This window comes from Labeo rohita, chromosome 16, assembly GCF_022985175.1.
Source record: "Labeo rohita strain BAU-BD-2019 chromosome 16, IGBB_LRoh.1.0, whole genome shotgun sequence".
In the NCBI taxonomy this organism is placed as follows: domain Eukaryota; kingdom Metazoa; phylum Chordata; class Actinopteri; order Cypriniformes; family Cyprinidae; genus Labeo; species Labeo rohita.
The window spans coordinates 23,444,371-23,561,531 of NC_066884.1; the positions used below are offsets into that span (position 1 = coordinate 23,444,371).

Here is a 117,161-nt window from a genome sequence, read left to right on the forward strand (position 1 = left end):
CCCTAAATTTCATTGCAAATGATGACGAACCTTTCCCAGGTGGTCTTGTTTAAATGAACAAGATATGAAAGGGAGACAAACATCACTTGTTTCCACGTGAGCAGGTGTATCAAATAAAGGGCGATCGAATCGTTTGATCTGTGACGACATGTACAAGCCCTCTATGCCCCCCATAATAAAAGTGTATTTGTCACTTCTCGTGATGTGTAACTGCATCCAGAATGCTACAAAATCTACCGCATATCTACTTTTTGCTAAATCATTTCAAAGCTACATTCAACTACAACATGGGCAAATAAGCGGTGCCTGACGTCAAATAGGTATTCAAAAACTGAATCTCTGTATGACTGACATCAATCCGCCGAAATGAATGGTGTAGGATGCTTTTGGCTAAAAATCAATCAGTATCGTGTTTGTCCTTGACTCCTCATTATCATATGTTAACGTTTGCACTGACAAGAGTCAGCAACTTGTGCTTTATTACATGCAACTCTGCACTGAAAGTAGGTTTGACTTGAAAATGCACAATCAGTGACAATGACAGCCTCGGCTCTTCTGAACAATACCGTCCCAGAAACACTGTAAGCGGTCTGTTCCAGTTCCAATGCGTGATGATTAATGAGCAAAACAACAAGCATGATCCACTCATGGTCCACCATTTGTAATCATTAACGTACAGTTTTTAATATTATGTAGCCATCTAGTGCCAATCATAAATATTGCAACCCATCATCGTTTGATGAAAGACAAGTATTGCTTGTATGCAAAGAAAGGACCATCATATTGGGCAGTGCCGTGGATCTAGTTGTGACCGTTTGAAAATTCTGCTATCAAAAACAAATAAATAACGTAGTAAAAATTGTCCTCGCATCTATATTCCCACTATTTAACATCAGACACAGCTGCTTTACCCTTTTGTTAAAATACGACCACAGTGAGAGCAATAAATAGCATAAAAGAAAAGGAAACCTGAAGGGAAAAAAATCATACAGGAAAAATTGCTACATTTTTGTTTGTGTTCTTATTGTTTTTCTTTTGAAGTACGTCTCTTTAGAACATAACGTCATCTCTATTTGATGTCAAAGTGACACCATGGCATTGGAGTTTTGATAGGACAACAAAAGTTCTGATGAGTGAAATGGCTCCATGTAAGTTCTGATTAGCCTGGAATCAGAGATACAGAAAGAGTGACAAAGTTTACTCTTGTTTACTTTGAGGTCAAATTTCAATTGGTAATTTTCCAGCATGGCCTTGAAAGTGGAAGCCAAAGGGTGCTGATGACATAACATCAATGTTGCAAGTGTCAAAGAAAAAAAAAAAAAAAACAGAAAAAAGGGCATTTCTGTATCTATGTGCATCAGGTTGCCATGGAGACACTTTTTCAGACAGTGGGTTGATGCTGATCATCTGAGCCTCTCCAAGACTGCATTCAGATTGAATATAGATTAATTCTGAGTCATCTGTAAATAAACTGAATAGCCAGTTTGAGCCACAGCAGTATTTGATGTCTGTCGTCACATGTTGTATGTGGACGCTGCAAAAAATGTCTCTTCCTTGTTTGAGGGAGTGTATATGTGTAAACATGACATCATTACTCACAGAAAAATCCCAGACATTTGCTATCCACTGTTCTCATTGGAGGAGAGGAGCACGGAGGACATCATAATACTCAGCTCAGACCGAAGATGGAGCACGGCTGGAGTATCCATTGTGACCGTGGCGGAATTTGTAGAGCCGTTCCCTGCGTTGACTGCTGCTTCTTTGCTGCTCTGGTCACTGTCGTGGATGTTTTCCTCGTCTTGGTGCGGCGCATGTATGTGCATCACACTCCAGCTGCGCTTCACAGTAGAGCTCACACACACGCGCAGCAGCGAAGCCCCGTGTCATACTTCACTTTCTAGGCTGGAGAAATGGGCAGAACCGCGACGTGAGCACAAGCTCTTGGCTTTGAGTGGCAGGTGTGGGGAGTAGAATCGCCTTGGCTGGGGCACAGACCGAAGTCTCTGGTACTGAAGCTTAGCACTGGCGGTGGCTGCCTGGGAGGAGCCGGAAGCAGCCCCGGGAGAGAGCACAGGTGGAGGGGACATGGATGCGGAGGATGGAGGTGGAGGAATGGGCATGGGTAGGGAGTTTGGAGCAGAAGGTACAGGTAATGAGGGCAGGAGTGGCTGAGGTGGGGAGGGTGATGGCTGGGGTATGTGTTCTGAGAGCTGGGCTTGCTGGGAGCTTAGGTTGGACTGGCTTCCGGATTTGGATTTGTCAGGTTTAGGGGGTGGTTTGGGCCGAGAGCTTCCACTGAAGCTGTGGCAGTGGGGAAGCAGATCCTCTTGGCTGTGAGACTGAGTGCTGCTGTGTTTGTGATGTACGTGGGGCCTACCGTGCCCGTACTGTGTGCATGTACATGATGCTGCATCTTGCATTCTATCCCGAGACCTCTGACCTTTGCTCTTTGACCCACTGCGGCTACGCTTCTCACTCTTCATCTGAAGTTTGTCGACTGACCAGTAGCGTCGTGGTGGTGGCAGGGAAGTGGGAGGGGGTGGCCACTGTGAACCCAGCCCCCCACTGCCTCCTCCAGATCCCCATCCAATCCCTGGACCCGAACCCCAGAAATCACCTGCCATACCCCATCCCTCACCCCGACCCAAAATAGAGTCATCTCTACTGTTGACACTTCCACCTTTCTCTCGAGCAGGGTATGTTCCAAAAAACCAGCCCCCACCCCCAATTCCACTAGCTCCGCCGGCTCCAGTTCCTTCCCAATATCTCTCAAAACGGCCAAACTCTCCTGAGGACCCCTCATCGGAAAAGCTTTCCTCTGCTCTTATCCTATCCCGCTCTGACTCTGACACTGCTCCTCTTCCTGCCCGCCGCACTCTCTCCTCTATTCTCTCCCTTTCTCGTTCTCTCTCTCTCTCCTCTTCTTCCCCTCCCTCCTCTTCATCCTCAGAGTCCCACTCATGGAAGGACAGGCCTTCTCTTGTGTTAACTCGCCCCCTTTCGTAGTGGAGAAGCAGTGGCCTGCGTTCTCCTACTCTCCCTTCTTCCTCTCTCTCTACCCCACTACTCCTCCGCCTCTTGGACGAGGAGAGGAGTGTATGCAAAGAGGAGGGAGGGGAGGGTCCGGAGGCCTCCGTGCCACCTGCTTCGCCTCCACTGACCCAGAATTTAACTGAAGAGGGGAGTTTGTTGAGGTTGGGATACCGTTTACTGGACGGTCGGTGTCGTGAATGGGAGCTTTTGGGTCTTCTTTCTCTACCTCTACCTCCCCCACTATCATCCTCTCGTTCGTCCCCATCGTCCTCACCTCCATCTCTCCTTCCTCTTTCTCTCTCTCCCTCCCAAGCTGAAAGGCTGCCTTTGTCCGCAAATGCACTGCGATACTGAGTGGAAAATGACGAGTACTCTCCCTCTCTGTCCCCATCCCCCTCTCCATCTCTCTCCGCCTCAACATCACCCTCCTCTGGCTCTGAACGCTTGCCTGATGACACCTTCTTCTTCTTTTTGGTTTTCAGTGCCTTCTTTTTCTTCTTTTTCACCTTGCGACGCTTCCTCTCTCTTTCCCTTTCTCTTTCACGCTCTTCCCTCTTTTTTCGTTTTTTGTTTTTCTTCTTCTTTTTCTTTTTTTCCTTTTCCCTTTCTTTCCTACGTTTCTTCTCTCTTTTCCTCTCTGTATCTCCCTGGGCTCCACCACTTCTCTCCCTGTCCCTCTCTCTCTCTGCCCATCCCGCCCACCATTCCTGGAGCTGTGCTAGTTGACTGCCACCCCTTTCTCTCTCTCTGTCTTTCTTATGCTCCCTGTCTCCAAAGGTGCCCCATGGTTTGCGTGGGGGTATAGGAGGGGGAGGTCCATGAGTGAGAGATCTAGGGGAAAGTATGGACCGCTCTCTATCCCTGGTTCTGTTGTGGCCCTGCAGAAGACTAGACTCTTCGGTCAGCTCATCCAAATCCTCCTCATCCTCTTCCTCAGCCTCTCTGTCTCGGGTGCTGCGAGATGAAGCTGTGGAGGTGGATGAAGGAGAGGTGGAGCGTGAGGATGTGGCTGAAGATGTGGTTGATGAGCTGGTGGTGGATGAGGAGGTTGATGTGGAGGTGTAGGGGAGTGAGGGAGAGGGGGACGGAGGAGTGTAGGATGGGGAAAGTGTGACTGGCACAGGGATGGGGAGAGGAGGAGAGGGTCTCGGTCTTCGACTCGCTTCCCTGCCTCCACCTCTCCGGCCCAGTGGCAGGATGTTCTCGTACAATGGGCCACCAGGTTCTTTGGGCTTTTTTGGTCGCCGTTTCCTCCAGAAGGATGAAGGGAGAGGGGGAGAGGGGTGCTGCAGCGGGGGGTTAGGTGTCAGCGGGGCTGGGGCCTGGCTTTTAGGAGGAAGCCTGGGAGTCCCCAGAGGTTTAACCCCTCTACCCTGACCCCCTCCACCAGTACCCACTCCCACCTTCTTCCCCATGCCATGGTCCATGCCCTTCTCCTGGTAGAAAGCCACACTAGTTGGCGGGGGTTGTTGGTGTGCCCTAGGGACTGTTTTTGGAGTTTGAGAGCCTGTCTGTTGGTCCACACATGGCCCAAGTCCCTCTGGATCAATAGGTCCATAGTAGCGCTTATATCCATCTAGACCACTACCTGCACCTCCACCACCTGCCCAGGTAGGTGCAACCTTTTGGGTTAGGGGTCCTGTTTCTGCTAGGGGTCCTCTCACACCCATGGCGGTCGTGGCACTAGCGGTTTTGGGTAGTCTCCAACGGTCCACAACCGCCAACCTGCGATCTGGCCGGGGTAAGAAAGTAGTGCATGGTAGTGGAGCTCCTACAAGTTGAGTATTTGCGGGACCCAAGGCCGCTCCAGAATGAACAATTGTGGGAGGGGATCCAGGAAGAGGTGTTTTGTAAGACTGAGGAGGTTGAGGCTGTTGTGGTTGTTGCTGCTGCTGTTGCTGCACCATGGCAATGGCTGGAGTGGATACAGCTGAAGTGACCACATGTGAGGAAGAAGCAGGAACCATGGCAGTGTGATGGTGGCCAGGAACTGTGACTTTAGCCCCACCTTGTGCAGTTTCATCTTCAAAACTGCAGCAGCTATACATTCCCTAAGAGTACAAAGAAATGAAGATATAATAGTGAAACAAGTCATATTTTCTGACAATATGGGCAAATCAGTTTCAATTACATAAGCATCACTCTCATCTCATCCGTAATACTACAGGCATAGTCCACATCACAATCCTTCGCAATATACCCAAACACTCCCATATTTATATTTCTAGTGAATAATAATCAGTCACGCTCTCACTTCACACTCTTTCTCACCCTGCTGAAGGCGAGTAGGAAGTCCAGTTTGCCAGACTGGCCCATTTTGCTCATGCAGTGCCGCAGCCTCCAGTACACCAGGTGCTCCCAGGCGAAGACCAGCAGACTTAGGCCCATGGCAACCAGCAGCATGTAGAACACACCAGCCATGTTGTCTATGTCTAGTTTGGAGCTCATCACCTCAATTTTATCATTATGACAGATCCCTGAGAGCCAGAGACGCTCTAGCATTTCAATCTCATCTGAGTGGAGAGGGGAGAGAAAGACAAGGCATTAACATTACTCGCCTTCTTTGTTGGTAAGTAATACAACTACTTGGCACAGATGTATTATGCATGCAATATGGTAGTGACATGCCAAGCAGATGCTAATACTAAATGTGTTTAAATATGTTGTAAACCTACAGTAAGTCAGGTGTTATTTTGAGATCTTTAGAGCATTATATTGAAAACATTCAGGTCAGAGGTCAAGTGAACTGGCCCCTGTGGGTAAAAGAAACATTACTGTGAAGGTCTTTTTAGAAGCTGATCAAAGGGGACAGTCTTTGTTAATCCTGAAAGAGTAAAAGGAAGAGAGCAAGAGGCCTGTAGGCTAGGTCCTGCATAATGATCTATCCATATCCTCTTTTCCTCAGAGGGTAAATGAAAAGACAAAAAAAGGAAGGAGACCAAAGTTCTTTGTCTTTGCTGCATTGTATCATGGGAAATGAGAGAATGTGGAGAAATAAGTAAAAGGCTGGTGGAAAAGCAGAAGAGAGTGACTTTGTCATTATGACAAATAGCAGAAGCACTTCTTCTATTCAGAAAGGGAGAAGTTAGCATAAAAAAAGGGATGAAGACAGATGGTAACAGAGGGAAATGACAGTATATGTGCATTGTTTATGTTGGTCTCAGTGTGTGTATGAGGGAGTGAAAGATGGAACAGAAAAGGGAAAATTTAATAAGATAGAAGGACCAACAGTGATAGGCAGAGGGCAGAAAAACAAGAGGACAGACAGGGAGACAGAACGGTGAAAGGGTGAGATCATAATCATTTAATTGTGCTGGAAGATGGTCAGGCCGCTGCGAACTCAAGAGAAAATCAGAATCTCACCTTCTATCTACAGAAACACAAGCTTGTGAATTACCTCAAACCTTACTAGACAGAGGCATGTACTGCAGCATTTACTGCTTTGATGAGGACTGGCCGACAGCACCACGTTATCTCAGCTTGGGCCATCTCAAAACAGTGCTGCGTAACATAATAAAAGCACATCATCACCCATCACACTGTAAATGACAGTTGCGTTGTTCTCACAAAGGTTGAATTATGGCGTCTGTCTCTTATGCTATCAAAACAAACTATCCAGCAAGCGCAACCTGCGGGCATTAATCACAATGTAGATGAGATGCCACAGACACATCACATAAAACATTTCACAAAAGAAAATGCAGTCAAGCAGCACGAAGAAGCGCAGACTGAATTCCACATGGGACTTGAACAGATAACAGCACGAGCCCGGCTCAGATCCGAGCGCTGCCTCACTCTGTTGACACTGTCCATTCACCTCCTTCTGACTCCTGCCAGTGGCTCTGGCAAACCACTTCACTGACCACAGCCAAACTCAGCAGGTGTGTCATACTGTGAACATACATACACACATACATACACACATACACACACAGCTATATGCTAACACACAGACACCGTTTACACACCCACACATAACAGTACAAATGTGCATAGCACATTCTAACACACGTACACACTTTCACACCTTTTCTCTTGCCATAACAGCTTCTGTTTGGCAATGGAGCTCAGGGTTGGCACAGTTAAATGGGCACATTTTAACCATTAATGCTTTAGCAAGGTCTTTAAGCTCAGGCAGACAGCCAGTCTGTGCCATCTGCGTGACCTCCAACACCGTTCCCTGCGCTGCCCCCTCTGATCCTGCCCTGACCCAAAACGCTATCAAGCTAAAGCAAACACTGCTCTTGGATCAGCCTTAAAGGTCAACACTTTTATAAACAGATCGTAAGCACCACAGCCTCTCTGACCACTGTAATAAGTCCTCTGAATTGTTAGTAGGTGAAAGGACTTCTATTCGAGACGACCACTGCAAAAGAAAGCTGCTGGCCCCGAGATAAAATAACATAGGCTTTTAGCAGGTAAGAAGTGCTTTTGCGTGGCACTGACCAATAAGGTTACCTGCGGCGTTTAAAAGACATGAAAAGGCTGCAGATGGACAAGTGGTTTCCTGTGGTTTCTAAAGGCTCTATAGAAACATAAAAGTAAAATTGTAGTCGTTGGTTGTACAACAAAAAAGAGTTCAACACCTTTGTAGTAACTCACACATGTTAGCTTCAGAGATAATTGACTGGCTTGGCACAATTTTATCAGTTAAGAATAGTATCTTTTACGTTTTGTTGATATCCCAGATAGCAAGCGTATGTCTGCAAGCTGTCTGGAAAGCATCTGCTGTGTACAAACATCTGACAGACGTCTGTAAGATGTCAGTTTTACATACATTCTAAATCATAAACATCTTAAATACATCTAATAGATGTCTATATAACATCTGATAGGAAACGTCCAATAGACGTATTGCAGATGAGAAAACACTAAATAATATGTCTTGCAGATGTAAATGCAGACGTCAAAATGACGTCTCCAAGATGTACGTGTGCTATCAGGGATGCCTTTAATGAATATGCTAATATAACAAATTAGCAACAAATATGCTAATTTATTACATTTTAAGCAACGTTTACAACAACAATCTGATGCAATGGTTCAATTGCATTTCTGGTTTAACGTTTTTTATTTTCAAAACTTGTTAGAATCCAAAAAAGTCCACATTTCGATAAAAACATGTTATGATAGCCGTGTTAACGCTAGTTATGACTGAATCGCCTCCTGTTAACGTTTTTAAAAAGTTTGATGACAAGCAGGAAATGTTTATGGTTCTATTATATACTGTTAAATGTTAAATCAGGTAAATGAGACTAAAATATGTCGATAATAGGGGCCAAACTAGACTAAAATAGAGACTAAAATATGTCGATAATTATCTGCCAAAAAGCCCACAATGCTTTTTAAAGGGATAGTTTACCCCAAAAATAAAAATTCTGTCATTAATTACTCACCCTCATGTCGTTTCAAACCTGTAAGAGCTTTTCCATTTTTGGAACACTAATTAAGATGTTTTTTATGAAATCCGAGAGCTTTATGACTATGCATAAACAGCTACTACCGTTAGTACTACACGTTCAAGGCCCAGAAAGGTAGTAAGGACATTGTTTAAATAGTCCATGTGACATCAGTGGTTCAACTGTAATTTCATGAAGCTACGAAGTTTGTGTTCCAAAGATGAATGAAGGTCTTACGGATTTGGAAAGACATGAGGGTGAGTAATTAATGACATAATTTTGGGGGGGAACTATCCCTTTAACACTTCAAAGGTAAAACAAGGACAGAATTCAGAAAATAACATCAGATAAAACACCCACGCCTCAACAGTCACCAACCAGATGAATAAAAAAAAGTCACTGTTCATTTCACATGTAAAGCTTCTCAGCTGTTAAACAGTGGTGTTAGCTAATGGAACCTGGCACCAGTGTGACGATCTCACTGTGGGAACCTGGCGTACACACACATTCTCTCAGTCTCTCTCTCTGTGGCACACCAAAAGCCAAAGAGGATTTAAACAGCAATCAAATAAACCATCCAGTTGAAACAAAACACAGTAAGATAGCTAGTGCGTATATGTGTTTGTGTACGTGTGTGTTGGGAGAAGGCAAGGAGGAGGGTGTATAAATGACAATTAAAGAATTAGTACTTGGACAAGCACATTTGAATCAGATGCGTTCCACTCTGACATCGCAAATCCGTAACAGCTAATCCACTATGGAGTGTGAGAATGGACAGCCACTCAATACACTTACTCACAGCACACAATAGCTCAGCTCCAAAAGCTAGCTGCTGTCTACACAGGCAATTGCTTTCAAAGACAGTAAACTAACTGTCATGGAAGTCCAGTTTAGAACTTGGAATGCTCTTTGTACACCATATAAACAGCTCAGGGGAAACAACTCACAATAGTTTGCTGTTAGCATGTTGCTAAGCTAATGACACGAATCAACAGTTCTCTTGTCTTGTGCGCCATTTTGAATTTCTTTTTTTCATGCTGCAGTGCATTCTAAAATGTTATTTCTTATAAAGTTACATGTGAAACAGTGCTGTTGACCACAGCTTGATGCCTTAAAGGGATAGTTCACCCCAAAATGAAAATTCTGCCATTAATTACTCACCCTCATGTTGTTTCAAACCCCTAAGACCTTCATTCATCTTTGAAAAACAAATTAAGATATTTTTGATGAAATCCACAACCTTTCTGACCCTGCATAGACAGAAACGCAACTGACATGTTCAAGGCCCAGAAAGGTATTAAGGAAATCCTTAAAATTGTTAATGTGACATCATTCAACCTTAATTTTATGAAGCTACGAGAATACTGGGCAAAAAACCTAGGACTTGTTTGCAAAATTAGTAAATTTTCCTGGACTCATGATCATATCTGAGGCATGCGTTGTGTCTGGTGTGAGCCAAGGATTCCAACAACATAAGACACTTAAGCCTGCGACTTACAGTTTAGGACAGGGGTCACCAGATCTGGTCCTGGAGGGCCGGTGTCCCTGCAGAGTTTAGTTCCAACCCTAATTAAACACACCTGAACCAGGTAATCAAGGTCTTACTAGGTATACTTGAAACTTCCAGGCAGGTGTTTTGAGAAAAGTTGGAGGTAAACTCTGCAGGACACCGGCCCTCCAGGAACAAGTTTGGTGACCCCTGGTTTAGGAGTTATGAGCGATTTCGTACTTTGATCGCTGAAGCGCCCCTGTCAGGCCGATTGGGGCGAGCCTTGGTGACGTTGTTGGGGGGTGTGAGTACTACCATCCCTCCAAGTTTCATTTCTCTATGACTTACAGTTTGGTTTGTACAAACAGTTTTACGTGGAGATTACGCTGATTCTTGGCCATTCTAACAATCACAATAGGGTTTCAGCGCTACGCGCTAAAACTGCTAATAATGACTTACTCAAAGCTTTTTTTGTTTTCTTTGTCCACAAAAAGTGATTTTAGAGCTCCATAAAATTAATGTTGAACCAGTGATGTCACATAGACTATTTTAACAATGTCCTTATTAACTTTCTGGGCCTTGAATGTGGCAGTTGTGTTGCTGTCTATGCATGGTCAGAAAGCTCACGGATTTCATAGAAAAATATCTTAAATTGTGTTCCGAAGATGAACAAAGGTCCCACGGGTTTGGAACAACATGAGGGTGAGTATTTAATGACAGAATTTTTATTTTTGGATGAACTATCCCTTTTAAATCCTGCCTTTTAGGCAGCTCAATAGGTTTTGTAAAACAACACACTCTTTCTTTCTCTATTTCTCTCTCCTACACAGCACTTCTGCCATTCCCAAGACTGAATCTTTGATACATGCCCATCTCTTTTATGCATCAGTAGGTTGCTATCATCTCCTTAAAAATCAGTAAACAGCCTGCTAGCACAAAGAAAAATGTCACCTGCTAGACAACAAAGATATATATTGCGTCATGTCAAAAAAACTGGATTACACCAAGATGGCTGGGAAGATGGCTTGAAGCTAGCAGTACAGGCTAATGAATGAAGTCTTGTTAAATATGCATAAAAAAAGACTTTAATCTCCCAAAGGCTTTTATCTTCTCCATCCCAACAGCATAAATGCACTAATATACATTCCCCTAATTTTAGCACTTTGATACTGCAGAACCTTCAGACTCTCACCGTCGCCCACCAGCTGCAATAAGGCCAAGTCCAACGGCCGTTTCCAGCGGGAGTTCTTGATCAGGGCGATGCCGTAACCAGTCGTGGCGAATACTTTCCCTGAGCCGATGGTCATTACTTTACAGCCTTCATCTTTACGAGCCATGTAGTTTAATACGGCCGCATCGTAGATGAAGGCATCCAGCTTACTGCAAACACAGACAGGAAGAGTAGGAGTCAGAAGAGACAGAGCAAGGGTGACAGACAGAAAGAGAGCAGAGAGGAAAGTTGTAGTGTGCCGACATTATATTATCACTTTGGCTAAAAATGGATAAGGAAATGACAGGCTCAGGAAAACCACGGTGTGGATTAACAACTCATGATAAATAGACGAAGAGTGTGTGAGGTGTACAGGGTTGAGAGAGGAAGTGTGGGAGGAGGGAAAAAAAAAGTGCAAACACATCGTAAAGGAACTCCTGTTTGTGAGCGCAACATGGGGCTGGGAGGTGTAAGGAAGAGAGTGGAAGAGCGAGAGATGTTAGATAACGTGTTGGAAACAAGGTTATTATTGTTGTTATGAAAACTATTACAGAAACAGAGATTAAATAAACAAGTATTTCCTTGAACTGAAATATAAATGAGCTGGCAAAGGAATGAACGCTAAACTGAAAATATAGATGCAAGCAGTAATTATCAGGGTTTAAGCTCTGCTGGAACTTAATATAAAGCGTTTTTCAGATGGTCAGATATTTCAGGACAATTAGAGAAACAGAAAAAGGAAGTCAGTGAGAGTAAGAAACCCAGCACAGACCCAGTCTTGAGGTGGGAGATGGCATCCTCCACACTTTTCTGGTTGTATTTGATCATGTACTGGTGCATGTCTGGATAGTTACTGCGGATGTTTTTCTCTGTGCTTCCGTTAGGGACCGTTCCAAATTTCAGAGGGGGGTACTGCTCTGTGGGGTGCTGAAACTGAGAGAGGGGAACACAGTATGAAGCAGCGATTGAAACTGATGTTGCATTTGCTTTTTCAAAGTAATTAGAGGACTAACAATAGAGTACAATGAAGAAATACTGTAAGCTTCGACATGAATGACATGTGACAGTGAATGTATGCTGGAAACAAGTCTAGAGCTGCCGCAGCTGTCAAAACCAAGTATAATACATCATAAACACAGAACAATATACAAAGCGGCAGTGCTGACATGCACATTGTGTTCATTCTGCTTTTAACAAAAGAGAACAACAGTGAAGCAGATGGGGGAAACTATTTTCATTTAAAAAGGGATTACAAAATGAACATGAGGCACTTAGAAAAAAAAGCCACCGCAAGTTAAATTGCTTTAAGTATCCAGATTTGATGTAGCTTCTTTTCTGAAAATGACACATACACAATGGAACACAAATACATTTCAGTAGGTGTACATAAGTACATTCATTTGGCGTGACAGCAAAACAGTATTTTATGTCGGAGTGTTTCCACAAGAATCCCTCCAGATTCCTCAAGGTCAACACCGAGAGCAAAGGGCAAAGGAACATTTCCATGCTAGAATGCCAAATTACTGAACATCTCACAGATACATACTTAAAAAGGTCACCCAAAAATGAAAATTCTGTTGTTAATCGCTCACCCTCATGTTGTCCAAACCCGTGGGACCTGAATTCATCTTCGGAACACAAAATAAGATATTTTTGATGAAATCCAAGAGCTTTCTAACCCTGCATAGTCAGCAATGCAACTAGCACGTTCAACGCCCAGAAATGTAGTAGGTACATTGATAAAATAGACCATGTGTCGAGTACCACGACGCATGCATGTGATGCTGCTAAAAGAAGCGTTCTGTGCATTCTGACAGCGTTCTGACGTACAATATAGTGAATATAGTTCATTGTCTATATTTCTTGTTCAAATAAGTAAGGCTATGCAAAAAATTGTGAGTCATCCTCTCTGTTGAAATCTTCAGACAAAACCAATGGTTTAAGTTTGGACCAATGCTCATGACCAATTCATACCTATTTTACGAGGTGGCTAATTCGTACGACCTCACTCATACGATTTTGTACGATTTTTGTGACGCTTAAGTTTAGGGGTGGAGTTAGGTGTGGCCTATCGGCAAATTCCAGGGTTGTCACATTTTCACAACAAAACTCACCAAATTGCTATTCAAAACTAGCCCTATCGCGTTTTGAAAGAGGGGGTCCCCCATTAAAAATCACGTTCTGGGGGATAAAATAAACGTTTTTTTTTTTTGTCAGGGTTCCCCTGGTAAACGTGCATTTCAGGGACTAAATATAACGTTATTGGTTCGATTCAACCCGAGGACATCAACAACAACCCACGGCAACTGTGTTAAAGTAGCCCAGTTCCACGGGAAAACCATGGACTTGGCAACACTGCCAAAATCCCTTTAAAACAAGTCATTTCACTCAGCGACCATCTTTGAAACGCCTCTCGGGCAGGCAAGTGCAGCTCCTATATCTTTGAGAGAGAAGCATCAAATTCTCCAAAACTGTTCACCAAGCTTACGATTAAATTTCATATTTGAAATCACCATGGAAATCTGACAACTGCCTCATAAATATTGTTCCTTATGCTACAATAGCGTTAAAAAAGCATATTTTTCAGCACTGTGCATACTGTAGCGCACATCTCAGAACGCTGACTGTTTCTATAGCAACCAAGACTTCTAACGGCAGTGGCGTACTGACTTTACCAATTAGCGATTGACTCATTTATTCCAAAGGCAGGGATTCGCGGGCATAATGAGCGTTGCAATTTTGTGACACGTCTTGGGTATTCTATAGTCTTTGCTATCACATGAATTCCTACGAATTTGCCACCTTGTATAATGTGTACGATTTTTCACAATTTGTATAAATTCGCACGATTGAGGTCTTACAAATTATTCACATGATCACAAATGTACGAATTGCTGTGAGATTGGGTTGGTTGGACCACTGATGTCACATGGACTATTTTAACGATGTCCTTACTTCTAGAGATGTAATGATATGATCATATCATATCATGATATTATAAGTCTACGATACAATATTGGAAAAAAATTTAAAATGTTGACATTTTAAAGTTAAATTATTCTATCTAATCCACTTTGAGAGTTCAAAATAAGAGCTCTAACCCATGTTCTTAACCTAGAAAACTAAAGTCAGAAAAAAGGCGGTGAATTGACTTGTACCTGAACTTTAATAAAGGGGACTCAACCCTCTTTTCATTTGTGATAAAAAACCAAACAAATTAGAAATAATAATAATAATAATAATAATAATAACTACAATGACAGTAATAACCATATATTGTAAAACAACTGCACTGCAAAATAAATGAAAATGAATATTTCATAGGTATATTATTGTTGCTTTAAACTACAGTAGGGAAACTGCAATACTTCATTTCTAATTTTTACACTTGAAACAGATATTTTTTATTTAAACTGCAGTAGCGTTACCTATTTAAGCCGCTCGCTGTCATCATTCTATACTGCACTTTTAAACTTTTATTTTGACGGAAACGGCATTAGAGCTTTTATTTTAAAGGAAAACTCCAGCTTCAGTGAAAACAGACTTACAAAAATGCGTCTCACTACAAGTCTAGTGAAATGCTGTAATCATCTGCCACGAAAATAAAGCATAACTGTTGGCTGTCGCGTTCCAAAACGCGTGCTAAACTCACAGCACATGCAATAAATGAGTTCACAGCATTCATTCACTGTGAATGGAGACGATCTGAGGCCATAAGCCATATTGCAATTTCGGTTTTAGTACGATTGATAGATAATGTGTCAAAGCATAATGGCCCAAAACACAACTTTAAAGACCTTGGTATTGCAATATCACAATATTAATAATATCATTACATCCCTAACAAATAACAATACAAATACAGTACAATTTTTCACAAATTTCATACGAAATTCGTACAAATTCACTGTGAGAAAAGGTTGGTTGGTCCACTGATGTCACATGGACTATTTTAACGATGTCCTTACTACATTTTCTGTCTATGCAGGGTCAAAAAGGCTCTGAGATTTCATTAAAAAAAAAATTATTTGTGTTCTGTAGATACACAAAGGTCTTACGGGTTTGGAACATCATGAAGGTGAGTAATTAATGACAGAAGTTTTATTTTTGGGTGAACTATCCCGTTAATTACATTTTAAATGCAGCATAATAGCATCCAGCTCTTTAAAAGACAAATAGCGTTCATCCATTTAACAGCCAATTTAAACTACTGTCAATCTCAAATTTTTCCAGTCCCAATCTAGTCTCTGTAGTCTTGCATATTGAAGTAGTCAAGAATATTTATCCTGAAATCCATGTCAACACGACATCACAAATTATGAAAACTTTATACCGTTTGCGTACAACACGCACTGATAAACACAAGCTTTCTCTGCATCTACAGAAGCTCTGAAACCCCTATTCCCTTACCTTTTTATCACTGAGGCCAGACACAGTGTCAATGTATTCCTCTTGGATCATGAAGGCAGCCAGGTTGGCAGTGTAGCTAGCCAGGAAGATGACAGCAAAGAAAGCCCAGACAAGAACCATGATCTTGCTAGTGGTTCCTTTGGGGTTCTCCACTGGAACAGAGTTATTAAAGACCAGAGCCCAAAGAAGCCAGATTGACTTGCCTATTGTGAACTTGGAACCTCCGGCCTCTGACAGAGAAGCAGAGAAAGAAAGACTTTTAACACTGACTTGAATTCTAAAGGCGCTTTAATTATTCATCAGCTCAAAACAAACTAAAAAGTATCAAAACTGCTAAAGTAATAAAAAAAGGCTTCCTAAACTTCTCCCATGTAGATGATGAGGTGAGAAAGGAGGATGCCGGTGCCAGAGGATGAAGGAGAGAACAGAGGAAGGAGAGGAATACAGAGCACAAGTCTGCAGTCCTTTATTATACATGAGTGTCTGCGAAACTGCCTGCACCACAAATATCAAACCCACGTCCAGGCCAATAAAGAACAGAGGTGAACTCAGCCATTAGGACTTCTGAATAAACTCAGTGACAAGCAACTGTGCACATTTAACTTTGTTAAGATAACGCTTGAGACTACTAAAGTTTGACCTTATTAAAAGGTTACGTGCAGGACTGAGAGCAAACCGGACTCACTCTTGCCACTCTGAAGGCTGCGGTTGTACCCCACTGGACTAAAGAACTCGAAGATGAAAACCGTCACTGCCACCACGGTCAGGCACATTACAAACATCATCACCCACACAGCAGGGCTGTACGGCTCTGGGAGACGGCGCAGAGAAAAGAAGAGGACAGAGAGAAATCAACACCATTAATAGTTTTTTTTTTACTTGGTTTGTACAACACTGAGCAGAAATCAATGCCAGGGATGTAGCAACCATTAGAACTGGAGGAAACCTTTGGAAATTATTAAATTATTTTTAATAAAATAACCTTTCTAAGCAGGAATTTAAAACAGTGTTATTTTTGTGAAAAGAATACATTTTTTTATCTGTTCATGTGCTTTCTGGGAACTGAACCCATGATCTTGATCTTGCTAATGCCGTGCAGAAAAACAAAACATTTAAAAAGCAACCTAAACTGCATTATAAGTTACATATTTTTATCTGTTTATGCAAACTTCAGAAAAATTGGACCCATGACTTTGAAATAAAAGAAAAGAAAAGAAAAGAAAAGAAAAGAAAAGAAAAGAAAAGAAAAGAAAAGAAAAGAAAAGAAAAGAAAAGAAAAACAGTCAGCATTTGAAGTGGATCAAAAGGAGTTCATCAAAGTTGTCCTAAGACAAGAACGGGTATTATTTTGGTTTTAGGATAACTTGATGAAAGGTTTTGATCCAATTTAAATGTTGACTACTGTAAAAAGTAAATAAAATAAAATAAAATAAAATAAAATAAACATTTGGCAGAAACTTAAAGTGACTTTCACTACAGCGACTATTCAAAGCATACATTTCAATTCAATGTACAGTATGTATTTTTATCTGGAAGTTGGACCCATGACCTTGACTTTGCCAGTGCTATGCCCTTAAAATAAAATAAAAAAAATAAATAAATAAAAATTAATAAAATAAAATAAAATAAAATAAAATAAAATAAAATAAAATAAAATAAAATAAAATAAAATAAAATAAAATAAAAACTAAACTAAACTAAACTAAACTAAACTAAACTAAACTAAAAAAAATAAAATAAAATAAAATAAAATAAAATAATCAAATAAAATATTTGGCAGACACTTCAAGTAACTTTTAATACAGCGACTATTCAAAGCTTAGACTTAAATTTCATTTCAATGTACAGTATATATTTTTTTCATCTGGAAGTTGGACCCATGACCTTGACTTTGCTAATGCTATGCTCTTAAAAATAAAATAAAATAATAAAATAAAATAATAATAAAATAAAATAAAATAAAATAAAATAAAATAAAATTAGAAATAAAATAAAATATATTGCTAGTGGTGTGCTCTTAAAAATAAAATAAAGTATTTATTTATTAATATTATATTTATTATTTGTTTATATATTACACTTCAAGTGACTTTTACTACAGCGACTATTCAAAGCTTAGACTTAAATTTCAATTCAATGTACAGTATATATTTTTATCTGGAAGTTATATATATATATATATATATATAAATATAAAAATATATATGTATTTTTTACTAATACAGTGACTATTCAAAGAAAAGTGAAATTCATGACCATGACTTTGCTAGTGCTATGCTCTTACAAATAATAATTTGTAAACAAAAAAAAAAAAAAAAAAATAAAATAAAATAAAATATGTATGTATTTTTACTAATACAGTGGCTATTCAAAGCTTAGACTTAAATCTCATTTCAATGTTCAGTGTATATTTTTTTATCTGGAAGCTGGACCCATGACCTTGACTTTGCTAGAGCTATGCTCTTAAAAATAAAATAAAATAAAAAGTTTTGACATTTGGCAGACTTTTACTATTCAAAGCAACTTAAACTCACTTCAATGTAAAGTATATATTTTATCTGTTCATGCAATTTCTGGGAATTGAACTCATAAATTTGCTAGTGCCATGCTCTAAAATAAAATAAAATAGAAATTAAAAATAAAATAAATGTACACCTTTGAGTCTGTTTGAAAAATGTTGATTTAGTGCTTCTCACTGAAGTGTGATAAATAGTTTGTTTTGAAAGGGAACTGTAAGTCTGATTGATGAGCTCTGAAATGATACGCACCAGTACCTGGAAAGTCATACATCATAATCACATGCAGCAGAGACTGATTAAAGTCAAATATGATGAAGCATTATGGCTCGCACGAGACTCAAACTCACCGAGAAAAGCAGAGGGAGAGACGGTCCCGTTACTGCGAGAGACCATGACGCTGATACCCGTCTCCACGAAGGGCACAGAGAAGTCCACGACCTCTGACCTCTCCTCGTTGATAGTGAGAGAGCCGATCGCCATGTCTGCCCGCTTGTACACGACCTAGAGAAGGAAGTGCAAGACTGTATTTTTGCCCTTTTGCCACTTTTATTAGTACTAAGAAAGTTTTATTTACAGGATTTATAGGGACTCTTTTTACAGGAGCATTAGACCTAGTAAAATTCTGCTGTGCACCAGTAAAGTTTTACTGATTAATCCTTGTTTGACAAGGGAAATTACCGTATATTGACCTGAGAAATGGGCTAGACTACTCAATGGATTTTGATCGCATCCAAATGTCACAGGCTAGCTACTGCAACCTCTATATTTAGATATTGACTCTATATAGTCAATGTGGTCAAAGTGCTTGTGTCGCTGAATGTGCTTTTGAGGTTTTTGTTCTTATGAATGCAAGTAAATATTAGTGACTGGACATCAAAAGAATTCATAAATGCAACAATTAAATGTACTAATTAAATGTTAAAACTAGCAATGATATTTTTTTCAAGAACTGTAACAGTTTTATAATGTTTACAGATAAAAACAAAACCCTCAAAAGCACATTTAATGGCATATGCACTTTGACCACATGTAACTATATGCTCAACAATCTTTGAAGTGTTTAATATAAAGAGCTGCATGATTTTGACAACTTAGGTTTCCTCTACTCTGAATGCAGAAGCTTGCTTTGTGGCCTTTATTTATCTAAAAAAATACATTTTAGATAAGAGACAATGTGAATTATTGTAGATTCTATCAGTCAACACTTGTTTTGTGTATATTTATTATACGTAATTTTGTTCATGCCACTTAACATTGAAAATAGCTTTTCAACCCATATTGTATCATTTACACAACCACTTAAAAGTTTGGGTCAGTAAGTTTTTCTTTTAAATAAATTATTAATTTTATTAAGCAAGGACGCATTAAATTCAAAAAGAAACAGTGAATACTTTATATTTTTACAAAAATATATTTAGAGATGATGCATCATGAAAATCTGACTTTTTCTGTGTTTAAGTGCTATATTTGGGTCTGTAGTACATCTACCAACTCGGAAAATGTAAAAAAAAAAAAAAAAAAGGACAACCCAACTTTGTTTTGCCTTTTTCTGCATTTTTAAACATGCCTTTTTTTTGCAAGCAACAACAGTGTACCAGTTTAACTCCATGGCAAAAGTTTAAGCAAAGCATACTAACTGTTCTGTCTTTGGCTGCACAGATGAGCACAGAACACTATTTAGAGTCCCAGCCTCAGAGGAGACAAGAGAGCACTGGATTTATTGATTTATCTGCTGTATATTACGCTGCTGCCACACAGATCTAATATTAACATGCAATTTCTTTCCCAGCTATTTACCTTCACAGACATAACTGACTGTTTATGTAACTCATGTGTGTTTTTAACATAAACTTATGTCTATTTAACAGTTTAAGTGCAATAAGACATGAAAGAGAACGTTTTGAATTTTAAGTTTAGTACTTAGTACTTATGTGTGCTCAGAAAACCCTAAATCAGAAGTTTAATGTGGTTTAAAATGCATGATTTTTAGCATGATACAAATCAGCAAGCTGTAAAGGCATAGCCTTATTTTGGAAAAGGGGGCGGGGAGCAGCAACTCATTTGCATTTAAAAAGACATGCACAAAAACAGCATCTTTTTGCTTTCAATCAAATTAGGCATTTTCAAAATGATATAATAAATGATCTGTGGGGCATTTTGAGCTAAAACTTTAAAGACACATTCTGGGGACATTTGAGACTTATATTACATATTATAAAAAGGAGCATAATAGGTCTCCTTTCAAATAAATGTTGTCCTTTTTAACTTTATACACTAAGAAAAATTGTTCTGTGGTGAAGTAAATACTACAGAATAACATTAATTTATGCAAGAATAATAATAAAAAAACTAAAAAGTAAATTTAATATTAGTACTCAATTCAAGCTTGTAGAAATTAAAGTGTAAATATCAACATTATATAATTAAGCAAAACCAACTCAACTTTCTAATACTGGTGTTCTCATCAAGGTTGCTTTTCTGTATTCACACTGTTTTATGGTTGCTTTTGTTGTTAGGTTTAGCAACTTGCTGTTTTGTAGTATCTGGAGTTCATTTTCTACTCAATATAACACGTTCACACTCAAAAACGATCCAACAAACCGTTACCGTTATTTGTATACCACTTGAGGTCTCTGTGTTCAGGTGAGTGCCACATTTTTTTATTATGCATATATGTTGTGTGTATATCTAAGTAAAACATACACTTTAAAAGAACGGTTTTGTTCAGTATTGTATTGACTGAGCAAAATATAACTGTAACTATAATTATAAACAAAGTATTGCAAAGTAAATTCCAACTAAGTAGAAAGTAAACAAACTTTAAAGGTGCAAGTGATTTTTTGCCAAATGATGTTGATATTTGAAAGCACCAAAACAAACACACCCATACACCCAACAGGACTTTGACCCTATTTTGACATCTCCGCCACACACAAAAATTCAAAATCGCCTGACATCGTTGTTTTACCTTTTTTTGTAAAGGGCGTTTGACTTTCTTTGCACCAGTGGTGGACAGTAACAAAGTAGTTTTATTTCATTACTGTATTTAAAGGGGTCATCGGATGCCCATTTTACCCCGAGTTGATATGATTCTTTAGGGTCCTACTGAAAAGTCTATAATATACTTTGGTTAAAAATTCTCAATGGTTGTATAAAACAACACCCTTTTTACCTTGCCAAAATGAGCTCTGCAAAAATCATTCTGTTCTGGTCGAGGCTGCTTTAAATGTTAATGAGCTTTGCTTGCCCCACCCCTCTCTTCTCTCTGTGGAGTGACAAGCCTGTTTACTTACTTACAAACGCGAGTCGATAACTCACTGATTCAAATGATCCGTTTAGAGCAAGTCTCCAGTGAACCGAATTCAGAAGTAAGAACCGGGAAATCTTGTGAGGGTGGGAACGACTGATGCTGCGAAAGGTAAGTTACTAATTTTGAATTTTAGGATTCATTATTGTAACTGAAAATCATATTTAGGTAAAAACTGTCAGTTGTTTGTGAACTAAATCTGCTGAAAAGGGTGATCTGTTTAAGCCCACTGAAATGCTTGAATGCAGACACATCAACATCATTATCTCTACGTTTTAGGTCAAAAACAAACATTAAAATAACACAGATTAAACAAAATAACTCGTTCATATTCCCTGCTGCTGTAACGTTAGCAGTTTTATTAAAACGCTACGCATTTAGCCTTATGTGACGTCTGTTTTTATATTGTTTATCAACAGTATACATTTTTATATTGTTTGGATTAACTAGCCGAGTTGACAGATATGAATGTTTATTCATAACCATACTGAAAATAAGTAAATATTGTTAGCTGATGCTAACTGTCTAGCTAACAAGCTTACTGGTGGTGAGTTGAGGTAATTTTTAGATGTAAAGTCCAAATATTTTTATTAAGCCACCTTAAGATTACATCTGAGGGAAAAAGAAAGGATGTGATGTTCAAAACATGGTAACTACAGTAATTATTAAAGTAGGAAGTGATGTGCTCTGGGAGCATTTGGCCAGGGGTGTTTTTACACCACAGACAAGGTTTAAGAAGGAAAAAAAACATTAGGAAAATATTTTCCTTAAATTTTCTTCCTAACTTCATACCTTATTCTCTTATCACATATAACTGTGACGTTCTGCAAAACAACAAGCTTTAAAACACTTTTTCTTACTGGTGAAAATTTGATGGTCAAATCTGTTTTCTCTCAGGTACATCACATTGTAAGCTTCACAGTGAACATTACTACATCACTCTCGTCAAAATATATTTTGACTCCACATAAGGAAAATCCAAGGGATTTTGAGCAGTAGGGTTATAAAACATATGTGCTAATATAATTTAATTAAATTTAGTCTATATAAAATTGCAAAATAAATCTATCTATCAGTACTTTTTTACTTATAGGACAAAGATTCCACAAAACAAAGATTTACATATAATGTACTCACCCCCTTGTCATCCAAGATGTTCATGTCTTTCTTTCTTTAGTCATAAAGAAATTATGTTTTTTGAAGAAAACATTTCTGCATTTTTCTCCATATAATGGACTGATATGGTGCCCTGATTTTGAACTTCCACAATGCAGTTTAAATGTGGCTTCAAACGATCCCAAATGTGGTTGTAAATGATCCCAGCCGAGGAAGAACAATTTTATCTAGCGAAACAATTGGTTATTTTCATAAAAAAAATACAATTTAAATACTTTTTAATCTCAAACGCTCGTCTTGTCTTGCTCTCCCTGAACTCTGTGTATTCTGGCTCAAGACAGTTAGGGTATGTCGAAAAACTCTGATTGTACTCTGAAAGTACCGACCCAGTCTTTGCAAAGAGAACATGCAAAGAAGATCAAACACCCTTAACAAAAAAGGTAAAATAGCGATATAGGGCGATTTCGAAGTTGAGGGAGTTTTTCGACATACCTTAACTGTCATGAACCGAAAAAAAAACAGTCAAGACGAGCATTTGGCATTAAAAAGTATATAAATTGTATTATTTTTATGAAAATAACCTATTAAGCTAAAAGTCGCATTTAAACTTCCTTTCGGAAGTTCAAAATCAGGCCACCATATCAGTCCATTGCATAGAGAAAAATGCAGAAATGTTTTTCTCAAAAAACATAATTTCTTTACGACTGAAGAATGAAAGACATGAACATCTTGGATGACAACGGGGTGAGTACATTATATGTGAATCTTTGTTTTGGAAGTGGACTTCTTTAAGTACATAAAAAATTAAGTACTTTTCACTCAAGTAAAATTAAAAAAAGGAGTACTTTTACTGGAGTAATACTGGAGTACTACTTTATTATACGTTTAAAATCATACATTAATTATACTATTACAATTGCATAAAGTAAGGATTGAACTGTTCTGCTCTGTTAATATTTAAACTACAGTATTTATTTAGTTCCAGTTTTCTGGGTCACAGACGGGTAAAAAATTTTGTAGGTTAGAATTATGCAAATAAGAAACCAAACTAGTGATCATCTGTAACCCTTAGTTACATTAACGCCACACAATAGTGCTATACAAAAAATGAAAAACTGCTGCTAGAGAAGTCACCAGAATTGAACGTTTTGGTTCTTTGAACCCTACCCCCAGGCCCCCTAGAAAATGAAGGTGTACGTTTTTTCATTTGACGGGAGAAGCGCCAGCAACGCCACTGGAAGGAGGCCATGAAATGTTAGAGAGAGAAGAGTGGAACGAGCTTGGGAATTGACACGAAGATGAATCAAACTTGGGTCGCCCACATGAGCACCACAGCTCAACCTCCAGACTACGGCCCTAACAGAATTTCCTCTACACTTTACAGATCAAAGCATTCACTGTGCACCAAAACTAGACAGTCTATCACGAACTGGTGAAACGGAGATGAGTCCTTAACAAGAAATCAGCGTTTCTCCTGAACACAGGAGCCATATGTGGTGAGTAACAGGTGGTCTATCTGCAAATTCAGTGAACCTCCATCTCTAATTAATATTCAATCCACGTACTGGCTGCATTCCAGTATCCATAAATTGGTTGGGCAGATAGTGTAGTAAGAAGCCTGCACACATAGACGCTACAGGAGGCAGGTTATCCATCTCAAGACAGTATACCCCATACAGAGAAAAAGCATGCCAGGGAATACCAAAAAGCAGGGACAACATTAACATCTTTACTTTCCAGTGCGGCTCTTTTCTCACTTTGCATTCTGTTTTATATTCCTGAATGGTGTGAAAAGCTCATGATGCAGAGGAACGGGATTTATGGCGACGGTGCAGAGTTGAGTCACCGCCTAAAGTCATGCAGGTTACAAGCTTTCCCAAATCTCCTCTGACAGCTTGAACGCTGCACTGATTCCGAAAAGACGCGCACCTGCCTGCGCGTATAAATGTGTGCGTGAGGGAGAAGGGATTGTTTAGGGTGCATGATTTCCAGTGTGCGGCGAGAGCTTTTGCATCCTCGTTGAAAGCGAGCCTGCGCGTTCGTTGGTCTGCAGAGACTGTGGAAAGAACATCGATGAAGTTGTTTCCTCGTGAGCGCGCCGCAGCCCCGGTCCTGCTGCAGGCCGGCGTGCCGCACAAGGGAAATGTGGACCTGTCGTAGATAGAAGATCAAAGCCGTTCACGCACACACACTCTCTCTCGCAGCCTGAGAAAATAACCCTTAGCACTGCGCCTACAGGGGCCGTGCTGACAGCTGATTGGCTGAGCATCAATATATGCAGTGAAGAGACCAAAAGCGAGCGAGAGGGAAAGGAAAAGATTGAGAAAAAGAAAACGACGTGGTCACGGGAAAAGAGATGTGCTAAAAATCCGAGAAGAGGGAAAAAAACGCGTAAGATACCGTGAGAAATATTAAGAGCAGAAGAATGGAAATGAAGAAGGAATGAGACAGTGAAAAGAGCTGTTTCCATTCCCTAGCAACTGTCTCGAACAGGCGTCACTCCAGGGTGTGAGCGCCACAGCGGGGTCTCGCTCTCAAAACAACAACCCTCCTGTCTGTCATTTGCACTCACATGCATTCGCAAGTCATTTTTGGCTGGCTCCAGGCCTTTGTCTTGGATACCTCAGTGTATGTGTGTGTAACCCATTAGCCGAATCCCTCTGCGCTGTGTTAAAAGGGTTCTGAGTGTTTCAGTAGACCTGGAGGCCGGCAGATACGGGTGGGAATTCAGTCATCAAACAGGCCAACAAGTGACTTCTCTGTTACATCACGCACTGTGCCGGAATTACATGTTACAAAAAGCAGGGGGTTTCAACCTCCTGCACTTTCAAAGACTTCCAGTAAAAAACGTCAAGCCTTGAATTCCTCAGCAACCCTTTAACTTCCATTAAGAACATTGATCAACATTACTACATTATAAAATGCGTTAATTATAAAATATAATAAGGGATAGAAATTAGGGATGGGCGATATCTTATCGTTTGCGACATACCGGTAAAAATTCTTCCCACGGTAATAACGATAAAGTCTAGTTGTTGACATATTTCTGTGTGCGACAGTGTGGAGCGACATGGCAGAAGGCGGACGTGAAATTGAGGAGGAGTTTTCGCTAAATTAGGAGCTGCCTCTATAATCTGGAACTGGTTTGGTTAGGGCTGCACAGTGTGACAAAAAAATCGGTCTGAGCCTTGAAGAAATACACTACAGTAGCACGTCTACGATACAGTTTTGCATGTGTATGAGCCTGTTTACAAACCTGTTGTCCAACAAAGATATCATTTGTTGATATCATATGCTTTTTCTCCAAAATAACTTAAACATAGTCAAGTATTTAAGTAATTTTTTGTGATCAGACGTGATTTTATATCACAGAATGAAGCAGAAATCATACTATTTTAGTATAAGGGTAGAGTGGGGGAAAACACCCCCTCCCCTTAAGAAGTGTGTAATTGTTTTCTGTGAAACAAAAGTCATTATAGTTTTAGTGACAATGACATAAATTATAAAAATATGAAAAATGTCATACGCCCCCATGGATGGAGTAAAATGCCCCCCAGTCTGACAAGGCAATCTGCTTTAAACTTTTACAGCAAAATCAGAGTATAGGCAGTTTTAGCTTAAAATCAAAAAGAATAAAAATCAATAATTATGAATTACAAAATCATAATAGCATATTTGAAACATTCTGTTAGTTGATGCTAACTGGCTAGCTAACCAGTATCTGATGCTAACTTGAGGTAATTTTTAAATATAAAATCCAGAAAATTTTCTATTTAACCAACTAGTTAGAATTCGTCTGATGGAAAAACAAAGAATTTGATGTTCAGAACAGAAAAACTACAGTTATTGCCCATTTCCCCCTGGGGGCGTTTTACCCCACTGACTATGTTTGAGAAAAAATGATGTTGCAAATATGTGACCCTGGACCACAAAACCAGTCAGGGTCAAGATTAATACAACATCCAAAAGCTGAATAAATAAGCTTTTTTATGTGTGGTTTGTTAGGATAGGACAATATTTGGCCGAGATACAACTATTTGAATACATGGAATCTGAGGGTGCAAAAAAATCTAAATACTGAGAAAATCACCTTTAAAGTTGTCCAAATAAAGTTCTTAACAATGCATATTACTAATCAAAAATTACATTTTAATATATTTACAGTAGGAAATTTACAAAATATCTTAATGGAACATGATGTTTACTTAATTTCCTAATGATTTTTGGCATAAAACAAAAATCAATAATTTTGACCCATACAATGTATTTTTGGCTATTGCTACAAATATACCCCAGCGACTTCAGACTGGTTTTGTGGTCCAGGGTCACATATAATTATATTTCTATTAAATAACACATCCTCCTTATCTACAGGCCCTACTCTTCTCATATCGTATATAACTGTGATGTTTTACAAAACAACAAGCTTTAAAACACTGAGATAAATGAGATAATTTACTGTGAAATCAGTTTTCTCTCCGGTACATCACCAGTGTAAGCTTCACAGTGAAAACATCTACATCACTTGTCAACGTAGTCCATAGTTACAATAAAAACTTATGTTGATTTCATCTTGTGGTTATTTTAGGAAAAACAGAAGGGGGGAGGCATGTTTTCCCCCTCTCTACCCTATATACAGTGATAAAGACTATGTTGATTAGCATTGCATTATACAAGTACTTTACCCTTATAAAAATACCCAAGATTGCTTGAAGAATATGGATGAACCATATATTGTCCCAAACATATGTTTATTCTATTCAACATTTCTCAGGGTAAAATTTCTCTACCTGCGTTTTATTCAGCTACAGCAATAACTGGATGCCTTTGTCCAAATTAGGGATTTCCTGGAGCTTTGTCAGTACTATTCTTAGTAAGAAAGAACCATCAAAATGTCATCAAAATAATAATAACATAGTCCAAAATACGTATAAAACAATGCAGAAAGGGGTCGTCGGATGCTAAGTTCACTTTTACATGCTGTTTGAACATTAATGTGTGTTGGCAGTGTATGTACAAATCTACCCTATAATGCTAAAAATAATATCCCCTTTTTCAAATCAAGCCATTCTCAGATGCCTGTCGTTGTTGCGTCACACCGACAGAGGCCGCTCCCGTGACAGCTGATTGACATAAGCGTCTTACCTCAGATCAGTTGTAACAGTCCAACCTCCATGTTTTAATGCCGGAGCAGGGATGTAAGTTAGACAAGAATTGAGCGATTGAGGTGTTGTGGTGCTGGATGTAATAATGAACGTAGTGGTTGTCATTTACTCCCGACATCTGAGCAGCTGAAGATGCAGTAGATTACATTACATTCACAGTGTGTGAAGGGAATGCGCCTCCCGATCTACATATATCCGTCTATGTTTGTGTGAATCCAGTTTCACTTACAGCAGAAGTGAGTAGAAGGGTTTTTTGTGAATCTTTGAGATCGCCTTTCCTAATAATGTGCTAGTTAGCAAGTTTAGCGGCTAGACGCGGCTTAAGTAAACAGGCTTGTCACTCCACAGAGAGAAGAGAGGGGCGGGGCGTGCAGAGCTCATTTGCATTTAAAGCAGCCTCGACCATAATGGGATAATTTTTGCAGAGCTGATTTTGGCAAGGTAAAAAGGGTGTTGTTTTACACAGCCACTGAGAATTTTTAACCAAAGAATATTATAAACTTTTCATTAAGACACTAAAGAATCATATCAACTTGTGGAAAATGGGCATCTGATGACCCCTTTAAATAATGCAAATATTTTATGGGTTTTCTACTACATATTTCAGTGAGAGACATCATTTATGTTATATTAAGCCATACAAGTCTTCATACCCAGGAAACTGGGGTAATACTTCCATTTTGCAAGGATGCATTAAACTGATCAAAAGTGACAGTAAAGATTTTACATTGTTACTAAACAATCCTTTTCAAATAAATGCTGTTCTTGTGACCTTTCTTTCACGCAGAAAACAATGTGTCACGTATTAAGCAGCACAACTGTTTTCAACACTAATAATACATAGGAAGGAAGGAAGGAAGGAAGGAAGGATCATGTGACACTGAAGACTGGTTGCTGAAAATTCAGCTTTGCTATCACAGGCATAAACAACATTTTAAAATAGAAAAGTTATTTTAAATTGCAATAATATTTCACAATTTTACAGGTCTAACTGTATTTTAATCAAAGAAATAAAACTTCTTTCAAAAACATAAAAAAAATCTTGCAAATCTTTGAACAGCAGTGCATTTCCTCCCACAGTTTTCAAATTTAAAAAGGTAACTTACGGTATTGGTGAAACATATTTAATGTAATAATTTTTTAACACACCTACATTGTTGTATTACTAATGTTTTATTATTTTATTCTTTTTAAACTAATTAAAATTGTTTAATCATATTCAATATAATTTTTGAACAGTTGGAAAGAAAAGCAAATCTGCATATAGGTTTGAGGTAAATAAATATTTATTGTAGTGATTTATTGTAACTTTCTGTGAAATATTTCCTGCCTATTGTGACCTTTACCTTGCTCACTGATGGTTTTATGGCAGTATGATGTCTGAAGTTGCTCTGAAATAATATTTATGCTTCTTGCTATTTTAATAACTTTGGTTTGGTTTTACTGCAATGACATTATATAAGCCAATGATTTAACTTTGGAAACAACATACTGTCTTTGATTATTTCACACTTACTATTTTCCTCCAAATGGGTCTTTATGCATGAAAACAGATAGCTGATATTACACTTTGCAAGAGATGGGCCCCTCTCAAGGGAATCATCATTTCTGAAGGCCTTTGACAAAGTTTGCAAACCCCTGCCTCAGAGTTAAAACTCATGAATAAGACACTCTCTCAACCACACACTCACATACAGCACTTCTTTATACATACAGTATCTATGTCATAGGCTCACACTGTTTCCACACTGCAACTTCTTCAAAAACACTGCACCCTGACCTCAACTATCCCATAATCACAGTGTTTGATCATCATGAGCACTGATACTAAAGGGAATAGCAGCCTTGCCTTTAATCTGTACTCCTCTCTGCACCTAATGCCTGTATTTACATATGCAAGTGAAGTCTTCTCAGTGATATCGCTGACAGTGCATTCAGGGCACTTGCTCATCAGCACAGTGAATAAAGAGAGGCGCTGATGGGAATACAACAAGCTCAGCCGGTTTAAAGTAGGTGAAAGACACAAAAAGCTTCCCTCACCTCTCCCACCATCCCGTTCCAAACTCCGTCAATCTTCTTCCCATGTTTCCCATTGGTCACCAAGTAGAGGTCATAGGTGAAGCCGACAATTTTGGCCAATCGTTTGAGGATGTCGATGCAGAATCCTTTGCAGCACTGCTTCATGGGTGCCACCCCTTCCTGAAGTGCACTGTAATCAGAGAGAAAGTGCTCACTTATATATATTTTTAAACTTTTCAATAAGATTCAGATTAATATTTGTTAATGCTTTGGTATAATATAATGCACACAAACACATAGACATTTACAGTATACCTCTGAAGAGAGTAAACAACAGAATAGTGTTGCACGATATACCAGTACTTAAAAAGTATCGCGATACCCAGCTTTTATAAACGGTACGATTTCGCATTTTTTACTAGAACCGGTACTTTAAGAATGCATTTTAATAAGAGCCGTATTTCTGCATCTCTGTGTTGGTCTAAAGGTCTTCACAGCAAACGGTCAAAATAGAAGTTTGGTTTAACTTGATAGTCAGACATATATTAATATATTACTTAATGAAAAGATAGTACTACTACTAATAATAAAAATATTATTAAAACAATGTTTAAGGAATATTTACCAGAAAAATTTATTTACCAGAATTTATTTACCAGAAAACTGTAAATACACAACACAGTATTTCTGGAAAAAAAAAAAAAAAGAAATAAATAGCATAATAAATTAATTCTTCATCAAATCTAATTATCCTTTATAAATTCATTAGACTTTTGATTATTAAAATGTAATGAAATGATTAAAATAGAATCCAGAAAATTAATGGAAAACATATTCACAAACAAAACTGAATTTGAGAAAAATAATAAAACATAGGGCCAAATTTATTTCATTTGTGTCTTTGTTTTATTGTAGTTGTCCTTTAGTTTGTTACTTGCATCTAGGATCTTATTATTAATAACAAAGATAAAATAACAAAAAATGACTGTCATTATATAAATTGTTGTTGTAAAATAAAATTACTATATCATAAACTTATATTTGGCTTTATCCTTTAAGCTAACTTACCAATATATCAAAGATCTCTACATACCTGTAGGCTCGGTAGTTGTTCAACATAATCCTGTGTAGTGGCACTGGCATGTGATTATTATTATTTAATTTTTTTTAAAGGGGGGTGAAATGCTTTATTTTAATAGATAAATAACTATGATCTTCATTTGGATCATCTATTATTCAATGACTTTTCCTATTGTTCTAGGTTTTTTTCCTAGTATCGATTCAGTAGTAGTATCGTGATGTTTTAGTCACGTATCGTATCGAAGTCAAAATTTTGGTATCGTGACAACACTACAAAAGAAACAGTTTTACCAGAACTACTGAGAGTTACAGAGGGAATGTGAAATGAGGAAAGACAGAAGAATAGGACGGGCAAGGTTTTCAGTAGTATACTGTCTTGGTACATTTTCTGTGATATAACTAAAAATGATATAATAAAAATGAAACATGGCCATCCATATGACTGGTGTGGGAGTAGTAAAGCAGCATCCACAGAGACGCGTGTACACGGAAAAAGCTCAAGCAGATTGACAAGCAACATGATGGCTAAGTATGAATAGAGATCGCCACAAGGCAAAGTCAAAATGAGAGGGGGAGCGAGAGAAAGTGAGAGAGAGGAAACGAGTGATCGATTGCAGAGCTAAGGTAGGTGAGCATAGCCCCTGGAACTTCATAGTGATATGTTGGGGGAAAAAAAAGTGAGAGACACAGAGATAAAGACTAAATTGAAAGAATGTGACAAATGACTGGAGAAAGATGACCAATGCTTCCGAATGGAATTCTCTGTAACAAGAAAAAACAGACCATGCTTACAGCCTTACATCACATTTTGAAAGTCATGCCATGTATTGCTTTTCAATCAACAAATAAAATATAAATATATAAGCCGTTGTTTTGTCATCAGCCTTTTCAAGTGATAACTTATATTTAATATATCAAAAAGGTTGATGGTCAAAATGTTGGTTTAGTAATTAAAAACTAAGTATTTAAAGGGACAGTTCACCCAAAATGAAAATTCCGTCATTAAATACTCACTATCATGTCGTTCCAAACCTGTAAGACCTGTGTTCATCATCAGAATACAAATTAAGATATTTTCGATGAAATCCAAGAGCTTTCTGACCCTGCATAGACAGCAATGCAACTGACACGTTCAAGAAAAGGTAGTAGGGACATTGGTAAACAGTCCATGTGACAGTGGTTCAACAGTAATCTTCATGAAGCTACAAGAATACTTTTTGTGCACAAAGAAAACAAAAATAACAACTTTATTTAACTATTTCTCCATGCACAAAAAAATATTCCATACTACCTTTCTGGGACTTGAATGTGATAGTTGTGTTGCTGCCTATGCAGGGTCAGAAAGCTCTTAGATTTCATCAAAAATATCTTAATTTGTATTCTGGGTAGGTCTTAAGGGTTTGGAACAACATGACGGTGAGAAATGAATGATAGACATTGTTCGTACATATACTGTAAAATAAAATACTCACTTATGTCTTTTATTTCAAATTCTAATAAGGAGAAGAAGATAAAAATATACGGTAACACTTTACAATATGTGTGTACAAATATGCATTAATTCACATGAAGAATTATGCAACAATGCACATGAAGAACTAAAACATTTATTAATGATTACATCAGCAACTAATGAACATTCTATATGATTCATAGATTAAGTAATCAATAAATTGTTATTAGGTAAACGTGTCATAATGTATTAATTCCCTAATAACTTATTTTATTAACTAATGATGTAAATTCATATGTTAATTACCACAGTGATCAAAGCTATGTACTTCAACTTCCAGTTGTCTGCTTTAAATACTCATTAGCTAATGATTTGCAATGTATCATTATGTTGTGACTTTACTTGTCGAGGCACAGAACTATTAACTAATTGTTAAGTAATATGTCATTGTGGTTATGGATATAGAATTAGTTCGTTAGTCATGTGCCTCAATGAGTTGGAGCTGTGCATTTCGACTTCCAGTTGTCTGATTTAATTAATCATTACCAAATGATTTGCAAAGATATCATTATGTTATGACTTTACTTGTTCAGGCACTCTAACTAATTCTAAATCCATAACCACAATGACATATTACTTAACAGTTAGTTCATAGTTCTGTGCCTCAACAAGTAAAGTCATAACATAATGATATCTTTGCGAATTATTAGCTAATGTTTAATTAAAGCAGACAACTGGAAGATGAAATGCATGGCTTCAACCCACTGTGGTAATTAACACATGAATTTAAACTATTAGTTAATAAAATAAGTTATTAGGGAATTAATGCATTATGACACATTTCACCAATAACAATTTATTGATTATTTAATCTATGAATCATATAGAATGCTCATTTGTTGCTGATGAAGTAATTATTAATAAATGGTTTAGTTCTTCATGAGTTATACATTAACTTATGATTATCTCTGCATTAGTTATGATTTAATGCATATTTGTGCACCCATATTTTCAGCTGGGATTGTTTAGAGCCCTTTTTGAAGCTGCATTTAAACTACATTTTGGAAGCTCAAAATCGGGGGCACAATTGAAGTCCATTATATGAAGAAAAATCCTGAAATGTTTTCCTCAAAAAAAAAAAACATAATTTCTTTACGACTGAAGACAGAAAGACATGAACATCTTGGATGACAAGGGGGTGAGTAAATAATTTGTAAATTGTTGCTCTGGAAGTGGACTTCTCCTTTAAAGCACCTCGTCCGAATCCTGGACAGAATTTTACTTTTTGGGTGAACTAACCCTTAAAGTTGTTAGTGAAAATAAAAAATAAAATAAAAAAATAAAATAAAATAAAATAAAATAAAATAAAATAAAATAAAATAAAATAAAATAAAATAAAATAAAATAAAATAAAATAAAATAAAGCTGCCAGTAATACAAAATAAATAAATAAATAAAATGAAATAAAATAAAAAATAATGCTAGCAATCAAAATAATTTTGAAATTTACAACATTTGTGACCCTGGATCACAAAACCAGTCATAAGCGTCAATTTTTCAAAATTGAGATTTACACATCACCTGAAAGCTGAATAAATAAGCTTTCCATTGATGTATGGTTTGTTAGAGTATGACAATATTTGGTTGAGGCAACTATTTGAATACCTGGAATCTGAGGGTGCAAACAAATCAAAATATTGAGAAAATTGCCTTTAAAATTGTCCAAATAAAATTCTTAACAATGTATATTACTAATCAAAATTAAGTTTTCATTTATTTACAGTAGGAATTTTACAAAAAATCTTCATGGAACATGATCTTTACTTAATTTCCTAATGATTTTTGCCATAAAAGAAAAATCTATAATTTTGACCCATACAGTGTGTTTTTGGCTATTTCTACAAATATACCCCAGCGACTTAAGACTGTTTTTGTGGTCCAGGGACACATTTATGACATTAAAACTGCTCTTTTGTCCAAACAATTAACAAGCTAAAGTAGTGAATATAAAGACTAAGTATTGGCATTTGAGGATGTGCAGTACTAATATAAATTTGGTTGCAATAGATGCATGACTGCATTTTTCCACTAACACCTGCATTTGATCTCTGACAGAAGATTTTGGAAACTGTGGAATGACATTGCAATGCCTGTCTCACTAAAAGGTCATAGACCCGTGAAGGAAAGAAAATCTAGTTCCTAACCTGTCCACTGAAACATACAATTTTCTAATTTAACTTTGGTTTCTTGGGACCCACTAGAACAATATTACTACAATGTTCCTTTTCCCCCATACAGAAGAGCAATGATAAATAGCAGACGAGGTGGTCGGATCAGTACTAACCTGGCATTGAGAGGCCGTCTGCATGGCACGGAGTCCCTAATGCAGGTTCCAGAGGCAGCGTCTGCAAGCTCCACGATAACAAAGGGCCGCTCTTCCAGGGTCACAACCCTCAGGTGCTGAGCATCATCGGGCGGCTGCAGGAAAGGGCCGTAGCGAGACCAAGCAGGGTACCTCAGACGTAACACCCCGTTCTCCCACCATCCTACCTAAGACCACACAGACAGTACATGGTCGAGGGTCAGAGGTCATTCGCGACTTTGCAGTAGCAGAAATGTGGCCAATAAATTGAGATATCAATATAATAGGCAGTGCTTATAATGACCGTGACAAAAGCTGTTTAAACGCGACTATGTCTCATTATGAATCCAATTCATAAATCAATAATACATGGAAGTCAAAGGTCTTTTTAGCGGGTTTAGCTATTTAAAACGGCCTATTCTAATAGAGTCATTGAGGCTGGATTACAGACAGGAATGGCTTTCCTTTCTCAGGTTAAGCCTGTAAAGTGGGGAAGGATAGTAAAAAATGAAAGACTATCTCCTCTATGTTCCTCTGCGAGCTTATAGCTGAGGGCTCTCTAAAAACAGTCCTGTGCCCTTTTTATTCACTGGGGAATGAGTGGATTTTTCTTTTCAGAGAAAAAAAAAGACAGATTTTTAGCTAAGTGACGGGCCACAGAGGAAAAGGTTACGAGCCTGAGAAAAAACAGAGGAAGGCTAAAATGTGTCAAGATAGGCTATGACAGTATAACTGAGCTCATAATCCATATACAGAAGACAAAAACCATGTACAGTGCACCGCATAAATGAGTACACATCTCTGAATAAATATAAAAGATGTATTTTCTTAATGATCACCAATATTATTCATGGAAAGATGGCAAAATTGAAATGTATTAAACATATACTTAATAAAACAACAAAACACATGCCAATGTTTTCTGTAAGATAAGTAAATAAGCCAATTTTGTTTAAATAAAGGATTGCAGAAATGAGTAAACCCTAGATTTGATTCAGCAAATGTATAATATTCTAGTACTTAGTATGTTCTCCAGAACTTTAAGTATACTGCTCTGACTCTTCTTGGCACTGAGTGTACAAGTTCTTGACAAACTTTCACATCTGTCCTGTTTAACTCCTGGAAGACAATCTCTTTTAATGCCCTGGTCTTTAATGGGGAGTTCAGCTCGTCTCTACAGAATCCCTCACAAAGCTGCTCAAGAGTGTTAAGATTGAGTGAAATACATGTCTACTGGAGGATATTCACCTTGGGAGAATGAATATCTTCATTGTCATGCTGAAAATAATGCCCAATAATGCAGGGAATGAGGAGAGGGTAGCATCTTCTGTTTCAAGTTTTTGTATTACATCACACAGTGGTGTGTGAATTCATGACAGCATTGATAAAATACAACTCCCTCCCACATTCAGCACTCATACATCGCAATATAAGAGCTTTACTACCACTGAACGTCACTGTGGGTACCAGGCACTTCTCACTGTACTCCTCCTATAGCAACACCAGAACATTTTGGATGCTTTTAGATCCGAAATAATTGGCTTGGTCTCTTGAGACCAGAGTATGGATTCCCAAAAGTCTATATTTTGTAAATATGGGCCTTGCAAGAGGTTAAATGAGTTTATTGTGCATTGGCTACAGTAGGTAATTCTAGTGGTGACAACAACCATCCATGTCACTTCTGCAGGCTGCGTCGTACTCTGTGAGATAAAGTGTCACTATTTTCATAGCTTTTGCCAGCTCTGAGACACTTGCATGGTATTTCTCCTGCTCTTTTTCTAGCAAAAATGCACTCATCACTAAATGAAAACTTAAAGTAACGACCTGATTACTTTAGGAGCCTTGTCACAAGTCCATTGTTTTTGAATGTCAGTGCTACTTCTGTTATATGTTCACACTTAAAACAATAATTTGGTATTCCTCTTGTACCATTGTACTCTTTTATGCTAAGAAATAAGTCACTTGGCACTTCTCTCCCAAGTGGTTCCATTGCTGCCAGCATTAAGTCTGAGTATGATTCAGTGGGCTATATAAAGCTTTTAATTGTCAGGAAATTACTTGTCTTTAAAAGTTTTGGTTCAATATACATACCTGCTGATCAAAAATAGCCTTAAACCTATTTATTTATTTAGTAACTTTCAGGAGGGTGTACTTATTTTTGCAACACAACATTTTATCACATTGATAAGAAAATCTTATTTTGCTGAACAATTTTGATATTCTTCTTTGGTAATTGATCAGGCAGGCTTGTTCGAATATTAAGTCTCCAACGAACCCTAACATGTCATCTAACTGATTACTGAATAGACACGATTAACCGGTAGAAATTTTGTGAACTGGAAGAGTTTTTGGACTATCATTTCTAGCGCAGTTACACGGTCCCATGTCGTTGCTCTGCTATGTGGTTCCGAAAACTTTCCGTTTGCATGCGTTTTTAAGCATTGCGGTTTAAAAACAAGTGATTTTAAGCTGTTGAAATGCATTTAGCAGCAAAAGTGAACTCATTTCGCTCTGCGTGTGCGCTGTCTTAGAGACTGTTTCTGAGCACTGTCAGAGAGCCACGCGTTTAATTACAACGTATGTAGTATTTCTTATTTATTTGTTATACTGTAATTTTTTTTGTCCTATTGCTCGTTATTATTTTCTTAGTTATATTTAATCACTGACTGTTTACTTGTCATTAGTGAGCTTGAATTTACTTTTTTTTTTTTTCCAATTTAGGCTAATGACAAGAATTACATATCCTTATTTAAAGCAAAAATAACTATATCCTGAAATATATACAAAATAAAATTACTCATATCCAGTGATGGGAATAACGGCATTATAAATAAACGGCATTACTAGCGGCATTACTTTTTTTGGTAACAAGTAATCAAATAAATTACTGTTTCCCCCGTTACAACGCTGTTACCGTTACTGACAATAAAATGTGGCGTTACTATAATTGAGCACACTGAAGCAGTTTTCACCTAAGTAGGCTCTCTTTCAGCCATAGGACCTGCAAAGCTGTGCATCGCATCACATCACAGTCTTCTTCTGAGGTAAATTCTGGCTTATTCCTCTTAGCGTGCCTTCTTCCAGAAACAAAAAGTAGCCAAGATTAACTTGGAAGAATATTGTGTACGGAGGTGACGTGGGTGTTTACCTACATGTCTCACGTGGATGCTTGAAATTTGAAATGCAGAGCCGCTTGTGGGCGTAATTACAATTAGAAATAATAAGTTTAGACGGGAAAAACTGGAGCTTGCGTTGATATCATACAGATTTTTTGTATTATTTCAAAGTAGACATTTCAAGCTTTCTATGCATATATTTCTTATGTCTGTGAGGCAGGTATTCGCTGAGATTCAGGTTGTGTCTGTGGAAAGAGGTGACAAAGACTGAGATGGCAGAGAGCACACCCTGTTTTATTTTCTTTACAAAAGCACATTGTTTTGTTGTTATTATGACTATACACAAAAAGTGCTTTGCAGTTAAAATAAAAACTTTCAAAAAGCAGTTTCAAACAATATAACGTGATATTAAGCCCCTGAAAGATGTCTCTGACACAGCAACATTAAAATAGTGTAGATCAGTGTACAATGTTTTATTCCTTCAACATATTTAATATTGGGATCATCCAAGTTATTTGACATTTTTTAACTTCTTTTATTTTAAAGTAACACAATAGTTACTTTCCCTGGTAATTAGTTACTTTTATAATGATGTAACTCAGTATTTGTGAGAAGTAACTAGTAACTATAACTAATTACTTTTTTTACAGTAACATGCTCAATACTGCTCATATCGTGATATAAGATTCTGGATATAGCGCCCACCCCTAATTTTTAATAACTAATATGTAATCTTTTTATCGTGTCACCGCAGTTCTGACTTTGTCCATTGTCCATTGAGTGGCGCTATAACTCTAGTTTTCCATGACATTTTAAAATAACGTACCATCTGCACTACACATAAACTTACCTGATAGTATAAACAAAAGCGAATGTGACTTAAAAACACTTGCAAGCATTCTGTTTTAGCTTTTTTTGCAATCTCTCATGTAATCATAACTGTGTACAAAAACGATTACAAGTGCTCACTGTTTTACCACCTCTAGTGTTCATTTCTGTTGGAAATTGCAATGATATATACAGTACTTATTGGTATGTATTTCATGTCTTGCGAAAAAGCTCCCACAGGTACGTTTTCATCATAGATTAGGTAGCTATTAGTAGTAGAAAACAAAAAGAAGACAATAATATATTTTCTTGTTCCTCTTATACACAAAATGCAGTGCAGAGTGCTTCACGGGTCACAGAAAAGTTGATGTAAAACTAATTTGGACTTTTATCCAAAGCAAAACACAAATGAGAAATGCTATAGCGCAAGCACTTCATCATAAGGAGACAGCAATAAAAGAAGAGCTGTGATACAAAGCATCAGTTCAGTTTCATATTTCACCCACAAATGAAAAATTCTGTCATTATTTACTCACCCGCGTGTCATTCCATTTCTGTATGCTGTTATTATTTCCATAAACCACAAAAGAAGAATCATCTAGGTTTTTTAAGCTCCAAAAGGACTAAAAAGCTATACAAAAGGACCATAAATGTAATCCACATGACTCCCTTTCAGACTGAAATGTAAGTCTCAATTGTCTCATAAACAAACCGCATGAGGTCACGACATCAAATATCTACGCCAAAAAATCAGGTCATATGTGCGTCTACTTAAAAAAAATGCTTTGAGAGTGCTTTTATTTCATTTCGAAACCTTGACAGTCTGTGAACTCTATAAACTGTGGTTGCATGGATAAATATGAAGATTCATTCATCAAAAAATAACATACAGTTTTAGAACAACATGAGGGTGAGTGAGTAAATAAATGACTTCAATGAGTTTTCCATTTTCAGAACTATTCCTATAGGATATAACAACCTCTCAGCAGTTTGTAAGCAGCACACACTTCACATATTACTGTCTTGTCCCAGTCCCAACACTCAAAGTTTGCTAGCAGCACTGAGCCGTAGGACTTTCCCCTGCACACCAGCAGAGTGGCAGCTATCAGCACCAAAGCAGCCCTCGAGAACCATTCAGATACAGCAAAAGATGTTCAGCCCTTAAAAAAAAATCGTACAAGTCTCAGTGGCACGTGGAGTAAATATACTTCTCATACGGTGTGTATGCGCACACAATATGTCTCCAAGATATCAGTTAGCGTCTGGCAGCTAGAAGACTTTGCATATTAGCACAGGATCAGGGAAGAGGCATCTAATTGAAAGGAATCGAGCAGGAAATGGCAGCAGTCAGCATGTGGATTCCTGCAAGCACTGGTCTCATTGGGCTAGTTATCCTACTTCTAACTGCTCAGTAACTGAGGCTGTGCTATTACAAAGGCTCGGAAATCAAACGCATCCGGGGCGGATCACTGGAAATTACAAAAAGCTGATTCTGTGACATCGGCTCACCTGGTCCCTGTCTCGTTCTCTGTTCATCAATCTGTCTGCTTGGGCCAGTCTGACTGTCCATTTGTCAGTTTCCTCTCTCTCTCTCTCTCCCTCCTTAAATGCCTGTTCAGACCAAGGGTGATAACTACAATAATAATTTTATAAGAACAGGGAAGTCCACAACACAACTATAATGATAAAAACAGAACGCTGTTGGAATCACTTTCAGAATGATGAACATTAATGAATGACGAACATACTGACAGTCAATCAGTATCTATACTGCTTTAAAGAGCAGAAATATTTAAAAACAAAACCGCAGCACATACTTACAATAAACAGAACGTTAAGGGATAATTGAAATAAAGATGAAAATTATGTGAATTTATTCCCCCTCTACTTGTTACTGAGTTTCTTTGTGTACAAGTAGTTTTTTTTCCAAACTACGGAAGTCGATGGCTTCCGTCAACTGTGGTTGCCAACAATTTACCTTCTTATGTGCTTAAGAGAAGAAAAAAACTCAGGTTTGGAACAACTTGAGGGTAAGTAAATGATGACACACTTTTAATTTTTGTATGAAATTATCCCTTTAAAGCAACTGTATAGAATGGAGTTTTGCATATTTTTGCAAATTTGAAGCCCCCTATAACTTAGGGTGCTTTCACACCTGTAGAGCGATTGCTTTGTTCTGAAACAGGGGTTAAAATTATAACAGTGTTGCTTTTTATTCGTAGTGTGGTTCGCTTTTACACAGCAAAGTTTCTAAATGACCCAAATGTGTTAATACAAGTCACGCGCGAGTAAACTGTCCTCTCATTGGTCAAAGTTCCACATTTTTTTCCGGGATTCCGTTTAGCTGTCATCTATCAGGATGGAACAACGACAGCTTTGCGGACTTATTGTTGCATTTTTTTAGGCATCGTTATATTAATTTATCATTTTGAGCAGGAATCCAGGATTCGTCAGGAAAACATTTTTAAAACACACCTACTACAAACAGAGCAATAAGACGGCATCATAAAATGAAAAATCTTTGATTTTGAATGACGTAGACTGACGCGGGTTCATTTTAAGTGGTATTAGCAAAAAAAAAGGTAACGCTATTCATGGAACTGTAATTACCCATTATACAGTGTGATAAAGCCTGGTTCATTGGTCCATTGGATCGGATTGCTTTCTCACTACAACCGAACCACTCCAGTGTTCGTTTGAAAGCGTACCAAGACCACCTCTTCAAGGAGGTCTCAGTACGCTTCTTTGGTCCGCTTTTGGTGCGCACTTGAGTGCGATTGCTACATTCACACCTGCCCAAACGAACCACACCAAGAGGGAAAATAAACTCGAGTGCAATTCAACCAAACTAAATGAGGCAGGTGTGAAAACACCCTTACTCTCAGAAATAAAGGTACTGGGATGATACCTTTTCAAAAAGTACACGTTTTTACCTTATTTATCCCAAAAAGGATCCATATTAGTACCTTAAAGGGTTAGTTCACCCTGAAATAAAAATTCTGTCATTAACTATTTACCCTCATGTTGTTCCAAACCTGTAAGACTTTTGTTCATCTTCAGAACATAAATTAAGATATTTTTTATGAAATTCGAGAGCTTTTTATGAAATCCCTGTATAGTCAGCGATGCAACTGACACGTTCATGGCCCAGAAAGGTAGTAAGGACATTGTTAAAATATTTCATGTGACATCAGTTGTTCAACTGTAGTGGAATAACCCTATAGGAGAATATTATTTGTGAGCAAAGAAAACAAAAATAATGACTTTATTTAGGGGTGTGCGATATGACGATTTTTGATTGTGGACGATAAAAATGTCTCCACGATCTGCTTTTGAAAAAATATCATAGTATTGTGCTACAGCGTGTCTCCATCTCAATATACTGTAGAACGTGACAAACATTCACTGCATTTGCTTTAAAGCCTTGCCGGTTCTGTTCTGCTCTGGCATGCACTTCATGAGCACATACAAGCTAAGGACTTAGCTATCTTTCGCATCTGATTCGCTAAAACTGTCAAACACACACAAGGATTACATATAAACACAGCTGGTTATGTTTAAAGTGAAAGTAAACTGTTGCAAGAAAAATGGATGCACCCCTGTATTTTAGATGCATGCAGCTCTTAAAGCGACAGAACTAAACATGCTGCCGACTGTCATTAAAGGGACAGTTCACCCAAAAATGTACTCACTCACATCTTGTCCTAAACGTCTATACATTTTTTTTTTTTTTTGTGCTGAGTGAGTAAATGATGACTGAATTGTCATTTTTGGGTGTTGGTAGGCTAATAAAACAAAACAAAACAAAACAAAAGAAAACAAAAAAAAAAAAGGACTCACTACTCTTGACTGAAGAACTTTAATACAGCTGCTTTAACAAGAGTCAGTGTATAATTTATTTATATATAGTGTTTTATTTTTATATTTGTTCATTCAGTTTCTTGAATGCTACTGCTAAATATACCTACTGTATGTGAAAATTAAAGCACTGTTTGTTTTATTTGTGTATTATGTCTATTTGTAACATGTAGCCTATTTTTGTTCTTATTTTTTAATAACAAAGATAAAAAATGACAAAGATTTTTATCTTCGCCCAATTGTGTCTAAAGATCTGTCATTCTTTTATTTTATACTTTGTTACCTTGTATATATATTTCTGAAAAAAATCGTGGTATGATATTTTTGCCATATTGCCCACCCCTAACTTTCAACAATTTCTTCTCTTCTGTGTCAGTCTTTGCCATGCGATCACGAGGATACCATGATGCATGCGTAGCTTCATAAAATTAAGGTTGAACCACTGATGTCTCATGGACTATTTTAACAATGTCCTTACTACCTTTCAGGGCCTTAAAAGTGTCAGTTGTGTTGCTGTTCATGCAGGGACAGAAAGCCATGGAATTTCATACCTTTCCTAGATACCCCCCAGATTTCATAGAATCAGGGTAAATGTAACCGCAGCATTATTATTCAGTTGCTGTGGATGCTAATGTACCTTTATTATCGTTATAGTTATCTTTACACTAATGGCTCTTGGTGCGAACAGGCCTTCACAGTCTGTTAACCCAAGATCCATTTTCTCTGAGCGGCACTGACGGGAGGGAAGGGAACAGGAAGGGAATGTTGAGTTTGCTGGCTCGTGTCTGCCTCTGACAGACAGCGTCAGCCCAGAATCCGCCACGGATAGAAATCCAGCCACACATCTCAACAGGTGACACCGTCTTGTATTAAGGATGTCTGAACAGCTTCATAAAATATGCATGGCGTGTCACAAAGTAGCACAGCCAGGCAAGGTAGGACTGTGTGGGATCCGAGTGGCTTTTTGCTGCTGCTTGAGGGATAGAAATGCTAATGATGCACAGTGTTTAGTGTCATGTCCTTATAATACTCTTTAATGTGTTTGAACGTGCTTTTGGGTTTCTCTTCTCCCTCTCCCTTCTCTGATCTTTCTCCTTCCCCCCTGAATCTTTCTTGCTCTCTTCCACCTCCAAAATGCAGCGAGTTCTCAGGGCCGATCCATGTCAGCGGCAGCTAGACGTCTTAACTCCTTTCGACGTCGGAATGTGGGCCGACAAAACGACCGAAATAGGAGTGTTGGAGCATGTGTGGAGAACCAGAGATCCTGCGGTGCATAACAAAGAGTCGGAGTAGCAGAGATCTGGGCCCAAGCTGAGGGGGCAGAGCCTCATGCAGGCAGAGGTAGAGCAGGGGCCTGATCAAACACCGCCTCCCCTGGGAACGGATAATGCTTTCACAGGGTGAAACACAAACATGCTGCCATGACACCCGCGTCCCTCTGAACGTCCCTGTGAGAGGAGGATAAAACGAGTCGCTTTTACCCCAGCGCGATCCTTACAAATCCACTAGCAGATTTACACGGCATAAACACACATGGACACATCCTGACAGGTACAAAGAGGGTTTGGAGAAATGTGCTTGGCATTTCATTTCTTAAACGTCTCCCCCCTGATATGTATCGATTTGTGAAAACAGCGTGGACAAATGGGATCAAAAGCGCTGTAGCAGTTAGTTTGTTAAAACGCTTTAAATGCTGCGTGTGGAAGCCGTCACATGAAGTGCCTTGTGCACGACGGGCTTCTGGAAGTTGAGTCATCCACAGCCATTGTCTACTCTACGTGTTAGACGGAATGCATTTACGAGAACCAGAGACAAAACGGAGCGAAGACAAAGACGGCGAGCGTGGCGTTTTAATAGAGCGCCCTCCTAAAACAAATGGAAATTGAAAACCTCCTATAGTCAGCGTGGAAGCCTTTTAAATGTACATTATGGAGGCCCATTAAATATTTTATGTGAATGACAAAGACTCCGTGACTATGAAATACAAAAGCATCCAGATGTCTCTAACAGCATTTTTCTCCAGAACATATCTGCAAATGAGACGAAGGCGCCAAAGTCAGAACTAGCACCATGCAACCCTTAACAGACTGTTGCACCGCTTGATGGGTTTTTAGGAGTTATTCCGTGCACAGATTTCAAAATCGACAAAATACCGTCTTTTATGGAGTGTGCCATTACATTTACCCCCCTCCCCAACCCTCTTCCCCCAAACAAAAAGCCAGAAAGTTTTAAAGGAATAGAAAAATAAAATCTCTCAAAATTTACTAATGCCGTTTTAAAACCTGAAGTAGTAGTCATATATTTAAAAATAACAATAATAATAAAATATATATTTTTTATGGATTTTTATGATTTACAAATAGCAATGTTAATACATAAAATATATTTCAAAATATATTTCAGTCTGTTCCCCACGAAAAGCTATCCTCATAGCATTTCAGTGGAGATCAAAATGAAAGAACAACCTACAATTGACTAAATTTCAAGGTCACTACTTAGTCATATTTGAAGCTATCCTAACAGGAGCATAAGGGCAGAGTTTTTTTTTTAGCATATTTTATAAATTAAATGTATTCTGAAGCACAGTATAAAAAACTTAAATGAGATAATTAAAAAATAACTTGAGAATTAGAGAACACTTACAAATACCTCCAAATTATTGGTGTTAATTTGGCACCTGGTGCTAATTAACTTAATTATATTACAAACCCTATTTAACTGGCAGCATTCCTCTAATTTTCATAGAGAATTTAATATGGCGGGCTGCTTTAAGGTGACTGAAATCCTGCGAAAGGAGGTTGTCCAGATGAAGGCCAAAAGGGATGACCCTTTCAGTCTCTGTCAGGGAAACCGGTCATTCCAAATCTGTGATTTCTTGAATATTGCAGGTTTACAATGACACTAATTCACCATATCCTCAAAAAGGCTGGTCATCTAGACAAGACAATTGGACGAGAAGACAGGATAATGCAGGGAATATCAATGGGGAATCGGTTCAGCACTGCAGCTGGAATTGCTTGCCAGTTCAGTACTGATCATGGTAAATATCTGTGTCAGCATATTTAAGAAAAGTCAGACTGAAAGTGCACTACGCAGTGACCAAGCCTCTCATCAGCAGAAAGAATCAAAAGGCTAAGCTCATCTTTGCTGAGAAGCATGCTGTGTAGATAGAAAAGAACTAGTCCAAAGTACACTTTAGTCATGAGAGAAAGTTTTGGGTCTGATGGGTAACATTATGTTTGGTGTCAAACTAGGGAAAGACTGAGGTCCAAGTGCATAAAGAAGTCAGTGAAAGGTGAAAGCTGAAGTGTCATGGTTTGTGGGATGTTTTCTGCAACAGGAGTTGGGCCTCTTATGCAGATACATGGCAGGGTGAATGCAAATGTTCATCAGAACCTCCTTCAGCAACATGCAGCTCCCAATCAGTGTGCAATTTCATGCAAGACAATGCCCCCATCACACAGCAAAACAGATAAAGCAGTTTCTTGAAGCTGAGAACACTGAAATAATGAAATGGCCAGCCCAGAGTCCTCACATAAACTCAAATGAAAATCTTGAAAATCCTTGGTGACAAAGTTATGGCTAAGAAACCCACCGAACTGTGGAAGAGAGTGGAAGAAGAGTGGACCAAGATCACACTAGCACAATGTGAGAAACTAGTGATGTCCTCCAGCCACAGATGTGCTGAAGTCATTCAAAGCAAGGGCTTCTACACTTCCTACTATTTTCTGACAGCTGTAAGCCTCCATAATTGTAAGTGTACTCTTCTTTCGTGCTACAGTGGTTACTGTTTAAGTATTTAAACACATAGTTACATTTTCTCATGAAAACGGGTTGAGCTAGCATAAGATTTCAGAAGTCTTTAAATATAGCATTACATGGACCTCTTTCATGACACTTTTATAGTTTTTTTTTTTTTTTTAATTTTTGCAGCTTGACAGCCCCAGTAGTCACCATTCACTTTCATTGTGTAGAAAAGAGCATCATTAACGTACTGTCTGGCATCTCCTTTTATGATCGACTGAAGAAAGAAAATCATTTGGGTTTGGAACGGCATGAGAGTATATGATGACAGAATACTATTTTTGGTTTAACGATCTCTTTAATACAAGAGAAAAGAAAGATTTTACGGAAATGAAAGGCTGGCCTGATTCAGAATGGACTAAATGTAGAACAGACAGCGAGGAGGAAGTCATTCGCTGGCACCTAAACAAAGCCTACACAAGAACATCAACAGAACAAACGATCAACACTCGACCTTTCAAGACGCCCTGGGCAACACAATCCCTGTGCATCCTCTCACTCTCCTACCGGAGCCAGCAAGCGTGAGCCTGACGCTCGACAGAAACGTGCTGCCGTTCGAACCACAATCATTGGTCTGAGTCATGAGAATTCACCTGAAAAGCATTGATTTTAAGCTATACACTCTTAAAAATAAAGGTTCCAAAAGGGCATTTCTGAAAGTGAACCTAAAGATACTGAACCTAAAGGCATAGTGATGCGTTCACAACCTGACTGGTCGGGTAGAATGACGAATATTTTGTGCCGGAACTCACCGAACACTGCCAACAAAAGGAAAAGGTGCGTTCGCCTTAAAGCGGCAATGCAGGTGAATGATATCAAAGTATCCATTCACTGATTGGCCTGTTCATCACCGCTTTTAGTCGAATACACCTAATGCCGCCTATTGGACTAAGCGTGCTCATTGTTTCATGTATATGATTTTATTTTCACCACCTGTGAACTCACAAGGAGCTAATAAAAAGCACTTTACCTCCTTGTTGCTCAGCGTTTGCCCTCTGCTCATTTTGTTTTGGATACACCGCTTGTTCCCTTCATAAAATAATGTTGCATAGCGTCGCATCTTGTCATTACTTCCTGTTTTTGGTTCGTTTAGAAGTATTTGGTCCGTGTTTCATTCGTATTTCATTCATAAGTCAACTCAAATAAGTTTAGTCAACTTTAAGTTGTACTAAGTGACAGTTTAGATATTTGAGTTGACTAAACTAAAAATTTAGTTTGTTAAACTTAAAAGCCACATTTGTAACCCAGCTGCATTAACATTTTAAGTTGAATCAACTCAAATATCTAGGTTGTCACTAAGTACAACTTAACATTTCAAGTTGACTTAACTCAAATTTTTAAGGCAGCGTGGTAACAAATTATTTTAAGTTGACTCAACATATTGTTTTTTACAGTGTATGTGGACTCATCCACATGGTTTATTTTACCTCATCTTGTGTACTGATTTATTATGGGCTTTTTATTACATAAATTAATACCAAAAACTCTCTCTGTGTACATTATGAAAACTGGTAAAACAAACAAAAAATATTATAATATTCCTAATAGTAATTCCACTAATTCCAAATTGCAATAGCCTATGTTTTTCTATTAAAACAACAGCGGTTGAGTAAGTGCATTTATTCAGCAACCACAATCGCAAAAAATATAGTCGAGATCTCATGACAGAACACAGAGCGGCTGTCATTTAGATAACTAAACTCCAGCTTGTTTGTCTGTGTTTTCAGATCATCGTCGGATGGTTGTCAGATTTTTGTCTCATTTTCTTTGAAGAAAATAAAGAGAGGTTTTTGGTAAAGTTTTAATTTTTTTAAATGCATTTTGGTCTCGTCCTTTTTTGTCAACAAAACTGCACACTGTAAAAAATAATTTGTTGAGTCAACTTAAAATAATTTGTTACCTGGCTGCCTTAAAATTTTAAGTTCAGTCAACTCAAAAACAGTTTAGTCAACCTGAAATGTTAAGTTGTACTAAGTGACAACTTAGATATTTGAGTTGATTCGACTTTTTCGAAAAATTTTTGTTAAGTCAACTCAAATATTCAAGTTGTCACTTAGTACAACTTAACATTTCAAGTTGACTAAACTTATTTGAGTTGACTGAACTTAAAATTTTAAGGCAGCCAGGGTAACAAATTATTTTAAGCTGACTTAACAAATTGTGTTTTTACAGTGTAGTCAGTTTTCGTTTATTGACCTTACTGTCGCCTCGTCTTAGTCATGGTAAAAAAAAAAAAAAAAAGAAAAAAAATCAACGTACATTATTTCGTCATAGTTTTGGTTGACGAAATTAACATTAAATCTAAAGAAACTTTTTGGACTATAAAGAACCTTTTCTGCATTTGAAAGGTTCCATGGATGTTCAAGGTTCTCCACAGAACCATTGATGCCAATGAAGAACCTTTATTTTTAAGAGTGTAGTGTGTATGGTCTGTGACAAGAAATCAGCAAAAAATAACCCCCACTCTAACATGAAACTTTGCTCTTATGGTTCAATGTCAGTGAATTTTGCCCGAAGGAATTAGAATTTCTCCCAAGTACATAATCCGCTGTCATTTTCTCTGTTAACAGATTGTAGAGGTGGAGAACACAAGTGCTGCCAGGGATTACAATTTTCAGTCTCTACGCTTGTCTTTGTGGCATCTAAATATTAATAATTCTGTTTTAAGGCATCGGTTTGAGTGGCACCTTCATGTATATGACATTCTCCCCGGCTATATTTACTCAGCTGGGTTTGGGATCAGTTATTTTGTCTCACGACAGCAGCGCTCTGCGGGAGAAACGTAGAGCCGCAACGTCCCATGTGGCACCTACGATACGCTGATATACGAGAAGCCAATAAATTTAAGGGAGTTTTTATTCATTTATTTATTTATTCCTTCTCCGCTCAGACACACTTAACACAAACGTAACTAGCGAAGGAAGGGGGAGAGGGGAAAGAGAGTGAAATCAAATCCGCTCTCTAAAAACATTTCACAATTAATCATTTTTCGGTTACTGTTCTTCGCATAATAATAAAGTCACAAGCTAATAATGTAGGAAAGCACTGCTAATCTTAATAACACACTGTGGGTATCATGTATGTGTGCAGATAACAGGGCCAAATGTAAACAGGAGCTAATTGTACATTATGTACGTCCTCTTGAAACCCTAATTATATGTTTATATCAATGAGGATTTAACGGTTCTGTGCGGTACGGCAGAAGTGCACCGTCAACACCAAACCGTTCTCTCTGCTGCACAATGTGATGCATTGTTCAGAGTTAATTGTAATGGGTTTTTTCTGCTGTGAACTGTCATGGGAAATGGTTTTCGAAATTAGTGTAGTGTCAAGTTGTATATCATTTTAAAACTGCTTTCAATCTATACGTCTTACTGCTACATCCTGGAACATTAGGCTCGCAGCTCTTAGACAGCAAGTACATCATTACGATGAAGTAAATCGCACCTTTTATTAAAGCAACGGGCTGTCGCTACCTTTAAATCGCAATGTGTAATGCAATCGTTCATATGCGTAATTAACAGCGCACGAAAAGCGGCCGGTCCCGAATGATGTGTGATCTCCTTTCAAAATGCATTCCAGCGCATTGCTACTGCAGTGCTCAGCATGGCTACTGCAATGCTGCTTTTCATCCTGGACATTACCAATCCATAACAGCGGTTACACAAGAACGAACAGAAATAGAATTCTGATTAGTTCTTACGTCTTCCCAGCCACTCCCAGGCGTGTAGGAGATGACATCCAGAAAGGGATTGGCCAGGTAGCCCTCGTTATTGAAGGAATAGTCCCGCCCACCGAGGGTGATGTTACTGAAATACCTGCAAAGCGGAGAGAACAGAGCTGTTGAGATGGAAGAGACCCAGAAAGAATTAGTATGGAAGACTCTGAGGACACGTCAAAGAGGAAATCTCTCACCGAGCACTTCACAAACATCCTAATTAGGTCAGATTGCGAGACTGTGGTGAAGGTAACCATTTTATTTCCTTCAGCAATGGAATCAAAGGAGGCAGTCACTCTATTTCGAGCATTTAATCTAAACCAGTAAAATACCCCGAACAGCGCCTAAATGTGACATTCTTTGTGACTGCTTCAAATGAATCGTTTTATCTTAAATCCAATATGCTTTTGGCAAAATGAAGGCTGCACATTTAAAAATCTGACTGGGTGAACAAGTATGAGGGAGTGAAGTTTCCTCTCCTTTTGTGAATATTCCGCACAGCACTCCTGCAGAGATCTCTGTGATAAATACATGCACAACCATTATGTATAAGCCTATTTAGCAAAGCGTAATTACATCAGCAGCACTAAACAGGTGAATCTCTTTTCCCCATCAATCCTCTTCTGATGTGTAATGAGTGTGAGTCACACTGATGGGTGTTACGTTGAGAGTTTCTGCTCAGTGAGTCCATGTAATTTCTCGCTACAATGTGTAAAATACGCTATTAAAGCTGGCTAACACTTTTTTTTTTTAAAGTTCAGGCTGTTGTAAATTTAGTTTCATGACTGGCAGCCAGTTGTTTTCTCATCAAAATTATTGTTGAAACTGTTTATTAAATTTCTTTTACCAGCGATAACGAAGATGAAATGGAAATGAAAATGCGGTGATGATAATTACACATTTTAAACATACTGCTAATGAAAATATGATGAGACTACAATAACGCTGACTGTTTCAAAGAATCTCTTCATAGTTCATGATGTCATGGATATAACGTTTTTTGCACTTAAATGCCATTTTTATCACATTAATGAACATTTAATGACAAAATACTACCTACATTAAGGGGACGATTTTGTAAATAAAGCTTCACGTCATGACAATATATATATAAAAAAAAATAACGTAGAGATATTTCCTGTGTATCAGCAAGATTGATTGACCACTACAGGTATATAACTAATAATAAAGCAATAAACAATAAACCAAAAACTATTTTGCAATATAACCAGTGTTTATGATTACGATAATACATTAAAAACAGGAATGCATGATATTACATTTTTGACGATATCCGATATGCCGACATTTTTTAAATAATTTTGGCCGATAGCTAACATTGATATATATTCCCTTTTTTTTTTTTAACAACACCAAATCTCTCCTATGGAAGCCCATTTCTGCCACTGAATAAACAAAATAAATAAATAAAGGTTATTGTGACATTTTATCTCACAATTCTGAGATCAGTTTCCACAGAAGTATCAAGCAAAGCAACTGTTTCCAATATTGATAATAATAAGAAATCCTGAGCAGAAAATCAGCATATTAGAATGATTTCATGTGTAATGACTGCTGAAGCTTTGCCTTGGCAGAAATAAATTACATTTTAAAATATAACTAAATAGAAAATAGTTATTTTAAAATTGGAATAATATATTTTAGAATATTACTGTTTTTTACTGTATTTTTGATCAAATAAATGCAGCCTTTAAAAAAATTGTAATGCCAAGTCAGCAGAGGGAGCCATCACCCGAATACTGACTGCGCGCTCCCTCTGCTGCTTCTACTGCTACTTCCTGTTTGGCAGTATTTAAGGACAATGCTCACACATTGCGAAGTATTGCCAGTTTACCTGCCTTACCAAGCGTTTTCTGATTACTCTGAGGATGGTAACCTGAGGTGAGACTGACATTAATGTCGAGTTGCTTGCAGAAGGCTTTCCAGACTTGGGATGTGAACTGAGTTCCTCTGTCGCTTACAATGTCCTCAGGTAAGCCATAGACACGGAAGACATGGTGGAAGAGGGCTAAGGCAGTTTCCATGGCTGTGGGAAGACCTCCTCAAAGGTAAATATCCAAAACCTCTCCATATTACAATACAAATCTTTGACACTGCCGGTTACCATAAGAACTGATACCCTCTCTCTCGATCTGACAGCGATGATTGACTCTGGGGCTGCGTTGAACATCATCAATAAGGACATCGTAGAAAAATTCAACATTCCAACTCAACCATGCATCCCGCCCATTCGAATCAAAGCCATCAATGATACTCTCATCGACCACGGCATCCACCATCAAACCAAGACAGTGAAACTGCAGGTTGGATTACTTCATCAGGAGAACATTACCCTGTATGTGGTTGATTCACCCAAGTACGAGATTATCCTCGGATTCCCCTGGCTCTCCATCCATGATCCTGCCATCTCGTGGAATCAAGGGGAATTAACTCACTGGTCACATTTCTGTTTAAGGAACTGTCTTCCTGCTCAACCACAACCCTGTCTCACCACAAGCATTGAAAGTCCAGACACGAAGGTAAAAATCTCCATTCCTGAGCAGTATCAAGATCTATCAGAAGTTTTCATTAAAACCAAGGCTACCTTACTCCCTCCACACCGGCCATGGGACTGTACCATTGACCTGCTGCCGAACGCCATGCCACCTAAGAGTAAGGTGTACCCGTTGTCTAGAATGGAGGACCAGGCTATGGAGGAGTACATTGAGGAAGCACTAGAATCAGGTTTCATCCGTGCATCAACATCCCCCGCAGCAGCAGGCTTCTTCTTCGTAGCCAAGAAGGATGGAGGTCTGAGGCCGTGCATCGATTACCGTGGACTCAACAACGTCACAATGAAGTTCCGTTACCCATTGCCTCTTGTACCCCCGGCTCTAGAACAACTGCGGGAAGCCACCATTTACACCAAACTTGACTTACGAAGTGCATATAACCTCATCAGGATCAAGGAAGGAGATGAATGGAAGACTGCATTTCTCACCACTAGGGGGCACTACGAATATCAGGTGATGCCGTATGGGTTAGCCAACGCCCCAGCTGTATTTCAGTCATTCATAAATGAAATTCTGAAGGACTTCATGAACAAGTTTGTAATCGCCTACATTGACGATATCCTGATTTACTCCAAGTCAGAGACAGAACACATCACTCACGTGCATGCAGTCTTATCCCGTCTACTGGATAACCAATTGTATGTCAAGGCAGAGAAATGTGAATTCCACGTCCACCAGACATCCTTCCTGGGCTATGAGGTCAGTCACCAGGGGGTCAAGATGGATCCCACGAAGATTCAGGCAGTCACAGGTTGGCCTCAACCCTCAACCATTAAGGAGCTTCAGAGATTTCTGGGCTTCGCAAATTTCTACCGACGATTCATACGTAATTATAGCACCATAGCTGCTCCTCTTACCTCACTGTTAAAGAACAAACCCAAGAAACTCTGTTGGACAGAGGAGGCAGATCGAGCGTTTTCCGCACTCAAGACAAGTTTCACGTCAGCCCCTATTCTGAAGCACCCCAATCCCGAATTACCGTTTGTCGTGGAGGTGGATGCATCGGACTGTGGAATTGGAGCCATTCTCTCTCAACGTCATGGTCAACCAGGCAAACTCCATCCTTGCGCCTTCTACTCCAGAAAACTCACCAGTGCCGAACGAAATTACGACGTTGGAAACAAGGAGCTGTTGTCCATGAAAGCAGCTATCGAAGAGTGGCGACACTGGCTGGAGGGCGCTCGTCATCCCTTCCAAGTAATCACAGACCACAAGAACCTTGAGTATATCAAAGGTGCAAAGAGACTAAATCCACGCCAGGCTCGATGGGCTCTCTTTTTCACCCGGTTTAACTTCACAGTCACTTACCGACCAGGCAGCAAAAATAGCAAGGCAGATGCTCTCTCCCGGCAACATGATCCTCATCTAGACACTCATCCACCGGAACCCATCCTTCCACCCACCATCATTCTGGCCCCTGTCTCATGGGATATCATGGAGGAAATCCAACGCAGACACGATCAAGATCCACCACCACCACAATGTCCACCTAATAAGCACTACGTACCTCAAGAAATGCGTCACCAAGTACTCCAATGGGTCCACACCTCTCTCAGTGCTGGCCACCCAGGTATATCACGAACTCTACATCTCCTAAAGAACTCATTCTGGTGGCCATCCATGACCAAAGACACCGCTACCTATGTCAAATCCTGCCAGATCTGTGCTCAATCTAAGACCCCCAAGGAACTACCGTCAGGTCTACTCCAGCCCTTACCTATTCCACAACGCCCTGGTCCCATCTATCAATCGATTTCGTCACTGACCTGCCACCTTCCCAGGAGTTCACAGCCATACTGGTAATCATCGATCGTTTTTCCAAATCCTGCCGTTTAATTCCTTTGAAAGGTCTCCCCACAGCCATGGAAACTGCCTTAGCCCTCTTCCACCATGTCTTCCGTGTCTATGGCTTACCTGAGGACATTGTAAGCGACAGAGGAACTCAGTTCACATCCCAAGTCTGGAAAGCCTTCTGCAAGCAACTCGACATTAATGTCAGTCTCACCTCAGGTTACCATCCTCAGAGTAATGGCCAGGTGGAGAGATTAAATCAGGAGATCGGTCGATATCTTCGCACCTATTGCAGTCGTGAGCAACACAGATGGTCCGAGTTTCTCCCCTGGGCTGAATATGCCCAAAATTCACTCACCCATTCCTCTACAGGCCTCACCCCCTTTCAGTGTGTCCTGGGGTTTCAGCCGCCGATGTTCCCGTGGTCAGGTGAACCGTCTTCAGTGCCGGCAGTCGATGACTGGATTAAGCGTAGCGAGAGGGTGTGGGACAGTGCCCATGTGCGTCTCCAGCGGGCTGTAAGGAATCAGGAGATTCAGGCCAACAGACGCCGCCTGCCACACCCTCCCTACCAACCTGGACAGCGGGTCTGGCTCTCTACACGGGACATCAAGCTGCGGCTGCCCAGCAGGAAGCTCAGCCCAAGGTATGTAGGCCCATTTAAAATTCTTAAACGAATTAATGAAGTTACATACCAGCTTGAGCTTCCTCCTAACTACCGTATCTCTCCCTCCTTCCATGTATCGCTCCTCAAACCGGTCCACCCGGAGGCTGACCCCGGCCAGATGGCCCCAGAACCGCCGCCACCCCTGGAAGTGGACGGCTTGCCTGCATATCAGGTGAAGGAGTTGCTGGACTCTCGGAGTAGAGGGGGTCAGCTCCAATATTTGGTGGACTGGGAGGGCTATGGACCTGAGGAGAGGTCATGGGTAGCCGCCAGCGACATTCTGGATCCGTCTCTCATAGAGGAATTCCACCGAGCCAGACCCGACCGTCCAGCACCACGACCACGGGGACGTCCTCGTCGAGCTCCAGGAGTCGCTCCTAGAGGGAGGGGTTCTGTAATGCCAAGCCAGCAGAGGGAGCCATCACCCGAATACTGACTGCGCGCTCCCTCTGCTGCTTCTACTGCTACTTCCTGTTTGGCAGTATTTAAGGACTCACCATGTGCTCACACATTGCGAAGTATTGCCAGTTTACCTGCCTTACCAAGCGTTTTCTGATTACTCTGATTTGTTTGCACGTGTATGATTCTGCCTCGTTTTCTGACTACCGATTTCTTGGATTACCCTTTCTGGATTGTTGAACTGTGTGGACTGATATCAAGGTTTGACCTTATTGCCTGGCTTTCTCACTACGATTTACGGATTACCCTTGGACTGTCGAAAGAGTGGACTGCTTTCTGGTTAACGACCCATTGCCTGGTTTTACGTGTATGTTTGCTGCTTTGTACAATAAACCTCTGCATATGGATTCTAACGCCGCCTCAGCGCCTTCGTTACAAAAATATTGTATAATGTTACAAAATGTAATAATGCTGCAGAATATTTTAAAAGAAAGATTCTAAAAGCCAACATTTTTGTGCACTAATGTATTGTGGACTAAATAACCAATGATTTATTTAAAAACTTCATTTTAATTTCATGTTAACTATGGAGTAGCATAGTAGTTAGAGCTGCCATACAATAATTGCCATTCTCAGATTTGTGAAATATAAACTCACAGTTGTGAATTATAAAATCTCAATTGCTAGATATAAACTCACAATTGTAAGTTATAGTCATAATTGCGAGATGTAACTTTTTTCTCAGAATTGCATGATATAAACTCACAATTGCGAGATAAAAACCTGCAATTCTGACTTTTCTCATAATTCTAAAAAAAAATCAGAATTGTGAGAAAAAAGGCAGAATTGAGCAGTTGAAAGTTATAAAGTCCAATTTTGATGGGAAAAAAAGACTGATATGTTCTCGGAATTGTGAGTTTATATCTCACAATTCTGATTTAACATGCGATTGCGTGTTAAGTCAGCATTGCAAGATTTAAATCGTAAAAAAGTTATTTTTCAGAATTGCGAGTTTATATCACGCAATACTGATTTTATACCTTGTAACTGGAAGTTTTTGTCTTACAAGTCAGACTTTATTTCTTAGAACTGCAGGTTTATATCATGCAATACTGACTTTTTTACTTGCAATGTTTAAAAAAATTATATCACGCAATTTTAAGAAAAAAAGTCAGATTTGCGAGTTTATATCTTGCAATTCTGACTTTATAACCCACAATTGCAAGTTCATATCATGCAATGCTGACGTTTTCTCTTGCAGTTGCGAGTTTATATCTCACAATTCTGAGAAAAAAAAATCTGAATTGCAAGATATAAACTCACAATTGCAAGAAAACGCACAAAGACTAGGAAAGTGCAAGTAAGTCAAACGCTGTTTACAAACAAAAAGGTACAACGATGTCGGACGATTCTGAAGTTGTAGGAGAAAATAAGATGGAGTTTTTTTGCCATTCTCTACACAGGCGATGAACTTAGACATGAAACGTAGTAGTGATGGGAAGTTCGGATCATTTTAACAACTTGGACCTTTGAGTCTCGTTAAGCAAAATGAACGAATCTTGAGTTGTTTCGTTCATTTCGTTCATTTTGGCAAAATATAATTAAAATGTTATGTGTTACTTCCCTAACACATCTACTGCTTACACAAACATTGATCACACTACAAACAAGACAAAACTATAATGCTGTAAGAAACAGAAAAGATTCATTCATTTTTTACTTGTCTTTAGTCTACGATTAGCTCACTTTACATCTAATCTGACAAGTTTTCGGGTTTGAGTCGTTCGTTCATCACGTGACAGCCGCATAAGATGAACGAATGACTCGAAAAACCCGAAGACTCGAAACAGGTGAACTAATTCCAGTACAGAACCTAACAGGATGTTGCGCATGCGCGACTGAACGAATCACTCCCCAAAACGACTCATTCTTCCGAGTCACATTAAAGATTCGTTCGAAATGAACAAATCGTTCAAGAACAACCCATCACTAATTCGTAGCATCATGGACGCGCATCCTAGAGCCTGTGCTACGTGAGCTTTTGTGCTTAAAAAGTATACAAATTTTTTTTTTTTTTTTTCGAAAAAAAAAAAAAAAAAAGACAGATCGTTTCTCTAGATAAGACCCTTCTTCCTCGGCTGGGATCATTTAGAGCCCTTTGATTATAATTTCTAATTATAATAATTTTTAATAATAATAATTTCTTTACAACTGAAGACAGAAAGACATGAACATCTTGGTTGACAAGGAGGTGAGTAAATTATTTGTAAATTGTTGTTCTGAAAGTGGACTTCCTCTTTAAGACTCGGGGACCCTCCCGCTGTTGCTACAGCACACGCTAGTTACTATCGCTAGGACACCCTGAGCGAATGTGAGCTATTCGTCTTATTCGGATCATTTTTTCAAATCAGCTGATGCCGCTAATGTTCTGATAATACTGTGCATCTCGAATTAAAATAATATGATAACATACCAGTTTGCAACATGGAGCAACATAATGGACTAGCTAACTTAACATAACTAGAAGCAGCTGATAATGGAAGTTAAAAACAGCCCAGTCTGCTCTTGTGTTAAAAATAAGTGCATAATCTTCTAATTATAATAAATGAAACTGGCACATGCTTGTTGATTCTAATGGGCCTCTTTTAGTTTTGCTGCATTGCTTGCTTTCAGGGTAGACACAGCGTTTAGGCCTGCTGCTATTGTTTATCCCCTCCCACCCATGTTGTCTTCTTAAATAGAGGGGCATGTTGAACGCCTCCCACTACAGTCCCTGTGGTGGGGGAGTAAAGGACGTTTATGCCCCAAAGGTGCAGCACTTTCACTCTCATTAGAGTGTGTCATTACGGATAAATAGACTTACTATAAATGCAACAAAGCAGAAAAGTTGAAGGTTAATGCCAAATGAAATGAGCTTTAAACACAGTTCTCAGGGTGAACATAAATAGAGGGCTTTTTTAAGATATTCAAGATCAGCATAATACACTTTTAATCTACGCTGAAAGCATGTGCTGGTTTAGCACTTGATTCGCTCAATGAATTACGCAGGCAACATCATGAATGCACATTCACAAAAGCTGTGAGCATGTACAGTACAGTCCCATAGATATCCAGACAGCTAAATAATCTCAGGAAAAGTGCACAGAAAGTGCACTTTACTACAGGTGAATCTGGATAAATGCCCGGTTATAACACTCTTCTCCATCATTTGATAATAATCAGCTGATTTACTGCTGTCATGATCGCTAGAGAGTGCGCACAAACATCCCTTTCATATAAAGATTCATTTGTCACCTGCTTTCATTTTATTGTGAATAAAGCCCAATTTACAGTACAATGAGCCTAATTTACATAGAAAGGAGGCGTGTTTGTGTGGAAATGAATCATAATTACTCAATTTAAATACTCTGATTGCACCATGGACAAAGATGACTTAATTATTTGGTTAATTATTTAATTTGCTCCTGTGAAAACATCTAAATCCATTTCTTGTATGGCAGCTCTAACTACTATGCTACTCCGTAGTTAACATGAAATTAAAATTAAATTTTTTAAATATATGTCATTGGTTATATAGTCCACAATACATTAGTGCACAAAAATGCTGGTTTTTAGAATCTTTCTTTTATAATATTCTGTAGCATTATTACGTTTTGTAATATTATACAAAAAAAATTTAAAAGAAGGCTGCATATATTTGATCAAAAATACAGTAAAAAACAGTAATATTTTAAAATATATTATTCCAATTTTAAAACAACTATTTTCTATTTACTTATATTTTAAAATGTAATTTATTTCTGCAAAGGCAAAGCTTCAGCAGTCATTACTCCAGTCACATGACCCTTCAGAAATCATTCTAATATGCTGATTTGCTGCTCAAGATTTCTTATTATTATCAATATGGGAAACAGTTGATTCTTAGAAATGTCTAAATATCAATAGTATTTATTTGATATAATATTTTTGTTAATGTCTTTAATGTTACATAGGGCCCTATGATTATCATGATTCCATGGCAGATGCAGATGGAATCACGGAATCTAGTCATAAAAATGGAAAGTTCAAAATAAAAGCTTAGTTTAACTTGAAGAAACTGTGACAAAATTTGTATTATTTAATGCAATGACAGTACTACTACTAACAATAAAATTATTATTAAAACATTAATTTTATATTAAAGGAATATTTACGAGAAAATGATTTACCTGAATTTATTTACCAAAAAATGTAAGTACACAACACAGTATTTCTGGAAAAAATTAAATGAATAAAATAAAAATTATAATACTAAAAATAATAATAAAATAAAAAATAAAAAAAAAATATATTTGCTTTATAAAATCAGTTAATTTTGATTTTTGATTATAAATATGTAATAAAATCGTTAAAATGGAATACAGGAAATTAATGGAAAACACAGAATTTTTTCAAAATAAAACTAAAATTGAGAAAAAAACCCACACATTTCATAGGGCCTTAAATATAAAATTTTTGTTAAACTTTAAATAAGTTGCTGTGAAATTGTGAACATTTCATTATTCCAATTAATTGGAGATGCTTTTTGAATATTATTTTGATTAATAACCATTAAAACAGAGTCTAGAAAAAATAAAATGGGGGGGAAAAAATGGAATCTAGTAAAATGCATTTTATGCATATGCATTTTTGTAAGAAAAATATAAAATAAATGTAAGAATCACTTTAATCTAGCTTGTGCCGACTGGTCGTACACAGAAGCAGCTCTGTTGGTGTTGCGCATGCGCCACTTGGAAGTGACAAACTCAGACGCGAAGGATTTTGATATGAACCAAGAGGAGACCGGTTTTCCTTTGCTAAAGTAAGGAAACTTTGCTTCCTTTGCTCCTGTAAACAAACGTTGGTTTGTGTGAGACTCACCGGCGCATGCGCAACACCGACGTCCTGCGTCATCCGCTTCCGTGTACGATTGTTGGCGCAAGCTAGATTAAGGTGATTTTTACGTTTTAAATATGGATATTTTCTTACAAAAATGCATCAGTTCTCCGGAGCCGTGTGAGGCACATTTTGTTATGGATGGATGCACTTTATTGGACTTGTTTTGGACTAATGAAGAGAAACAGCCATCTATGCTATTCTAAAGCTTGAAAGTGCCAGGATAATTTTTAATATAACTCAGATTTGAAAGAAGGAAAGAAGGAAATCATATACACCTAGGATTTGTGGAGGGTGAGTAAATAATGGGCTAATTTTCATTTTTGGGTGAACTATTTCTTTAATTATTTTTTTCCCCCAATAAATACACTATTTTTTAAAAGTTTATTCACGGAGCCATGTGAGGCACTTTACTGGATGCACTTTATTGGACTTGTTTTAGACCAATGAAGAGAAACACCGACCCATGCTATTCTAAAGCTTGGAAGTGCGAGGATAATTTTTAATATACCTCCGACTGGATTTGTATGAAAGAAGGAAGTCATATACACCTAGAATGCCTGGAGGGTGAGTAAACAATGGGCTGATTTTCATTTTTGGGTGAACTATCCCTTTAACCAATTGTGTTACAACCTTCTTTCTCTGCCCAATGAAATCTAATCTGATAAAATCAAATCCCACCCCCTACTAAATATTCAATTTCTCTTAACACAGCACATTACATAAGTTAAATGCTTTGTGAAAGTTCAGTCACTTTCATATAGCCAAAAGTGTTGTGCTGCTTGGTGTGAGACATGTTGCATCTCTCTGTGCAAAACAAGTCACATCTTGTATTGGAGGAAAGAAGTGTGTCTTACTTCATTCTGCCGCGAATCCTCTGTGTTCTGTTGCCATCCGTCTGACAGTTAGTGACAAAGTGCGGTCCTCCAGTGGCTCCGTAGTCCTTACGCAACGCGACAGCTCCGTGGGTAAGAATGGACACCCCACGGGCAATGCGTCTGCGGGGCTCATCCCTCCAGCCCTGCGGCCTGACCGCAAACAGCCGATTGGGTAGTCCGGTCAGGCCCAGCTCGGACAGAGCCGGACCAACCGCGAACCATATGTGAGAGGCGCCGGCCTGACCAGCTGCCCAAGCAGCGTGGAACACCTGTTCTGCCTCCTCCTGAGAGCAGTACAACAAACGCACCTAGAGTGGGAGTAGGGGCAAAGAGGACAGAGGGGACCAAGATGAAAACCAGAGAGCAGGAGCAAGAGAGGAAACAAAAGAGAGTGCAAACAAGAACACAGAGGTCAAAAGGGAGGAAGAAACCATGAGCGGAATGAGAAGGAGGAATGGAAAAGAGGACAGGAGAGGTATTGGCTTTTTAGGCCTGGAACTTATTTATAAAACCACTTCATAATATGCTTGGAGAACTTCCAACAGTTCAGACATTTTACTGTTAATTTTTTTATAATGAGAGCATCTCCATTTTACAAAACAGAGCCTAAAAGTCCCAATATCAAAAGAGCAATTAAAATGTCGCTGTTGACATTAAATTTCAGATACTTCATAGAGCATTCATGTCAATTAAATGGAACACAGCAGAAAGGGAGTGCAATCACTTGGATCAGTGAATTTAGATTGCAACTTAAAATCCTAGACACACTGTAATAAATGATATATGAAAACTAACATTAAAGGGATTACTGAAAAATTAAGCTTTCATTACAGGAATTCATAAACTGATTACTGTAGATTGATGTACTACAGTATGTAAATGTCAATGCTATTTATTCAGCTGCTTTTAAACTGTAAGACGTGACCGATTTACATTATTTAACCACTCTGTGCACAGTGTAAATTATGGAATTTGACATGTGCATATTGTTTAAAGAGCAATATTGGTCAAGATATCTAAAATATCTAATTAAAGAACTAACCAACATTAACAAAACAGCTTAGCTGCAGCCCTAATGTATTAGGATTTATCCCAGGCATACAGTAACAGACAGAAATGATTTTACAGGAGAGGAGCAGCTTCGGAGTAATGGGGCTGAGACATGCTTTAATGAAGAAAGACGGATGCTGGATGGATGAAAAGAGAAAGAGAGAAAGATAAAGGAAGAAAGGAAACTAGCACGTCTGGGAGGGAGAGAGAGAAAGGAAGGAAAGAACAGTAAAAAGCAGAAACTGAGAGAGGGACTAAAGATTTCACCTTTACAATGCATGAGAGAGAAAAAACCCAAGAGAGATAGACTGTAAGAGAGAGAGAGAGAGAGGGCTAGAGAACTGGGAAAAGAACAAGAGAATGATAGAATAAATAGATAGAAACTCCAACGAGTATCTAAACTCACCAGCCCTGAACAGGACAGATTAAGTGATGAAATTATGTTCCTGTTCTGTGTGTGTGTGTATGTGTCTACAGGAGTGGGCTGTACATTGAAAATCACTGTATGAGTAATACTATAATAATAGTAATGTGTATATTACAATATAAAATAGTTCTTGGTCCTGGCTTTTGGTCAACACTGCGTCGCAGTCGTGCCAAAATTCACAAAATAAGTGAAAAACACCAGTTCACCACATCACTGTGCAGTTTCCATAGCAGATATTTTTGCTGCATAGCTTTATTGTCAAGGACTATATCTTTTAGCAGAAAAGTACCACTTGATAATGTTTAGCAATAAGATCATGACGTGTTTTAAATATATTCACAGCTAAAGGGCTTGCGGGTACCTTGCTGTGCATTATAATTACCTTTTGTACCAAATGTAATTATTTTTAGGGAGGCACCAATGTTAATATTCTGACTGACAATGATAAGCCATTAAGTATATTATGTTATAGTTGATAACCAATAAATACAGCAGCTGATATTAAAATCATACATAATTTTTTTCCTAATATGTAATATTAAATAATAAATAAAAAGCATTAAAAATCTATTCAATTTATTTAAAATTAAATGAAGGGATCACAACTTCACAATTACATTTATTATTTAAATAATTAAAAACATTACAATTTAATCAAATGATTAAGATAAATTATTATAGTGCTTTTAAATACACTACCAGTCAAAAGATTTTTTAATGTTTTTTTTAAAGAAGTGTCTTCTGCTCACCAAGCCTGAATTTATTTGATCCAAAATACAGCAAAAGCAATAAAATGTATATAAAACATATTATATATATATATATATGTACTGTTTGAAATAACTGTTTTCTTTTTGAATATATTTTAACATATATGTTATATAATATTTTATTACACTATAATATTTAAAAAAAATAATAAGTGATTTATTCCTGTGATTTCAAAGCTGAATTTTTAGTATTATTATTCCAGTCACATGATCCTTCAGAATTCATTCTGATTTGCTGCTCAGAAAAACATTTATTATTATTATTATGTTAAAAACAGCTGAGTAGAATTTTTTTTCAGGTTTCTCTGATGAATAGGAAGTTCAGAATAACAGCATTTATCTGAAATAGAAATCTTTTGTAACATTATATATTATATGTCTTTATCATTACTTTTGATCAATTTAAAGCATCCTTGCTAAATAAAAATATGAATTTCTATAAATTAAAAAAAAAAAGAATGGTATAGTGTATAATGTTACAGAAGCTTTTTATTTCAGATAAATGCTGATCTTTGGATCTTTATATTCATTAAAGAATTCTGAAAAAAAATGTACTCAACTGTTTTAAATATTAATAATAATAATTAAAGATGTTTCTAGAACAGCAAATCAGCATATTAGAATGATTTCTGAAGGATCATGTGACACTAAAGACTGGAGTAATAATGCTGAAAATTTACTATAGGCCAATAAATATCCAATAATTAAAAAAAAAAACAAATAAAAACAAAAACATTTTAATTTGATACAAGTTTTACATTATTTAAAATTGCTTAAATATTAATTTGTGTTCATTAGATAACACACATAATATAAAATTAGAAGTTAACATGTACAATAAAATATCCAAAATAGGTCAATATACTATACTATATATATGTGATAATACATTCTAAATATTTAAAAAGTCTATTTTAACCCAGTATTGTGCATTCACATTATTTTCACTGTAAATTTTATATCATGAGCCTTAGATAACCCCAAACCAATAACTAGATAATTCTGAAGAAATGAATAATAAGTCTAGCATTAAACAATAAAAACAATATTCAATATGCAATGTTCACTAAATAAATGTCAAAACTAAATTGCTCTCATTGGAATCAACAAAGGCGCCCAGACTGAAAACAACTCTGCAACACAGTGTGAAGAGCAGACTATAACTTTTCGCTTAGTGTTGGATTATTTTTTTTTTTAACATCACACAGCAGATACACTGCAGTACTATAAACAGTATAGCAATCTCTGACACATTTCTACCACTGTCATACCACCCAGCGTAATCTAACAACTTTATATATTCTACCATGCGACTCTATGCGTGTATATAAACGCATACTTTATGTATGCATACAATATTTATTTCGGAGTGTGTGTGTGTATGTGAGTATGTGTAATTGAGCAGAAGCACTGCAGACTGAATCTAATGCATACGGCATTGGGCTGCACCGCCACAGGCTCTGTGTTATATTAACACTGACATCAGTGTACTGGGACCCACAAGGCACAATAACACCCTCTAACACACACATACACAGAACAATAACAGCCTGGAGCCAGGGGGAGACAGAGGACAACCTGCGACACACACATACACACACACACACTACGAATTACACAAATATAGGTAGAGATGAGAACGGGAATGAGACTGAGAGAAAGGACAGCGAGAGGTCAGAGAAAGACGGTGGCGACGACAGCCGAAAGAAAAAGTCAAACAAACGGTTAACGACAGGAAGTGATGTCAGGTGGAGGGAGGGAGAGTAAACGAATGATTAAATGAGCGAATAAGCAAGACAGAAACGCAATGACCTTCCCTCTCTACCTGCGCTTCGTTCTCTTTCAGTAGCCGCCGTGTGCGCGCTCCTCCCGGGTCGTCGGTTAAATTCAACATCACTACGCTCTTCTTCTCCCAGCCGATGAATGACCCGTCGGTCAAACCTTCCACGACTGACAGGAAGTCCTGGTAGCCATGGTGACGTGTGGACACCACCGAGAAGGCCGTCCAATCGTACTCCTCCAGCACCTCAAAGATCACCTCCAATTGGAGTGCGGTGGAAGAGCTGAACTGCAGGAAGATTGAGCCGGTCTCCTGCAGAGTAATTAAGAAGGTAAACGACGACATTCCCCAAGACTAAAGACAGCTGATTCATTCCTTGCATAAGGCATCATGGGAACTACATTTCTTCTAATGTGGCGTTCTCTAATCGTAACGGCAGACAGAGCTCATCTTCTGCAGTGCAATTAAGGGAAAAATAACTACTTTCCTGTGATTGAATACTATTTATTACCTCCTTAAAACATCATAGGAATTCAATTTCTTATAGTTTCTAAGATATGCAGCTGCCGTAGGAACACGAGGGAAGTACTTCAGCGACTCTAATCGTCACTGGAGTACGTCGCGCAGCTTTAAATTTAATTTGCACTGGCGTTGAGTGTACGCGTGGGTCCGAGAGAGTGTAGGATTCAATGCGACATCATTAAAAGGATTCAATATTGTGTCTCCACAGTGAATAATAATAAAAAACTAAACATTTGTGAATCAAAATGTCTTTTTACCTTTGTTGCTTTCACACTGTGCTAGGGAGAACATGTTATGAATGTGGAGACAAGCAACTGAAATTGCAAAACCCAGACCGAAGCACTTCAGTGAACACGAGGGGGGAAAAAAAAGAGCAGACCATATGGCCTGCAGCGGTAATGCACGACCCTTGCCCTCGCTATTTATCCAAATGGATGTTAGTAATGCCATCCCTTCCTACAGTTATCGGTGTGCCCCGATCAGGCCCCGACAGAGACGTCGGCAGCCCTATCTCTGTCCGTTTAACGGCCCTCCTCAGGCGGTACCATTAACAAACAATGCCCTTATAGCACTGCAGCAAGCCAAACACTATCTAGCAAGTGTTAGAGCTCATTAACACCAAGAGCTTGCAGAGAGAGATGTTTGTGAGGAATCTCCAAAGTCCAAAGAAACTCAAATATGTTTTTTTTTTCCCCTTTTCAGAAACAACAACGATGTCAGATAATTCAGTGCCACTAAAGTGCATCTGAGACTATTCAGACAGGTCTAAGAAATCCTCAGTGGCCTAGTTTTATTGTCCTATTAAATGGAATAGACAGTACAGTTAATCAGGGGTAAAAAAAAAAAAATTTTTAAGACAGCTTCAGAATCAAAATCAATCGTACTGGCTCTGTATAGTCGTTTTTTTTATAGGAATTTGACTTTGCATCTGCTGACACTAGCTTAAACCTCACAGGGTTACAGGGAATACATCAAACAGGACAGGTTTCTTTGGTTCTGTATTTAAAATCCGTTTTGTCTATATTGAGAGATTTCCGCTGTGAAAAGGTAGATCAATGAAATGAGCTCAGGAGGTTAAGCCAAATGAATTTAACTTAGATTACAGAATCGTTGTGAATAATCACTAGTTGATTTCTAATTGTGAATCCAGTTACATTAAAGTGAGTGAAATCAAACTCTAAAGTAGGGCTGGGCAATATTAATATAGTATAATACAGTCGATTAATATAATATTAATCAGTCGATATTGATAATTATCATGATAAATTTCAAATTCTTTATTTCTTTCAAGTTTAAAGGCAGATTTTGTGCCTTACTAAAATGTAGAAACCAGACTGTTAACTGTGGTTTTAAGCTACTTTTTGTGCCAGAACATGATAAACATAAACAATTTTGAATTTTTTTTAACACTTTTCCAGTCATTTGTAAAGTAGTAGTACACTGTAAAAAACTATTTGTTGAGTCAACTTAAAATAATTTGTAACCTGGCTGCCTTAAAATTTTAAGTTCAGTCAACTCAAAATAAGTTTATTCAACTTGAAATGTTAAATTATACTAAGTGACAAGATATTTGAGTTGAATCAACTTAAAATTTTTAAGGCAGCTGGGTTACTTACCCATCTGTTAAGTTTAGCAAACACAAATATCTAAGTTGTTACTTAGTATAATTTAACATTTCAAGTTGAATAAACTTATTTTAGTTGACTGAACTTAAAATTTTAAGGCAGCAGGGTAACAAATTATTTGAAGCTGACTCAACAAATTGTGTTTTTTTTTTATTTTTTACAGTGTAGTAGCTTGAGTTATATAATATAATTATTATAATTGAGTTGAAATATAATTATTCTTACCGTTTGAGTTTTATTAAAATTAACCATTGGTTTTCCATAGTACATTTAGATCATGATAGCCACAGTTAAAACCTCATGGTATCATGGTAAAGATGTAACTATGGTTTCTAGGTGTTTGTATAAAAACAGAAGTCTAAATACTTTCAATATATACATGCACAAATGCTATAGTTTAAATCACAAATGCAAGTGCAAACGATTGGATTTTTGTAGAGCAACTGTAAATGTGACAACATCTAAATTCTCTAAGCAATCATACCTGTGGTACCCTGCCCAGACCCGCTCCCCCTCCCACAGCAACGATGGGGAGGCCGGTCTGGGCCGAAACGAACTCGAGCATGGGGGCCAGGGGGCCGGAGGCCAGCGGGAGGGCTCTCTCATCTTCATACACGAGTCCCTGAAGGGGTCTGGCTGCCAGCAAGTCACACAGCTGAGAGAGCAGCGTCCTGGGGCTGCTGTCATTCACCTGTAGGTAATTCACATTCACTTCACATTCGTGTTCACATTCACACCACATTAATTTCTATAGTTATGAATGAATACTCAAGTGCTTGTATTTTCACTCTACTTTTGTGTTCACACTTCAGTTCACAATCAACAAAGCGTTCAGGTATTCAAGCGACTCTACATTTAAAATCACAATTCAATTTAATTTGCATGACCTCTATCGGACTGACCTGGAGCCAGATTACGTTTGCGGATCCCCACTGGGTGACGACGCTCTCACCAAAGCTGCTGTGCACACGTCCGAAGCCCGGGTAAGGCACCCTACCCGCAGCTGCTGCAGCCCCTGCTTCCCCTTGTTGAACCGTTGAGCCCGCGTGGATCACTGCGATGTTGAAGTGCATTGATGCCACCGGGTCTCGTTCACGCTCTCGGGGCCGGAGCAAGAGATGAGGGGAGGAGCTTGTCTGACCCGCCCATTCTACCAGGGCCAATAGCAGAGAGAGTGTGGGTACTGTGACCATGGCAACAAACGAGGAGGCCAAACAAGAGGGTACGAAGAAAGCCTGAGTGAGGAAGGAAAAAGGGAAACTCTCATTAAAATACAATCAGAAAAGCAATATATTGCTTACATTTAAAAGCTATAAAAATAGAGAGTAAATGCTTAGAATGAGAAAAAGAAAGCAAAATTAGAACAAGAGAGTTGGCAAGAAAGTAAGAGAACTGACAAACGAGGCAAGAAAATTAAATGGGCTTTATTCAGGCCACAGGGTGAAATGGAGAAACACAGGATGCTAATTGATAGAGGGATAGAAAGAAACTGCATGTGAGCTTGTGTGTACAGGTTTATCTGATCTTGTGAGGACATCTAAAGTGGTCTTTGGCTCACAAATCAGACCATTCTTGTTTTACTTCACATGTAATAATAGCAACAAGTTTATATGAGGGCTTTTTTGCATAAATTAACTCTTTCCTAGCAAACAGAGTTTTCTGTGTTTCCACGTTTTCAGTGTTATACACTCAGGGGCACTATTACGCATCTCCCGAACCAGTCCAGAATCTCCCGATCAAAAACACAGACGAGGAAGATGCAAAAATACTGCTTTATGATTTCTGGAATTGCGGAATCCAGTAATAAAAACGGAATTTACAGTTCAAAAGGAACCTCATGGAATTGGTCAAAGTTTGGATGGATTAATCAAAAGTGGGTCGTTACACTTAAATCAAATCGCGATATGGACTAGTATTTGTAACAATTAAGCCGCAAAAGACTATTTGAAACCTGCATATTTTGCATGTCTCTGTATGGATGGTGTGGATGCCTGGTTTCGTTTACTAACGTATTCGTACTGAAGCACGCGTAACGCTCGCGGTGATTTCAGCGTCTGCTGTCTCACTAAATGAGAACATAAATACATTAACAACAACGTTATCACTTTTCCACATCCCTGTTTACTTGGCAGTTTGATCAAATAGCGTGCTTCCGCTTAGCACACACACTCTATCAGCACGGTTTTGCACGGTTGTCTAACTGAGAATTCCGGGCCGAGAACGGTTTGTAATCGTGCCGTGCCATGCCGTGCCTGACTCAGGTGGAAACTCAACTGAAACCGTACCGTTCGGCCCGATAGTTGAAAAGCAGAACTGCTCTGAGAGTAACGTTACTGAGCACTCTACCATTTAATTTGAGTAAACTAGCGTCATATGTGTCTTAAAGGTATTCACGGCAACCTGTCAAAATAAACGTTTGGTTTAACTCAAAGTCATTGTGGCAGAAATACTACTACTAAAGTTATTAAACCTTATTTTTTAAGTAATAATCATACAATATTTCTTCAACATTTTAACTGTAATAGTATATCCCCTTTATTTGCCAAAAAAATAACATTTGTTTAATTTTCATTAATGAAAAGATCAACTTGTTTTTATGTATTCAAATAATTAGACATGCTAAAACAGAATTTGGTAACAATAAAACATAAGGTGGGAAAAAATAAAACATTTAATTGGGCCCTAATCATGTAATTGTTTGTTTTTAATAAATTTGATGTTAAATTTATCATGATAATCATGATATTTAAATGTTTAAATATCATGATTTTAATTAATGTGGATTAATACAATTTAATCATTAAAAAGGAGTCCAGAAAAATTAAAAATGTAAAAAAAATGGAATCCAGAAAAATTAAAACGGAAAAAAACGGAATTTTGAAAAAATTAAAACGGAATTTGTGAAAAATAAAGAGTAATTTCATGCAAATGTCAACCATGAAAAAAAAAATAAACATTCAAAAAATTCAAATACCCATGTGAGGTCTCTCTTAAAGTTTTTTTAAATCATTTTTATTTTTAGTGCATGATTTTCCATAGTCTAGTAAGTGCTGTTTTCGGGCTTTCGTCACATCCATAACAGCACATATTCCTCATAAATAGTCACATCAAAATTAAAATAAAGTAACAATTATATGCTCTGTGAAAAGCCATCCCTTCTCTATTTGTTGGGTATTATTGCACCTGGTTTGTGCATATTAGTTCACAGAAATCCTACAAAGTATGTAGTCTCTCAAAAATGGTGTCCCTTTTTGTCACATCCATAATGTATTATTATTTTCCTTTTTGAACATAAAAAACTTGTGCATAGACTGATATTTTTCAGATGTTTAGAATCTATCGACAAGGGTTCATTAAAATATAAACAGATGGTTCGGTATATTGGTAACACATACATTCTCTAAGCATTTATATGTCACATCCATAACTCTGGAATTGCCCAAAACAGATTTCATAGGGCCCAACAAAAATTATATCATATGTAAGCAGATGCATATGAAAAATAATGCGATCATCAACAATAAACAGCATATAAATGAAAAGTGCACAATGTTACTGAGTAGAATGTCGACCCAGGAAGTGGTAAAGGACTGTAAATCTGTGGGAATGTTGATGGAAGCGATCTACTGCATTTTTGCTTTGATCATCATACTTAATATGATCCAGATTTTCTCAAGGTTTTTTTTCAAAATGTAGCTTTTTTTTAATGAAACTTACCTACATTCAGAAGAATGCTTGAAGCTAGAATAAAACAGATTGTTTTGTTTAAAATGAGAGACTTTGGTCTTTATTTTGATGTATTGCATGTTCAGAGATTCATACAACAAAATATTCTAGGGGCCATGACATTTTAGAGAAAATGATCAAAAAGGCAGGCAGTGGCTGGCAGCTTCTTTTTTTTTTTTTTTCCAAAAATGCTGGCGGGGAAAGAGTTAAATGATATTAAATGATAAATGATAAAAAAAAAAATAATAAAAAAAAATATCCTTAATTATAAATCTAATTTAAACAAAATTTCTTACAAATGTACTCTTTGGACTTTCAAATGGTTTGTGAGAAACTCAAGTGGTGTCAACATAATTGTAAAAAATAAACAAATAAATGAGTGTAACTAATAAGTAAATGTAGTGTACATATCTTTAGCCATTATTTTCAATGATTTCAAAAAAGTTTTAAATAAATTTTTAAAGCTTAAATTGGCCAATTATGCAGGTGTCCTCCATCACACTCATAAATAGTTTATGTTTTGGTGAAATAGTGGCAGATTTCACATAAATTTGTAAGATACTATTCGTACGTTTCATGCTTACACCCCCAATGAGGGTTAGATTTAGGCGTGAGATTACAGGTGAAACTTTATATTTTATTCAAAAAGTGTTAACATTATTTTAAAGAATCAAATTGTACACATTCATATGAAATCAGCAACATTTTTTGCTGACCTTTTTTTTTTACATTTTCTTACATTTACAATTTAGTAAGCAGCCTCTTTCTAAGAAACATATTTATTTAGTTAGTTATTTTTAAATTAAATTAAACTCAGTATTGCATATTTTCCTCATTATGATATCAGGACTGTTGTATCACCCTGAAGTTTTTTTTTTTTTTTTGGTAACACTTAAGGTTCTATTAATTAATGTTTTAGCTAGCATGAACAGTACATTTCTTATGCTATTTAATAATCTTTGTTAATGTTAGTTAGTAGAAAATACAGTCGTTCATTGTTATTTCATGTGAATTGACAGTGCATAATCATGCATTAGTACATGTTGAAAATAACATTAAGATTAATAAATGCTGTAGTAGCATTGGTCATTCTTAGTTCATGTTAACTAAAGTAGTTAACTAATTTTTAATATTTAACCATTTTTTATAAAGCTATCAAGACATTTAGAAAATAAAAGTTAATCACAGACCGGTTGTATTTTTAATATATATATATATATGTATATATATATATATGAATTACTCTGCATTTTAATGTATTTGTAATGAATACATTTTAAGATCTGCAATTATGTCACATCATTGACTCAAATATGATTATTTTAGCACAAAAGCACAGCGTCTACACAAGGCCCTCACCAATATAGCTTCTAAGGTGTGTGTGTGTGTGTGTGCGCGTTAATAAAAACAAAGTCAAAGAATGGATGGTGCTTATTGTAAGGTGAATGAATAATAACAAAGATTAAAATATAAACACCCACACAAATTCTTCATACCCACACTCACATACCAACACGATCAAACACGCACCAATAAAACGATTCGGAGAGTTAGAGGTTAGCGCAGATGATATGTAAGAAAGTGGTTCTGTGCCGTCTTACGCTCCTTTCTATCTCACTTACACACACACAATACAAGCAAATCATTTTCAATTTACTTTTGTGGCAGCCTCCTCCTGCCTGCTCCTCTCTGTTTCATGACTTCAGGTGTTAATGCAATTGCCTGGAATCACCAGGCTCTCTGACATAATATTCCCTCTCTCCCAATTCTGTCACCGCTTTCTGGGTTTGTTCTCTTTTTGTTGCATTCTTTTTCTCCCTCTGTTCTATTTATCCGGCGCTAAGCCTGTTGGTCTGTTGACCCTGACGAGTCCTTCAGATGAATGAGAGAAAGAATTAAGAGGCCAGAGACGACGAAGCAATAAGCAGAATATGGGAGGGATAGAGACAGACAGAGAGGAAGAGGGAGACAGGCAGACATTGGAATTCTGTTTGGCTGGAAGAGGTAAATATAGTCCTAATGACTAAGATGAGGACAGGGATGGGGAGGATGGGAAATGGAGGGAGTGGAGAATAAGAAAGAGGGATGAAATATGGAGGAATAGAGGGAAAGAGAGAAATATTGATTACTGGGGTGTGTGTACGTGTTTGGCCTGAACAAACATGCTGGCAATCCTCCAGTTTTGACAGACAAGGGACAGTATGAGAGTGTGTGTGTGTGTAAGGTTGGTGGGGGAAGGGGGGTTGGGGGTTTGGAACACACGAAAGAGCATCTGAGCACATTCCACAACAGCATATTACTGTTTTTGAGTCGGATCAAATTAACCTGGAGTAATCATAGCCTGAGCCTGTCATTTGGGAACCCACTGTGCTAATGTTGTGCAAAAGCAGCAATTTACTGCCGCTTCCACAGGTTGCATTGTACAGTAGGAGACGTGGGAAGTGCACACGCAGTCCTGAATTCATCAAAGAGAGCCAAAAACACTCAGCGATATATCATCCACAAAGAAAGGGACTCGTGCTTCGCTGTTGCTTACAGACCCCCGGGCGATTCTAAAATACTACAGAGTACATTACTATAACGGCTCTCTATATAAATTTACATAAATCTCTAGTGCCCCTGACTGGTTTATTAAATATGCTGCGAACACTTTATTTTCAGTTCAGTTCAGTTCAGTTCAGAGATGTTTAAGGGATGTTCAGTTCAGTTTACTTACAATGAAATGATTTCAGGCTCATGATGTACAGCATAAAATGTATTTTTAAAACATTACTAGATTATAAGACAGCACAAGGACAGCACATTTTAATGTTTTTATTACAAAAAAAACTGCACTTATGTCATTCTTGTATCCTAAGATACTTGTATATGTGACAGAAACATATTATATTTTATATGATTGGACATGTTAGACAAATAACGGTACATTTTCCAAATATACATTAAAGGGATAGTTGACCCCAAAATGAAAATTCTGTCTTTAATTTCTCACCCCCATGTTGTTCCAAACCCGTGAGACCTTCGTTCATCGTTGGAACACAAATTAAAGGAGAAGTTCACTTCCAGAACAAAAATAAAGACAAAAAACAAAAAAAGATAATGTACTCAACCCCTTGTCATCCAAGATGTTCGTGTCTTTTTTTCTTCAGCTGTAAAGAAATTATGTTTTTTGAGGAAAAAAATTCAGGATTTTTCTCCATATAATGGACTGATATGGTGCCCCGATTTAAAACTTCCAAAATGCAGTTTAAATGTGGCTTCAAATGATCCCAAATGCAGCTGTAAACGATTCTAACCAAGGAAGAAGGGTCTTGTCTAGTGAAATGATTGGTTATTTTCATTAAAAAAAAATACAATTTAAAAATACAATTTAAATTAAATATTTAATCTCAAACACTCATCTGAACTGTGAACTTCCCTGAACTCTGTGTATTCTGGTTCAAGACAGTTAGGGCATGTCAAAAAATTCCAAACGTATTTTCTCCCTCAACTTCAAAAATCATTTCAAAATCGTTGTACATCGCTGCAGAAGTACCAGCACAGTCTTTGCAAAGTGAGCATGCAAAGAAGATCAAACACCTTTAACAAAAAAGGTAAAACAGCCCTAACTGTGAACAGGAAAAAAAACAGTTCAGGCAGAGCAAGACAAGACGAGCATTTGCTATTAAAAAGTATATAAATTGTATTATTTTTTTGAAAATAACCGATCGTTTCACTAGATAAGACCCTTCATCCTTAGCTGGGAGTGTTTACAACCATGTTTGGGATCGTTTGAAGCCGCATTTAAACTGCATGTTGGAAGTTCAAAATCGGGGCACCATAGAAGTCCACTATATGGAAAAAAATCCTGAAATGTTTCCCTCAGAAAACATAATTTCTTTACGGCTGAAGAAATAAAGACATAAACATCTTAGATGACAAGGGGTGAGTACATTATCTGTCAATTTTTGTTCTGGAAGTGGACTTCTCCTTTAAGATATTTTTGATGAAATCCGAGAGCTTTGCCTGGAATCACCACGACTTTATTCAAAAATTTCTTCTTTTCTGTGTCAGTCTTTGACACGCATTCACAAGAGTACCACAACACATATGAAGGTCTTACGGGTTTGGAATGACATGAGGGTGGGTAAGTAATGACAGAATTTTAATTTTTGAGTGAAATATCCCTTTAAAGCATATTTACAGTCTGTATTTAGTTACTTTTTGAGACTCATGGCTCATGTGTCAGCAGCACCACAGGTATGTGTCGTGGTACATGTGGCATGGAAGACTGACATGGAAGAGAAGAAATTGCTGAATAAAATTGTTATTTTTGTTTTCTTTGCACACAAAAAGTATTCTTTCAGCTTTATGACATTACAGTTAAACTACTGATGTCACATGGACTATTTTAACAATGTCCTTACTACCTTTCTGAGCCTAGAACATGTTGGTTGCGTTGCAGTCTATGCAGGGTCAGAAAGATCTTGGATTTCATCAAAAATATCTTAATTTGTGTTCTAAAGATGAACGAAAGTCTTACGGGTTTGGAACAACATGCGGGTGAGAAATTAATGACAGAATTTTCATTTTTGGGCAAACTGTCCCTTTAAGACATATTTAGGGTAACTTTTTGAAACTAAAAATCTCGATTTTCATTCTAGCTTTGTTAGTCCTGCTCACTGGTGATGTTCGTTTTGTGAATGAACCAGTATTTTAAAGCAGATCTTTTCAATGTACTATTGATAGTTCAGAAAAACAGTCTGAATGATTTGTTCATAAATCGTACTGGTTCAGTCCTCTAGTTCAGTTCTCTGAAACAATGATCCTTTGCAGCAGTTAACAGCTTGCTAGGGGAAGATGAAGACATTCATAAAAAATATATACAAATTAAATGAATAAATAAATAAAACACCTTTTGTGTTCCACAGAAGAAACAAACTCACACAGCTCGGAATGACATGTGGCTGTGTAAATAATAATATTCTCGTTTAATTTTTAGGTGAACTATTCCTTTAAAACAAAACTATGCATATTTATGCACTTCTTTACATCCAGTCCAATGTACTATATTGCCTTGAGCGCATTTACATTACATGAGCTTCCTGTCCCTGCATAGACAGCAACACAACTACTATGTTCAAGACCCAGAAAGGTAGTAAGGACATTGTTAAAATATTCCATGTGACATCAGTGGTTCAACATTAATTTTATGAAGCTGCAACAATACTTTTTATCCATGTCAGTCTTCAACGCACATTCACAAGATTACCACAACAAATGCATGTAGTGCTGCTGACGCTGGAGCCTGTCTTCTGACGCAGATCATTCATCTCTCAGTTCACTGTCTGTATATTCTGGTTCAAAAAATTGCATGACATACTCTTTGTCGAAATCTTTAGATTTCTTCAGAAATCTTCAAAACTACTTCTGTTTTATGTACAGCATGCGTCTTGGTACTCTCATGAATGTGCATTAAAGATTGACATGGAAGAGAAGAAATTTCTGAATAAAGTTATTTTGTTTTCTTTGCACACAAAAAGTATTCTCAAAGCTTCATAAAATGACAGTACCACTGATGTCACATGGACAATTTTAGGGATGTCCTTACTTCCTTTCTGGGCCTTGAACATGTCAGTTGCATTGCTGTCTATGCAGGGTCAAAAAGCTCTTGGATTTAATCAAAAACATCTTAATTTGTGTTCTGAAAATGAACGAAAGTCGTACAGGTTTGGAGAAACATGAGGGTGAGTAATTAATGACAGGATTTTCATTTTTGGGTGAACTATCCCTTTAAGGTGCAGTACAGACATCTGCTATACTGGAGTTTCAACCTGAATATAGCATAAATGTCATATCAGTATATCTTTTTTTGCTTTTGTTTTTAATATCACGTTTATATTGCTCATGCCAGTATATTGCAACAGCCCTATAAGCAACTTGCCAACAGTTCCCTGCCCCTCATTTCCCAGAAAACCAAACAAACAAACTAATGGACAACAGAATGCACCAGTCACGAGATGGACTGCATTCACACGCACTGGCTGGATCTGTGGCCATATGCATTGACAGCTCGTGATCATTATGGCTGAGCTCATGGCTGCATTCCCTGCACCGCACTGGCTGTGAGAGTGCTCCCCTTTACTGCACGGCTGTAAACACAGCTCGTAAAATGCTTCGCATGCACCGTGATGACCGACGCTATCGAAAGCACTTTAGCTGACAAACGACCACGTCATCCATCACCCTTCCACACAGGCGCAGATCCTCATCACGACAACAAAGCCCACGCTGCACTGCACAAAAAACATTACTACCCTATTTAGATACCATGAGTGTGTTAATAGTGCTTAACAGAGATGCTGTATCACCATAAAGCAGTGAGTTTAATCTAGTTCACCTCTAAGATCTCTACTTCAACAGTGCAGTTCAAAGTAATCTCATTCACAAGACAATAGCTGCCTTATCTTCCTCCTTTACCTGATTTTCACCTTCAATCTCAGAGGACTAAGACAAAACAAGCTGTATCCCCTAATTCTCTCATCAGCATTAAACAACATGCAGGCCATTATGCCTCAACAAAATTACGTTGAACGTTTCCATTCTGTAGGGTGTTTGTACAACTCATTTAGGGCCCTATGATTTCCGTGTTGTGGAAAATGTGAACAGAATCACAGAATCTAGACAATTAGGCTAAGTTTACGCAAGTGCGCTTACATCTTAAAACGCATAACTTTTTCTACGGTTATACCTGTCATTTACACTACTCCAGCATTTTCGACTTCAAAAAATGGCAGATGCCGTTTTTGTGTTTGATAACTCCGGGGTTGCATTTCAGTGTAAACGGACCAAAATGGAGACTTTTAGAAAACTTTTGAAATTCGCTCTGCATATCCTTGATGATCATGTAAACAATAATGTCATGCTCATTACGAATGGTCATGTGACCATGCGTTTTCAGCTGTGTAGTGTGGGCGGAGATAGTTTCTGAAATGCAATAAAAATGCCAGTGATGAGAATCATTTGTATTTTACAATGCCATTTTAAACTGAAAATGCACTGGTGTAAAGAGGGCTTTATAGCACAGAATGTCACAGACTTTCACAACTTTTGGATGAACAGATCAAAAATAGATCTACACAATTACATCAAAACATGATATGGGCTATTGTCTGTGAATATTAAACCACAAAAAAAAGATTTTTAATATGAAGTTGTGTGAAAGAATGGCGACAACTGTCATCTCACAGTAATTTGAGGAAAAAACACAGCAACTCAAAGGTTTTCACAACAACCTGTCAAAATAAATGTTTGGTTTAACTTGAAGAAGTTGTTACATAAATATATTATTATTATATTATATATTAACTACTAAAAAGGAGTCAAAAAAAATGAAAACAAACAAAAACCCTGATTTCAAAAAACAATGGAATTCCTAAAATAATACAAATAAAAGCAGAATTTGGGGGGAAAAAAAAGCAAAACGAAACAACAAGTACCATAAAATGGCAGTCACAAAAGGTTTTGTGCAAAACTCTCCACCAACTGGTAAATTGTTTAAACCTTTACATCCTCAGCAACCTGGTTGTTATACTAAGTAGCCAGGTTGGGTATAGTTTGAATTTTATTGATTCTGATTCCGATTCTGCTAATCAATTCTGATTCTTAATGATTCCAATAACAAACAAGTCAATAAAATACCAGGTCAAACATTTCTATTCTGTGTTTTTACAAAGCTTTATGTAGCAGCTGAATAACATGAGCAAAATACCACAGCAAAAACAACTAGACTAATATCAATTTCAAACATTAAATTGTTAAAGACAATAAGCAGTCAGTCATAAAACAGGAACAAGAAAATAAATTAGCATAAATAAATGCAACTAAACAAATTGCAGGTACAGAAATTTAAATCATTTTATGAGCTGTGTTTACAGACGTGCAGTAAGTGCAGTGCAGGGATATATGGATAATTATCCAGATAAATGTCAAATTTTTATTTCCTTTAAGTTTAAAAGCAGATTCAAATGCTTCATGTTTTTTTTTTTACACTTTTTCCTTAACAAAATTAATATCTTAACAGAACGTTTAGTTCTTCATGTTTTAATGAGTAATATTGTTTCAAATCAAGAAACAGGTTTGTGTTGCCAGGTCATATTATTCTACAATATTGTCTCTTAGAAGTACACATTTGATAGTGGCTTGAGTTAGGATGCAGATGTAGATATATGTTCATTTTTAGAATCAGTAATATCTGTAAAAATTGTAGCAACCTCATTTTTATATGGTGAAATTTAATTATTCTCACTGTTTTAAGTGAGTGTTTTAAGTTTACTGTTTTTTTTTTTTTTCAGTTAACCTTTGCTCTTTCATAGATGCATACATTTAGATCATGATAATAAACCACAAATATTATTTGTAATAATTTGTAATTATTTGTAATTATTTGTATGAAAAACAGTAAATACATTTAGTATAAAAGCATAAATGCTATAGCTTAAAATACTGTAATTGAATTCAATTACTCCTCCATCAATATATGCCTACATTAATAATATAATACAATTTGACAAAAATATACCCACATTTCTGACACAATACCACTGTGCAGTTAGTGCTACTACAGCAAATCTATGGTAAATGATATGAAGATGACAATTTGTAGATTAAAAAGCCTTCTGACTGTATTGTTGCGCACAGTGTTCCTCCTGTTTGTCAGTGCTGTATCATCTGGCTTAAACTGAGTCATTTGTGTTCTTCACTGAATTCTAGCGCTTCACACTGGATCTCACAGCTGTTTAGTCCCGAGACTCATCAGCGAGTAAATGTCAGGGTTGCCAGATTTTCATAACAAAACCCGCCCAATTGCTACTCAAAACTAGCCCAATCCCGTTTACATGGGGATTTGGGGAGTAAATACATATTTTTTGGCTGGGTTCCCATGGTAAAATTTGCATTCCAGGGACTAAATATCACGTCAGGTCACTTCAACCCACGGACATAAAAAAACACCCCGTAGCAACAGTGTTAAAGTAGCCAAATTCCACGGGACATCATGGACTTGACAAATGCATCTGCTCTAGTAAGTTCGCACCGTTCTGGCCTTTGAACTTTAATCCGAGCGGATAAACGGTCTGAGTGACGCATTTATCGAACTCGTTATCGAGGAAATTTATATTGCGCGATAATTATCGTTATCAATTTATTGCCCAGCCCTGTTACACATACATTTTCTTTCTCATCTGTTTACTTTCATTTCTGACAAAAAAAACAGCATCATGTTAAAATGTAAACACTGGAATCATTAAGCAGAATTGAAATGCACGCGTCTTATTGAATACCCGGTTCTTGGATTTTTGGAACCGGTTCTTGATACCCAACCCTATCTATAGTAGGTTGATAAATAGAAAGTTACAGGTTTGAATTAGAGGTCGACCGATGTATCGGTTTTGATTGGCGGAACTATCGGTTATCGGCAAAAATCCATGCAGATAGTTTTTTCCGGGTTGGGTCCGTTGCTGGAGAGGCTGAAAAGGTCGTAATTATACAGTAAAGTCCCTATAGTCTTTGTTATACAGCACGAGAAAGTTCTTCTAGATGTGGCGCTGCACTTTTGCCCGTTGTGTGACTAACATATTTTTATATTTTGATTAGATAACCACAAATGTTCTAGAACAGAAGCAGTTAAATTGTGAAAGTACACAACAAGCATATGTATGTAATTTTAATACTGTGGCCTTTGTGTAGATATTTAAAGATGGCCATCTTTAGCTTGATTGTTGATGTAATGGTAGCACTTTACAAAATGAGTCCATTTGTAACATTAAGATTGATAAAAGCATTTACTGATATACTTAAAAATTTTAAGTTGCTTTTGTTAACATTAGTGAACAATGAACTAACAAAATGATCAATATATAATTAATATTAATATGTTTATTCATTTAGAAAGTATGGTTCAGTAGGCTACTTTTTTTTTTTAAATAGTAGAGCACTATTTATTTTCCGTTCAGTAATAAAAACTATCGGTCAATTAACCGGTATCGGCCAGTGTGGTCCAACCTAGTTATCGGTATCGGTAAAATCCAATATCGGTCAACCTCTAGCTTGAATCCCACAAGGAGCAATTCACGAATTATCATAATTGCACTTTTGGACAAGACACTTAACCCCAGGTTTCTCCACGGGGACGGTCCCTGTAATAAGTGCACTCTTTGGATAAAAGTGTCAGCTAAATGATAAAATAGCAAAAGTGCTCCTAGCATTTATATATTTTTTTTTTTTCAAATACAGCACTGTTAGAAAGAGCAGTAAGTGCACTCCTGGGGTTTCATCTCAAAAACTTTCTCTGCAATACACAAAATGCAGTTCTCATTTGGCTTTATTCCCACCTGTTTAAAATTCTTTCTTTCCAACACAGCACAATGCATATATTTGAGAGAAGTAGATCAGCTCTGTTCCAAAACCTAGTAAGCTGTCTTGCTGCACATGTAGTGCATGGGAGACTTAATTCGGGATTTCAATGCAGACGGCATGAGAGGAGTGATGCAATACTCTAATAGGGCTGTTGACCTACAGTATGACAAGCTGTACTCCATCTAAAACTATTTTATACAGAACTAATTATTTCATAACTGTTATACATGCAGCTTTAATGACTTTTATTATTTAAAAGACTACATGAAATATTTGTACAGTACATTTAGAAATCCATTTGTCACACTTGAGGACTATTTGAAATTAACTAATATAGGCAAAAACTTTATTAAAATCATAATGAAGGAGTAGTATGTCCAGGGGGAAAAAAGAATTTGAAAACAAGAAAAGTTGATGTATTTTTTTCTGCCAAGTATGCACTTGATGGATGCGTTTTGTGTGTACGTTAACAAACACACAGCTTTTATGTTTTAACCGAATTCAGTTCGAATAAATGGAACCCAAACAGCTGAAAAATGAACAGCCAGTTGACACACGGACATTTCGTTTAGAGCCCTAAAAATCAGAAATCTTCCGTATGTTGATATTGGTCTTAAATAATAACCAATCCACTTGGCTTCATCGTGTTTCAAAACCGTCATAACATTCACTGTCAGAAATAGCAGGTCCTCGATGACAGCCTCTTTCTCATTATCTCGTAATTTATTTCACTGATGAAGGCAGGAAGCAGAGATGTTTGAAACAGCAGCCACATCTGAACAAATAAACAAGAACAACATTACAGAAAAAAAAGAAAAATCATTTTTCTCAATTCATTCTGGATAACCTGAGAGCTGAAATGAGAAATCTGTGAGCTGGCCTTTCCACACAGCCCTCTATGCAGCATTTTTGCTCACTTTCTCTCTCTTGCTCGCTCACATTTTCCCACTCTCCTTCTGCCTTCTGTTTGGAGGCCCTGAACTGCTTTAGAGGTTGAAGAACACTATGTTCTCGTGTAGCGTGCCAGCCGATCACACCGTGCCTCTGCTTCGAACGTGCACATTTTTGCAGTTATGCTGAGTCGATTCGATCCAACGGGCACTTCTGTCCCCATTCACAAAACAAAGAAACACCTATGAATCCTCCCATTCATAAATCAGCACCCTAATAACTTCCATTCACTAAAAACAACCCCCATGGCCTCAATTAACATAACAAGCTAAGCCTAAGACATTAATTTGCCCAATTTATCCATGCTGAGAAAACAAGTTTCCCATCCATAAGGAATGAACAATTTCACAAGCCATTCTAATAAAATAGATCCCCCGCAATTCATTCACAGGGTTTACAAAAGAACAGTGGTCCTTAATTCACCTCGTTTTCTTTTCCTTCTGAAATCATAGGACACGCTTAAACTTGATTTTTTGAAAAACAGGCCTTTAAACAACACCACGCCATGTATCCACCCATTGTCACCAACTACTGTATCAAACATTTTTCTCCTTTTTTAATATTTCCAATCTCTGCAGAGAGATTTCTTCAAATCATATTACGCTGCTTCTTGCACATTTCAGAATTTTAAAGGGGTCATGAACTGAGAAATCAAAATTCCCTTGATCTTTTTACATAAAACAGGTCAATGTACTATAAAAAGATTCTAAAGTTTCTCAAAACTCAGAACTTTCTTATTAAAAACAGCGTATATTGAAGCCAATCTGCCAAAACAACAGTTTGTGGAATGAGCCACTTTACGACGTAATCGTCCGGCAAAACACCACCTCCAAAGAAGAAGATCAATGCTTGCCTGTTTAGCCCGTCCACCATTTTGCGCATGTAGGTAAATAGCAAAAAAGGAATACACAGACAGCAAGATGCTTTGCAGTGCAAAGTTGTAAAAAAACAGTCCCTGCATTGCCTTCCTTCTGATCCCAACGTTAGGAAAGAGTGGATGAACTTTATTTTTAATGAAGTTCCAGACCATCTCAGTAAGAATTTGGTCTTTTGTTCACTTCATTTTACCGCAGATTTGTTTACAAACAAGTAACAATTTGATGTAGGATTTTCAGAAAGATTGAATCTAAAAGATGATGCTGTGCTGACCACAGTATATTGGATCCGACAGTTATGTTTCAACTCACAAGTGTGAGTAAATGTTTTTATTATGTGGTCACTATTGCTTTGTCTGTCATTATATATTATTTGACATGTACTGAGTATTTATATGTTCTTACCCTAAATCACAGCAACATCCATCTGTGAAGGATGTTGGCTGTCAAACAAACACAACTATTAGCCAATCATACCAGTGGGCATTTACTTCAGAGTCTAAAATCCGCCACACCTATTCAAACAGAGTGTTCCAATGAGGGGGATCAAAACAAGACAGAAGAAACCCTATTACTTCTGAATTATGATGTTTTTTGATGTAAAAAACCCCAGAGAACAGTACAAAATAATAAAAAAGGGCATTTCATGGCCCCTTTAAAGTGAAATGTCCAGTGAGTGGTGCTAAAAGCATGAAAATTAATCTGCCAGTGTTTTCTGAGCTGGTTGTTGGACGTATTGTGGCAGTTTGGAAATGAAATGTACAGTGAGTTCTGAAAGATTAAAGAAAATAACATACCACCTACACTAAACCATATGTTAAACCTAATTGACAGTGTTAACAAAAGTGAGTTGCTGAAGCAACCATGCCATTTTAACTTGCTACTAGAAGTCTTTGAAACTCTTTATCGTGATTCGTACCAGAGCACAAGCTGTACCAGGTGCGCTATCAAGCAAGTTTACTATTTTAGAAAAGTAGGGCTGTCCTCGACTAAAGATTTTTTTCTGGTAAGCGATTAGTCAACTAATCGCACATTTATTAATAAGCCATATAAATCATCATAATGAGCCTTAATTGCCTACCTAGCCTAATAAGTGCTCAAGCGCACACATAAACCGTGCTACAGCACACCGGCAGATATAATAATTATGAATGTGTCTGGGAAAAACAGCAAGGAGACTGCATTACATTTTATTAATTTATTCATAAACTAGTGCTTTCTTTATTTTCGGTTTAAGAGATGAAGTCGGCGACACTGTCTTGTCATCTCCACTGTAGTGATGTGCCTATATGCAAGTTTCATACAGATTACATAATTTGAGAATTATTTGAATTGGTTCATTTGAAAGTAGCCATTTCACTCTCTATATATTTTTCGAGATGACAAAAAGCACATCCTGTTTGCTTTCATTATTTTACAAAAGCACAACGTTCTGTTGTATTCTGAGTATTAAAATGACAGAGTATTTTAAGGGCAAGTGACCACATTCAGCTTCCACACTCCACATAGCGCACTTCACTAGTGCACATTTTTCTAGGGCTGCGTCCGAAAGCTCTAAAATGCTGCCTTCGGAAGCAGCATTCCAAGGCAGGAAGGCATCAAGGCACATCCGAATCCAAATTGTGCTTCGCTTCCTGTGTCCAGAGGTACTTTCTTTTCATCGAATTTCGAAGGCAGCATAGATGTATCCTTCACTGCCTTCGATTTCCCACAATCTGGTGCGTGTGCATACAGGCTATATAAATAAAGATATTCTGTTGAAATTAAACTTACTTTATAATAGATGAGATCTTGACCATGATATACTTTATGAATAGTAAAAAAACCATAATAAGCAATATTGTTTTTAATAATAGTATTTTTTAAAAATGTTAAAAGGGTTAAAATGAGTAGTAAATAACAATAATATTTACAATATACTACTAATAATATCGAAACAGCCTCTAATAACAATGACATGTTCTGCAATGTTATTTGCATCAGTGCTTTTATTTTTTTTTAAAGCAAAAAGTAGCTGCCATTCCCAGTCGTCTTATCCGACGCACAGACCTTCGGTGGGTAATAACATCGAGGTCTTTATGTATTAAAGCATTTATATATAACTGTATAAGATTGTTTTTCTCCAAAATGTACAACTTAACTGTTAGGTAACCTAACAACGGCGTCATGTTCCGCTGCCTCTGAAGTCTGTCCGAAACTGTTCCCGGACTTGCCTTCGGAGCCTTTGAAGTCATTGCCTAATAAGGCAGCGAGGCAGCAAGTCAGCTGACTAGGCTTTCGGACGCAGCCTAGGTTAACATTAGATTGAGCGGCCATGTAAAGCTGCTGCTACCTACATATTTCAGATAAAAAGCCATATTTGAGGTCGATGAATGATAGGTAAGCGTGTCCTACCCGATGTACTATATTACCAGATAGCTGTTAATGATCTGTCCTTCACAGACTCCGTGACTTTGCCACTTCCTGTGGAATTTTTTTTCAACTAACGGTTAGTCGACTATTAGGGGGCAGCCCTACCCTAAACCTAATTGACAGTGTTAACAAAAGCAAAAGTGAGTTGCTGAAGCAACCATGCCATTTTAACTTGCTTCCAGAAGCCTTTCAACTCTTTTATCGTGATTGGTACCGGAGCACAAGCTTTACCAGGTGCGCTATTAAGCAAGTTTACTATGTCAGAAAAGCCATATGAAGCTGGTTGTATGTCGAAATGTATTCATTTACAAATCAGGGTAAATGTTTTGAGATCATAACATAGTTTTGTGCAAGGAAATGCGTGAAAATAAGCCTTTATTAACTGATAACCTTCCCCTGCAATAATAATTGGTATGAAAATAAATCAAAGTTGTTGAACTTTTACTCCCACTAACGGTCTTTTCAACTGGAAACTGCTCTGAATTGTATGTGTACATTCTGCAAAAATATAGGCAGAGTTAGGTTTTTCCAAAGGGCCTAGGTTGAATATCTGGCTGCTATTCAAAGGCTCTGCAATGATGAATGAGCTCCTCGAAACTGTTACCAGCCGGCAGCTGGCTCCGAGGACCCTCGAGTAGGAGTTCAGCACCATGAACCTATGTGGCGGTCTCTACATGATGCCCTGCCTGGGGTTGGCTCAACCAGCACATCCCTTAAGCTTCCAGGCCCCACTGAGATCCTGCATTCTGCCTTTCTGTCAAGCACAATGGAGTGTTTTAAGGATTAGAGCCGTACTAAGGACACACCGGGGGAAATGCCGTGAGTCAACTTGGATCATAAACCATCCAAAATCTATGAGCCCCTGGGCAGCGTCTGCCCTAAGATCCGTCTTCACCCTCCATAACATCACCAGTCCTTAGAAGATCCGAGCTTCCGTGTAAAGCACAAAGTATCACAGCACCTCAAGGTTGGATATGGATTTCTTTAACCAGCGTGGGCCTCAGCATTTCCTTTTTTATTGTACAAGTGGATTTAACTAGAGAAGCTAATTAAAGAAGCTTTAAAAGATTGTTAGCACTGAACAATGGCGGTAAATGATGCGTGTAAGTCAAGCTTCAGCTGTTGAATCAAAGCTCCTCCAAAGATACCGAGTGCTCAAACTGACTCTTAACTAAAATTTAATTATAAATGACCAGGAATGGCCTCCTCCTGCCTCTATCCACAGATAATTGACTGCCCACCATGAGCATTAGCTATTCATTGGTTGCCTAGATTAATCGCACAGTTTCATTTAAAAAAAACCTGGAAAACCTCATCAACTTGGTTGGGGGTTTAATAATAAAAAATAAAAAACCCCAGTTGTGTTGTGCCACTCTACCATTTGAATATGATTGAGATTTAAAGTGGAAATTGCCCTGGAGAAAGAGACCCGACTTCCTGAGAGCAGGGGAAATAAGCAAGCCAGGAGATGCAATCCATCAGAGAGAGTGGCCTGTTCACTGAGCGCCACAGTGCAAAAAGACCATTATCCAGCAAAAACACACAGATTTAGATGCAATGATAACACAACAGTCGGGTCAACAAAGCGGCACTCATTTTTTTTGTCTGGATATAGTCAAACAGTATACATTAAAAATGCATTTCTTTTTGTGGAAAGACTTGAATACACATAATCTAGCATTTTGTTAATTTCTGGGGTTGTATTACTGCCAAAAAAGAATTACAATTATCTTAAGAATTTTTTTAATGTTTTTTATAATTTTTTCTTTTAAAAAAAATTAACAAAACCACTTCGGTGCTTAACAGTAGTAGAAAAAATTGCAACATGGTGCAAAAAAACATGCAGATTTTTTTCAGGAAAAAAAAACAAAAAAGAAACAAAAAAACAAATGATAGACCCCTGAAGACCCCTGAAAAAAGAGGAAAAAAAATGTCATTATGTGTCATTGACTCAGTCGTATTATCTACAGCATGACGCAGCTAAAGCGTTTTTTTTGTTTTTTGTCTCGGGTGAAGGAATGATGGTCACGTCACGCTATGTGGTTTTCTTCAGAGGGCAGCCCAAACAAGCGTATTGTTTTACATTTTTGGCAAATCGAGAATGAAGCCTTTCAAAAAACCTAATGAAGCATCTGATGAGCATCCAAAAATGAAAAGCGGTTACAGTTCTACATGAGCAAAAGTGAATGTAGTGCTCCTATCAGTTCGGTGCGGTGGGGAGTGAATGGATCGGGAGCCAGTGGAGTGGCACAGGATGAGTGGGAGGTGCTGATGAGAGGAGATGAAGGAGGAGGAGAGGTAGAGCTGAAACGCAGCACGCTTACAGCATCCCTCCTCACACCTCTCAGACACACACCGCTGTGAGGAGTGAGCTTCACTGACAAGAGCTGCATAATAACACTCAACACACATGTAACACAATGTGTGCACTGAAAAAAATTGACTTTGGACCAAATATGTATTCCTTTTTTTGCATGGCTTAATGCAATGTAAATGATATCTCTTACTAAAAATGTAGTAGAAAAACCATGAAAAAGATTTACATTATTTAAAAAAAAACTACATTCTTTTATACATTTCTTGGACTATGGGGGGACGCCATTATTTCAATGATGTGGTTGCATTCTGTGAGCTACTGGCACTACCTGTTTTGTTGCTATTTAAAACAAAATACGATGACCAAAGCTACTGATATAAACATAGTCTTAAACCAAATGCCGTACTCACAAGGAGTCTAAACGTCCAGATATCAACCAAAATCCACGCTGAGGAACTCTTTCAGTGGCTGCTGCATCATGACAAGCGCTGGCATGTTTACATCCTGCCAGGCTGGCATCTAGCGTTTCTTGTCTCTGCCGTTTGTAAGCTCTTTCAGTAGCTGTGGTCTACTAAAAGCCTCAAAGGCTTTAGGGCTAAAGTTGAGAGAACAAAGAAGCGGGTCTTCAGAAAGTTTTGCTCGTCCACAGGCATCTTCACATTCTTTTCTCCTCTTCTTATCACTAGGAAAGCAGTGAAGACAACCAAAAGCCGTACATTGTGGCATCGTATCAGTATTTTATTCTCCAAGTTGTGTTGCGGTAAAAATAGAAAAAGGTAGTGCCAGTAGTTCCCCCGAGTGCAACCATTTGATGTCATCAAAATAATGACGCCCCCCCATAGTCCAAAATATGTATAAAACAATGTGGATTGTTTAAATAATGTAAATCTTTCATGGGTTTTCTACTACATATTTCAGTAAGAGACATCATTTACGTTATATTAAGCCATACAAGTCTTAATACCTGGGGTTCCCTATAATATCAAAGGATAAGTTCACTTCCAGAACAAACATTTACAGATAATTTACATTCAAGATGTTAATGTCTTTCTTTCTTCAGTCATAAAGAAATTATGATTTTTGAGGAAAACATTTCAGGATTTCTCTCCACATAGTGGACCTCTATGGTTCCCCCGAGTTTGAACGTACAAAATACAGTTTAAATGAAGCTTCAAAGGGCTAAATGATCCCAGCCAAAAAAGAAAGGTCTTGTCTAGTGAAATGATCGGCTATTTTCTAAAAATAAATTACAATTTATATACTCTCTAACCTCAAATGCTCATCTTGTCTAGCTCTGTGTGAACCCTGTGTATTCCGGTTCATGACAGTTAGGGTATGTTGAAAAACTCCCATCTCATTTTCTTCCTAAACTTCAAAATCGTCCTACATTGCAGTTTTACCTTTTGTAATGGGCGTTTGATTTTCTTTCCACGTTTACTTTGTAAACACCGGGTTGGTACTTTTGCAGCGATGTAGGATGATTTTAAAGTTGAAGGAGAAAATGAGATGGGAGTTTTTCGACCTACCCTAACTGTCATGAACCGGAATACTCAGAGCTAGACAAGACGAGCATTTGCGGTTAAAAAGTATATAAATCGTATTGTTTTTAGAAAATAACCGATTATTTCACTAGACAAGACCCTCCTTCCTTGGCTGGGATCGTTAGGGCCCTTTAAAGCTGTATTTAAACTGCATTTTGGACATTTAAATGCAGCGGGCACCATAGAAGTCCACTATATTGAGGAAATCCTGAAATGTTTTCTTCAAAAAAACATAATTTCTTTACAACTGAAGAAAGAAAGACATGAACATCTTGGATGACAAGGGGGTGAGAAAATTACATAGAAATTTTTGTTCTGGAAGCGAACTTCTCCTTTAAACAAAAATGTTTATTTTTGAAAAGACAAAAACTTACAACACAACATAAAAAATAATTATGAAGACCATACATAAAGGAATTGTTCATGCAAAAAAAAAAAAAAATTATAAATCTTAAAATCCAGCTAATTCAGAGTCCTTGATCCATAACATTACTTTCTTCCGTGAGTTGTAATCTAGTTGTAATCAGGAGAGAAATATGCACAGATTAATCACTGTTTACAAGCATTCAAAACAGTTCTAAACGAATATGTTGGTGGCTTTTGATGTGAGAGGACAACAAGAAGACTTTTTCACTGGAGGAAGCATTATAATGGATTATAATATTTGGCTGGATGCAACATTTTAAAGTTCGAAAGACTTGATGGATTTGTTTCTTACAAACATGCAGCTTTTCACTTCACAAGGCATTAACTGATGGACTGGAGTCATGCGGATTACTTGTGGATTATTGACTCTCATTCTGACGGCACCCATTCACTGCAGAGGATCTAATGGTTTCAACGATCATCAGCATCATAAATCCTCGAAAGTTGTTTATATTTAGATTTTTTTTGTGTGCGTTTATAACATTACAATTTGTATTACATCACCTTTGCATCAAATTACAAAAAAAAACTAGCTAGCACTAATGCGAGGGAGTTTCTAAAGCAGCGCCTATAGGAGGGACGGTAAATTTGACGTTGCCTCTTCTGACTGCCGTTATCAGTCTCTGTCAATTTTTTCCCTTTTTTGAAAGTTGTGAAAACACTATCGTGAAGTTTTTCTTTTGCTGTTTGTAAATGGGAATGCAAAAGATACATTTGTGGTACTCTCCCATTCACTGTTCTTGAAGTTAACCCAACTATGATGACTTCTGCTGCTGAGAAACAAGAAAATGTGAAAAAGGTCCATTGGTGAGCAAATTACATAATGCTAAATTTCTCCAAATCTGTTCCAATGAATAAACAACCTCATCTACATATTGAATGGCCTAAGGGTGAGTACGTTTTTAGCAAATTTCTATTTTCGGGCTGAACTATTCCATTAATCAATACAGTTTCTTTTGGCATAAGCCAAAATGTTAATTAATTCAAGTCAGTATAGCATTTTTTTTTTCTTTTGGCTTTTTGCAACTTAATTTCAACATTTAAAAAGGGCTAAATTAGCTGTAACACATACCATTTTGTAGACAATGTTTAATTTAGTTTACTTACTACAAAGACCACTTCAAAAGAGCACTTTCTGTTTTACTGTAATACTAATAAATAAATAAACAAAATAAACACCCACCCAAATAAAGAAACCCTTTAGGAAAAGTAGTGTGAATCAGTATCAGTATGTGTTCTGCACACCAACACTAAGGTATCAAATGAAAATATGATTTAAACAAAATTTCTGCATGTAGTGTAATTTGTTTTTAGACAAACTGAACAATACCCTTTATATAGAGTGCAGGTTAGTTCCTGAGCGTCACTGTTTGTGGATCAGTTCAAAAAAGTGAAATGACTGTGTGATAGTGATTTCACTTTTTTAAACTGATCCACAAACAGTGATGCTCAGGAACCAACCTGCACTCTTAAAACAGAGCAAATCCTTTGTGAAGTTTCGTCTACATATCCGCATTGACAACTTGGACTGGAAATAAGGACGCACATCAAATTACACTCTCTCAATCAGTCACACACACATGCTTTCACACCACATCTGGCCTGTCCTCACACACACCGGGTGCCAGAAAAGAAGCCGGATACACACTGTGCACATCAACACAATCTTCATGGACACTGATACACTCTCCCAGCTGTCAGCTTCCTCCCGCGCCCGCCTCAACACACACACACAGACATACACTTGCAAGTGGACACTTGGCTATACACACTAACGTGTAATTTCAGGCACAGATGCGCAGGGCGACCACACACACGCACACTCACAGACAGACACAGACCATAAAATCAGTGATAGGGAGCACATGTGCTCACATGGCATATGTTTAATGACACTTACACTCGTGTGCACCCCAGCACTCCACTGCATAGTCAGACGACACACAAACACGCCGCTGTTAGCACCGATGCAACGCAGGCAGCCTCTTGCAAATCGCTTCAGTAGGAAAGCGTCTGCCAAGAAAATAAATGTAAATGTAATCGGAAATGGTGGCGTTATTGGCCTCATCTGCCCTCCGCTGTACGAGCGCCGTGACTCTTTGTTTGACATGGTCATTATTAAAGGTCAATGGGAATGTTGTTAACATGACAAAAAGCCTGTCGTAGACTTTCAATCTTTGACATGACTGCCTCGAAACACATGCACAGTTTGAATTGTTTTACAGGTGACACTGAGTGCCGCTGTGCGGCTTTATGTCATTTGTGCTGTCGTGTTAATGTCTGTTTGCTTTCATCTCAAAATGTGTCGTGAATCATCTTTAATGAAGAAACAGTAAGACACGCGAACCGGTATAAATTAAAAATCATAACTTCATCAAATAAAAGAGGAAAATGGCAAAAGAATATTGAAGGGACAGATCAACCTAAAATGGAAATTCTTTCATCAATTGCTCGCCCTCATGTCAACTTTCATTCCTCTTTGAAACACAAATGAAGATATCTTTAATGAAACCTTAAAGATATCTTTAATGTTTCTCCATTGAAAGTCCATTATACCAAAACTTTTACGCTTCAAAAAGTGAAATCAAAAGATTAAGAGTAATGCATATGAATCTATTTAATCTGAGTCTTCTAAAGAGACATAGTCACTTTATATGATGATGATTTAATTTAGTTTTTTATTAACATATCCACCTTATTTTGCTGTAAGGCTGAGCACAGCCATTTGTATCATTTTATGGGTGTAGCTTACAGTCTCATCTGCATCCAGCTATTTAAATTGGTGTGTCTTACCACATTTTAATGTATTAAAGGAGAAGTCCACTTCCAAAACAAAGATTCACATATAATGTACTCATCCCCTTGTCACCCAAGATGTTCATGTCTTTCTTTCTTCAGTCGTAAAGAAATTACGTTTTTTGAGGAAAACATTTCTGCATTTTTCTCCATATAATGGACTGATATGGTGCCCCGATTTTGAACTTCCAAAAGGCAGTTTAAATGCGGCTTCAAATGATCCCAAATGTGGTTGTAAACGATCCCAGCAGAGGAAAAAGGATCAGCTGTTTTCATTAAAAAAATACAATTTAAATACTTTTTCATCTCAAACGCTGTCTTGCCTTTCTCTCCATGAACTCTGTGTATTCTGACTCAAGACAGTTAGGGTATGTCGTATTTTCTCCCTCAACTTCAAAAATCATTTCAAAATCATCCTACATCGCTGCAGAAGTTCCGACCCAGTCTTTACAACGTAAACATGCAAAGAAGATCAAAAACAGTCCAAGCAGAGTAAGACAAGACGAGCGTTTGGCATTAAAAAGTATATAAATTGTATTCTTTCTATTATAATAACCGATCGTTACACTAGATAAGGCCCTTCTTTCTCAGCTGGGATCGTGTACAACTGCATTTGGGATCGTTTGAAGCCGCATTTAAACTGCATTTTGAAAGTTCAAAATCGGGGCACCATATCAGTCCATTATATGAAGAAAAATCCTGAAATGCTTTCCTCAAGAAACATAATTTCTTCACGACTGAAGAAAGAAAGACATGAACATCTTGGATGACAAGGGGGTGAGTAAATTATTTGTGAATTGTTGTTCTGGAAGTGGAGTTCTCCTTTAATATATTTAATGCAGTGCATACAGTTTTACCGTTTACTGCACATTGTTATTCTTCTTGTTATTTCCCTATAGCGGCTATTAAACCAGAAGTCTCGCCCATAGGCTTACTTCTGCTAGGGATGGGTGATATGGGCTTAAAAATTTATCACGATAATAATTCAAGGAATTCTGTTTCTTTGGAGAAAAGTATTATCTTTCCTATTTTTGCCTAAAGTAGAGTGTTATGAGCATTGCTGAGTACACGCGTAATGTAATGACTGTTTAATTCACTGTAATGTGAATTAAATTGTTTGTACTTTCTGTACTAGAAGCTCCTTACACCAAGAGGTATTTGTGTGTGTAAACACACTTGGCAATAAAGCTCTTTCTGATTCTAATTCGAAAGCCGGAGGGCGCCCTTGTGCAGAAACTTCACATATGCTTTATAGCAGAAGTAGTAGTAACTAACTTCTGCATTAAAGAATAAGGTGGAATTTTAAGGGAAGAATTTTAAAACATCACAGACCATTAGAGTTATAGTGCCACTCAATGGACGTTTCAAGTCAGAACTGCAGTGACACGTACAAAATCAACGTCACATAAAACGTTCCATATATACATTCATCTGTTCTGAGGAAAAAAATGAGCACTTTTTGTAGCGCCACTCAGTGGACATTTGACATCGAATATGTCATGAAACGTACATGGCGGTACGTATTGTGCGTCTTGCGAAAAAGTTCCCACGGTATGTTTTTGTCATGAGTTCAGGTTGCTATTTACCATATTTGATGTGCTCTACCGTTGTGGAAAAAGTGTACTTTACTCAGTTTTAGTCTGCTTTAAATCTTTAAAGCATATTTTACACAACATATTAAAAATGTGACTATAACACATGCAACAATAAGCAAAAAAAAAAAAAAAAACTAAGTGGAACATTTAAAACATAATATAAGTCTGTTTTTTCAAAACACTTTAAAAAGGTCATCAGATGCCCATTTTCCACAAGTTGATGTGATTCTTTAGGGCCTTAATGAGAAGTATATAACACACTTTGGTTAAAATGTCTCAGTGGTAGTGTAAAAAACACTCTTTTTACCTTGTCAAAATCAGCCCTATTTAGAGCGAGCCGTTCTGTTGCATGTTCCTTTTTAAATGCTAATGACTTCTGCTCACCCCTCCCCTCTCTTCTGTGGCGTAACGAGCCGTAATGTTTACTTTAGTCACATTTAACCACAAAACTTGCTAACTAGCACATTATTAAAGGGGTCATCGGATGTCCGTTTTCCACAAGTTGATATGATTCTTTAGGGTCTTAATGAAAAGTCTATAATATACTTTAGTTAAAAATTTTCAATGGTTGTGTAAAACAACACCCTTTTTACCTTGCCAAAATCAGCTCTGCAAAAATCATCCTGTTCTGGTCGAGGCTGCTTTAAATGTTAATGAGCTCTGCTCGCCCCGCCCCACTCTACTCTCTGTGGAGTGACGAGCCTGTTTACTTTAGCCGCATTTAGCTGCTAAACTTGATAACTAGCACATTATTAGGAAAGGTGATTGCAGAGATTCATAAAAAAACCTTATATTCACAAATGATTTGCGCGAACATAGACACGTAATAAACAAACTTAATCCACTGCATCTTCAGTGACTCAGATGTCGGGAGTAAATGACGACCACTATGTTCATTTTTACATCCAGCAACACAACACCTCAATCGGAGATATTCTTGTCTAACTTACATCCCTGCTCCAGCATCGAAACAATGGAGGTCGGACTGTTACAGCTGATCTGAGGTAAGACGTTCATGTCAATCAACTATCGTGGGAGCGGCCTCTGCATCTGAGAATGGCTTGATTTGAAAAAGGGGATATTATTTTTACAGATTAATTAAAACCACTGCATGGATTTTTATCATTATAGGGTAGATTTGTACATACACTGCCAACACACATTAATGTTCAAACAACATGAAAAAGTGAACTTTGCATCCGATGACCCCTTTAAGAAAGGCGATTTGAAAAGATACAGAAAAAAACCCTTACACTCACTTCTGCTACAGGTGAAGCTGGATCACGAATGATGCGCGAACATCGATTATGTAGATCGCCGGGCGGATTTCCTTTAAAAACGAAAGTAACGTTAATGCTCTGCGTCTTTAGCGACTCAGATGTTGGGAGTAAATGATGACTGCTATGTTCATTATTACATCCAACAACAGAACACCTCAATTGCTCAATCAGAGACATTCTTGTCTTCCCCTGCACAGGAGTCGACACAATGGCGGTCGGACTGTTTACAGCTCACTCAGATCATTTAGGGCGGGTCTAAGGTAAGGCGGCTCTGTCAATCAACTATCGTGGGAGCAGCCTTGGTCCATGTGACATCACACTGACAAGAAGCTGAGAATGGCCTGATTTGAAAAAGAGGATATTACTTATAAAGATTTAAAAAAACAAAATACCACTGGGTGGATGTTTATGCCAGGACATGTTCTGCCAACACACATTTATCCGATGATCCCTTTAAATAAACATTAATTGTGATTTTGCTCCTCTCATCCTTTTTCACTGCAGATTCAACTTCATGCCTCATCTTCCTTTCCACTCTCTTTCCTTTCTTGCATATCTGACTTGAACTGCAAAGTCATTTCTGTTTTCTAAAAAGAAAACAGCAGTAACCACCTTACAAGAAAAATTAACATTTTTCCTTTGCATTTTAATCCACATTAACATCAGTAACAAATAATACAAATACTTCCACGATTCCATTTGTTTACATTTAGTGAGCAACCTTATGAGTCAGAAAATTTGAATGTCAAAGCAGGGCTTGCTACTTTTCATGATGAGTAAGTCTTCCTTTAAGGTGTAACCATAAATACCAGGGTCATAATGCATTAGCCAAAACTATTTTATCATTTTAAAAAATAGTGTCCCTTTAATTAAAGACCATTGTTATGCTCTGAAAGTGCAAACCCATTGAGCACAGTACAATCAATCTTAAAGAGCCCACTTTACCTGAATTCACCCTACTTCATTTTCAAAAGGCTTTGTACGTGCATTGATCAATGTTTATATGAATAAATTAAATCTGTTCATCATATAAAATGATAGAGCCTCTTCAGATGCTTGGATTAACCTGCTCAATTCATATTGATTCGTTTACACCTTCATGAACTTTTCAAAGCTTGAAAGTTTATGGTTGCATGCGCGTTCAATGAAGGAACAGAAAAAAGCCTTCATTTGCGCTTCAAAAATGAACAAATGATGACAGACTTCTCTTTCTGGGTGCGCTTGTCCTTTAAATCCCACATCTGAAAGCATATTTATCATAAATTCTATTCTCTGTTTAATCCTGACTGGTCGAATTCCAAATGAGGCCACACCCATCGCCTTACTGTTGTTTGAAGATTGCGTATTTAGCCCTTCAGATAGGCTTATTAAGCATGTAAAGTACTATGCTATTAGTATGTATATTAGACTCAAGGTAATCTCTCTAGGTACCTTTTGTGCAGTTGCCCCTAATTACCACGTGCGGTAGGAAGAAAGAGCTGATGAAGAGCGAGAGAGAGGTGTCTCACAAAGGAGGGAGTTCATAATTCCTGTACTTTTAATGAAAGTTGTTGGGAAAACTTAACTGAGGCAACTAAGCAAAAAAATGCTCTGTGTCAGAGTAGCACAGAGTTTAAATTAATGCATCATTTCATAAATGCAGCCTTGCGTTGTCCTATTTCTTTGAAACAGATGACAGTTGTTGCCCAATGAGACAGTTTCTCTCGTGCTCAGCACACCATGCTGTGAGTTAACCAGCAAATTATGGCTGTAATAACACAAGAACACCCTCCTCTCTTCAATCACAGAGACAGTGTATCTATAGATATTTAAAAAGTAAACGCAGGAAGCATTCCTAAACACACATGTACAAAGGATAAACAGGATAACTCGAAACTAGAAATAGGACATGCCCAACCCTAAAGCATACACCATGTTTAAGATATTAATAATTCATGAGATGTAAACTACATGGCAAACAGTTGTTACAATCAGATGGCGATGCACAGATACACACTTGGATGTAACAGCACTGCTCATATATGCCTACAGCTACATTAGATTACTGCACCAACATGCACACCTGTGCATCACATGCTTGATTACACTTACAATCTCCCTCTTGTTTCCCATCTCTCCTTCTCTCTCTCACACACACACACAACTGGACTGAAGATGAATACTTTGAACAACAAGTACTTTTAACAAACAATCTACACTACATGGATATTTGTACTTCAGAACTACATTTATCACATTTTAATAATATGAGGATTACAACTCAAATCAGTAGTAATAACAAAAATTATTTTGCGGGGTTCAAATATTGGGATTTTTTTGCTGGTCCAACTGGTTTAGAGTTATACTTATGACTTCATCACATTTACATTTATTTTATTTTTTGAAAACATAATGTTCATATCTTTTATTTAAAGATATGAACATATGCATTGTGAACATATGCATTCTGTTATCATATACTTATCCTCATGCCACTCCAAACCTGCTTCACTTTTCGTCTTCTGTGTAACATACAAGTTTTTTTTAAGTAAATGATGACAGATTTTTCATTTTTTGGTGAACAATCCTTTTAACCCTAGATTTTTCAGTTTTCCAGCGTCTTTTATATATATATTTGAACCCTTTCCAGCAATGACTGTATGATTTTGAGATCCATCTTTTTACACTGAGCACAACTGAGGGACTCAAACAGAAGTATTAAAAAAGGTTCAAACGTTCACTGATGCTCCAGAAGGAAACACAATGCATTAAGAGCTGGGGGGATTAAAACTTTTGAACAGGATGAAGATGTCCAAATTTTTCTCATTTTGTTGAAATATATATATTTTTTTCCATTTAGTACTGCCCTTCAGAAGCAATAGAAGATGCTTGCATGTTTCCCGAAAGACAAATTAAGTACAATTTACCTTAATCTTCAAATCCAAAAAGTTTTCACCCCCCGGCTCTTAATGCATCGTGTTTCCTACTGGAGCATCAGTGAATGTTTGAACCTTTTTTAATAGTTGTGTAAAAAAATAAAATAATAGAAAATAATGGATAAATGCATTTATTTATACTAAGTATAGTTCAAGTCTATTAACATATTTACTGAAATATCACTCGAGGCTTAGTGATATAAAACTTGAGCACTACTTGTGCACAATGCACATTTCTTAATATTAAGCCTAAAATATGTTTTCATGTCACTGTTGATAAGGATTATATGATCTTTTAATATTTTGATATTACTTAAAGTGCATTAAGTACTGCAGATTTTAAATATACCAGTTTAGTATACTAAAAGTACAATTGTAGGGTATTTTTATTAGTACATAAGATGTACATGCATTTGCAGTATACTTAGCATAATACAAATGTATTTTCATATATATATATTATCATTTTGTGGATAAAATCCCACAAACTTTGCCTCGAGTGGAAGCTGTATATGTGCCCTCATCTGTTTTCGATGTAGCCAACCTCATATCGCTTCACGCTCTTCCCGCTCATTAAACTATGACAGGTGAGTTACTGCAAAAAGACGGTCATTGCGACACTGTAAAGTGATTAAACTATGGTGCCATGTGCCTTTTCAACCATTTTCATTGGTTTAACATTACATTATCGGCTCGGAAAATGAATTTGACCAGAAACACCAGAGACCAGAAATGTAAAGCTTAGTTCCATTTGGGCGAGACGTCCGCGGTTCAGGAAAAAGGTGCATAAACACAAAACCGATTGTATATAGTCATTAAACCTGTTCTAACTGATGCTTCTAAGACCATCACAAGTCAATATAAACCTCACGTATGTCAGCCAGCCAGATAACATTATCTTGATGTCATATTAAAATCAGCAGAATTTGTAACAACATTTAATATATCACAGATAGTGCATAAAACACAAGTAAACAAGCAATATTTTGTGCAAATGTATTTCACTGTAATAAAATGTGCAAATGCAATTTGTTACCATTTTTTCTAGCATTATTATGTAAGTAACTATGACAATTATTGATAAAATGATCACTCTCACAAACATAACTGCACACATAAACATCAATCTGACTGACACAAAGTAACTTATAGGCTCATAAATGACTCGACAATGATTGGTCATTTAAGTTACGATTGTTTAAGCTGTATACAGTACACTGGATCACTATCTCATCAGCTGTTACTGGAGAGCCTTTGCAAGTACAAAGACATACACGCACACAGACACTTAGAATAGAGTGCAGAAGCTGGATTTCAAATCCCAAGTAAAAAAAATCTAAACGTTAAAGACAGACCTACTCTGAGCTATGATATTAAATGGTATATGCTTTTGTTGAAGCTGTCAGTGCACATTATTTCAACTTATTTTTTAACTAATCATGTTTAACCAAGGAGTTCCTGGTGAAACACTACATTATCCATGATTCTGTACACGTATCTCCACCAATCAGAGAAACATGGCTAGCAAACCGTGCCACAAGACCACTTTAGAGCCTGCCAACTGCCATGAAGCACTGTTTATGATGTAACAGAGTCAGTCTCTCTATGCTCTCAAACTACTTAAAGGGGCAGTTCACCAAAAAATAAAAATTACAACATATTTTATTCACCCTCAAGCCACCCTATTGTAGGTGTATATGACTTTCTTCTTTCAGACAAACACAATCTGAGTTGTATTAAAAAATGCCCTGGCTACGCCTACATCCTACATCATCCGCTGAAACGCCTCTCGTGAGAGCTTGCACGACAGTTAGCAGAAGCTAGAGTTGACAATTTATAGTTTTGAATATGAATATTTTTCCTACACAAACACATTGACTCACTTCAGGAGGCCTTTATTAAATCCCAGATGCTGTGTGGAGTATTTTTTATTTTTTTTATGATGGATAGATGCACTTTGTTTTGCTTTAAAATCTCAAACACAATTTGCTGCCATTTTAAAGCTTGGAAGAGCCAGGACATTTTTTAATATAACTCTGACTGTATTCGTCCAAAAGACGAAAGTCATATACACCTAGTATGGCTTGAGTGTAATTTTCATTTTTGGGTGAGCTATCCCTTTAAATCTCTCTATAAGCTTATTTTGCAATAAACTAAAATATATAAGGTCTTTAAATCAATAGTTTTTTGTTTTTTTTTGTTTTTTTAGTTTTTATGCTTCAAATAATAGGGGTGCTCCGATTGATCGGCTACCGATCACTATCGGCTGATAATCACTTTGGGATGTTTGATCGGTGGTCTTTATAAAGGCCACCTCATAAACCGATCTAAAGCTGATGACGCACCTGCTGTGATGTCTCATTCACACGGGGCGTCAGCGTTAACGCTTCTCATTTACTTTGAATGGAGTGACGTCAAGCTTGTTTCACACAGTAGACTTTAATTATATGCATTTATCCACACATATGACACATATGGGTGTATAATAGATGGCACTCCTGGAGGTAGGAAAACAAAGTTCTTTATTAATAGCAGGATAGCTTGTAATAAAAATTTAAATGCAAAAGAAAAAAACACTAGAGGCGGTAAAACAGCGAGCACTTGTAATCGTTTTTGTACACAGTTATGGTTATAACTCCATATGTTCCGTTTTCTGGACTAATAAGCTTGCTCTATATTTTCTTAGCTGGAATTGAACTTAGGATGTGGAATCCCTGGGTACGAATCCTGTGAAAAACATGACTCACGATGAAAGAGCTGCAATTGTGTTTTAACGTCACATTCGCTTTTGTTCATACCATTGGGTAGATTTAGGTGTAGTGCAGATGGTGCGTTATTTTAAAACATCACAGAGCATTAGAGTTATAGTGCCACTCAACGGACATTTCAAGTCAGAAGTATCACGTACAAAACCAATGTCACATAAACGTACCATATGTACGTTCTAGGGAAAAAACAAACAAACACTCTTTTAGCACCATTCAGTGGACATTTTACAACAAAAAGTGTCTTTAGACCTTTTTTTTTTAATTATTCCACTGCCCAGCTTCACGTTTATAAACACAAGGAAATTCTGTGGGAAATTCTCTGTGAGAATGCATCAGATTTTCCACTTCTTATCTCATAATTATGACAGAATGTCATAATTTAGACTTTGTATCTCATAAATATGATTTACCAAACCATGATTTTTTTTAATGTTGCAGAAATGGGATTCCATAAGTTAAAGGGGTAGTTAATTGTGATTTCACTTTTTTTTGAAATCATAAACCGATCTAAAGCTGATGATGCGCCTGCTGTGATGTCCCATTCACACAGGGCGTCAGCGTTAATGCTTCTCATTTACTTTGAATGGAGTGACGTCAAGATTGTTTCACACAGTATACTTTAATTATATGCATTTATCGACACATATGACACATATGGGTGTATAATAGATGCCAATCCTGGAGGTAGGAAAACAAAGTTCTTTATTAATAGCAGGATTGCTTGTAATAAAAATTTAAATGCAAAAGAAAAGGCAGTAGAACTGACTTTTTCTGTCAGCAGTAAATTTTTAATTTAGAATGTTTTTGATAAAAGTAAAAAGCATTGAATAATGTGTTGCTTATACTTATTGCGTTTAAACACGTCTATGAAAGATTACTGTACTGCATTACTGTACTGTTTAAAAAAGAATCACAATGCTGAAAAAGCATTTTCAATAACAATGCTGGGAGATTTGAAATCAAAATAATAGATAAATGTGTTTGTGGAAATCAGGCTTGTGCTGTGTGTAAGCTATTGTGCAATAATTGCACAATTCTAAAAACAAAAATGCACTGCGTGATTAAACATTTAGGTGAGATAAACATATTTTTAAAATGTCTAAAAAATGCCCCCCCCCCCCCCACCCTCAAATAAAAAAACTCCCCTCTCACAAGAGCCAACTAAGAGGTGAATTCCCTCATTAAAAAAAACAAAAAAAAACAAAAATTAGGCCCTGAATAATCCTGATTGGATTATCACTATAAATAATTCTACATGATAAAAAGAAGGCTTTAAAAAGATTGGTATCGGTTATCGGATCGGCAGATACTGCTTCCTGTGATCGGCAATTGGTGATCAGCCTCAAAAATCCTGATCGAAACCTCCCTAGTTTGTAATGCTGTGATTCACCTGTTGGTTTAGTTCATGGCTTATAACTCTTTAAAGAAGACTTGTTTTAAAATCCCTGTGGGAAAAATACTTCTTGAACCAAGGCTGCTGAAAAAGTGCACTCTCTTAGGCATATTAAGAAAAAAACTGCACCAGTATGTACTTTATTTCAAAAACATCCGTGAAACTAAAAGTTATCAAAGTAGCATTTCCGTTCTTGCTTTGATCTAAACAAAAGTAATCCAGCTATATCTGTATTAGATCTGCGTCAGGGTGGAAGCACGCCGTCATTCTTTTCCTCGTTTTTTGTCCATTAACATACTGGACAGAAATCTGTCAGTATGATCAATCAGCAACTTGAATACATACAGCCCAAAATGTCTCCTCAGTCTGGTCCACCATTATCCGTGTCATTTCACTGGCCCTGAATCTCATCTCGTTTCATCCAACAGCTGCCGTACACATCTCTGCACCTCTCCACTTCACAGAAACTGCATCACAATACCTGTCTTATCACTAGAGACCTCCCCAAGGGGAAAACACGGCCTCGCCGGCTTGATCTTCAGCCATTGTTAGTTTACATCTGTCAATAGCGTTTTATGGACTTGTCTTTGATTGGGTATCGGAGATGAATGAATCGAGCGCCGCTGTGAGCCTGCAGAGTGTCAGCGAGCTCCCGTTAAGCTGTCAGGTGAATTGTGTATGGAAGCGAGGGAAGTCTTGCAGGGATTTCCGTGGTAACTGTACAGGACCGCAGTTGTAGTTAGACCGAAATATCCGTGGTTACCGTAACCGTGGAGATGGCTGAAAAGGAGGACTCGGCTTCCTGTGGAAACTCATGGCTGATTAGAACAGGATGCCAGTGAGTGCTACACTTTCCGTGTTAACGTTGCCTCTTAATATGCTAACATTTCCGGCTTGTTGTTAAAAAACACTTACGATTCTGTTTTTAGAGCTCCTTCATTACCACAATGGATCGTGGAAACACTCTCTTCCCTTTTCCTCCTCTTCCTCCTTTTTCCATTGTTCCTTTACTACCACTCAACAACCTCAGCTGCATAACTATAAGGTGGTTCACACAGAATGCGTTTTATTTCAACGCACTTTTTATTTTTTTTTTCTATAAACATGCGCTTGACAAACAATTTTTTTCTTCTTCTGCAGTGTCAAAAAAGACTGTTCTGAAAATGATGTGCTCAAGTTAATACAGAAATCCATTTCAGCCACATAAGAAAAAGAAAGCTTTGGTAAAACATAATTAAGACATGAAAAGTCATAATTATGAGATAGTAAGAGTCTATTATAACATACTAAGTCAAAACAATGAGATAAAATGTCATTAAGCAAATTTGTCATAATTGACTTGATTTTGTTTCTTATAATTTTAACCAAATATCAGTTTCGACTATCTCAAACTTACGACTTAGTATGTCCTCATTTTTACTTTTTGTCTCATATTTATGTATGCAATAGTTTTAATTTATGTAAATTTAGACTTTATGTTACTTGACTTTACATTAGACGTTACAAATACTTTTTAATCTAATAATTGTGATTTAGTATGCCATAATTTTGTGACTTTTTAATAACTTTCTAATAATTTTGACTGTCAAAATTTCAGCTTTTTATCTCATAATTATGATTTACCAAAGCATGTTTTTTTTCTTATGTTTCAGAAATGTGATTCCGCAAGTTAAAAGCTGGTCTCATGACAAAAACACCTGTGGGAACTTTTTCGCAAGACACAAAATATGTACAAATAAGTAAATATCACTGAGGATTCCAACAGAAATGAACACTAGAGGCGGTAAAACAGTGAGCACTTATAATCGTTTTTGTACACAGTTATGATTACAGCTCCATATGTTTCGTTTTTCTGGACTAACAAGCTTGCTCAGTATCTAGCTGGAACTCGACTTCCCATGCGGAATCCCAGGGTACAAATCCTGTGAAAAACATGACTCATGATGAAAGAGCTGAAAGATAAGAGATCGGAAAAACAAACTAAAACGGCATGCTTGCAATTGCGTTTTAACGTCACATTCACTTTTGTCCATACCATCGGGTAGATTTAGGTGTAGTGCAGATGGTACGTTATTTTAAAACGTCACAGAGTATTAGAGTTATAGTGCCACTCAATGGACATTTCAAGTCAGAACTGCGGTGCAAAACCAACGTCACATAAACGTACCTATTTAGGGGCCGTTCATACAGAATGCATCAAATTACAACGCTCAATGCATCAAGTTACAATGCTGAAAGTTCAATGCAAACGGAGATATTGTCTTTTCAAATTATGGCAGTTTAATGCCTACAGATACAGCTGGTGGGGACTACAATGAGCTATGAGCTACTGGGTTGGTGACATCATAAACCCTAAAAATTTTCATAAACCCCGCCCCCGGGAACATGCAACAAAGGGGGCAAGACCACGTTGCGCTGCTTTAGAGAAGAGGAAGAGTTGTAACCATGCCATCAAAACTAGGAGTGCACAAAATATCTACACTAATTTGCTCTTTCGGGCCGGTCTAGGTGCACCAGGTTCGCAACTTCTGCTAAGGGTGACAGTGAACCACCCCTTTAAAAGAAATGTAACTTTTAAAAATGTGTCCTTTTTTAATTATTCCACTGCCCAGCATCCTGTTTATAAACTATAAAAAATATATACTTATAAAAAAATTCTGAGTGAACAGCCCCTAAAGTATGAATAGTTCTGTTCAGAGTTCACTCAGAACGCATTTTTGTGTTTCTAAACAGGATATGTCAAATGTTCTACTTGGGTAACACTATTTTAAGGTGTCCTTGTTACACGTTACATGTACTTACTATTATAATAACTTTAATTTATTATACATAACTTCATGCAAGTAACCCCAACCCCAAAACTAATCCTAACCCTAACCATAAGTACATGTAATTCATTAATATTACTCGTAGGGCTGGGCGATATGGGCAAAAAAATGATCACAATCATTTTTTTTTATATCAGTCGCTATTGATAATTATCACTTTTTTTGTCTCTTAGAAATGCATATTTGATAGTAGCTTGAGGATGCAGAGGTACATTTTTGTTCATTATCAATCAGTCACATCTGTAAAACTTGATCTGACCCAGTTTTTTTTTTTTTTTTAATTAAGCATTGGTCTCCCATACTAGAAAGCATACATTTTAAATCAGGATAAACAATTAAAACCGCACATAATGGTACCGCACATAAACCGCAATACCATGGTAAAAATATAACTACATGGTTTTATAGGTAGCCTATTTGTATGAAAAACGGTAGTCTAGAAACATTCAGTATAAATGCACACATGCTATAGCTTAATCACAAATACATACATACTATAATTATATACCATTACTCCTGTAATAAAATTCAATTGCTGCCACATGGTGCAGTGAGTGTTACTACAGTAACTCCATGGTAAATGATGGCAACGTGTAGATTGAAAAGCCTTCTGGCTGTCTCGTTGCGCACAGCTTTAAACTAGTTTGAATCACAGAGACATTTGTGTTTCACACTGGATCTCCGTTCACATATCGCGTCTTTTACGCGCTCAAGTATTTCAAATGTAGGCGCGTAGCAGCTGTGCTCATAACGGAAGTGACGCTCGTTTTTTCCAGGCGTGTACGCACCACATCGAGATAAATGCATCTTCTTTAGTGAGCTAGTGCAGCTCAGCAGTTTGAACTTTGGTCCGAGTGGATAAACGGTCCATGTGGCACGATTCAAACGAGTCGCGTTATTTTGTTCCACTTTTGGCACATAAAAATTATATCGAACATTTATTGAACTCTTCATAACATTTGATCAAAGAAAATTATATTGCGAAAATTATCGTTATTGAAATTATCGAATTATACCCAGCCCTAAATACTCTGTACCTAAATGTATAATTACACTGTGTACACAAGTGTAACCTCTACTTCTTATCTCATAATTATGGCAGAATGTCATTATTTTGACTTTGTATCTTATAATTATGATTTGCCAAAGCATGATTTTTTAAAAATCAATCAAATGGGATTGCATAAGTTAAAAGAAATTTTAAAAAGTGTGTCTTTTTTATTTTTCCACTGCACATCATCCCATTTATAAAGACAAAAATGCATTTTGCGTGAACTGCCCCTGTAGTGGTGAGCAGCTCTGAACCAGACTTGCACAGAGCTATTGTTACTTTAGGGGTCATTCACACAGAATATTTTTTTGTATTTATAAACAGGATATGTCAAATTTTACACTTCTAATTATGGCAAAATTTCTGAATTTTTACATAATTATGATTTACCAAAGCATTATTTTTTTCTTATGTTGCAGAAATGGGATTCCATAAGTTAAAAGTTGTTTAACCTTTAAAAAGTGTGCCCTTTTTTAAATTATTCCACTGCCCATCATCACACAAAAAAATGTGTTCTGTGTGAAGAGCCCCTAATGCAGCAATAGCTTTGAGCCAGTCAGGCATAGAGCTATTGCTGCTTTAGGGGCTGTTAACACGGAATGTATTTTTGTATTTATAAATGGGATGATGGTAAGTGGAGAAATAAAAAAGACACACTTTTTAAAAGTTAAACTTCTTTTAACTTATGGAATCCCATTTCTGCAACATAAGAAAAAAAATCATGCTGTCATATAATCACGTCAAATTTTCCACTCCTTATCTCATAATTATGATTTACCAAGCATGATTTTGTTTCTTATGCCACATAAATAGGATTTCTTAAGCTAAAAGAAGTTTAACTTAAAAAAAAAAACGCCTTTATACCTTTTTTTTTTTATTATTCCACTGCCAAGCATCCCATTTATAAACACAAAAAGGCTGTGTGAACAGCCCCTAAAATAGCAATAGCTCTGTGCGAGACTGGGTGGTCTGCAGTATATGGGTCGGATTGTCTGAGCGCCTGTGGGGTCCCATGTGCTTCCAGTTTCTCCGTCTGACCCCGAGCACCCAAACTGCGTCTGAGGTCTAATGTAAATTAGCGTGGCCTTTATCAATAGCGAGCCAGTGTAACCGCTGGGGAGCCGAGGGAGAAGGGCGCAATGTAATCTCTTTCAAACACCAGCCTATGATCTCGTTAAAGACTAATTGATGTTCTGTGTTAACGAGCTTTACCTTAATTAGTCACATTTAAGTGAACGGGGGATACCGAGAGGGGAGTTGGATGCAGTTTTTGGGCACGCTGGACTCATCAACACAGCTATGCAAACAAAAAAATAAGAGAGAGAGAGAGAAGTACTCAGATGAAGAGACTGATACAGAAACACTGAAGAGAGAGATCCAGCAGGAAGAAAAAAAAGAGATGTTAAAAAAGCAGCAATACTCCAGAGTCTGAAAGCCCAAGGGAGGGAACGATCGAGAGGATAGAGAGCAAAGGTAAAGGAGAAGATAAAGAATCAATGCGCTGAAACAGAAGAGGAGAAAGAGGAAAAGAGATATGCAAACGTTGATTCAAGTTGCTCTCATCTCTCTGTCTGAGCCCTCCAACCATGTTCAGTCTCAGATATTCAATTCCTCTTTTCGCTTTCTTCCTCTCCTTCATTTCCTCCTCTCACTCCCTTGCTTCGTTTGCACTGTATTTCTCTTTTCCCCATCCTTTACTGTATTTTCACATCTGTGAGTCTTCTCCTCCCCATCCAGCTTCATCTGTATCCACACCTCTGCTCCATCCTCCTCTTCAGTGCATTATAGTCTCTCACCTTCTTTTATTCTATACTCTTTCATTCTTTCACTCTCCTTCCTTCTTTATAAGTGCACTCCCCCTCCCTCAACAGTAAAGCCTGGAAAGCAGCTGTAAGACAGACCACTGGAGTGAAGCTATATTGACACTGAAGGCAACACATTAACATTACTGTGCGCATTACAGTACTGCAGCGTGTGTGTGTGCAGTCCTCGGCGATTTGCGTGTCCAGTATCCACAACATGCCTTGTTCGATAAATGTGCTTATTTGGAGGTCATAATCTTTTCTCACCTCTCTTTTTACCTGCGGGACTGGGATATCTATCTCGCAAGATGTGCAAATCATCTCAAGACAGCAAATCAGTACAGCGTGACGCTTACGAAAGGTCACGTTTCACAACATGTAATTGAGCTAAAATGTACGGTGTATGCCGGCACGGATCTAAGGCCTGTCTTGGTGGACATTAAGACCTCACATTCCCTCTGCAGGACTCCAGGCTCCATCATAACAGCTTTAATAAGTTTGGCGCACGGAGGGAGTAAAACTTATTACGGAATATGAAGCAGAAGCCCCACATAAATGATTTTACTTCATCTAAACGCCAACGGTTTGATTCATATCGCAGGAGGAAAACTGTGGGCCTGTGATGGGCTCATATGAAATTAACATAATGAGCCCTGCTCATAAATCTCACTGATTTCTTACCCAACTATTAAAAAGCAAATGGCCAGACTTTGAGCAATGACAGCAATTGGTGTATCCAGATATTTCAATTCTCCTTCTCCTCATTTAAATGATTATAAATAAAAAAAAAATAATAAAATAGTCGAAAATGAATCAGCTGTGCTCACATAAGCTCGCATGGCACTGAAACACCAAGACCACCAAACACACATACACCACGAGAGAGAGACCCTGATAACTGTGCTCGGGAAAATTGATAAATCCGCAGTTTACATACACAACTGGAGACGAGCAGCCTGACAGCGCGGCACAGCGACGCGATCATTAGCCGCACCGAAGCAGCATTTTAAACACGTTTTAATATTCAGCCGCTTCTCAGTTGTTGTTTTTATGAAAATCACTAATTGTGCCCGCAGACTGCGTGTGTCTCAGTGCCGTTTCCAGGCGCGTGCGTCTTCGCGTGTTGCTGTAACCTCTGCGCGTGTGTCTGTGCAGTGAGAGTGCAAGAAAAGTCGAAGTATGTGCCGTTTCGCTGAGGAACAAGTGGGCTGCTTATGAGCACTGGCATATGTGCGCGGTGCAGCAATGACAGAAGGGTCAAAGCCCCGCGCACGCCGGCCGTATCCATCTCTCTATCGCGTGCCATCCATCTTTTCCCACATATAGCGCATCAAAGTCCCCTCACCCGGAGCCGGCGCTGCACTGTCAGTGCCATGTCTCCTCGCTCCACGCAGTCAAGTCCGTGCAGAAACACAGCAGGATTCATTAAACTGTTACTTACTGTGTTTTTTACGCGCCTGTCCCCCCTCTCTCCTTTCGGCCCTCCATTCTCTTCACATCGTTCCCCTCGAGGTATCCTTTTTGCGGCTTCTCCGGGGAAAATACACCTAGAAATATATATATTCTACATGTATTCAATTTTCGCCAGCGCTCTCTCTCTCCACCTATCTCCCGCTCCCTCCTCTCTCCCACTCTCTCTCCCTCTCCCTCTTTCTCCGCTCTTTTGTTAAAATTCAGTATATGCGCCTCGTCACCTAGCAACCGTCAACCGTCAACCTCCCTCTCTCTCGCGCGCGCGCGCCGGCTGCCTCTCTCTCCCGCGCTCTCTCTCTCTCCATCACTAGCGACACGTGTTGAATGCTAAACTTAGCGGTGTGGAATAATATTAATAACTGGGTGGCTCGAGGTCTCTTCCTCTCTTCTCTCTCTCTTTCTCTCTCAACCCTCTTCCTCCCCATACACACGCACACTCGCGCACACACACACCTCCTCCTTTTGCTCGCGCATATCATCATGCAATATAAATATTTACTAGAGCCACTCAGTCCTCTGTTGCATGCCCCCCGCAGCCCCCTTCCGTGTCTCTCTCCCCTCCCATCATCCCGTACTGCGAATCAATGGTGCCGTATCGCCACTTCTGCTTCTCCGAGCAAAACGGAGAGGTGTGCGTCCGTCACGCCGTCCGTCCGTGTCACTAGACACGCGTGTATCCATACAGCAAAGACAGGAGGGAAAAAAAAAATACGCACCGACCGTGTGCGTGCGTGTGCGCACGCGTGTTCTGGAGAGTGAGTTAGCGTTGCTTATGCCGGGAAAATGATCGGTGGATGGAGAAGTAGCCTGAGCTGCAGCAGGCTATCAGCAGAGCATCAACGTACTTACAACTGTTTACTTTGCTTTATTTAAGTGCTTTTATTTGATTTCTTTTTAAAAAGAGCATGATAAATTCTCTTTTTTATGATGAGAAATATATTTCTCATATATATTTTTTATGATGGGAAACCAAATTTACCTTGATATTTTGACATAGAAGAGGTCTTTGTATGCTCAATACATCCTTCAAGTTTCATAACTTAAAACAACTTATCAATAAAAAAAAACATTTATCCAATAACTCTCAGATAACGGCTCGTTTGGATAAGAGGTGCAAGCTGATGTTACCCCAGTGCAGTCGTTTGCATAAACACTGCCTCCAGAGCAACACATCCACAAATAGTCATCTTCTCACCATAGGCTCCGCCCACTGGCGTTCAGTTGCTTAAGGGCTGACACTTGAATATGCTGAATACTGTCACGTCGCGTCAAAAGCCTTAAAACTTTGCATGTTTGTTTAGAATCACCTGTTGCATGTGCTCATTAGGTTTTGTGAAGTTTTGAGTTTTTCGTTAGGCTTTATAGGATTTTGGGTACATTTGGACAGGCCCCTTTTCTAAATGACCCCATTATAACTTCCCAAAAGGTAATTTTCAACATTTTTTTGACAGTTCTTGAGAAATCCAGGGAATTGTACTGCAGTGTTTGAGCGAAATAACCTAGGACTAGTTCGCAAAAGTAGTTACATCTTCTCAATCATTTAACAAATGGTTTGATTGACAGTTTGAGAGTGGTTCTAGAGGCAAAGTTGCCCAGAATGAAAAGTTCTATCACATGATATGAATATGTGTGTATGTGCAAAAAAGTGCAATGCACATTCATTTACACCCTTAAAAAAATGTGATATCACCTTCCAGTGGACGATTTCTTTCAAATTTCTCACAGACCTTTGGGGCTGTGACTCGAACAGGCCCACTGAGTTTCGCTTCGATCGGCCTCCGTTCACCTTGTCTAACAGGTGCTCAAAAATTCATTGAACAATTGCGGCTATGTTTTTTTGAACGACACAAATGACCTTATAGACACTTGCGGCACTTTGGACCAAGACCGTGCACAGCAATTTTCATGTTTACAGGACAAATAGTTTTGTGTAGTTATAGCCATTTTAAAAGCACCACCAAGTGCCCAAGCTGCGATTTTTTCCTGTGACCTCAGATTAAGCTCTTACATAAGTGTTCTGAGTTTGGCAAAGATATCTCATTCCATTCAGGAGTTACAGGCATTTAACTAAAGTGGCCCTCCCCCTTTCGAACGTTTTGCCTTCCCTTTGCAACAGTGAGTTAAAAGTTCAACTTTTTTTGATAACTATTGGTATTCACTGTCCAGCACTGGTTTGGTTCTGATCAGGCGAAAAACCTAGATCTAGTTTGCAGTTCGATTTGGAAATTTCATGATCGCATTTGAGGCATGCGCTTTGTCCGGCGTGAGCCAAGGATTCCAACGATATAAGACACTGGAGCCTGCGAATGATGATTTAGGAGTTATGAGCGATTTTGAACTTTTGATCACTGTAGCGTCCCCGTCAGGCCGATTGGGACGAGCCTTGGTCATGTTGTAGGCGGTGCGAGTACTACCATCCCTCCAAGCTTCAAGTCTCTATGACTTACAGTTTGGTCTGCACTTTTTTTACATGGAGATTGCTGATCCTTGGCCATTCTAACAATTACAAGAGGGGTTTCTTAATTACAATCACTGCCACTATCTTGTTTACACTGGATACAGTATACAGATGCACATTCGCTTTCTGACACAGTCCACGCACTTGAGTCTGTCATCAATAGGACACATGGAGTGAAAGAACTTTTGCTTTGACGCATTTAGTTTCAACTCATTTGCATCTTTGTAGAGATATCAGAAAAATCCCAGTGTAATGAACAACTGGATAGTTTATTTTTTATGGCATCCCAGATCTTGTATGAGGATTAATCTGTAAACAAGGTACAGGGTCAAGCAGAGTTCACAAAGAAACATTTGTCGAAAGATGAAGTGGTATTAGACCCGATTGCAGCTGCATCACAAACGGTAAGTAAATGATTTCATGCTTTGTCTGGAAATGACCGTTTTATTTTGATTGTCAAAACACTTACATACAATCGCGAGGGGGCGTTGATACTGTTTCCTATGCAATGACGTTAGCCAATCATAACAGTGGCAGATTGCTGACTGAAGTCTTAAAGAACACTTAAAACAGGTCGTTTTAAAGAATAATTTAAATTTTTCCACATATTTGCTTTTTTTGGTGCAAAAAACTTTATTAATATTATAAGTAAACCTCAAGGAACATATTAAAATAAAAAAATAAAAAATAAAAATCCATGCCATGACCCCTTTAAGTGTTTAATCTGCTGTGTTGAGTTCTCTTTTTTTGTATCTGTGGTCCTGTAAATGTGGTGACTCGTCAATCGATTAATAAACCAATAACTCAATAGCCCGTGATTAATACTGACACTCTGTGTGTTTCATTTAGTGAGCTCAGATGATAAATGGTCAATGTTTTTTGCAGAAGGTCACTCCTTACTGAATCCCAGCGTGACGCAGCGCTATTGATGAAATACCATTCAGCCATTTAAAGCGCAGTCGTTTCCAACCCTGCTCCTGGAGGCCCCCCCAACGCTACACATTTTGGATGTCTCCCTCATCTAACATACCCATTTAAAGTCATGGAGTACTCTACTAATGAGCTGACGAGTTTAATCAGGTGTGTTTGATTTGGGAGACATCCAAAGTGAGTACTGTTGGGGGCCCTCCAGGAACAGGGTTGGGAATCTGTGTTTTTAAGCATAAACTACTGATCCATCCCCTCTTCTCCTTCCAGCATCATGTCCATGCAGGAGTGTGAATTGGATATAACAGTTAAAACACTTGGTCATTCAGTGCCTAAATGTAATACAATCAGGGCTGGATTTACCTTTTACTGTGTAAAAGCCGAAGGAAAATTTTGGGCCCCCCCTTCCCTATTAATAAACATGTAACATTACATGACGCAAAAGTATGTTGAGACATCAACCATAGCTAAATTAATTCAAATGCAAAGCTTTTTTAAAAAAAAAATTCTGAATACAAATTGTAAGGTGGCTTATAAATAAACATAATTGTCATATTATGCAGTATAATATTACTTTATGGACAGTAGCCAAGTTTTCACTAAAAGGTATAGTACCTAAAATTTTAAATAATATCATAATTAAAAAGAAAAGTCATGTGGGTTTGCAACAGTATGATGTTATTTCAAACCTGTTTGACTTACATTCTTCTGTGGAATAAAAGGTATTATGGAAAATTTTGGAAACTAAACAGTTTTTAGTTCCACTGTATAGACACTGTATAAAAAACTTTTTAGAAAACATCTTTTTTTATGTTCCACAGAAACAGTACAAATGATGATAGAATTTTCAGTTTTTGTTGCAATGAAACAGACATAGTGACAAATCTTTACATCCCAATTTAAAGGGAGCGTTCACCAAAAAAAAAAGTTAAGATATTTTGAAAAATGTCTCTATACAGTGAAAGTCAATAGGTCCAACACTGTTTTGGACCACACTGAACATACAGTGCCCTCCACTAATATTGGCACCCTTGGTAAATATGAGCAAAGACGGCTATGAAAATAAATCTGCTTTGTTTACCTTTATGATCTTACATTAAAAAAATTCACAAAATGCTAACCTTTCATTGAAGTAAAACAATTAAAAGTGGGGGGAAACTTATGTTATGAAATAAATGTTTTTCTCATATGCATGTCGGGCACAATTATTGGCATCCTTAGAAATTATAATGAGTAAAATATCTCTGAAGTATATTCCCATTCATATTTGCATTTATTTAGCACACTAGAATGATATTGTCCAGCAATAACTTCCTGTTTCACAGAATTATAAATATGAGGAGCACAAAGGCCAAATTTCCTTAATCATCCATCACAAGGAATAAAACCAATTAATATAGTTCTGATGTGCAGAACAAGATTGCTGAGCTTCACAAAATAGAAAATGGCTCTAAGAAAAGAGCTAAAGCATTGAAAATCCCAATTTCCATCAATAGGACAATAATTAAGAATTCCAGTCATCTAAAGATGTTACAAATCTGCCTGGAAAAGGATGTGTGTCTATTTCGTCCTAATGCATGGTGAGGAGGAGAGTTTAAGTGTCCAAAGACTCTGCAGGGATCACAGTAGGAGAATTGCAGAGAAAAGTTGAGTCTTGGGGTCAAAAGACAAAAAAAATTCAAACAGCCCCTACGTCACCAAATGTTGTTCAGGAGGGTTTCAAGAAAAATCCTCCTTGCTCATCCAAAAACAAACTCCAGCATATTCAGTTGTCAGACACAACTTGAATTTCAAACGGGACTGGCTTCTGTGGTCAGATGAAACTAAAAAAAAGAGCGTTCTGGCAGCAAACACTCAAGATGGTACAAAAAGTACCCCATGCTCACGGTTAAATATACTGCTGGATCTTTAATGTTGTGGGCTTATTTTCCTGCCAGAGGTCCTGGACATCTTGTTCAGATACATGGCATCATAGATTCTAGCAAATACCAACAGATAAAAAATGTAAACCTAGAAGTTCTATAATGAGCTGTGGTTGGATCTTCCATCAGGACAGTGATCCAAATCAAACATCAAAATCAACACAAAAATGTGTCACTGAGCATAAAATGAAGCTTTTGCCATGGCCCTCCCAGTTGCCTGACCTGAACCCTATAGAAAATGCGTGAGGTGAACTGAAGAGAAGAAGCACCAGCATGGAGCTGGGAAACTAAAGGATCTGAAGAGTTTCTGTATGAAGGAATAGTCTCTGATCTCTTGTCAGGTGTTCTCCAAACTCTTCAGGCATTAAAGGAGAAAACTGAGAGCTGTCATCCTGAATAAAGGACGTTGCAATAATTGGGTGCCAATAATTGTGGTCAACATGAACTAAAGAAAAACATTTATTTCATGATAAGATTTTCCCCCTGATTTCCACAGTTTTAATTAAACTTTTTAATTAAATATTAAAAAGATAAACAATGCAGATTTATTCTCACAGCCACCTTTGCTCATATTTACCAAGGGTGCTAATATTAGTGGAGGGCACTGTAGTTCAAATAAAAAAATAAAAGAAAAGAAATGTTGAACTATCCATTTAGTGGGGTGACCAGCTGTCCCTGTTTTCTGGGGACAGTCTCAGTTTTGGTGTCGTGTCCCTGGAAATGTCCCCGTCCCCAGCGCATTCAAAACAACCTGCAAATACACTGTAAAAGCCCAACCAATATAGCCAGGTGGCAATTGTGCAGGGAGATGCGAGCTATACTATTATTTGTTATGGTCACGTGGCGCTACTTTCGACAGAGTGCTATTATCATCAATTATCAAAAGAGACGCTGTTATTGGTTTCAAGGTAGTCACATACTAACTATACATGTTAAAGGGGTCCTATTATGCTCTTTTACAAAGTCTTGATTTTGTTTTGGGGGGTGTACAAGAACATGCTTTCATGTTCGAAAAACGCATTATTTTTCACATAACTTACATTATTACAATACCTTTCTACCAGCCTGGCACAAATAGCTCGATTAGTTCCGGGTTTGATGAAGGCCAGCCTTTCGAAAAACTAAATGTGTTGTGATTGGTTAGCTGTCCCACTGCATTACAATTGGCGAACAGCTTAGATGGTGTTTCAGTACTGCCACGCCCCTTGCCAAAGAAGCAAGTTCCATGTACAACTGTTAATGCAAGATAGATTAAAGTGATTCTTACATTTTAAATATAAATATTTTTCTTACAAAAATGCATCGATTCGGTACAGGAAGCCTTTACTGACCCCCGGAGCCATGTGAGGCACTTTTTTTATAATGGATAGATGCACTTTATTGGACTTGTTTTGGACTGATGAGGAGAAACACTCGTCTATGCCGTTCTAAAGCTTGGGAGTTACAGCTCCGACGTGGCCACTCTAGTCAATGCTTGTGTTTATACCAGCGGCGTCTCTGAGGTGTGTTGTGGCTCTGACACGGCCACTCTAGTCAATGTTTGTGTTTATACCCGCCGTGCTGCGGCTCGTTGAAGCTTCTCAGAAGCTGCTCTCCGCACTGCATCGCTAAAGTTAGGCTAATCCCCCACTTCATCCCTACACACCCCCCAACCATTTGAATTTACATAGGTGGGATTTATTTTAATAATATTCTAATGGACTGTGTTATGACATCATATCATCAGGAAAACAAACACCGTAGTCCAAAGGAGCCGTTCGTTGTAGTTCTTGAAAATTGATTTTTTAAAACGAAATATCTCCCTTTGGAGTGGACTTTGAGATTTGTAACTTTGTAGATCTTTTTTATGCCCAAACATACACACCACACACTGACTAAAGTTCAAAAAGTGAAAAAGCATAATAGGACCCCTTTAAAACAAATTAATACCATTTGTTTGCACTTTAATGAGAAAAATAACAACAACAATGTGCAGTAAACGGTCAGCACTACAAACCAGTGTGTTCATAATTAAGATAATGCATTAAA

General features: G+C 37.8%; 1 protein-coding gene across 1 annotated transcript; it reads right to left on the minus strand.

The window, feature by feature from the left end:
• Positions 1 to 1,883: 1,883 nt before the first annotated feature.
• Positions 1,884 to 110,606, minus strand: LOC127178622 (glutamate receptor ionotropic, NMDA 2D). Its single transcript, XM_051131598.1, has 15 exons — positions 110,543 to 110,606; positions 68,185 to 68,517; positions 67,767 to 67,973; positions 65,181 to 65,447; positions 61,088 to 61,416; positions 49,872 to 49,986; positions 34,545 to 34,750; positions 29,689 to 29,857; positions 18,408 to 18,561; positions 16,227 to 16,352; positions 15,542 to 15,771; positions 11,904 to 12,064; positions 11,114 to 11,301; positions 5,305 to 5,546; positions 1,884 to 5,084 (listed from the first exon to the last, which is right to left on the minus strand). The coding sequence occupies exons 2-15, from the start codon at positions 68,473 to 68,475 to the stop codon at positions 1,884 to 1,886; spliced, it is 5,886 nt and encodes a 1,961-aa protein (XP_050987555.1). The 5' UTR covers positions 68,476 to 68,517; positions 110,543 to 110,606.
• Between the last annotated feature and the right edge of the window lie 6,555 nt (positions 110,607 to 117,161).

Excerpts from the sequence above, each read along its gene's own strand:
- LOC127178622 (XM_051131598.1), bottom strand. The coding sequence starts at position 68,475 with ATGGTCACAGTACCCACACTCTCTCTGCTATTGGCCCTGGTAGAATGG. Across the intron at positions 61,417-65,180 it reads TGAAAGAGAACGAAGCGCAG|GTGCGTTTGTTGTACTGCTC; the intron begins GTAGAGAGGGAA and ends CTCCCACTCTAG. Across the intron at positions 11,302-11,903 it reads ATCTCCCACCTCAAGACTGG|TAAGCTGGATGCCTTCATCT; the intron begins GTCTGTGCTGGG and ends CTGTGTTTGCAG.